At 33.0% G+C, this 144,179-nt stretch overlaps 5 protein-coding genes and 1 non-coding gene across 18 annotated transcripts; 5 read left to right on the top strand and 1 right to left on the bottom strand.

Annotated features, from left to right (window-relative positions):
* Positions 1-10,168: 10,168 nt before the first annotated feature.
* Positions 10,169-31,906, top strand: LOC106664468 (ABC transporter G family member 23-like). 8 transcript variants are annotated; one of them, XM_014390210.2, is made up of 18 exons: positions 23,991-24,054; positions 24,109-24,176; positions 28,203-28,314; positions 28,397-28,522; positions 28,593-28,725; positions 28,785-28,939; positions 29,024-29,131; positions 29,203-29,296; positions 29,373-29,501; positions 29,572-29,702; positions 29,773-29,989; positions 30,067-30,244; positions 30,369-30,484; positions 30,541-30,611; positions 30,679-30,767; positions 30,988-31,164; positions 31,238-31,324; positions 31,389-31,652. In XM_014390210.2, the coding sequence occupies exons 4-18, from the start codon at positions 28,419-28,421 to the stop codon at positions 31,613-31,615; spliced, it is 2,016 nt and encodes a 671-aa protein (XP_014245696.1). In that variant the 5' UTR covers positions 23,991-24,054; positions 24,109-24,176; positions 28,203-28,314; positions 28,397-28,418; the 3' UTR covers positions 31,616-31,652. The 8 variants fall into 8 exon arrangements, with proteins under 8 accessions (XP_014245662.1, XP_014245717.1, XP_014245687.1 ...); XM_014390192.2 differs by lacking the exon at positions 28,203-28,314; XM_024226568.1 differs by lacking the exon at positions 23,991-24,054 and having other exon boundaries at positions 24,061-24,176.
* Positions 31,907-34,391: 2,485 nt separating this feature from the next.
* Positions 34,392-34,463, top strand: Trnaw-cca. The gene has a single exon. It is a non-coding gene; the product is annotated as a tRNA-Trp (tRNA).
* Positions 34,464-36,115: 1,652 nt separating this feature from the next.
* Positions 36,116-41,030, top strand: LOC106665333 (bestrophin homolog 17-like). Of its 2 annotated transcripts, none has more exons than XM_014391683.2 (13): positions 36,116-36,271; positions 36,340-36,450; positions 36,529-36,700; positions 36,756-37,124; positions 37,187-37,312; positions 37,397-37,504; positions 37,560-37,796; positions 37,865-38,018; positions 39,315-39,424; positions 39,483-39,623; positions 39,697-39,802; positions 39,880-39,952; positions 40,345-41,030. In XM_014391683.2, exons 1-13 carry the CDS (start codon positions 36,201-36,203, stop codon positions 41,000-41,002), a joined length of 2,436 nt encoding a protein of 811 aa, XP_014247169.1. In that variant the 5' UTR covers positions 36,116-36,200; the 3' UTR covers positions 41,003-41,030. The 2 variants fall into 2 exon arrangements, with proteins under 2 accessions (XP_014247169.1, XP_014247161.1); XM_014391675.2 differs by having other exon boundaries at positions 36,117-36,271; positions 37,856-38,018.
* Positions 41,031-42,584: 1,554 nt separating this feature from the next.
* On the bottom strand, positions 42,585-51,203 carry LOC106661916 (anaphase-promoting complex subunit 5). 2 transcript variants are annotated; one of them, XR_001339794.2, is made up of 14 exons: positions 50,918-51,203; positions 50,751-50,845; positions 50,486-50,696; positions 46,878-47,139; positions 46,238-46,427; positions 45,988-46,166; positions 45,812-45,926; positions 45,615-45,743; positions 45,313-45,546; positions 43,943-44,127; positions 43,648-43,879; positions 43,166-43,423; positions 42,899-43,077; positions 42,585-42,831 (listed from the first exon to the last, which is right to left on the bottom strand). XR_001339794.2 is itself a non-coding variant. In XM_014385678.2 (13 exons), the coding sequence occupies exons 1-13, from the start codon at positions 51,057-51,059 to the stop codon at positions 42,970-42,972; spliced, it is 2,340 nt and encodes a 779-aa protein (XP_014241164.1). In that variant the 5' UTR covers positions 51,060-51,203; the 3' UTR covers positions 42,896-42,969. The 2 variants fall into 2 exon arrangements, 1 of the variants encoding a protein (XP_014241164.1); XM_014385678.2 differs by lacking the exon at positions 42,585-42,831 and having other exon boundaries at positions 42,896-43,077.
* An 88-nt stretch (positions 51,204-51,291) lies between these two features.
* LOC106661902 (dosage compensation regulator) lies at positions 51,292-73,196 on the top strand. Of its 3 annotated transcripts, XM_014385643.2 has the most exons (22): positions 51,292-51,739; positions 51,797-51,966; positions 55,387-55,587; positions 55,658-55,797; positions 58,442-58,488; positions 58,562-58,788; positions 63,106-63,273; positions 63,328-63,525; positions 63,599-63,812; positions 63,894-64,133; positions 64,198-64,412; positions 64,489-64,603; positions 64,767-65,074; positions 65,136-65,310; positions 65,379-65,555; positions 65,874-66,055; positions 66,119-66,280; positions 66,350-66,454; positions 66,545-66,660; positions 66,735-66,932; positions 68,344-68,417; positions 72,422-73,196. In XM_014385643.2, the coding sequence occupies exons 1-22, from the start codon at positions 51,661-51,663 to the stop codon at positions 72,583-72,585; spliced, it is 3,675 nt and encodes a 1,224-aa protein (XP_014241129.1). In that variant the 5' UTR covers positions 51,292-51,660; the 3' UTR covers positions 72,586-73,196. The 3 variants fall into 3 exon arrangements, with proteins under 3 accessions (XP_014241129.1, XP_014241138.1, XP_014241147.1); XM_014385652.2 differs by lacking the exon at positions 68,344-68,417 and having other exon boundaries at positions 72,422-72,582; XM_014385661.2 differs by lacking the exons at positions 51,292-51,739; positions 51,797-51,966; positions 55,387-55,587 and adding an exon at positions 56,801-56,931.
* A 5,649-nt stretch (positions 73,197-78,845) lies between these two features.
* LOC106664527 (zinc finger protein 91-like) lies at positions 78,846-85,836 on the top strand. Of its 2 annotated transcripts, XM_014390329.2 has the most exons (4): positions 78,846-79,149; positions 81,707-82,085; positions 82,167-82,192; positions 82,870-85,835. In XM_014390329.2, the coding sequence occupies exons 2-4, from the start codon at positions 81,731-81,733 to the stop codon at positions 85,648-85,650; spliced, it is 3,162 nt and encodes a 1,053-aa protein (XP_014245815.1). In that variant the 5' UTR covers positions 78,846-79,149; positions 81,707-81,730; the 3' UTR covers positions 85,651-85,835. The 2 variants fall into 2 exon arrangements, with proteins under 2 accessions (XP_014245815.1, XP_024082340.1); XM_024226572.1 differs by lacking the exon at positions 78,846-79,149 and having other exon boundaries at positions 82,870-85,836.
* Positions 85,837-144,179: the final 58,343 nt, after the last annotated feature.

Raw genomic sequence — 144,179 nt, forward strand, 5'->3', positions numbered from 1 at the left:
CATGACCTATGCGAAATGACTGTCATTAACTACTTCAAACTGCCGGCTCTAAGACCGTGAATTTGGTGGAATATATGGTGAGTCATTAATATGACATTGTGGATTACTGCAAACAAAACAATCCATCACTGTTCTAAACTTGACCAACGATAATACAACTTTTAAGTTAGCAAGGAAAGACGGTACGAATTAGCGAATATAATTTATATTCATTTGTTTTCCAATTACTAATATTTTATTGATACACAGGCTGGGAAGTTCTTGCTCACCTATAAACGCATATAAATCCACCTTCAAACCTAATCCAGTCAAGGAATAAATTTTCAAACTATAAAAATTATCAGACCAATTCGTTTGAAGGATAATAATGAGTGGTCAGTATTGAAATATAATTTAATTAATTAATCTTTATGTAATGTATTGTTTGAGATAAAAAATTCAGTGTCATGAGCGACCGCTGCTCTGCCACTTGACTGAAGCCACGATAGCTCAAGTGGCAGAGCAACGGCGTATTTAGCCGAGGGTCTTGGGTTCGAATCCCGCTCGTGACAGTGACGTTTTTATCTCAACCAAGACCTCACATAAAGATTAATTAATTGAAAAAAGTTATTCGGTCAATCGGACCAAGAACTCTAATGAATATAATTTAATCATATTCATATCATCATCAATATTTAAACATCACGACCCTGCTACCGTACGCTCTGACATGCAGAGTATGCCGGTTAAGTCCGTTTATGAGTTAAAGGTTCGTGATCAGAATAAAGATCTGGAGGTGGCAGCTGTTATCATGTCAATGGGGCATAATAAATTCCTTGTGTATCTGTTTATCGCCCTCAGGAAAGCTAGCTTATAGAAATAACAAACAAGAGCCTGAATTTCGTATTGGATTCAGCATTTAAGTTCTATGTCTAAGTCTACGCCGTTTCATCTCACTCTAATTCATGCCCCTTTTTCAATTACTCCAACTTTAAAGGGGCGTCTAGCTCAAGAGATTGATTGGCACAGTTTTTGGGAATTAATCTTCAGCCTGATTTAAAATGGTCAACTAACATATCTATCTTGTGTAAAAAACTTGCCTTATGTTAGTTGCTAATTTATACTCTGGAATCTATTACGCTTCTGTTTTCACATTAGCTACAGGGTGTTTTGCTGGGGGCGTATGATTCATGGCATCACATCTGACTTATGGCAGGGTGTTTTCTCCTCAAAAGAGATCTGTACGTGCTATACTTTTTCTCAAACGGAGGGCATTGTGTCTACATAAACTAACAAGTCAGACATTCTTATTTTCCAATCTCTTTTGATTATCTTCTTGTGATGTCATGTACAAGGCTTATAAAATAAATAGTTATTTTTACGGCTATAACACCAGCGAGAGGAATCAGCTGCAGGTACCCTACACCAAGTCTATAAAGGCGGTACTCTCATCTAATACAAAGCAGCAGGCACGTTAGCTGGTATTGATCCAATTGAAATTCGACTTAATGAAATATCGGACATCTGAACAACATTGAAAAACATGAAAATGAAACACAAGCTTCATCTAATATTTACTTTGCTGATTGCCTTCTCAGTTTAAATATCTTTCGTGATAGAATGTAAAAAATATATTTTGCATTGTATAAATTCACTGTTTTCCACATCCTACGTATATTTGTTAAATTCAAACAATGTTAAATCCCAGGCCCTGAAGATGATCTCAATAAAGACCGAAACGTAGGCACGATAAAGAAAACCTTTTTCTGAAACCTACATCACACCAGACCGCATCTCACGATCTCTGAATAATCATCGATTAACGGTCACTAATCACCACACATATGACTAAGGTTCAACAACTTTGTTCTGACTAACAATTTCTTAGGTAACATTTATGATCACAGAGAGTATTTTGACTAACATTATAGCTATTTATAAAAACTATGTACACGGGATTAACATTAATGAGAGAGAGAGAGAGAGAGAGAGAGAGAGAGAGAGAGAGAGAGAGCGACAACACCGTCGCCTCAGGTTGGACTGTTATGATTTCTGGAAATGAGAGAATGCATATTAAAAATAAAAGAATAAGTGATGGAAAATACAATGTGTAGAGATTAGTGACCGTTAATCTATAGTTATTCAGATATCGTGAGATGCGGTCGGGTGTGATGTAGGTTTCAGAAAAACATTTTCTTTATCGTGCCAACGTTTCGATCTTTTGTTGAGATCATTGTCAGGGCTCAAAGTGTTTGTCTTCTGTGTAATTGTGCCATCCTTGCGTGTCGTGTTGAGAGTGGGCACTCAAACACTTTGAGCCCTGAAGATGATCTCAATAAAAGATCGAAACGTTGGCACGATAAAGAAAATGTTTTTCTGAAACCTACATCACACCCGACCGCATCTCACGATATCTAAATAACCCGGAAAATACAATTAGAAAAAGTAATATTCGGCGATGAAATGGCATATGTGGCAGCTTTTTAAGAAGCTGGATCCTGAAATTCAAGTAACCTACACCATGCACCCAAAGGATACGTGCGATGGTAAACAACCACAGCAAGATGGTATGGGATAAAGCGTGGAAAAGATCACCTAACGGACCGCAAACCAAAAAGTTCTTCCTCGATGTATAGTCGTGGATATCGGTAGAAATGAATCATAAGTAAGGTAAATGAAGAAATAAAAAAAAACCTCTTACTTGTGTTATGTATTAATTAATTAAATCACCAGATATTACCAAAAGTGCGGCTAATAACCATATTTCATCCATATATTGTAAAAAAAAAACTTGAAAATTTGTTAATATCAAAAACATTTTACTCGGTAAATGTATTTTTACCGCCGTAAATTTAACTTGACTTGCATCTCGCTTTATATTTGAATTTTATGACTAATTTCTATATTACACTATTGTAATCAATGGAAAATAAATATATAAATAAATGTATTTACCAGTTAGGCTTGAAGCTCAAACAAAAACCAAATAAGACGAAAGAAAAAAACCTGTATAAGCAAATACTCATCCCTTATTTAAAGAATGCCGTCACTTGAAGCAAGGCCTTGGCCTGGCACCCTACTTTCTTTTATTTCATTATCATCTCGTACACAAAGTCGACGACTGATCAATCCATCATTATTTCTTTCCAGTCAAGGGTAAGTATATTTTAAAATGATTGTCAGATTGTTTATAAAGATTGATTGAATCAAAAGAGAAAACTGGAGTGGGGACAAAATCTCAATCCTCCAGTATTGCGTGGAGAGAAAAAATCACGTACAAATTCTCACGATAAAACAGTTGAATGCACGAATAATTTTATAGCAAAGTCTAAATCCAAAGGGCAGTTTCTTCTCTTCTGTCTGTTGGTAGAACGTGATGGGTCAGAGTTCTTAATCCATGTCCGTTTGGTTTTTACCATTTCCTTTTTGCAACACTGACTATCCATTTCTGTGTTCATTTCTTAAATTGACCTGTTGTGTTATGTTATTTCTCATCCGAAAACTAGGCATCGAGTACTTTTTTGATCTAAAATATACATTTCATACTAATATTTTCTGATAGATATAGATAATATTGATCTTCACTCGGCCCTTCTCAAGATCCAAAAAGATCTAAACTCCATCAATGAATGGGCCCATAAAAATTCCTTAGTCCTCAACCCGTCCAAATCCACCGCCATAATTATCGGGTCCAAGCAACTCCTCAATTCCCTCCCCAGCATCCCACCTCTCATGCTAAATAATCACCCCATCCCCTTCTGCTCCTCGGTTAAAAACCTAGGAGTAGTCTTTGATCAAAACCTTTCCTGGCATTCTCACATTTCCCAAATTTCTCGCCATTCCATCGCCTCCCTCTGCCTGTTCCGTCGGTCCTGGCTTCTCTTACCTTTCTCCACCCGCAAACTCCTTGTATCTTCCCTTATACTTCCCTTCTTCGATTACAGCTGTGTGGCATACGGTGGTCTCTCGGAGAGGGAGAACGCGCGATTGAAGCGTATTTTCAATTGTTGCGTAAGATTTGTGTACGGCACCCCTCGGGGATCCCGGGTGTCGGGGTTGTATTTCCAACTTTCCTGGCTATTCCCCTCCTTCCGTGCCCAGTATTTCCTAGGTTGCTTTCTTTTCCAGTCCATCCACACTCGTCGTCCTCCTTATATCATCCAATCCCTCCAATTCAACTCCTCACATCACACCCGTAAAACCCGCTCATCCCCAATCGACCTTATCCTTCCGCAACATACAACCCATACCTTCGAAAGATCCTTTCTGATCCGAGCCCCTAAACTCTGGAACTCCCTTCCCCTATCTATTCGTCACGCTGCCTCCTTCTCCTCATTTAAATCCCATCTTTATAATCACCTCCTCTCCCTCCAAGCAGAGACCTCACGATAACATTTATTATTTTTGTCTTTGTTTAATATACCTCGTAATTTTCTCTTCTGGCCCGCCTTACTGGCATACATTGTGCCACGATTTCTATCTATCTTTTTTTTCCTTTTTTTTTAAATTATGTGACTTCATAGAAGGTTATTATATTTTGTCTCATGTAAATTATTCTAAGGGGACACCAGTCCCAGAATAAAGTTATTTTTCTTCTTAAAAAAAATATTGTTTAATTATCAAGGTGGATCATCCCTGATCTTAATGCTTTCAAGAGATAAAGATTGCCTGAGATTCCTGTGCATATTTTTACAGTTTGTATTGACTTGGCAAGAACTAGCCCATTTCATTGAGCGATACCTCACAATACGGACTTATTAGCTGTTCTAACATTGAATATTACTTAAATTACACTTGTCAACAACCATCTGCAAGGAAAGGCCATGTCGAAGAACAATGGAACCTGAGGGAGGATATAAGCGCAGATGCCATACTAGGCATGCATTATTTGATGCCACTACTACAAAATACAGTTTTAATATGAAGTGCAAGGTACTCATATCAGAAAGGGAAGAAGAGTGGGCCCTCTGAAGACCAATTTCTATTAGTATACTTACCGCTCAAAAACTGATAAAAGCATGGAGCTGGAGTCCTCGGGATGAATTCCGAAGACAACTGACTTTAAATTTATACACTACAATTTTCCAGTCTGAAATCGTAGCAATTGAACACTGTGCCAGAGAAAAAGGGTTGAAACACATTCCGTGAATATAGCTATTTTTTTTCGACAGGCTTGATTCTAGGAAAAGGCAAAAAACGTACGGAATTGTACGAAAGCCATGGCAGAACTCAGTGACACCAATGGCCTGACCCCTCGCATAGGTCTCTGGGTATTTAAAACATAGAGGCAATGAGAAATTGAACATCTCCAAAAACGGAGCCAATATGAATTTTCTAGGCCCCGAATCCTATTGTGGCCTAGCACCTTGCCATAAAAAAGGATACATCCAAAAATGGATCCTTAATGATTCCAAATCCTGGTGGAACAATACTCCAGGCATGAGGCATGCGAAGAGATTCATAGAAAATTACTGAAAGGATTCTGGTTAGACACCTAACAGCGCACTGTCGCCTACAAAAGGCACATGCACCTAGGAATAGTCAGAAGAAACAATGTGCAGGTAATGCCAGAAAAAAAGGGAAACCGCACAACACGTTTTATGTTTTTGTTAGGGTAGATTCTTGCAACTATGAAAGGAAATGCCACAAGCAAGATCCTAAACAAAGGAGCAAGACTCCAATGGAGGTTGATAACAACCTGATTTTTATAACAACAAGCCATAAGTTGTAAAAATAGAGGAGCAAAAAATATCTACTCATGCGAGGTGCAACAAGCCGTAGCCATTTCTTCTATTCCTATACCTATACCTAGATTATACTGGGATTCATCATTTTAAAGTTTATTTTGAAAAATGGATCAGCAATCTTTCTTTTTTTCATAAATCAGTACAACATTATTACACTGGGTTAACATCCTTGAAGGGACATTGTAATATCCAAATACAAAACTATCTTTTGTACGATGTAGGAACTAGTTTCTATGAGCTGTGCTGATGATTCATGGCAAAAGGATGCACGGAATTTCCTTCTGGCAGAAGAGGAAATGTAAAATATATTGTAACAAGTAAAAGACATTTTAAACTTTTATGCTTCTTTTATAACTCGGCATGAACATTAATCAAGATTTTACACAAAATAAACGTAACCAACAACGTAGAGCCGCCCCATTAAAAGTAAGACGTATAACCAGTATGTAAGTTAGCGGTTTAATTAATATTTTTTTCTTATGGTTGGAACACAACCTATTTGAAATGCACTTCTGGACAGCAAAGAATAATGGTAATAATATTTATGAATGAATAAATAATTAGGCCGTAATTATATCTTGTGTTGTGATTCTGCTGATGGTTTCTGACTCAATAATGGATGTTATTGTTGACCGAAGAGGAATTATTTACGCCTGATATTTGCCATTTTTGTTTGTTTTTTATTTCAACCATCTCACCGAATGGCGAACGTTGAAAATAATAATATAAAATAACGTAACCAACCACCGTGATGTGCGTCAACAGTTTAATTCGCCTCTTTTCTTTATGCAAATGCCCAAAATGTTTTAAATGGGTGGCTGGAAGGCCTAAACAAATTATGAAAGAGTGAAGGACCAATCGTTTGGTTCAAACCAATATAATTGATGAGAATCTGTAAACTGGTAACTGATTAAGCAAGTACACTGGGATGAGAAGTGTATTTATTTATTTCAAAATTGGATATTCTATATACCTATTACTTTTTTGTGGTCAGTCGTTAAAAATAAACGCCTCGCATCCGTCCTCTTTGTTTATAAAAATTGAATCGCCTTCTTGTGCGTCACAAGTTTTCCTTAAACCAGACACCCACAACCATTGCCAAACGTAAGTCTTTAAACGGGTTAAGAGCCTTGACGGACATCAAAAACAAAGAGATTAATCGTAAGGATGTTGTTACTAGATTTTATGATCCTTGTTAATCCTTGTAGTTCAAGGGTGATCAGATTTCGCTGATAACTAATGTTCTCAGTCCTTATAAATTCCAAATAACTAATACGAATCTCTTTATGTCACTACTATAAACATTTTTTACCATTTAACAAAATAAATAATACACATCTGGCATCTGGTCGTTTCTTTTATACTTTTATATGTATTTAAATTAAACACTTATGTTCAGAGTGCTTCCCACAAGTAAAAGACAAGCAACTAACACTTGGTGGAGCAGGTCAATTGGATTTTCCTCTGAACATCCAAACTATTCAAAAGGAAGGTTTTTTAAAGTCTTGAACAGCTCATCGCTTCAAAAAAACCAATCTTGAGTTACATAAGATGTTGATACTGGATTTTCTGATCCTTACTGATCCTTACCAGTTCCTTGTAGATGTCGATTATCTATAAATTTCGTATTTTCCATAATAACCAATAAGGAGATTTGGTTATTATCAATTAACAAAATAAATAAACGTTGTATATCTGGCATTTGATCCTTTTTATATTATATTGTAGTTTTTTTCGGTTTTATCATTTTTGTTGTAAGTTATGATGTTGGTGTATCATCATTGTAAGTGTTTATTCTTTTGCTACCCCGCTTTTAAGATCAAAACTATTTCAACTTCTAAGCAATTCGATGGTGTTTCTATCTTAAATTAACTCTTAAACAAATACGTCCAGCATCCTGTCCTCCTACAACTAAACGTTCATTAACCCAAATACGCGTTATTGGGGTTAGCCTTAAAACGCTGACATTCAAAAAGGAAATTTTTAAAATCCTTGACGAACTGTTCGTTGATCAAAAAAAAAAAAGGAGTGTTGGTTAAATACAATAGGATGTTACATGATTTTTTTATGATCCATGCTCATTCTTTTATGATCCTAGCTCAAGGGTGCGCATGTGATAGAAGTGATTTATGAGGGAGCCTTCCTTCATTAACATCTGCAGCGCTATGGAGCAAATAAAACGTTAAAAAATTAAGGAGGATGGAATGAAAAATGTATTATAGGTTTATTAGAGGGTTTATGATTATTTCCTCAATATAAACTCATTGTCATTAGACTAAAAGAAAGAAATGAGATTTATGAAACAAAAAGCTAAAAGTTGTTGGTTTAGAAAATCCCTTACCACAAGAAGCATGGACTTATCGGTGATGTGGCAAATAATATTAGTGAACATCTGGATTGCCCAGTTTATCGCATTTCACGAATGGACGGCAATCTGATACTATTGTGGGATGTGCTGCTGTAGGGGTAAAGATCATCGACGTCAGAAAGTTCCGCTTGGTATTAGGATGGTGGTCTACAACCAAGCGGGGATTCGGGCACTGGGGCATGCAAGCAAATGGCTGTTGGTAAGAGCAAATTGTAGCAAACATCTCCATGAATTTCACAAATAGTGCAGTTTCGTTTAACCGTGAAACCATCCTCTGCAGCTCATTACAGCCATAATGAGGCTGTAGTTGAAATTCATTCAATTCTCAGAGGACTGCGGTTGGGATTGGGATGGAAGGCCGTGTTTTGCAAGATAAGACGCACATGATGGAATCGAGAGTACCGAAACGGCGGATGAGTTGGCAAAAGAACTCTCGTGTGCTAGTAATATAGTGGAACATTGTGCTCAGCAATATCGGCATAGGAACAACAGTTAGAGGAAGCGAGAAAAAAGAGCTCACATTAAGACATTTTTTCCAATGGTCAAACGATAAGTTTAAGAAGAACAGTCAAAAGTGGCCATTTTGCTTATTATTTCTTGTCTCGAGTAACCCTAAATTCAGCGAAGTTAATTAACCCGTTTCCATATTTGATAGACCTTGTCCAATATATCGCCCGGCTGCAGCCATCTGTCCCCTTGCAGTGCCATATGTTCGATCAGCTGTATTCTCTCACCCTCGAACATTAGACAGCACGAAACGACGAAAATTTAGGTCGCAGTGCAAGAAAGGTAGACTAAAAGAAAGAAAAGACTTTTTCTTTTTCAGTTGGGAAGGATGCAATTGTCCTTTCCTTCGCTGTTTTGGATCTGTCTTCTTCCCATTTCTTCTATCATCATCTAATATCGCCTTGTTTGTTTATTCATCAGCCTTTTGATTCCCACCATGTCCTGCGTGAGCTTTTATCCACAAGAAGCCAAATGTATGATTGGTATATTGATATGTCTCTTATAACGGAACCGGCCTATTGCCATCCCTTTAGCCTGTATACAACGAAGTCTCAACCAAATCTTCCATCCCTTTTGCTTTCATCTGTGTATATTGGGCGGTATTTAAGCCGTTTGTAAGCCGAGTTGATTTTAAAGAGAATAGGGAACAAAAATAAAATTATCCTAAGGAAGAACTGTTCTACTTACTGTCTTTGTGGGGAAAAGTGCATAGATTTTGCTGATAATGATAAACGGAGTTTTCTGCCAACTATAAACCGTAAATTTACACTAGTAAGGAGCATTTAATTAAAAAATATTACTATTAACATTTTGTTAAATCAACACCGGATCACCTACTGGGTCCGCTCACACTCGCAGGTATGTCACTCAAATAGGTTTTGGCTTTGCGCCTTCTTCACTGAGGAACTGTTTGTTTTGTTGTCCGTGGAGGCCACCATCAACTATAAACATTTTGCTATCGTCAATTTAAAAAAAAAGTACACCTGCCTTTCTATAATTGTAATAGTTTTTGGATGTTATAATTTTTGCTATCATACGTTTTTTTATTATCTCACTTTTGTTTCTTCAAGTTTTTAAGTTCTTTTTATGCTAATTGTAAGTTTTTAAGACGATTGAAGATGGTTAAGTAAAAGCAGGAAACCTTTTTTGGAAAAATAAATATAAATTGGTAAAAGTCGGCTTCTTTTGTGGTTTCGACCCGAAGAATTTCGCCTCATCACATACAAAATTCAGTATTATTTCTACTAAAGGATTTTTATTTTAAATTAGTCTTTTCAAAATTTACCTCCTTCCTACCTACACCTAAAAGTTGAATAACCCCTTGCTAAGTGCGTTAGCAGATTAACTGAAATTTACTTAAAAAATCCAGCCCAGCGCCAACATTTAAAAAAAGGAAAGTTTTTGAAGCGTTATAAGAGAGGACAAAGAAATCTTTACTTCGGACATCAAACACGAGATGTTGTAACTTGTTTTAAATCATTCTTGTCCGTGTCTCAAGGAGGGACACATTCATTCCACCGGCTGGAAAGGAAATGCTTCCTTCGGAAGCAACCTTGCTTGCTCCACTCCCTCCAGAAGTCACGATGCTCCCTTCCTTCATCGACCACGCTTCTTAACTCTTAAGCCAGTTGATTTCTGCCTCGTGTCGGCCCAACATCGTCACGCACATTGGAAACTACAACATCTTGCGGACTAAACACCAACCTCGTATGGCTTTATACTGCCCGCAGGTATGCTAAAACTATAGTTTCACCTCCGTTATACAATCTCATGCCGGCTATCCACAACCTGTTCCATTCATCTTTGAACTTTCCAAGAAGTCACTTCGTCTGAAGACCATTAGTCGGACCGATTTCATAACAAAGCTGTTATCCCGCTTCTGAAAAAGATCCGTTTAAAATTGGGTGAATTTGAAAATTATCCGATGTACGCTAGTGCTGTCAAAAATCCCCTGGTGTGCCATTCCACTTGGCGCCTTCACGTCTGCCAAAATTAACCTACATATAAATAGTACTGCGATTTTAATTAAATTGTCACATACTTCTTACTAATTACAACATTTATCAACACCGAAAAAAATTTACATCAAAATCATAAAGGTCATAACACTACTACTTCACTACCGCAACGACAAAACCGCTTGCAGAAGTAAAGCAATATTATGCTAGTATGCAGTATTATGCTGGTGATTGTTTCGTTCAAATAATAAGTTTAAAACCTCATCTCTGTACACATATTTCATAGTATATAACAAACACCTTTTTTTTTTTTTTTTCTCCCCTGTGAATCGTTTAGAGGGTGGATTTCGAATTGAGGGCGGATTTTTCTTATTTAAAGCTATGCCAAAATCCCAGACCAATTTTGTTTTACATACTTCCGTTTTTTTTTTTTTTTTTTTTTAAATATTTTGAGTAAATCTTCAACGGGGAGGTGTGCTTGCCTTGCTAATTGACTGGCGCTTCAAGTATCAACTTTTACTGCGGCTTGCTAATTACTTTTATACATCGGAAACGAAGAGAAACTAATTATTATATAAGGGCACGACCGGTCATTTGAGTACCTCAGTTTCTAGCGGATTTTTATACACTAAACAAAAAACCTAAATTGCTATTGACCTTAGATCATTTTTTCAAGTAAACTATTTTGGTGGGTCTTATCTAGTTTTTTACATATTAGAAAAATATTAACGTTTACAATAAAAAAAATACTAATATGAATGTAAGATATGGCAAAACCTATGAGATATTTCCTTTTTGAAAGGGTAAATAATATTTTTTTAAAATGCACAAATAAGACCCTATTTTGGTTGTTCATACCGTAATTCGTGGCACAAGGTGTCACGCGAAACAAAACATTGTGTCTTTCAGCTCCTTAAAATTGTATGTCATCATGCATGTGTAATTCGTGAAACATGAACTTGCCTCATTAAAAAACAAAAACAAGAGTACACTTCTTTCTATGACATACGGAGTAACAAATAACAAGTTTTTGCTTTTAAAACATCGAAAGATTGCGAATATACTTTACAATATAAACTTTATATACTGTATACAAAAGCCCAAATTACCACAGATAGGAAGAGAGCCGAAAACAAAATATATTTCGAAATATTACATTATTCATGAAGGATGCAAGGGGAATGAAACGTTCATGAAAAATCCATCCCGAACGGAACTTTTGTTGCTAAATATTGTTAGATAATCGGTTTAAAACCTTCGAAAATATAAAAAAATCGGTGATCTACGCGTAATATTTAAAATCCGAGTATCAATTCGCCAATGGTTTCCTAATCCTTATTACTTACGTGAAATTCCTCTTGTAACCGCACGAAAAATTAAAATCCAATGACCACGATAACAAATGTTTTCAATCAAAATGTCAACAGTAATATAAAAATCCTTAATCCAATTCAAATTGATTTGAATTCTATTATAACCTCAATCAAAACTATTCAAAACAGTAATCACAGTACACAACAGCAATTCCAAGTAAATTACAATAAAATTAATTAATAATTATAATTAAAATAAAAATAAAGAATCGCCATTACAATATTTTAAAATGTGCCAGAATGACAAATTACGACAGTGTCAAAAAGTAAAATAAAAAGAACGTTTTCTGTAAAACGCATTAATTCACGAACATTTTTCCGTAGAATAAGTAATTAATTGCTAATTGTCTGTAGATTTATACAACTGTAGTACACTCACATTAATTGCTCTAAAATATAATCTAATAATATTTCGCCATTTTCATTTTTGGTGAGCTTTTGAACTATACCGGTTTCAAGGCAAACATCTCCTCGCATTCTGATTTCGCATCATCTTTAATGTTGTATATGCGCTAGCAGGGCTATAACTAACCAAGAACCTGTTTGCTTCTATTTTGCATTTTGCTTGTGTCGAACGAGAACGATGTATAAAATTGTTTTGTTGTTTTATTTCTGATGATCAAAGCGGATCGATTTAATACATTTAAAAGTTTGGCTGGATCATTGGATTGGCCATATGACAAGTCAATGGTATAAGAACATAGAGATTCATTTTGTTTTCGCTATATTAAGCGATTTACTTACTTAATTACATTTCTGTCCCACAAAACGTGGGAATTTCATTCTTTGGCTTGGGTTTTACCAAACAATTTATTCTCAAATCAGGTATTTATAGTTTTTTAGATGACACCCAACTTTGAAGACTGGAAAATGTTAATTTGCTCTATCGATTAATTCAGTAATCATTAATTCATGACCAACTGAAAAAACAGCATTTATACGATGCAATATAATGTTGCTGAAAAGCAAGAAACACGATTTTTTTTTTTTTTTGTTGGACATATAGCGATTTTTTAATAACGAATGAAACACAGACAGTTAAGGTTCATAGTTGACTGAAATATTAAAAATAATCAATTATTTCCACAAAAATTGTCAAATAAACAATAAATGACTAAGAATTTAGTAATATTTTTATACGGAAAAAGACAACTTCGGTGGTAGAGGTCAGATACAAGCAAGGTCTGACCCAAGTAGGTGATCCTCATCAGAAATCATAAGCTCAATTCTGTGTGTGTGTGTGCATGTTGTGTTGAACATATATAAATCAATTTTTATAAATCAAAGTAAAGAGGATATTTTCAACATGAAATTTTGAGTCGTTTTATACATAATGACCGTTTATTACTTGTATTCATGAACTTTAAATCATTTTGATATTTGTTATGGATTATAAAAAATCTTTTAAAAAATTATCCTCAGTGCCAGCATGCAATTAACAAACCTGCACGGCACATATTGAAACTTTTGCGTTGGTCCTCGAGCCGTTTCAAATATTCATATCCTCCAATCAGATCAATGTCGAGAAATTTGATCGATTCTTTTGACTAAAATAGGGCGTACTGGCATACACAAAGTCCAGAATTTCTTCAAAATGTTATAAAAGATATTCACGCGAGAACAATTCGTTATAAAACCCTGCGTAGAAACATTGATAGAAGAAAATGTAAATTCCAGACAGTTTGATCATCACATTATGATAACGACTTTACTGAGTATTCTGTTGAAACTGCTGTGATTACCCTTTCCGAAATGCCAAAGGACGCAATATGTCCGTGTGGTCAGTCCAGTACTGACGAGTTCAATTTTCAACAATTTTCTTTCTGTAATAAATTCGATTTTAATTTTTTCTTGAAATTTATAATTTAGCCGGTGTGCCTTTTGATCCATCTTTTTCTTCATCAGCTTTATGCCACAGGTATAAAAACCATTTTAAAAATATTGTTGGTTAGTTACCTATCATCCTGGTCTACATATCCTCGTTGAATTTTGTTCGTTCAGACGCGTTTCGACATTTTGCCATCTTCAGTGTTTAGGTGAAGTTCACAAGTATCACTCAAACACTGAATATGGAGAAATGCTGAAACGCATCTGAACCATTAAAAAACAGCGAGGTTAGACAGAGCAGGATGATAGGGTACCTATCAAACAATAGGTTATCTGTAGGATGATGTTCCTGACCACAGGAAGAAATCTCACCATTTTAAAAATAGTTTAAACAATAGTTAAATTAGGAAAGAAACACATCCTATTGGCAAATTTTCATGGTTTAAACACGGGAGACCGATGGAAAATTAATGATTGCACGTCGTTCCCAACATCATATATAAAGGGAAATATTTTGCTTGAAATAAATCGTAACGATTTGACGCGGTAACAACCGATATTTGAACCATTTTCAAGCTGACCTTATGAAACAGGAAGACGTCAAATCTTTTTACGCCCGGTCCTTGGACGAACCGGAAAAAACGTGATTAAGTCCCTGACTTTATTAATAGTTTATTAAAATGTGACTGCACTGTTGGAGATGTAGTACAAATCATAATGACAATACTAGATTACTAATTTTTGCCGACATTTCCTTACAACAGTTATTATCAATAGGATTATCTGAAATCACTAAATATCAAAACGGATAAGTTTCATCATCATTAAAAAAAAATTGCCTTATTAAATAATTTTTTAATTCAATTCTTCCATTAAAAATTTATCCGTTTAATGAATAATATATAATAAACAATCCAAGCGAATAATTTAAAATATAATAAAATAATCACTCCCACATCGATTTCATCTCTATTTTATTCAATTAACACAAAATTTGTTACTGCCTTAATGAAAATCTTGAAATCTTTCCGACTGGATAAACGCCAAAATCAATTGTTCTTGTGCAATTAGCAACGTTTTTTCGTTTGTTATTATCTGGTCCCTTAAATAACAATTAACTCTAGCTATAATCAACTCGTTAACAGACTGGAAAATATCAGTACAATATTTTCTGTTTGTTTTTATTTATTTAATCGTCCCGCCTTTCGACAATCATGTTCAACCACGTCTTATAAATTTATTATTTCCTGTTAGAAAGTCGATCTGTTTCTGTACGACGATGGCTCTGGCTAGATTTTTTAATTTACTTTAAAACGTAATGAGACCAGTCTTTATTTTCAAGTTTGACGTTGTTCGAAGAAGATACGAAAAATATGAAGTATAAGTACGTAAGTACACACAAACGAACACACAATTTTATTTTACTGTTTTTTCTTCTTTTTCTGGCTGTTTTATTTCATTAAATATTATTAGAAATATTTTAAATAATATTTGCTAAGAAAAGATAATCTTATTTTATATATTACCAACCCCAAGGTTCATATCTTCTCTATTGATAGGTTGAAAAATTCCAAGATCTCCGTGGTTGAAAAACTTATATTCAATTTATGTTTTCAATTACTTTTATTTCAATATATGTTTCTATTACAGTTTTAAAACAATTTTGACGACCCTCAACAAATAAATGGGGTGGAAAAGTAATATATATGTATCATTGGCATAGTCCAGGTGTAAATACTTTTATTTAAAAAATTGGAAATTACTGATGGGTGTGCCTTCAGATTGAGAATTATCCCATGAGTGTTCTCTACGTTTAGTTTCTGATGATGGGCCAGGAGCCCGAACGTCCATGTAATTTACTAAATGGAATAAAAGTTTTCAACCACGGAGATCTTGGAATTTTTCAACCTATCAATAGAAAAGATAAACAAAACTGACAAATTGGCTGGGAAGGGGCTTCTATGAGCTTGGAAAGGCTTTCCGAACAAATAAATAAGCTAATGTAAAAAGCGCTGTGAAGTTCAATAAAGCATGAATCCCAAATAACATAATTTCATTGCATTTTGTACTTTGTACACATATGATATGTTCAAAGTTTATTTGCATGCATTTTTTACCTGTGTTAAGATGATCCTTGAAAGCAGACCAATTTCATGTGTCATAAAAATTGAATAAATGGAATCTGAATAAACATAAATTTTCAAGAATTAGTTTTGAAAAAAATTAACAGTGAACAAACCAACAGTTTAAAACAAGACACTTGATGCAATAAATTCACACAGATATTTTTTACTTTAACTCTTTTAACTATAAGTTTATAAACTGTGTTTCCAGTTTTGATCAGTACATATTCAATAAAAAGTATTATTTTTCATTTAAAAAACGGTGGTTGAATGAAACTCGCGATGTTTTCTCCTCTCCATGGAAAAACTGATACATATGTAACCTAATCCGCCCCAAACCCTAACCCTAACCCTAATGATTATTTGGAGATCATGAGATGCGGTCTGGACTAAAAAGCACACATTCCTAACCATAATCTTAACCTAACATAACTTAAATCACCCTTGTCCTTAACTTTAACCCAACCTAACCCATTCCTATCCCTAACTCTAAACTATCTTAACTCATCCTTAATCAAACTTCGTGCGCACTTTACGGTAACGCAAAATATATTTAGCCCGAAAACATATCCATGTTAAAAATACTGACCAATTTATTTTGAACGAGTGATTTTAATGTTTAACCAAACCACAATTCGCAGCTATTCGTCTCTGAAAATAATTATGTTCTGTGTATATACATGCTAATTGTAAAAGTGTGGAATAATAATAATATCTGACGTTTAGTCATACGGTTATATTTTTCTAATGATAGATGTTGCGTTTAAATTTAAACATTTTCCCGTCTCCGTTTTCTACAGCATTTATTAGCGAGATTCTCTTTCTTGACTGACATTTCATCATGCGAAAATGTTTCAAAGAATTGCAATATGAAATTATTTAAAATTGTTATTAAGACGTGATAAAAATTGATGTGGATTTTCCGACAGATAATACGATTTAATGTAATTCGAATTTGAAAATTGACCGACCCTGACATCCAGAAATCGTGTTTTGGCGTGAGACAGATCAGACAGAGAGAGCCAAACTCGAATTCCAGAAGCTTTCACTTCCACCTAGGGAAAAGTATAAATTATAAAGATCGGCCTAAAAATTGTCCACTGATATTTTTGGTTATTTTTCGTTTTAAATTTAATTTGAAATAGTACAAGTGTATGTGTACTCTTCTTTCAAAAGCCAAAGCTAACATAAGTTAAACTGGTAACTGTAAAATACAGATACGTAAGAGCTAGTTACTCGAAATCACATTTTCTAAATTTATGCAGTTCATTAATCGATACCAATATATTACGAAAAATATAACTTTTTTTATCGTGATAGAATAAAACAGAATTTTGAAAATTTATACATTTTGGTTAACATTTTTTGGGGGGAAATTAAATGTTGTTAAATAGTCTTGACGTCATGATAAACTGGAAAACAGTACATGATACGGGTTCTGTGGGACTAACAATAAGATTTCAACTATCCCACAATATAAATCAGTTTGCTATGACAGGAATATAATATAATAATAATTGCTTGATAATAGCATGTTTAATAAAATAATGCGATATGTGATCAAAATATTTGATAAAGAAGACTATGGCATAAATTATGAGGTTTTTAGGAAAACAAAGCTCACCTTTGAATCAATTTCTTTAGATGAATGTTGAAAGATTAGAGCGCTTCGTTCGAATGTCCTAAAATTTCGCAATTATTAATAAATATTGTCTGATTTGCGTACTACGCTATCTATAACTGACATGGTTTGTTCTAGGATGATTTTGAGTTGTTTAAAAACCTGAATAGGATGTCCCTTTATTCCTAAATTTCCTAAAGAATTATTTCACACCCCACCGAGGGTTATTGGGTCAGGATGAAGGTTGTGCAAAGGGTTGTATAATCAAGGCGGAAGGTTGAGAGTGAAAGTTACCGACCAGTCAATGGGAGCCTCCAACTTGCAATAATTTCATCTGGTAAAATTTTTTTTTCTGAAGAGAACAGAAAGGAAATTTCTATAACGGCTTGATTGATTGGAAGCGGATTGTTCAGTTACCAAATAAATTGTGAAAATTAAATTAGATTAACTAACCCGTATAATCAAAGATGTTGTAAACAAAAAGTTCTCTCAGGAGATCTGAAAGTTCGGTTAATCTAATCCCTTCCGGATTTTTGTGACGTACAGCACCAAATATTCTAAGGAAGAGCATACTGCAAGCCATCAAAACTTCGTTATTTATCAATGAAGAATGAATGTGCTTACTATCGAGAAGTACGAAATGCAAAATAGTCATGAAAGCTAGTAAGAAAAACACCCAACCAAATAAGGCGTCGTTTATTGACTAGTGATTTTATTGACTATGTATTATGTAGGATGATAAGTGATGATTACGTCCAAGTAATTTTATTCAATTTTTTTAAATCTAAGGTGTATTTTGTTCATGAAAGAAACAGGTTTTTCAACGTAACTAAAATTCCTTTATGTAATGATTTTAAAAGTATTTTGTTCAAGATAAAAGATGTAAGATTTGGTCACATGGTCACTACATCCGACCAATCTCCTTAACACTTTTGCTGTTCCGGTTTTACTATGACGCATGCCATGACCCTCACTTTCCTCCGACTGAACCGGCCTTCAGTTTCAAAATTCAAAGTATCGTACTTGAAGTTTTATGGACTTAACTTCAGCCGCATTGGTTACATTCTCGGCGGAGAACAAAACACTTAAGGTACGGGAAGTATTTTACTATGGAAATTATCATTTAAATAGTTTAGCGAACGTCCTCCGGTCTCGTCGCCTCTTTGCTGAAAAAAGTGTTTGACAAAGTCTGTACGACTTTGGAAGGACACTTCGGAATAGTAAAGAAAACGTCCTTGCTCTCAAAGAACGTTATTCAAATTTAAAACGACCTTCTAACACGATAACATAAAAATAAATACACTACATTGTTTTTGTTGTGTCTTTACCTTGATCATGAAATTATATATTTTGTTAAAGATTATATATATGTATTTATATATACAATACTTCATAGAATAATATACAATAATACAAATACAAGTGTTACATACAACACTACTCAAAAGAAAAAGAAAAATTGCGAAAATAGGAAGGACATTATTTATTAAACAACGTATTATTCAATCCTTAACTGGATTCTTACATTATTTTTCTTCATAAATAAAGAACGTTAAAAAGCTATAAATGGAATAATCCAATTTAAAAAAAATTAGATTTAGACCCCTCTTTTGACCAAAAACTACAGTTATGTGTCGCCACTGTTTTTATTTTAAAAAAATACAATCAGTGTTTTTCAAACATTAAAATAGCAGAAATATCAGTAGAAAATTAGATTTTCTAGTCTGTTTTTCATTGGAACTGTAAAAATATGAAAATAGTTGATCTGTGATTCCTTTTTCCGTTGTGTTAGGACAGAATATATCTCGGAGAAATTTCTTTATCCTGTTTTACATTCGATATGCACAAAACATTTCAAGAATAATAATAATTATTAATAATTTGCAGTTTGACCGTTTATTTGCCATATGTCTCTCGATCTATCGCACTACAACAGAGAACAGGCGTCGCATAAAATTAAAAAATTCTGTTACGTAGCCGCTCTATGAATATTAAACATGTCTCGGTAGTTCCTTATTGTAAAGAATCGTAATTGTAAATTAGTTTTTATACTAAAGACGCGGTCATTAACGGCTGAAAGGAAATTTAACATTTTCAAAATGAAAGTCCGTCATTTCCAAGTTGATTTAGGGCCAATGACAAACTTACAAACCATGAATCCGTTTTACAAGATGGGCACTTTCATGGGGGTCGCCCCTGTCTAGGTCAATCGTTGCTTCCCTCGTAATGTCACATTAACACGGTCATTTCTCATTAACATTATTTAAACGCCGTAAAAAAGTACCACTAGATTTGTAGTATAGTATTATTATAAAAACTCTTTATTTTTATAGCAGGAAATCAATTCAGTGATTTTAAGAATTTCTAATAAAAAATTATTAAATGTTATCCTTCTTATCTATAAAAAATGGTAATCCTACTTTTACAAAAGTTAGCAAGTTAAGTTAAAAGTAAACAAAATATTTCATTTTGAATAATCCATTCAGGACGATCTGCGCTTCCCCAAGTGAGGCACTGAGACAGTATATTGCGCTCATCCCTCTATCCGCAAATGATACTGAGCTCATACCTCTCTCTACAAGATACTGGGACCGTGATATCGCTCTCATCCCTATCTCTACACAGGTACTAAAAGCATGATAACGAGCTCATAACTATCTCTACCATGGTACTGAGAACTTGATCGCTCTACTCTCTTCAATTTTTAATCAAGTTCATAGAAGCAGCTCAGGGCCTCACTGGTGCGCACAAATGTGCGATATTACGTTTGTTTCTGCTTAAATTACCTGCTTTAAATCAATTTAAAAGATAAACTTCTTAATTATCCTTTGTCAATTATATACATTTGTCCATACTAAAAATGTGTAGTACAAATATTAATGAGAAATAGAATTTTGACCAAAAAATATTTCCCTTCATATTAAAACGTCTGAATACCCAAAATTGCAGACGATGTAGCAGCCTTAGTCCGGCTAGAACTTAAAATGACGAATTGAACTCATAGTATGAAACACCTACTGGTCGGCAGGTCCCTCCTAAGTCCTAACACTTGCAACTAAAAGACTGCTCTATCATTTCGACCCATCTGCAGATGGGACTAAAATCTCAAAACAGAACATTAATGTTAACTTACGTGCCATAGTTTATACGCAATCTTTTCATCAAATCGCAGTCTTTTTTTGACCTCAAAATGCCTATTAACATGTTAATCAATACAGCCGATCGCTATGTACGACACCCTCATGAGGCAAGCAGCCAGTACCTCCTCCACCCAAAACCAGAAGGCTTAAAATAAAATGCCCACAAGAGAACTCACTGGAGAACTAATTCTAAAAGGAGAAGCAGCCATGAATGAACTGCTAGTTTAAAGATGTTTATATAATTCATAATATAATTCTAGTCAGGGGCAACATTGTGTTTCCTAACACAAATACCGAATTAATTAAGTTATTATTAAATACTTAAATTACTCATCGTCATTGTACGAGCGTACATTTTGTACATTTTCATAAATAAAAAAGTTTTCATTATTAAATAAATTATTTGCTATCAAAATTTTTATTGTTTGCTCTTTCAAACTTTAAGTTTTGACCATCAAATTTCATAATTTCGATTTTTTTAAATTATTTGCATACTGTCTATTTGTAGCTATTTCATTTTTAAGTCACGTTTATACCGAATTTGATAAAACATTTATAAAAATGGTGTATAGTAAAAACACCATTTTCCAAAAATAAACGTGATAAACCTTAACAGGTGTCTCCAATGAGGTTCAATGTCGTCGACAAATTCTTTGGCTTGTTTTTGTGGATTTCTTTTGGATAAGTTTAAGTTTGGATCATTTTAAGCGGACCACAACAGCCTCAGACCACCGGCGCGTCCTTGCCGGCCGAGAAATCTGTTCTTGCTTGACTTGTCAAGTCCACTATTGACAAATGGTAGAAAATGACTCAAGAAAATGAATGCCCCGGTACGAAGGACGATACTCTTTAATTGCCGTACCGCCAAACCTATCATTAAAAAAGGAATATACAATTTTGTACAAAAAAAATTATAAACAATACTAGTCGGAAAATGTACGTAAGGATTAATAAATTGTCCTCAATCCTGCGTTGTTACTATAATAAACAAATAGTTCTGTACGGTTGTTGTAGTTCTTTTTATATCAATATTTGAATTTTTAAATCTATTTTTATAATAGATCGTTCAATTTAGAAAATATATCCCTCTTTTCACACAAATCGCGGGCAGAAGCAATCTTGGAGGTTGTTGAACTTAAGCTGAACCGTGGAAGACTGCATTCTTACTACTTTTACCACGACTCAGTGTGATTCTATATTAATAAACCATTTTAAGAGAATTTAAATGCATTACTCGATTTATGTATTAAGTAAAAAGTACTGATAATAAATCAATTAAAATTGATTTCATTCTCCTTAAGGGCTGACAAAACCAACTTTATCCATAAGGGGAAAAACGTTCCACAATTATGCACCTTTCTCAAAAACAATTTGTCATTATAATTTTATGTTCGTGTCTGTGAAAGAACGTGATTTTCCTAATGAAAGTAGTTTTACTATGAAACGAATTTAAAATTTAGAAAACCTATTGTTGATTTTTTGGAACTTCAACCATTTCCCCCTATTATTTTTTTATTTTTACGTTTCTTTAGCGATAAACTATGCTAAAACATGTAATTAATGATTCTAAAAATTCATCATCAAAATAGGTTGATAATATTCTAATTTTATACGTGAAAACGTGATTTTTCAGGAAAGGTAAAAAACTAAAAAAGTTTTAATTCGCTAACCGGGTAATTTAGGTTCTGAAGATTTCAAAAAATAATAAATAAAAATGGCAGGCATTCTAAACTAAGAAGGCAGCGAAAAGTACGAAAGTAAAAGTACCAATGCCAAAAGAAAGTTGGGGGATAAGTATGAGAAAGCATAGTGGACATTGGAGGGTTCTAAAAAAACGCACAAATAAATAATAAATAAAGCAAATTGGTTTAATTTTTGTAATATCTTTATGAAATTCAAAAAAATTTCGAAGAGAATATATATTTGAAGAGAATAGCAAACAGAATATGAAATTGACCAAAATGCGTCTTATGAACCAAAATAATACTTCTTCCAGTGCGTTTTTTTTTTACCATTATAATACCATTAATGCAAAAAAAAACCTGAATAATTTTTTAAGTATTTTTTTACATTTTGTCTGCCTTAAATTTATTTTATTAAATTGTCCGTCATATGCAAAATGACAAACTGAAAATGAGGAAACAATACAATTTACTCGTTGGACATAAACAATCCAAGAACTTAGCAAATTTTGAAGGAAAGAAACAACGATATGTATCAAAGGAAACAGGAAAAAACTTTGAATTTTGTCAGCATTCTTAACAGGACACGGCAGACTGAATGGGCATCTGAAGAAGGCTGGAATGCACACATCATGTGCAGATTCTGCAAAGAAGCAGAGGAGATACCAACATACCTAACAAACTGTGGTGCCACATTTGCCTGCAGGAGGAAGTGTTTTGGGAACTTAAGACAAGTTTCTCAATAAACTAGAATTCACCTGTGTGCTATAAGTATAGAACGGAAAACACAATAGCTCTCAGGTGCAGTATATTCACATCCCAAACATTACATGGGTAACCTACTAATCTTAGGTAAAAAGAGATATTAATTTGAAAAACTATTATTTTACAGTAATAACATATTTATCTTTGATCCGCTGCCATGATATACATATTTTTTCACCCATTTTATTTATTTTATAACAGCACTGTAATTATTTGACATCAACTACATTTTGAATTAACATCAGTGCTATAGGCACCCTAGAGGAAATATCCAATTTTAGGGCTACATGCCTCAAATTTATTAAATTATGAACATAAAACGAAGACTTTGGGAATTATTTGACATTTAAATGAACTTTGGATTTGTGCCTATTGCATTTTTAAATTCACTGTATTATCAGGTTTGAGAGTTCAGTTGCTTGAAGAGCCATTGTTTTATTTTTTTTATTTTATTTTTTTCAATTTTTCTTAAAATTGAAATAATTGTATTTGTCTATTTTATATTCCTTGAATACATCCTTTAATTATTTATTACATAACATGCATAACTCTTTAATATTTATAAACCAATTTTACATTAATTTATAATTGCTTATAATGATTGTCGGTTTTTCTAAATTACAAAAAAATTAACGAATAGAATATCAAAAAGGATCTTAACTCTAAATTTACTCAACTTTACTGAGGCATGTCAGGACCCAATAATAGCCAATATTCTGCAAATCACTGCATAATTTAGGATACAGCTTGAAGACTAATGGGGCCTGAATTGAACAAAGTTTGAAGCACAAAGTTGCTGCATTATGAGTATTGCCATATACATGTCATACCGTGATAAACAATTTGCCGTGTTGTTATTTAGACACCCTTTGGACCTCAGGTTAAAAACAGACTAGACCATTTTGAACAAAGCCTTGTCTGGGTAAGACGACCTATGCTCGTCAATTAATGGATTATTGGCCCTGTGAGTATAATCTTGAATAAAAATTCCTGTCAATCTCTTCATGTTACATGTTAGATTTTAGATCTCAAATTAGGAAATTCTCTGTAGTTTAAAGCAAGATTTTGAATTTGGATTTTTTTAAGGTAATATTTTCTTTTGTTTTGTTTATTACTCTTAGTAAAACAGTATATTCTTTCATATATTTATTAAAACAAATACTTATAAAAATAAAATTTAAAATTCGTTGATTTTTATAAATTCAACAGTTTTATTTCTTTAAAGTATAACCTGGTCATAAATACAATTTTTTTATTGTTTATGTCACTCCAAAGAATGCGAATTACAACTTTTCTTAAAATATTCTCCTTGCAACTTCTAGCAGGCAAAATGAAATGAAAAGAAATCATGGAATAGATAATAAAATAAAGGATAAGTCAATGTATACTATGATATACTTAAACAAAAGATTTAAGTAAGAATTGCTACTAAATAATTTGTCATAGGCAAAGAATTTTTGCAACAAATTATTAATAATATTTGATGAATATTAATTTGAATTAATAATCTGTTTGACTTTGAAATATTCTTTACTCATATTTTTTTAAATAAATTATGAAATTATTACGTATAGAAAATTGTAATCTGATGGTTTCCAACTTTCCTGGTCTACCTACCTTTGATACAGTAATTGATATTGATGATTTCAGCCTTATTTTTCTTAACCAAGACAAATCAGTTTAAATAGCAAGTAAATGTAAATTAATTTTTATAACTGTTTGAACATAAGATTTTTAAGTGATCATAATCAATCCATTCACTTAGAAAAGAACTGTCTTGTGCTAAACACTTTACAGCCTGAAAGTTCTTTTCGTGTGGTAATTGTGGTGATAAAGCAGATGCCACAAATGGTAAACATAATTAAGGTCATTACTGTTGCTGTTGATTGTTGTTAATGTCATACAAAACTTTTTGTTTTGTAATTGGCGTAATAATACAAGAGGGGGATTAAAGTGGGGATCGATTGTTTTTGCTGATTTGCCGAAGAAGTGTTTGTCCTTTTAGCGCATTTGCATTTCTAGCGCTGAAAGAATCCATTGGATCAAATCCCGTCTCTTCTGATTTGACAGAGGTAATTAGGCAATTTTGATTTACATGTCACCCTTTATAAGTGGGTGTTTATTTTGTTTTAAAATGTATGGCTATTTTCAATGCCTTTAATTATATCAAGTTTTTTGCTAAATGTCAATACAAAGGTCAACACGAAAGTTATTCAAGGTAATTTCCTTTGGTTGTTCATAATTACGAAAAAAAATTTCAAATGTAAATTTTATTTAAAGACCATTTTTTTCAAGTTCCATTTCCTTCCTTATCACACACCCAAATGAAGAAATTAATTATTTAAAAATATATATATTTTTAAGTCAATCAAAAATCAAAGCTAGTGCATACAATAGTACAAGGGTGTTCAAACAACAGAACAAGGGTGAATAGATTTTAGATTATCCATTTTCAGTTTTAATCTAAGTTCTTTTTTCTTTTTTTCAATGGTTCGAAATAGCAGCATATTATCACTTTTATTCAAAATGGTTTTTTGGCATTATAAAACCCCAAAGATTATGATACGTCCTCGTCTGTTGTGAACCCTCATAAAAGAAAAAGCTTGTATAAAGACTGAATTTGCATAAATTAAAATCTCTTCACCATTGATTCTAGGTTTGGAAGTGTCATGTCATTTGATTTTTAATTGTCTCTTTTAATTTAATTATTTAATTTCTTCATTATTCATTATTTATGTCCTTTACCTTAAGAGCATCATGTCAACGCTTAAACTGTTGCTGCCACTGACACCCCTTCAACGTTCTTGTCCCAAGGTCAATATGGCCCACTTCTTTACTAAGCTACCTTTTTCAAGGGTATTTAAACAAATTTTTTCTCTAAATTTTCTATTTGTTGTTGAAAGAATTATATTCCCTATTCCCACACACAAAAATTAACACATACTCAATAAGCAGCTTGAATCACCTCAGATCATCTTGGTCCTTCTGGTCTCCTAGTGTCCACTTTGATGTGTAATGATTGTCCAAAGAATTGCTGTTTTGTTCTTTGCTTTGCTAATCATAATTATAAATCATGAAATTTTTGTAAGATATTTATTTTTTCAATTTTCTACTGAGATTAGTACTATTTTGTTTTTAAAAACTTGTACAGTGATGTACTTTTATGTTTAACTATAAAATGTTTGTCCATAAATGTCATAGATAGAATGTTACAGCAAGTTAATATTTTTTATTAGACGGAAATAGTAAAATATTTTATAAACCTGGAATTTTGCGAGGACACTCTAATTTAGAGTACAATAGATCTATTTGCCTTGCAATTAAATAATTATCTTAAGTGCATTAATGACTATGTAATGAATGTAAACTGTGGTAAACAGTGAATAATTACAGGTCTGATAAAGACCACCTGAACCATATAATTCTTTGCTAAAATTTTTTTTTAAATTATCCAATTTTTTACAAAAATTTGTACAAAAATTCTGGAATTATTTTTCTTATCATTTCAGACATATTGTGAACAACATTTCAATATTTCATACCGAATATTGTCAATTAAAAGAGGCACTAATTCGAATGTAATTAAGAATGCTTAGTTGTCCTTTTTAGATAAAATTGCATGATAATTACAGTCAAAACCTCAATAACACATCATCAATAGTATGTAAAAGGAACTCTTATATAAATGATTCACAGTACGAATAAAATTGCAAATCTTTTAGAAATCCATAAAAGTTAAACATTACATGATTATAATATAATTATTTCATTATTAGAATAAATGAAAATTTTTACTTGATGTGGAACAAGTAATAACTCCAAATTAATATTTATTTGTAACTTTTTTATATTTAAATGTGCATTTTTTAAATATATATTACACAAATTACAACAGTAGAAGTCATATTAAACCCCCAGGGGGCCTGAATTTGAACCCAGTGCCTTTACCTTACAGTGATGAGAGGTAGGTCAACACCTGGACAGCTGCGGCCACCATCGTCCTTATAATTTTATTCTTGCTTACATTTTGGTTTATTTAAATTTGGATCATTTGTTCGTTGTTCAACTTTATTTCTTCATTCCTTACTTCTTTTCATCTACCGATAGAGAAATGCATTGTTCATTAACACTCTCAACACGACACGCAAGAATGGCACAATTACACAGAAGGCAAAGATGATCTCAATAAAGATCAAAACGTTGGCACGATAAAAAAAAATGTTTTTCTGAAACATACATCACACCAGACCGCATCTCACGATTTCTGAATAATTATTGTTCATTAATTTTATGAAACCAGATACAATTCCTCTATTAAAATAATATAAAAAAATTGTAAAATATCTGATAAAGTTTGAGGATCCCCACCTTAATTCATTAATATTTTTGATACTGATTTTTTTTTTTATTGCGGAAACTTTATTAACCAGTAAATCGATATGATAGAAAGTATATACATATGTGTACAGCCAAATAAAATACTTGTTTCACCATACAGCATGGTAATAAAATGCCCGGAAGATACTGATATATTTTTCATTAAGACAGAACATTAAAAACCTTTAAACTGCCTTCAACCCAGAAAGAAGCTGTCATAATAATGTTCTAATTTTTTATTATGTAACATGTTCGAATGTTGCAAATTGTATTCTCAACATATTTCAAGAATGCAGTCATAAGTTTTACAAAGCACTTTATCAAATAAAACAGAATGTTTTTCTTTTATCAATTACAACTCTGGCAAAATGTTCAATTCATTGACTTCTAGTAGTAATAATAACAGTAATCACCGAATCACAGTATTCATTCAACAAACTTGCCAGTCTAATTGCAGTTTGAGTTGTAAGATGATAAATGAAATTATTGAATAACTTTTAGGATAAACAAGTTTTGCAGCTTGAACTTAAGAAAGATTTCTTTCTTTGAGGATTTTTTTAAAAGCAAAACTGTCTATTGTGTAATAAGCAAGTCGTATCCTCAGAAGGTCCAATCACCAAGAACGATATAACAAACTTTCTGCAGAGTGAGCAATTTTATTTTGAATTATCGAAATATTGTGCCATAGACATACAAATTTGATATAGGAATAAAAGAGCACAAAACATTTTTCAGTTTTCTTGTGCAACTTCAAGGCTTGCCCAAAGGAAACAAACATTTATGATGAGTCATGTAAACAGTTATTTCTCAATAGACAATTATTTAGACAACTTACCCTCTTTTTTACGTATAAAACTGGTGTTAATTTACAATTGGATTAGATAATTTTTATATAATAAAAACCCTATTTATAAATAATTATATTTTAGACATGAAGTTGGACTGTAGAAGATGATGGTAGAAAATGCGATTTCAGTCCGAGGGGCGTACAAAAGGTACAGCCCCAAGGCTGTTGTACTTCAGGGGCTGAACATGTCAGTCCAGCAAGGAAGTGTGTAAGTATTTAAGTAACATTATTTTATTGGTAATTTTAATGTGTATTCACATGACACTATTTTGTTTTAGGTACGGTTTTTTAGGACCGAGCGGTTGTGGAAAGACAACACTTCTCAGTTGTATTGTTGGCAGGAGTAGGCTAGACGATGGAATTATAGAGATTAATGTAAAAAGCAGATCAAATATAGGATATATGCCTCAAGTAATGGTCTATTGTAATAAATGTTACAAGAATGTATAATCAAATTTTAATCGATCCAGGAACTGGCATTGCATAAAGAACTTAGCATAGCAGAAACAATATCCTATCAGGCATGTGTACATGGAATTACCTGGAATGATTTAAAGAAAAGGAAAGAAGAACTGTATACATTTTTAAACTTGCCTAAGGAAGAATCAATCGTAGGAAGGCTCAGGTATGTTTAAACGACATAGTTAATTTTCTCTTAAATGATTTTCTGTATTATTTCTTTTTCACCATCTATAAATATTTGTTTCAGTGGAGGACAACAAAGGCGTGTTTCTCTTTGTGTAGCACTTTTACATAATCCTCCAATACTAATTTTAGATGAGCCAACGTGTGGTGTTGACCCTCTTTTAAGCCAAGCGTAATTTTTTTTCTTCAAAATCTTAATTCAACTATTGAAATAATTAATGAAATAAAATCTTTAAATTTCAGTATATGGCAGTATTTGTTGCATATGTCTTCTGTCTATAAGAAAACTATTATAATAACAACTCATTATATTGAAGAAGCTAAACAGGCCCACCGAGTATGTTTTAAGTTTGTAAATTTGTAAAATTTAAAATTCTTTATTGTCAATATGCTTAAATCTTTAACTTTTGCAGATAGGTTTAATGAGAGGAGGTATAATCTTAGATGAACATGAGCCAAATCAACTTATGTTGAAACACAACTGTGATACTTTAGAGCAAACATTTTTATTGCTTAGTACAAAACAAGAAGATGAAAATATGGTACCTATTATATCAGATTAAACAATTGATCAAACATGATTTTTAAAATATTTTCTCCTTCTGTCATTAGAGAAAACCAAAACAATATCCTAAACCACATAAAAAACCACCCCTGCCCATAAAGAGTAGAAACACTGTATCATTTCAGCACGTCAATTCTCACATAATTAAAAGTATATATTGGCTTAGGAGAAATACAATGTAAGTTCTATTTATTTATTAAATGTACAAGTTGGATATGAAGTATACATTAAAGAAATATATTTTTTAGGATTTTGGCATTTCTGCTTCTGCTTCCTATTGTTCAGTGTGTACTATTTGATTATACAGTAGGGAGGGATCCTATTGGTATAAAAATGGGTGTAGTGAATGATGAATTCTCAGGATCCATTTCAGATTGTTTTTTACAAAATGATAATGCTTGTACTCCTGGACTGCCCTTGTCTTGTTCATATTTAAAAGTTTTAAAATTAAAAAACTTGGAATTGGTTGGTTACATGGCATGATAAAATCTCAACATGGAAACAAACAAGTTGTACAACAATTTTTTTTCAATTTTTTGTAGGTTAGTTATCCAAATAATGAAACCGCAAGGGAAGGTGTGAAAACGAATAACGTTTGGGGCTTTTTACACTTTTCAAAAAATTATTCCGAAGCTCTTAGGGAACGAATTGCTTATAATTTGGGAACGAATGATGAGAGTGCGGAAAACAGTGAAGTCAATATCTGGATGGATATGTCAAGTAAATATTTTATTTATGTTCTTTGCAAAATCACAGGATATTTTTATTCTGTTTAGAAAAATTGAAAAATCTCAGATCTTCAGTTTTGGTTTTATTCGTCAACATTAATAAATACTTCTTGTAGATCAATACATTGGGAATTTAGTCAGAAGGGATTTATATTTTGGATTTTTGGAATTCATGGAAAAAATATTCATTGACTGTGATTGGCCAGAAGAAGCTGCAAGAGTGCCAATCCATGTAATTACAAATATTTTAAATATCAATGTTCAAAATTTAATTCTTCATCTTTATAGTATGAACCAGCAGTCTATGGTGACCTGAAACCGAGCTTTGCGGATTTTGCAATTCCTGCAATACTACAATTGTATGTCAACTTCTAAATAACTAAATCAAAATCAATCAAAATCACTTAATTTAAAATTTTATTTCAGATTTGAATTCTACTTACCGATGATGTTTACAGTTGGAGCAATTTTAATGGAGAAAAGAGAAGGAATACTAGAAAGAAGTTTAATATCAGGTATGTGTGGTGATTAATGACCATTAATTGATAATTATTCAGAAATCATGAGATGCGGTCTGGTGTGATGTAGGTTTCAGAAAATACCTACAATAAAGAAAATGTTTTTCTGACACCTACATCACACCAGAACGTATCTCACGATTTCTGAATAAATATCAGGTATTTTTAACCAGCTCCAAACTTGTAAGATTGTATTTCTAATAAAAATATGTTTTAGGGATGTCTCTTCCAGAAATAATGATCGGTCATGCAATAGTGCAGTTTGCCGTTCTCGCAATACAGACTCTATTCATGATGATTGTCTTATTTGTTATATTTGACAATACAATTAAAGGAAGTCTTTCTTTAGCCCTTGCTCTTCTCTTCCTTGTTGGGTTAAGTGGAATGTGTTATGGTAAATTTTTATAAGTGATAGTATAAGTTTCATTTAGCTCCTAATTTATACCTGTATAAAAAATGTTTAAAAGGATTTTTGGTGTCTGCAATTTGTGATTCTGATCAAATGGCCACGTACATGGGACTGGGAAGTTTTTTCCCACTTTCTATGTTGAGCGGTAAGACTTCACAGTTAAAAATAAGAGCATACGTAAAGACAACTATATTTTACATATTTTCCAGGTATGATTTGGCCTTATGAGGGAATGCATTATTTCCTGAGATCAGTAGGATTATTCCTGCCATTGACACTTACAACAGATGCGTTTCGAGCAATATCGACCAGAGCGTGGACAATTTCTCATCCAGTAGTTTATGCCGGTTTTATTTCTTCTCTTGGTTGGATAGTGTTTTTTTGTATAGCCACATATGTTGTTGTTTTGTTTAAAGGTGGCATTAGATCAAAATAATAAAACAATGAGTTTAAATTGTATGATTTATATCACAGCATGACATTTGAATTTATATTTTGTAAAAAAAATACTGATGAGTACCTTTAAATAAAATAATTTTTTTTAAATATCGATAAACAACTTAGTTAATTCACATGTTTATTACCTTTTTTTAATATTCTAACAGTAGGCTATTTTATTGAGGGATAATCTTGTTGTATTAAAATTTATACAAACTACAGTAATGAGTAAAGTGAAATGCATTGAATACTGTTGATCATAATGAATAATGTGAATAAAAAAGTAATCTATGAAATGTAAATAGTGTAAATAGACATACTTTCTAAAGAAAGACTGTATATAATTATTTATATAAGCATAAATTAATATTATATGGTTAATTTTATTGTATTAATACTTTTAAAACACTTATGTACCAAACAAGTAACTTTAAAAAAAACAAGCAACAGTAATAAGTGAAGTTCATCCACAGTCTGTCTAGTCCGTTTTATAAATGTAAACTATTAGTAAGAAACCAATAGTTTTAATCAAATCAGGTACAATGGAATAACTTATAAGTATTAATAATACTCTATTTTATATTTATTTATAATTTTGCTCAAATTTGAAAAGGCACATGTGCCTTATTCTATAATGTAGTAAGTAAGGATTAATTTGTAGTATTTACACTTGATTAGTATTGTTTAGTATTTTGACAAAAATGTGACATGATTTTTTTTGTTGTAAATCTGTTCTCTTTAAAATCAAATAAATCATTTTAAGAAATGTATCTAGTTTATTACTTTGCAAACCATGACAGCATATATTTATATGTACATCTCAGTCAAGTTGCAGTTGCACAATTCTGCACCCACATAATGCAAAAAACTGGAAAATGGTAGTTTCTAGTAAAATTTTATGGGGTTTGAGAATTTTTGTTTTTATTATTATCGATGAGCCTGAAAAAGTTCAACAAAATTTTCTAGCTGCTTCAAATTCACATGGTTCATGTGTATTCACTAGCCTAGAAAAACAACTTGCTGTGTGCCTCTGAACTTGGTTTTATTCAGAGTTCCAAGATAACTTGGTCAAATTACCTGCATTTTGTGCTCTTGAGTGGAGCCAATATGAACACTTCCGGTCCTGACCCTAACTAAATGAGTCCAAATCCTGGTGAATCACGATGCCAGAGATGACATACATCAAAAGATTCTTTAAAGGGCCACACAGAAGAATTACTGGAGGGTAACTAATAAAACTTGCATTCTGGTCTGCCAATGAAGGTATACAAACCAGATATGATTATTAGCAGAAGAAACATTGTGGAGATTTTGAAAGTTAAACTATATTTTCCATTTCAAACAGCAAAAAAATTTTGTGATCAAATAGATTTGATGGGTTTATAATTTCATTTTTTTTTTTTTTGCCATGATGAGGTCAGTAGCAATAAAGTATGGTGTAGTTAATCATCTTGCTTAGACACTGACTCTTCATAGTCCAGTATTTACCAGGAAAATACAAGTCCTATGCTTCTATAATAAAAGGCTGCAGTTGAAAAACAAGGTTAAATGCCAAGGGATAATCTTTGATAAAAAATTAACTGGGAACCCTCACCTAAGCAATCTAAAAAAGCAAAATATTACTAAGGCCACAAGAAGGTCTAGGGAAATCTTGGGAACAAAAACTGAAATGCCTGTTGGTTATATACAGCAGTAATAAGACCGAAATTATCTATGGCTCAATGTGGTGAATCAAAATTCAGCAAAAACATGGCCCAAATATTAGGCAACACAGAAAGACCTGGGGTCACCTTTCTTCCAAAGGTCTCTATTATCTACGTCCACTTGGAAGGGTCTGTCAAGGTTGAGCTTTTCTCTCATTTTTTCAGATCCCATTATGGTCAACTTGTTTATCCTTATCTTTCCAGAATTTTGCAGTGGCTCTTCCTTAGATCTGTCTTTATTTCCTTGTATCTCAGGAGTCTGTTGACATTCTCAAAAACAACCTTTCATATATAAATATGAAGGTCGAGTGACGTTTCCATTCCTGTAGTGGTGCAGGTATGCATTGCACCCTGTTTGGTCTGTGTCTTTGTTCAATGTTTTAGCCACCATGCTAGAGCACCATATGTGACCATGGCTCTGACCATATGCCATTTTGGGATTTATTCCCCAGTTTTTACTGCATTACCTTTGGCCAATGCTTAATAGTGCCTATGTGTTTAGCCTTAGCTTTATGCAGGATGTTGCCTATGTGTTTTCCCATTTGAGCCTTTGGTCAAGGGTACTTTGTTTCTTTGGATTGTTTCCTTTTTTTGTGAAAAGTATGAAATATGTTTTCTTAGGGTTTTCTGTTTTTCTCACACCATCTTCCTACAATATTTAGAGCGTTTTTCATCTGATATGGCAGTGACTTCAAATTTCCCTTTTTTAATTGTTCCACTGTTGCATTGTGCTTTGTCTTATATTATAGTTATGTTGTTTACTTCTTTATTTAATAAAGTACTTTTTTCTTTCATTCATTAATGTCCAATTTACAAAAAATAGTTGCTCTTATACCTGTATTTAACCAATTAGACCATTGTATAATTGCATGTGCATATAGTACAATAAAAATATTTACTTATATTAGAAAAAAAATTGCAACAATAAATATTTAATGAAAATAAAAATTCAAGTAATATATGTAAAAAATTAGAACTTCAGGTAAACAAATAAACAAATTGTTTTAAAAAAATCCTTCTCATTGACTGGAAGTCCCATTGATATAGGTAGAAGTAAAGGACGAAAAGTAAGACTCCGTGGCGCAACGGTAGCGCGTCTGACTCCAGATCAGAAGGTTGCGTGTTCAAATCACGTCGGGGTCATTTATTTTTTACCACTTTCGCAGGCCGATTTTTTTTATGTTCAAATTTGCAAAAACGTCTGCTATACAGACCAAAGTTTAATGAATACAATTCCTTCTGTCTTCGAGTTGATTCCAATCAATTTCATTTCCCTCATACAAAATTTATCATATTAAAAATATCAATTCAAATGTGCTGCATGAAAATAAAAATCCCATTATCATAATGTAAAACTATGATGATTTTCGGTTAGTTTGGTAAGCAACTGTTTTTGTTGTTCTCTTTAGTAAACCATAGTTCTTTTCAGTTTTTACTTTGTTGAAAAAATTATAGTGCTTAAACAAATATACATTTAATTTCAATTAATTATTCTTTTCAATTTAAAGTCTTGGTTAAGGTGAAAAAGTTAGTGTCATGAGCGGGATTCCAACCCACGACCTTAGATAAAAAGAATAATTAATTGATATAATTGGTATGGTCAATTATGACTGCTAAACATATGTGGATATATATTTAATTTTTTGATGGTGTACATCATGATTGTGTGATACTCCATAGTAAGATGATGGATAGGAGAAGAAAGACAATTTATTTCCTACTCATCATCTTAAATATATATTTGTTATATTTTTCCCATTTTATGGTCATTAGGTCAATGCCATTTTAGTCCTATAAAAGTGTATTTCCTTTTAAACTAATCCCACAGATATGCGATTACCTGTTCTTGAATGGATAAATTAAAAATACTTCTACTTCTGTTTCCAGATAGCCATGAATCAAGACAAACGGGGTTGATACCATTGCTTACATGCTTAATTGGTCTTCCCATAATTTTTTTTACCAAACAATCAGAAAATCATCATAGTTTTGACATTATGATAATGGAATTTTTATTTTCATGGTGCAAATTTGAGGATTCATATTTTTATTATGACAAATTTTGTATGAGGGAAATGAAGTTGATTGGAATCAACTTTACCTGATATTTGAAGACAGAAGGAACTGTATACATTAAACTTTGGTCTGTATAGCAGATGTTTTTGCAAAGTTGACCATCTCCGTAAGGTAAAGATCTAGGTTTCAAATCCAGTGGCCCTCTATTTGAACCTGACAATTACAAATGGGCTTTTTTTTTGTTTTTCTTTTTTGTTCATAAAGACCGGCACCCAGAGGATTCATATAACTCGTAGTTGAAATAACCTTGTAAAAAAGTTGTATGATCCAACTAGATTCTATAATAGTAATAAACAGTTTTGTACTCATATCCATCCAATGTTCCCTTTTATGAATAATTTAGAAAAAAGTATCATCTGGAAATTCATCAAATAAAACAATTTTTTTGTATGAGTTTGTTTTAAACAAAGAAATAATGGTTATTGAAACTAATACTTAACTAATAATGAACTACTAATACTAACTTAATAATAAAACATACCGGACTCTGCATGAATTTCACAAAAATGTATATATTTTTTAATGTTCAGTATTCAATAATTACACATGTAGAAAACATCATTTATGCAATTGCTCTAGTTTTTGTTTAAACTTTAACATTATTCTACATGAAAACTGCACTTTATTTATTTTTTGATGGATTCAGAAAGCAAAAAGTCAAATTTATCTGCCTCTTTTTCTTAATAATTTATTTATTTAGATCTCATAGAATCTGTTTTTGTATTAAAATTGTCAGCAGATAGTATTTGTGTAGTAGTAGTAGTGATTTTTTATAAGTTTATTTTTAAAGTAAAGGAAATTTAAATGACTGTGACATATACAGCTCAAGTAGCATCATGCAAACGCTTTGGCTGTTTTTGGAAATTGCTCTTTAGGCCAGTATAATTTACAACTGTGACTTTATTTTTCCGATTAACATTTTAATTGTGTGATGTATGAATAGGTGGAAAGGAAGCATTTATAAGCTATTATGGCCAAACCTCACCGTTTACATCATGATGTATTCAACTTTGAGTATATGTTACAGATTTTTATTGGATGAACATCAAAAAACGTAATTTAGTAGACTTTCTTCTCTTCAAAAAAGGAAAATATCATTTTTGTTTTAAATAATTATGTTTTCACACTTCAGAATATTTGAGAAATTATCCGTCCACTGCCAAACATATGGAGACTTAATACCAGTGTCATTCGTACTAGGATTTTACATTTCTATTGTCGTTAAGAGATGGTGGGATCAGTATTTGAGCATCCCTTGGCCGGATCCATTAGCTGTATTAGTCAGTGCTTTTGTATGGGGTCAGGTAATGTTTAAAAAAAATTAATAAAACATTTTTATTGTGTTGAATGGTTTTCTAGGACGAAAGATCCAGGTTGATGAGAAGGACCGTCATAAGATACGCCAACCTTTCTTTAGTCATAACCCTCCGAATGATGTGCCCTACAGTGAAAAAACGCTTTCCAACTCTCGACCATATGGTAGAAGCAGGTTTTATGCTGCCAAATGAGAAAAAAATGTTTGACAAACTCGAAGAAAGAACTTTGCATCCAAAATATTGGCTGCCACTTGTCTGGTCTATTCATATCTTAAACACAGCCAGGAGAGAAGACAGAATCAGGGATGATTTTGGCCTTAACACATTGATAAACGGTGTCAACACGTTTCGAGCAGGATGTGGTAGTTTACTCAATTACGACTGGATTAGCATACCATTGGTCTATTCGCAAGTAAAATTGTTACATTGCTTAAATTGAATACAAATAAAATACATGAATATTTGTATTTAAAGGTTGTGACATTGGCAGTATATACATATTTTTTAGCAACTCTGATGGGTAATCAATATTTAAATCCTACAAAAGGGTATTCGAATCACACAATAGACCTTGTTGTACCCATATTCACACTTCTCCAAGTATGTTAACAAAGTAAACACTAATATAAGTACTATTAAAATAAATAAAATCAATCATAGCATTTATATAATTTTTTCTTGCAGTTTTTCTTTTATATGGGTTGGCTATTGGTAGCTGAAACATTAGTTAACCCTTTTGGTGAGGATGATGATGATTTTGAAGTAAATTGGCTGATTGACAGGAATTTACAAGTAATATTGTTATTAAGGGGACATTGAACGGCCAGTTAATAAACTGTTTTCTTAGGTCTCGTATCTAATTGTTGATGAAGTACATGAAGAATATCCGGAACTTGTCAAGGATCAATATTGGGAGGAAGTCATACCAACAGAACTGCCTTATACAGAAGCGGCCAAACAATATTATACTGAACCGTTCTTGGGCTCTACTCAAAATGTTGATGTACCTTTGGACCAACGAGGCTTTATTTTAATGTCCATGCTCAATGAACCTGATGTCCCATTAAAGACAGTTTCTATAATTGTAGGTTTAAATTACTTTAAACTTTCATTTGTGTCTTTCAAAAATAATATAACTTAAAGGAACGAAAGGAGACAACTCCAGTGCAGATACTTCCAGTATTGTTACCAAATATCGATTTGAATTCTAACACTTCATCACCAGAAGATAAAAGAAAATCATCAAATTCTATCCTCGACCTTCTAAAGAAAAATATTTATGGTGACAACAGTAAAAGATCCATAAGTGAGTTTTATTTTTATATTAATTCCAAAAAATTGCACTTTTAAAATGAACATAAAATAAGAAGATAGTCATTTTAATTCTCAGTCCATTATTTGAATTGATGTATTGAATTTATTAAAACCTGTACAATATTTAATAATCAACCACAAGGGATATTTTGTGCATAGAATTGTAATCAAATGCAATAAAAATGTGAAATTTGTATATTCTTAACTGCTTTCTGTTCAAAAATATAATAACATATATAAGTATAAACAAGATACTTTAGTTTAGTAAAGGATTTCTGTTTTGCACCCAAACCTGAATCCTGAGATTAATAAGTTCCCAGAGGTTTGTTTGATCATACCTGACTACAATAATATAATCTATCAATTAAGCACCTCCTTATAACAAATGAAATATTCAACGCAAAACCACAATTAAATACATCTAAAAAATAATAAAAACAAATGAAAATTCTTTACACCATTTTAAAAACACCAAAGAAGAATTTAAAATCTTTTATATCACAACCTATTTAAATTTTATTCCTTCTAGTTTAATTTATTCTTTGTAAAGAACAAAGATTAAAATTAAAAAATCTTTTATATTTTATATTACGACCCATTTTAAAATTCGAATTCAATTTTCTCATGGATCAAGAGCAATGTTGATAGGTGGCCCTTGGAGGATCAGACTTGTAGAAGAATGGTAATCCTCACCTGATTAAGGATAGGCCATGCGAGATTGACCCAAGCCCGTGTATATGTCTGGTGCAATTCCTTGGCTCTATGTAGAGAATATAAGCTTGCCACTCAATATTGGAATCATGCTTGAGCATGGCAGCAAGTATCTGGGTTCCCTTTTCTGATTTTTGGATGAAACAGAGTTGTCTTATTTTATATATAGCAATGATAGGTTTGTGTCACTAGCGTGTGTGGAGAGGATACGTGTAGAGGAGATGGAGGTATAAAGTACTTCACCACGAATGAATGGTATGCAAATGAAAAGAAAAAGTATTTAAGAATAAGTGAGAGTGTTAATTTTGGATCAAGGAACTGGGTGTGTTGGGTGAATTGACCTAGCTGTTTGACAGTCACGTATTTTTTTTATCAAGACAAAAGAATAAAATTAAAGAATCATTTTATATTTTAGTTTACAGCCTATTAACAAAATTAACAATTTTTCAAATGAAATCAAAATTATTTTATCAAGAAAAGTAAATTAAAGAACCTTTTTTTTTTGTTGTTGGTTTCAAAATATAACTAATCTAAACGTTTAAAAAAAAAATCTAAACAGTTATATGCTTGAATTTAGGTTCTGATACAGTTACTGTGAGACAAAAGTCTATAGCTATTTCTCACAAGAGTGGATCTCTCGGTTACAGCGTAGCATCCACGTTTAGGCGCAACTTCAATGATTTTCCAGTAAATTTTTTTACTTTAATAGTGTATACACAAATTGATAATTTTGCTTATTTTTCAGGAAGACATATTTTGGATGTCAGATTTCTCTCTTGCTGAGCCGCGGTCAAAATTGTTAAAAGCCCCTCCGACCGGTACAGATTTGGATTCAGGACAGTTGATAAACAATGTCTTCCCGTTGGATAAATTTCCTTGTACAGTGGTAACAATTAAACAGGAATTTTCAAAATTTAGATATTGAAGCCAACAATAAAATGATATTTTAACTATTGTAGGAAAATTTACAATCACAATCAGTTAAGACACAAAGCGTCAAACCGTATGAAAAAATGAAACAAATAGCTAAAAGCTGGCATGGTCAAGGCTTGTCTAATGGGCAAGGTTCGAATCGTTTTCTTATATGAAATTATCTGTTTGCTGTATGTCGCAAATCTTTTGAATGTTTTTTTTTTTTTAAGGACAAGGAGAACAATTTATTCGTGGAATGAAAATGCAATTAACTAATAATCTGGGACTAGCTAGTAGCCTCTGGTAAGACCAATATTTTTTAAAACAAATGCATGGGTCTAGAAGGCTCTGCTGAGGCTAGGTCTAGAAGGGCAAAGGTCATACAGATTGTGCATAAGTCGTACCAAGATCACACTAGAAAACATTCTAATTGGAGTGAGATCACAGTGGAGTCCAGTGGCCTATTCAAAAATATGACTCTTGCTGGGGGGGGGGGAGAAAAAATTAGAAACAGGAAAAGAATTAGCATGATTAAAGCACAGAGGGCCAGATGACCAATGTAGTTTGCTGGCTCTAAAGCTAGCAAAAAATAAGCATTTTTGCAATAGTATGCTTAAATTAAAAAATATATACATATATTTATAAATTTGTAATAAAGTCAATATAATTTATAAATAATCAGATTTATTTTTTAGCCATACTCTCAATAGTCAAAATAACTTGGCAGCTCGAAGTCAACTTAGCTTTCTTGATGTTGAACTACCGAGTCCTTCATTAGCGGTCATCAATCCATTAGACACAATTAACAAAGGTACCCCCTTAAATGATCAAACAAGCAAAGAATCTCTGAGAAAACTCGCCAATAAGGAAGAAGAGATAGTACCCTTGGATCAACAAATATTGCTCGAAGACCAAACCAATCCTTGTCGTAGCAATATTGTTCCTGAACCTGAACGGATCGATGAAACAGAGCTGGAATGTCCAAAAGTGCACTTTGAAAATGAATCCACAAAACAATCTCTTTCCAATGAAGTTGAACTTAGGAAATTGGACGCCTCAATAAAATACAGAAACATTTCTCCGAATCTGATCGACAAAAAAGCCTTCGACGTAGACGAGTCTCACTTAAATGTTTCAGATCCGATCAGTTTTGAAAAGCCAGCTCCTACCCCGGCCATCGTCATACCAGGGTCTATAATGCAGAATGATCACCTCAGTTTACCAGTATTAGAGCATGAACCTTCTCAAGCTCATACTTTCAACGAGAGCCCAATAATAAATCTTGTAATTAATGAAAACGCTGATGCTTACCCACCCTGTCCAGGTGAAGATACGACTGACCAAAATGCATAAACATTCCAGCTTAGACTAAATAACAAAATAGTCAATTTTATGTAAAAAAGTTATTTTATTATATGAGGCAGATGTTAGAATATTACATGTGTTTTTTTTTAAATTATTTTTATTAATATATTTTGAATTTTGAACCATATTTTTACTCATAATACATCATTGGGGCAAATTGTCTTTAGCCAGCTACCGTTAATCTCCCTCAACTGTTTGTTTCTACTTGTCACATATTTTCATCTTACTTTGATAATGTTAATTATTTTAAGGATAATAAACACAGTTAATAAAAAAAGAAGGATGAAATGAAATAATCTAATCATATATTTTACCAAGTACCTTAAAAAGATATCTTTGTATTATATGAAAAACAAAAATATTGAACTAATATTGCCCTATAGTTAAAAGAGAATAGGAAAAGGTTCCCTCCAGGGCCTGGAACACTTTTTTTCAAAATTATTTTACTTTAATTTTTCAAATTTAATTACATCTGCCCTCTCTTGTACCGAATTGCACTAACCCCTCCTCTCTAAGATGTACCCATGGCTTAGTACCAATTTTGTGACTGGCCATTTAATGGGTATATCCTATACTGATTACTGATTTATATAAGCCCCGCTACTCACACGCACTCACCCCTATATCTACCTCTCCTATGCCAGGAAACAATAACAGCCATTCAAAGGAATATAAGAGAATGCAGCCTCCATTTTCTTGTAATGATGGGAAGAATCATGGATGACCTGTCAAGGGAAAATTACAATTAAATCACCTCAGGTCTTCATATCAAGAATATAAAAATCAACCAAAGAATGATGCAAATACTTGGAAGAATAGTGGAATACCTACATCGACTTCAGATCACTGTTCATGTGGACAAACACTTCTACAGGCAGTGGATCACTTGCTGATGGAGGGTGACGGTGTCTAACCGGCCAAGTTTGCAATGCATGGATTACAATGGCCCTGGGCAAAAAGTGAGTTTTTTAAGGAGGATAAATCAAATCTTTACAGACTCATAAAAGAAATATTTGTTTTTCTAGAGCAGAGGCATTGACTGTCACTCAGTTAATCATGAAGTTTTAATATTTCTTATTAACATGAAACTTCTTCAGTTGTAAAGTGCGTGCTGCATGATGCTGCTCAGGATGATTTTTGATACTGTTCCGGAACATGAGCAGAGCAGCATACATTACCTCTTGCAGCCCACCTGTTATTCCAGCTTTTCTGTAACTTACAATAAACCGGCAGGCCTTGAGAATCACTCAACCCAGTGTTACCTTGGTTTTCTCCACCCAGCCACCGAGTTTTGCTCCAGGGGCTATTAATGGCTAGGCCATTTCAGTCCTCAGCACAACCAGTTACTTAAACCAATTCACTCTATTAAATACATTCTTTCCTATTTGCATATCATTCACTCAGGGAAGTATTTTTAAAACTAATCTAGTTGAGGGTCAATGGGGTTCTAAATATTCTGCCATTGGCCCTTACAAACTACATATTTAAGCTCTCAACACACACTAGGAATACAAAACTATCAGTACTACATTCAATAAAGCAACTTTATTTCTTTGAAAAATTGGAAAAGGGACCCAGATACTTGCTGCTGTGCTGAAGCACAACATTCTCATATCAGACATGCTCTTTATACAGAGCCAAGGAATGGAACTTTTTAATTAAATAGGACATAGTTTTTATCTACATGTCTACACGTAGCTTTGGTCCAAAACTAAGTGTGTATGTCAATCTCTCATGGCCTCTTGTTAATCGGCTGAGATCCTCTGTCGATACTTGCCCTCAGAGGATCTGACTGATAGAAGAGGGATCATCAACCCCTATAAAAATATTTAAAACAAAAATAATAATAGTTTAAGGATTATTAGGTAATAATTTTCACCCTACATAAAAGAAGTTATAATTGCAAAGTAAAATATACAATTGATCACAGTATAAAAATCAATAGAGATCTAGCATCATGAGGAAGGAGAGTCATTTGTTGGAAATTGTTCATCTAATATTCTAAATTCAAAAGCGTATTTGTTCCTTTCTGTAAACATTCCAATATTGTGACTTAATAAAGCCTGGAACATAAATTGAAAAATATTATTACAACATTCAACCCATCAGCAGCTTTTTCCAAAGGTCTTTGAAAATACGTATATGAATTACCTGTAAATAGACAATCCTTTTTACTTTAGAATAATTTTCTATCTGCTTAGCTAGCTCAGCAGCCTTGCTCAAAATCCTTATAGATTCTTGGATAACATCAAGTCGTACTGGAAATGGCGAATTGGCCACAGAGGAGACTTTGCATTTGGCAAAAATTACAAGGCAGTCTGACATATCACTGTAGCAACCATTTGAAAGGACTACGAGCAATGTTCTTTCAACTAATTTCAAAGCTTGACAACTCATTCCCATATCATGCTAAAACATTCAATAAAGATTATTTTGACATAAATAATTACCAATGAATCGTTTTATTCTTTAAAAGTAAAATTCTATATTGTTAAATATTAAAAAGCATACTACTAATAAGTTTGCTTTTTCTGTAAAAGCACTAGGCTGTAATTCCCATTATGGCATTAGGTGGTTGGAATAATTTTGTCTAATGATTAAGTAATTAAATTGTTCAATTATCCATGTTTTACCTGAATGTTAGATATCTCTAAAGCAATTAAACCTGTCCAATAATCTATCGAATGGTGGGAAGCAATGCTCAAAGCATCACAGAGTTTCATAATTGAACCCTTTGGGTTTGCTTTTGCTGCAAAAAGTAAGGCTCTAATTCTCATCACTGGGTTTTTTGTCATACTATGAACTTTATTCGCACACTCTAATGCTTCCTGACGGTTTCCTTTCACAAGTAATAGTTCACAGAGTCTGTAGAAATTGATGATTAAACTATAATCTGTATGTTAAAAAAGTTAAAAGAATTTTAATTACCTGAGCAAACTTTCAAGCTCATCAACTGTAGCCAACTGAGTTATTGCCAGGTGTGCATGCTGCCACTGACCTTTGTGCAATGATTCTATGAAGTAGAGAACGTTTTCACTCCACAACCACCATTTGGATCCTGGTACTCTATCTTTGCCATGATTTACAAGTGACCATGCGATCTGGTATTCACCCTAGGGAGATTATTTTTTTTACAACAAATAATAGCCCTTATGTAAGCTTAGATAATCAAACTTTACAAATCAAGTGGGAGAGAAGTCAGCCAATACTGGAACTCTTTGGTTTGTAATACGATACAGTCAGGAACGACATCATCATTTAGATACTGTATGGGATTGTAAGGGTGGGATGGACTTGAGGAAAGAGTTTGGGCTTAGGGTGGAGGGTTAGTTTGGAGTGGAAATTGCAGTGTCTTCAAATCAGATCCTCCATGAATGGGATTTTTGGATCTTTATGAGGGGCATCAGTGGCTGTAACTGTTTAGGTGTTGACACAACAATCATCACTGTAAGATAAAGGTCTAGAGTTCAAATTCAAGAGCCCTGCATTTGAACCCGACATACTTACAAATGGGCTTTTTTTTTCAAAAACACCGGCACCCCGAGGGTCCACATAATTGAGTAGTTGAAATACCCTCGCAGGGGAGAAAAAAACAGATGAGTGGAGAAATTTGAGTTGAAAGGATTGTATTAATTCAATGTTGAAGGATTGGCTGACCCCTACAATTTGACTTTGTATGTCCAAATTGTTTGATGAGTGTTTTATAAGCGGTTAGTTTGTGTTATGCAAAATACATTATTAGGATACAAATCTATTATATAAATATTGATATACATACATGTATACATATACATTACATATATGTATACATATGTATACATGTATGTATGTATTATTATAATTATTGATTAAGAAGAATATTAATTGTGAATAAATTATTAGTTATAAAATATCCATATATTAATTACTCTTAATTAATCAATATATGAATAAATTATAAAATTTAATTAATTTGTGTTTTAAATATAAATAACGAAATGTTATAAATATTTAAATTAATTAACAATTAATAAAAATTAAAATATCGGTTTACACATATGTAAACGATAAAAATATAAAATCGTCTAGGTATATATAATTAATGATATTAATTATAAAATTTAATTAATTTGTGTTTTAAGCATAAATAACGAACTGTTATAAATATTTAAAATAATTAACAATTAATAAAAATTAAAATACCGGTTTACATATATGTAAACGATAAAAATATAAAATCGACGATTTCGGCCCATCTCAGTGTCTGAGTAGTTCTTGTCTTTTTAGTCGTATTAATTTAGATTATATTCTACAATTACCTGAAGAGCAAAGTAGTTTACTAAATTTGAAATTGCCAATATCAAAGCATCTCCTGCTGTATATTCTGAGATCCCTTGGGTTGATGTGTCGAGATGGAGTAACTGTTGTACGGAGAGAACGGCAAGCTCACATTTTCCGTACATATTCCACAAGGCGCTTCTAATCGCAAAACCAGACGACAGAAGGTCCATCATGGAATATTGATAATTGCGAATGTCACTTTTCGACAGAAGCTGAGAAATGTTAGAATCTATTAGAATCCAGAATATCATTAATTTAAGATGAACAAAAATCTCCATACCTCAAATACTTTTGAAGGCTGTGTACCTTGCTTTGCTAAATGCTCAGCGTATGACTGGAGGCCAAATGAAGATAAATAGTTCAAGTTCAAATCGTCACAATTTGAGATCGATCGTTCCATTAAAACATCCTGGGTAAGTTAAAAAACACAAATTATTTATCAATAAGAATATAAACTAAAAAGAATGCATTTAATACTTTCTCATCATTTTGAAGCTTATACATCCAGGCTTGTGCATGTTGTAAACAAACGTTGTCATTTGCTTCATGTGCTAGTGTAATTGCCTCTTTTAAAGCAAACAATGCTTCATCTCTTAAAAAGTAAAAATCAGTTTAAAAAATTTAAGCACTGAAAAATATAACACTGTTAATACCTGTGGTTAAATTTAGCTTGAAGAATAGCAAGGTTGAGAGCAGCAAATCTTAAGCCCTTGCAACGAACTGCCTCATCTTCGTATGAACTTGGGGCTTTTCTATCAAAATAATGATATAAGCTGTCAACAGCTCCGCAATACTCTTTAACTCTAGTGCAATTCATATAACTAAGAAAATGCTATAAAATACATAGAATATCACTTACAATAATTGTAAAAAATTCAAAATTTATGAATCGACAAAACTTACAGCTTCTGCATGTTCTGGATTAGTTGCAATGACATCTCGTAATTTTGCTTGAAGCTGAGGAGGTGGCATTGCTTGCTCAGGATTGTTCACTAACAATTTCGCTTGCTGAGCTATAAATAATTCAGCCTGTCTTCTTGACCAAAGGCCGATTGGAGGGTCATTTTTCTCAACTTCATCAAAAGAACAACAACTGTAAAATAAATTATTAGTTATTCAGATATCGTGAGATGCGGTCGGGAGTGATGTAGGTTTCAGAAAAACATTTTCTTTATCGTGCCAACGTTTCGATCTTTTATTGAGATCATCTTCAGGGCTCAAAGTGTTTGTCTTCTGTGTAATTGTGCCATCCTTGTGTGTCGTGTTGAGAGTGCCCAACCTGAAGATGATCTCAATAAAAGATCGAAACGTTGGCACGATAAAGAAAATGTTTTTCTGAAACCTACATCACTCCCGACCGCATCTCACGATATCTGAATAACTATAGATTAACGGTCACTAATCTCTACACATAAATTATTAGATTCATTCCTAACTAGACAATTTAAATTAAATAAAAAAAGTTACAAAAAATAATTTAATAACCTATGATGAAATGAAAAATGAAGGACAAAAAACAATTGCAAAGAAAAAAGAAAGATACCTTTGCTCAGACGATGCTCTTGGTGAAATGGGCTGAACAAGCTCTTCACAAATTGAGCTCAAATCCATTTCCATACTAATTCTATCTCCGAAGTGTTTACATTCAGACTCATCTAATTCTGTTACATCTTCAGCCTTCATATTGTGATCCAAGTTTACACTTCTCGAATTAAGAACGTAACTTTGATAAGCTTTGTACATGCCAACAGTCTGAGAAAAAGAAAGCTTTTCAAAAAATAATTTCACTCTTCTCAGGAAAAGACCTGCAACGAAGTTAAATTAATGTAATGCCGTGATGTCAATCAACGGTTTATTGAAAATTTTGAATTGTACTTTATTTAAAAAAAGTCAAGGAAAGTCAAAATTTGAAACAGGATACCGACATCCTTTCAGCAAACTGAGACCCAGTAGTGGAATCCAGAAACCAGGACCTGTCTGTTTGGAAGAATGGTTTTAGAAATGGAGGATCAGACTCAAACGAACTAAATTCCATTTTTTACATCGATAAATGATTTACTTTGATACAGTAAGGAAACCAAACTCGACTCGAAAAAATAAAATTGAACTGATGTTATAAATTGATATAACACAATGAATATCTCATGTAGCATCATTGCTACAACCAATCTGGATATACGGAATTAAACTGTGAGGTTCAACCAAGCGTTCCAACCTCCAAAGGATCTAGTGACTAAACTTTAAACCATTTCCAATGCTTCCATCTTTATATCCAACCTTACTATATATACATCTCCAAATTCCATTTATCTCCGGAACCGCAAGATACAGAATTTTCCATAAGACCCTAAACCCTCATCCTTACCCTTTAATCCAACATCTTTCATCCCTTGCACGTTTTGTGATTGTCATTGTTCACTCTTGTATGTTTCTGTTGTAAAATCCCTGCCAATATTCTTAGAGTAATTGTATTGCATAGATCTCCATTTAGCCTATTAAACAGTTGTTATTTTAAACCATGCAAGTGAGTTCAAAGACAATGGCATTATTGTACAGCGTGATATCAAGAGTAATTATGCCACTTGTTCAGTAACTTTAATGAAATCACTGAAAAAAATCTAGACAAAAATCACTCCTGAAAAAAATCATCACTTACTCTTCCTGACGCCCTCTAGGATGCTTAAAGCGACAAAAGGCCTCGTGAATGCTATAATACAAAATTTATGAACACAACAAAGTTGCTTGTAGCACTGTTGCAAATTGATAATTAAAAAATTTAAATCCTGATCTTAAGACTTAGGAAATAATTGTTTTTTAATAGCCTTATAAACTTTGCATGTTAGCCAAGAAACAATATATCTTATATGCGATATATATTCTTTGGAGGAGAAGGAAGAGTTGCACGAAAAAAAGGGCCCTGGATGACAGTGGGAATCGAACCCACGACCATGGGGTCTAGAGACAAGAGTTGGTTACTTGTCTACCATGGTACCCATTAGTCACAGTTCATTAGGCCTTTGATATGGCTGACTAAAAGTATTACAGTATTTTTTTTATCAATGATGATTCTATCTGAAATTGGATCTATTTTTTCACATTGGATGGAAGGAAATTCCAGTTGGTTGATTTAGAAATATTGAGTTGGGAAACTGTCTTTGGTCCTTGATTGGGTTTGGTGAGAATCCAATTTAATATTTACACATCTCACAGCTGCTGCTTATCAGTAATTGTTGATTTTCCGGAACAACCTCCATCCTCTAAAATTTCATCACAAAAATGAAATTTTGCATACAGACAATATTTACTACCAACCACTGTGCATGTCCCTCCTCCAACAATTTGGAGTGGTAGGGATTTCTCTCTTTCGTCTATTGTGGTGGCCTCTACTAATTTCTGTGAAGATTTTAGTTTCTTTTATATAATAAAAAAATAGACAGGGGTATGCTCTCAAGATCTATTGGGTTGTCCGGAAAATAATGCAGGATTTTAAGTTTTCATTAAAAAAAATCTATATAAAATATTCTGTTTACGTTTACAGGATTACTCATTTGTATGAATGTCAACACTTATTAATCCTCTTCCAAATGATATTGTTTGTTTACCTCTGTAGCATTCCGCTACTTCGAAATAATTCAGTCATCCTTATAATGTCAAAGCGAGAATTTCGTACGATTTTCTTTTACGAGTTTAAACTCGGCCGAAGCGGAGCCCAAACGGCTAGAAACATTAACCAAGTCTGGGGCGAGGGTTGTGTTAATGAGTGCACTGTGCAAAGGTGGTTTAAAAAATTTCGGGAGGGAGATTTCAGCCTTGAAGATGAAGAAGGTCGTAGAAGGCCTTCCTCTCTTAATGATGATGTTCTGCGATCAGTGGTGGAAGAAAACCCCAAAACAACTGTTCGAGAACTTGCAGAGCAACTCAAAGTCAGTAAAACGACCGTCGCTGACCACCTCAAGGCGATTGGAAAAGTGAAAAAACTCGAAAATTGGGTTCCACACTCATTAAACGATCGCCAAAAAAATCAGCGCTTTGATGTTTGTGCATCACTTCTTTGTCGAAACAAAAATGACCCATTTCTGGCCAGAATTGTTACATGTGACGAAAAGTGGATTCTCTACGATAACACTAGACGTTCTGGACAGTGGCTCGACAAAGGAGAAGCTCCAATACATTTTCCAAAGCCCCCAACTCATCAAAAAAAGGTAATGGTTACGGTATGGTGGGCTTCATTTGGTTTAATACACTACAGCTTCTTAAATCCTGGCGAAACCATCAATGCTGAATCATACTGTAACCAAATTAATACCATGCATCAGAAATTGGCAGTAATGAAGCCCTCTTTGGTCAATCGGAAAGGGCCCATTTTGTTGCATGACAACGCTCGACCACATGTGTCACGTGTAACGTCACAAAAATTATTGGAGCTTGGCTATGAAACTTTGCCTCACCCACCCTACTCTCCGGACCTCTCGCCTACTGACTACCATTTTTTTAGACACCTGGACCACTACTTACAACACATAATATTCAAAAATCAAACGGAACTGGAAAATGCATTTATTGACTTTATCAATTCTAAAAATTCTGAATTCTACTCAGACGGAATTAATAAGTTACCAACACGTTGGGAGAAATGTATTGAGAGTATGGGAAATTATTTTGATTAAAGAACATTGCTTTAAAGTAACTAGTTTCTTTTTTTTTGTTTAATACCAAAATCCTGCATTATTTTCCGGACAACCCAATACATAGCTCAATAGCGATTTTCACAGGTAGCACAACCTGTTCCTAGCTATTGTGGGACAGTTACGTTACGTTTGGTTTTCTGTCTTTTCTAGACTTAATCGGCATTGGCCATTTATAGGCCCATTTTTTTTTAAGTGGTACTTTACTAGAGCATATTCTATAAATATATTGTCACAATAGCTCGAGTGAAAAAGGCAGCAGCACATTGAGCCATTTTGAATCCCGCTCGTGACACTAGCTTTTTCATCTCAACCAAGACCTTAGATAAAAAGCATAATTATTTAAAAATAACACAGTCAATTATGACTACTAAATTTATTACTATATATAATTTAGGTTTTTGCCTGCTCTGCTGGTATTTTGTGTACTGTTTGGGCTGTAAGGAAAAAAGTATGACAAGCTCACCAATTTTACTACCCCTGTTGATTAACGTTTCGTAAGTGTTTGGTTCCAGCGGAAATTTCTCGACGGAGTTCAAAACGTCCATGATGCACCCGACATCGCGCTGCAACAAGTTGTGCGTTTCTCTTTTGAAATTTTCAACCAGGTCTGGTTCAAGGCAGTACTTGCCCGACTCGAGTATCCTTACAAATTCCTGGTAATCCATGTCAGGTGCCTAGAATCAAACACAGGATTATCTTCGTCATTAGAAACACAATTTCAAATTTACCTGAATCAGCATGAGAATCAACATGCAGAAGTCTCTCCTATAAATTGGTTTTTGTTCCTGTGGGAACAAAACTCTCTTCAACTGGCCACACATATCTATCATAATAAAACTTTAATACTCCTGAGACAAAAGTTTTTTTTAATATAAAAATTGCTTTGACCACTCACTTTTTGTTTTCAACTGACAAAGCTCATTTATGAGGATAACTATTGAGATTTTATAAGGGGTGACATACTCCAGCATACTGTTCTTGTTAACCCCCTTGAAATTCCAAATATCGTTGTGAGTGCCATTTTCGAACGTTGACATTTTCCACGATGGCGGAAAATCTTTTTGGAAAGTTCATGGACTAAAATCGACTTCGTAGGACGAAATCAATTTATCCCAGCTTACTTTTGAAGTGAAGTTCTTAAGTTATGAAAATATGAACCAAGTTTTGAAGTTTATTCTTTGTTTATATTTATACTCGTAAGAGCGTGTATAGTCGCGCTCAAGTTACTCAAAGTTCACGAAAAGGTTTCTTTTTTTTCTCTAGTTTATGTTAAAGCATTGGGGTTTTTTTTATTAAAAAATAATAATAATGTAACTAGTGCATTTTTGGCTTTGGATCATGACGGCCTTGTTAGCTCATTAAATAAAAAAAGTACACTCAATTCCACCAAAAGTCTGAAGCATAAGCATATCAAGAAGGCAAAAACGGCAAACGCACATTAGCTGCAGTTAGTTGTTCACCGCTTGGTACTCGTCTCTTTGTTATTGTTTTAAAATCGTATATGAAACGCCGAGATTGACAACACTGAGTTTTTCCCCGTTTGTTTAAATTAACCTTTTTTTAAAATATATTTATATAAAAAAACAACGATAGCTCGTAGCGAATTGTAAGAGAATTGTTACAACCGGCTGGAAAGTCATGTCGGACATCAAGTCCTTTTTCCACCAGTGGTGCGTCAAAAAGAGCGTGGAACCGGCTTTTGACATCAGGCCGACGGGTACGCGTCAAATCCGACCGGACTTGAATTTCAGAACTTAACTTTTTTTTTGTCCAGGGCCGAAGCACCGGCAGAGGTTCTTGTGCGAAGTCCGTGTACCCGGCTACAACTACGTCGGTGCTGGGAATTCGACGACGAAAAAAGACGCCCAGTTCAACGCAGCTCGGGACTTCGTACAGTACATGGTCAGGCAAGGGCTCATTTTGCCCAACGAACTTCCACAAGAAGTAAGTATCCGCTTTTTCTATGATTTGATCAAATTTGGTTTGATATTTTAATGATTTGACCATACCTGGATATCCTTGGTTGGGTCAGCCTTGAATTGTACCAACCTGTGATCAGATTGTTCAATCTGCAATAACCGACAATTTTTGGTGAAACTCGCATACTTTCACGTACAACTGCAGTTGATTGGTGGTTTTAATTGGGCGTTGTCTTGCGAACGAGGAGTAGCTACCGCTTCACAGTTTTTTCCCCAAATTATTCTCAAATAAAAGTCCAAGGAGTTTTGAACCTGGATCCACTAGCATGGCAAATATAAACCATCCCTAAGCAATCATCACATCAAATGACAAATGTTCGATAACAACCAAATACCTCATTACTAGGGTAAACCCTATTCAGTTTTTAGTGTTGAACTGTACTTTTTGATAATTGGTGGTGGTGGTGTGTGTGCGTGCACAGAGAAAGCCAAACATGATCAATTTAATTAGGCATTTAATGTGGTACATACACTGAAGGTGGTGAAATGCCAAAGCACATATGACAGAACAACACAGCAAGATTAGGTAGACAAAAATAATTGGTTATGATCAAATTTTATCATAAATGCGTTAAAAATAATCTTAAAGTTATACAACCTTTTTCAATTTTTAGCTTTGAACCATAGTTTTTGATAATTAGTGGTGTGTAAGTATGTGTGTGAGATGAGAAAGCGAGTTTGAGCAAGGCATGATCAATTTAATTAGGTACTTAATATTGATCAGACACGCCGAAGATGGCAAAACGCCGAAAATATCTGACAGAACAACTGAACAAGAATAGGCAGATGAAAATGATTGGTAACGACTAAATTTCAAAACTCTACATGATTAGTATCAAATAACGTAATATACAGGGTGTCTCTTTTAGATGCTCGGCTGAATTTCTCATCAACTGGGAGGAAAAAAGTATTTAAAAATTTTCAGTTTAGATGAAACTAATTGTTTTTGAAGAAAAAAAAAGCCCAGGTACTCTATACCTTAGGGCCAATACAATTTTAAATTAGTCAAAAATTGACAAAGTTATTGCATAAAGTTTACAAAAAATATAATTTTTTTCCCATGCAATTACAAACATAGCCAAAGGGCTACTTCAAAGAATTACCCTGAGCCATGAATCTTTTTATCACAAAAACATAAAAATATACAAACATATTCTACATAACAACCACTACCCTAAACACAATAAACTGAATAATCAACATCTACTACTCAACACTAACACTATCTACTATCACTAATAACACTACATAAATTCTGTCACAGACAATGCAACATACATATCCATTTCTTTCGTTCACGATTTATCACTCAAATTAAACACATTTCTCACTTCTGATAACTTTAAAATAGCCTTCAAAAACTATTCACACCCTTTTTTATAAAATTAAAGGTCCCTTTTTTACATTGTCAGTCTCTTTCATCTTAAAGAAGCCGACTCCTAATAGAAAAATGAAATTCAATCCCTTCTTCCTTCCCCACTTCTTCAAATCAAACATATATAAACAAAAAACATTAATATCTCAAAACACTCTCAACATGACACACAACCGTGACACATCTACACGGAAAACACACACTTTGAGTGAGTACAAAAGTATAAACGTTTTAGTGGTAAATTGACCAAGTTACTTCTTTCAATTAATTATTCTTTCTATCTAAGGTCTTGGTTGAGATAAAAAAGTCAGTGTCACAAGCGGGATTTGAACACACGACCTTTGGCTAAATACTTGAACTATTGTTTTCTTCTTTTTCTAAAAATGTCTACACACAGCCACTTACTGGGTCTTTTTTTTTTAATTTTTTTATATATTTTTTTTTAATAACTCCTGAAATAAGAAATGATAAACATTCAACATGTAACAACAATATTTATAAATAATAGGCCCTGAAGATGATCTTAATAAAGATCGAAACGGCATGATAAAGAAAATGTTTTTCTAAACATACATCACACCAGGCTGCTCTCATCTCTAAATAATCATTTATTATTTTTGTTTAAGCTGATTTGTGTGTTTTATTATTAATACTAATGATTGTGGTGTAAAAAAAGTTATTTTGTTTTTATATTAATGGAATTATCATTGTTTATACAACTGGTTTTATGGCCACCAAAGAAAGTTTTAGAACAAATTTTAATTCCAAGGAGTGTCCATTAATGAGGGATGCCCATTCAGAAGTTATAAAAGACTTTTTAAAAATCATGGTAAATGTTCTATGCAATACAAAATATTTTATATACACTGATGGACAAAATTAACACACCATCCCTAAATTTTAATGTATTTAGGTTAATTCATATTTTGTGTACCAAAAATAGGTTTGGTTGTAAAAAGAAGACATTTAAAAAGGAAATGTCTATTACCAAATTATAAAAAACCAAACATTATTGATTAAAGAACTAAATGAATAAATAAAAAATGTAAACACTTTGTCACCTTTCATACTAGGTATTTCCACCTTTTTACACAAATTTGTTAAGTGCCTTTGCATTTCTTGAAAACATTTCTGGTCAAATGTAAAAAAAAAATTAATCTTCAATTCTTTATCATTCATCTAAACAGATGTTTATAACTCTAATAGGGTGTTAGGATCTAGGTATCGCCATCGTACTCTTCGCTTAAGTTGGTCCCAAATGTGTTCGGTTGAGGTTGAGGTTAAGATGAATATTTTAGGGTTGGTTTGTTTACCAGTAATCAATAGCAAACAGTTAAAGGTTCGATGTGTTATACAGCCGACTCTTTATAATACAAAACCCAAGAGAGCACAAAAATAATTCAAATTTTCAAGAGGAAAGAAAATTATTTAGAGTTGATATGCATTTTTACTAGTTTTTAATTGAATTGCACATATATAAAACATAAAATTAATGAAAAAGTGGAAATAGATGAACAATAAAATTGAACATTGTTATGCACTATTACAAAAAAATTTGTGAAGCGGTTTTTGTTTTAATCTAGCCTGTCTAAATAACTTTCCAACGTGACCAGTGCTGAGAACGTATTGACAAACCACTGACCACTTGACATAACAAACTAGAGAAAATTTGAAGAAACTTTAGGCTGTGTGGAGTAAACAATACAAGGAAATTTAGAGGAATATTACAAACAATAAGTTTGAATTATAAACAGGGGAAGTGGTTCCATTTTCCTATATAGAAATGCTCTTTCTCCCCATTAAGAAAACATTTTGTACTACTGGATGTATAAAATACACAGAATTTTTGCTAAAGTGACCTGCTGAGATTGTATTATCAGTAAATTTGATTTATCAAGTTTTGAATTAACAACAAGAGTCTTTTGTATTATTAAACTTCACAATTTAATATTTTAAAATGAAATCGTACTAATACATATTAACAAATGTATTAAATAATTTTTTTTTCAGTTGGCAACAAAACATGGTGAAAACATTCTAAGCAGTGATTCGGCAGATGGAACACAGCATTCATCCGGTATTTTATCCCGTCCCGTCTTTCAGCCGGGCATGGGACCAGATACAATGGGCCAGGCGTATACTCCTTTCCAAAAAGGAAATGGACCCCAGACATATATTGATGTCATTGCTGAACAAAAACGTGTTGAAGAGGTAAACAAGACTTAAAGAAAATTCCAATTGGATTTATTTCAGTAAAAATAAAATATTCAAATTCTTTTAGGCCGAGGAGGTTGATGTCAATGCTGCTATTCATGGCAACTGGACCATAGAAAATGCCAAATCTAAACTTCATCAGTTTATGCAAGTTAACAAAATAGTTGCAGATTATAAATATACTGTCGTTGGACCAGATCATAACAGGTAATATCCAAACTTTTTAAATTTATAAATTTTTAAAAAAGTATGATTTTTAGGGAACGGTTGTTCAATAATTTGTTGAAGCCGTGAGGAGTGGTCAAGAAAGAAGTATTTGAGAAAAATATCTTTTTAATTTTTTGGCCGTTTTGACCACACATGTGGATATGAAATACTTTATTCAAAATGTATAATTTACATTTGTATAGTATTTTTCCATTCAACATATGTTTTGTAATTTACTCAAGCCCTGAAGATGACCCAATAAAGGACGAAAGGTGCAAAAAAACAAATGATAAAGGTGTTTTTCTAAAATACTTCACTCTTGACTGCTCATCACGACTTCAATAAATTATTTTTAAAAAAATATTTGCCCAAAATTATTACAACGATTAAAGCCATTCATAAATGAAGCTGAACCTTTTTATGTTTGTTTTTTCATAAATTCCATGTTAATTTTTAATTGGCCATTAATATTGATTTTTCACAAGTAGGATAAAATTTGTAATTATAACAATTCTTTAAGTATGGGCTAAAATAACAAATTTTAAAAATATCATTGCAACAGCTCACTCTCAAATTATGATAGCTCTACCCTAACTTTTTACTTTTTTTTAAATTAAAAATAAACAGGTTTACACGACAAAAAAGTGATATATAGTGAACCCTCTTATTGTCAGACAACTTTGGTGCTGTCTGTTTTGTAACTTCTTTAAAAACTTTAATAAAACATCACTGCAAGAATAGACTGAAAGGTGTACACCAGTGTAACAAGGTAGACACTTTTCACATATTACCTTAAGAAAAACAATGTGACAAGCAAGAACATTTAGAATAATACTCAATAAATTATTGTGTATTGTTCTAGAAAATAAAATGACAAATTCAGGGAAACACTGCCAAATAAAAATTACGTAAACAAAATACACCCAATATCTGCACATAAGCAGCAGCAGACATTGGTCAGAGAATCAGATGACATTTTACTAAAATAAATCTAATTTATTAGTTGCGCACCACTGGGAGGTGAACGAATTTCATGCATGTTGTCAGCAAAAAATTAATGGATTTGGTGGTGTTTTCCTGAAAACCAGACAGTTCTGCTAACATGTGGCAAATCTTCTAAGAAAGTGTATGATGGTAAGGACATTAATTATTTGTAATATACATATTTTGATTAGGCTATTTTATTTTTAATAAGTTCAATGTAGCTGACCTTCAGGGTAGCCAAAATAATCCAACCAGCCTGACTACTGGCCTGCCAGCATGTCAGGATGCATAAGAGAAAAAAAAAATTTGCTGCCCTGTAGGGTGAAAATTAAAATTCCAACTAACATTGAACGTGTTAATAATTAAATTAAGCTCTTTCTATCTCTTCACAATTAAAGGGTCGCAAAACCATCAGTAAATTTCATTTAAAAATTAAACCTCAGGTTTGTTTTTTCTTACTTTAGTAACTTTTTTTTCAAGGAACTTTAGAAAATAAATAAAAAGTTATAATATAAATAAAAATTACTGATGTAAAAGTACACCCCTGCCATACAAAAATTATTGATGGGTCAAAGTATGTTTGAAGACAAAGAAACTCAAACCTTTACTCCATTGTGGTGTTCATATATTGTGGAACACCTGTGTTTAAGATGATACAGTAGAAGTGTGCTTTTCCCATAAAACTTAATTTTTTTCTTCTCCTTCACACATTTTTCTTAGTGTGAGAATTACAACTAAGTTATCAAAAATTGAATTTAGGATGGAACTATCAAATGTTTACAAGATAATGACCCAAAAACATAAGACTTTATGAAGAAGAGAATTGTTGCTGTACAATGTTCTACAAAAAACCTAAAATATCTGTACTTAAGAATATTAGAACATTTGAAGGGATTACTTATAAATCCAAAGGAAATAATAAATTTGAAGATCAGTCATCATCTTCGGGAGAAATTACAATTAAAATGATATAAAATTCCCCAAGAATTTGATGATGATACATACATATATATGCTGTTGTCTTAAAAAAAAATTCGCCTCTGGTCTGCGGGGTGATGAACTTGATAGTTACTAAAGTCTATCTTTGCTGATTTTGTAAGGTGGACCAAGATGATAGTAAACTATAATCATAAATTTACAGAACAACCATAACTTTTTTTTGGTTAAATTTTGATCCTTTTTATGAGGGTGGTCTTTCCCCCTGTTATTTTGTTATATATAACCTGAGCCTTTAAAGTTCCTTGTAATTAGCCTAAAAAAAATTGTAAGAAGAAAAATACTTTTGGCACTGCATATACATTTGACTAATCAATATTTTCATAATTAATTATAAAAATGAAATAATTAGTTCAAATGTATTAATTATATGACAATAAGTCTATAACATATTGACTAAACATTAAATATATATTATTTTGTGTACATAACATCTTTTGGCTTATTTATCATAAACTTGCTTCATTTTTATTAATTTATTACTCTTTAATTAAATAGTAAGCAGAAGGTAATATAAAAATATTATCAACAAACCAAAAAGGAAGTAATTATTTTAGAAAAATTTGATGATTTATTTTCAATTATTTGTGATTAATATTTGATAAACAAATAAATTTAAAAAAGATAATTAATAAACTAGTTAAAATGATTCTGTCATTTATAGAGGTTTTGTTGCTGAGATGACCATTCCTTGCAAAAAGTTAGGACGTTGTAAGTCTCAACCCTTAGTATTTGACACTGTATTGCTATTCGGAAGAATGCCTTACATTTTTACAATTTCCAGCCGTCACTGGAAGAGAAACAGGATCTAATAAACAAACAGCGTCAAAAAGCTGCGCTCTTAGCATAGTAAGACAGTTGTACCATTTGGGTGTGATTGAAGCCTTTTCTGGCACACTCAAAAAAGCGGCTAATGAGCAAATTCCTGCCTACGAAGCAAACGTTGATCCACAACTGGTCGAAAGGATAATGAACCTTCTTAATAAACTCCAGATAAACCCACCAACTATTGTAAGTAGAGATATTGTGTTAAATGTGTTATGGTGACGTAATTTGTCGAATCCTGTCAATCATGACAGCCTTGTAAGGTTTTTTATAAATGTTTATAGACCAGTGAAAATGAATAATAATTTTTCTATACAAATACTAACTGAAAATTAAGTTATGTTGATCTAAATTACACAAGAACAGAAAAACACATGTGATAAAATTGTCATTAAAAGAATAAATATATTTTAATTCACAAACAATTAAAGGGTAGATTTTTCTGTGTCTTAGGGAGATGAATCAGTACCTCCTGAAAGAAGCAGGAATGTATTTGAGCACTCAAGCTCCAACTACTGCAAGAAATTGATAGATCGTCATTTTGAGGAGGGAACATTAACAAAGGGAATAGTCAAATTGAGTATACAGTTGGCCCAGAATCTCCTCTGCCTTAAGCCTTACCAATTTGCCAAGGCGACCAATTTAATAGATCAAATAATGCAACTTGGAAAAGCTGAATTACTGACAAGTGATATCGATATAGCATTAAAAATGTGATTTTGTATTAAAAAGGGTGGGTTTTGGGGGTTCATTTTTAACTAATACTCATTTTGTTTAATGTTTTATACAAATACATAGTTTTGTTTTTGTTTTTGTTTTGTTTTTTATAAAATTTGAGTTAAAGTGGTTGATTATACAGCGACCAACAAGTGTAAATTAGTTGTCATGTTATTATCGGACAAATGAAAAACCATATTTTTTTGGCAATGCTGGATGGAACTTGCAGTAATATCTTATATTATAATTATAAATGGCAATTGATAGACAGACACTGGAATATTGCATTTTAGATAAATATTGTCCTTTGTTTCTAATTGAGGCAAAAACAGGCCATTCTGCATTTATGACAGTGTTTTGTCAAAAGACAGAAGGCGCGAAATCACGCCTGATCTTAGCGTTAAGGTTATTAGACAACTGTTGCATTTTGTTATTGATGTAGGTGCAATGAACTAAGAAAATCTGCACTAACTATTACTAGATTTTCAAGGAAAACAAAAAAATTTACAAGGACTGCTCTTTTGATCCAAAATTTTAGTTTTAAGTATAAGACCCACACTTGTGCTGATTTCTTTCATCTCCTATTCAACATATACCAATAATCAAATTCATTTGATTTTAAACTATTTTAAAGAATTGATGAAGATCTCCCTTTGTTCTTCTATGTAAGAGTTTTCTTCATAAACTGCTTCTTTTATTGGATAGTATTTGCTACACACATAAAGCAAAGTTGTGGCTCTTTAACATTTGCAAATTCATCCAGCACAAATTTTTCCTCCTTGGTTTAACTGGGATAATTGAGTTGATTCTTTTTTCAGTACAGGTTTATATGAACAAAGAAGAGCAATTAATCTAAAATAAAAACGTCCTTTTTATAAGCTCTGGTATAACAACACTCGTTGGCCACAGTATGATTATTTTCTGTGTAATAAAACTTTTTTTAAAATAATTCCTTGGATTACAAATTAATCATTAATCTACAACGATTTTTCTTGATTTTTTTAATTGTATTTATATTTTCCTTGGTGCATCAAATTTAAGAAAGGTTTCTTTTTAAGTACAGTACACAAACATAAACACAATTTTTATAATTGACTTTCGTTGTTAGAAGCAAGTGATTTTTCTTTTCCAAATAAAATTATTTTAATTATTTATAATTACGCCTCTTACGTTTTATAAAAATGGTGAATATTCTTATTATTTGTACTGATATTGTATTTGTATATTTTTGTTTTTAATTGAAAGCCAGTTCTGATGTATTCATTTATTGCAAATATGTACAACATCTTACTATTGTTTTTTTATAATATAATATTTATCGACTTTTAGCTTTTTTTTATTTATTAACATTTTCATTGGAATAAGCGGAAAAAATCATTTGCTTTATCACATAAAGGTAAAAACTATCATTATATTATTTTTTACATCATTATCATCTTTTGCACAAATTAATTTTATTTAATTGCATTCTCTTTAATTAAGTTATGTTTTTGTTAGTAGAAAATAAAATTTGAAACGATACATTTCAAATTGTACAAATTCGTACCAAGTAACAGTATTTTGGATGCAGTTTTATAAAAAGAAAAACCAATTTCAATTTTTATACTAATTAACAAAATTAATACTTTATTGCTAAACTTATTGTTTAATAGTTTTAAATTTAAACTTAGCACAACTACTAATATTAACAAAATATAATACAAACAACAGAGCAGCTGGGTAATTCACTTTTCCTTCTCCCGTAAGACTGCCTGCATGTCATCAGTCCGGTGGGTTTGATCAGTATGGCCTTTTATGCAGGTCACTAGCACAATTTTTCTGTCAGTTTGCAGAAAGTTGTAATAACACATTTTTTAAACTAACGCAACGCTCACTTATTTGTTGCTCAAAAGAAATTCTGGACATTTTTGTTAGCAAAAAGGTTAAAACGCATAATAAATGCACATACATTATTGATTTATAACGGTAATTACAATTTCCTCAACTCATTACTAGCTATTATTAACTAAATAACATTAAAAAATGTATTGACTGATACCCCAGCTCTGAATAAGAGTTCTTATTTTTCCAATATGAACCTTACACCGGTAATATCCAATTATTGGCATTTTCTGAAGATGAGAAATACATTTTCAAAATATATTTGTTTTTATTTAAGCAAATTTGTAAACACAATGACACAATAATCCTTTTCTGTTTTTGTTTGTTTTGAGCACATTTATTAACCTGACAAAATGCAGAAATGTTCAAATTAAAAAATGATACATAACACCTGGCACTTGTTAGACTGTATGCTAGTCTTCCTTTATCATCTTGATCTACCTGATTTCATTTTGCATTTTGCCATCTTCAGTAGTTAGTCAACAGCTTTTTTTCTATGTTGTGCCCTTTTATAAGTAAAATGTGAAGAGTAAATTGTCAAAACTGCATCTGATGGAAAATAGAATAGAATGATCAGATGTCTACGAATATATCACTGCTGACTTGAACGTTTTAAAACTTAAACACTTGTTGACTTATAATAAAAGAAAAGCTAACTAGAGTTAAAGATAGATAGTATATATAAAGAGTGAGGTTTATGGGCTGATGAAAAAACAGTTGAGGGATGACCTCTGCGTGTTTTCCTTATTTTTCTGATCTTTACACATATTTTGTTTTAAACTGCAGTCATCTGAGCTTCTTGATCTAGGTACTGACTCTACTTTTAAATGTATACTATGTTGATATACTAATATGCTAGCTCTCCTTTGTATCTCAGGTTGTCAAATATAAAATAGATACAATATATGTATATATACATCACCACAAACATAAAAGTCTGGTTACATTTATTCCCCTAGAGTACTAGGGGTTGAACCATTCACATTGAAATATTCCAAGTAAAAAACAAAACATAGTGTATTTCATGTAGTATAAACTTATATCGAGATTAGTTTTTACCTGATAATTAATGAAAGAAAAATGACTGTATTACTAAATTTGTTTATAGTTTATAAATTTGCTTGTGAGATTTCCTCCTGTGGTCTGTGGGATGTTAAACCTATTGCTTGATAACTATGATTTTGGTCTGCCTATCTTTGATTTTTGTTGTTTCTTACGTGTTCCGACAATTCGCCATCTTCAGTATTTGTCACCACAAAAATCACCCAAACATTGAAATTGGCAAACTGATGAAACACGTCTGAAACTTAAAAATCAGTGAGGATAGGCAGACCAAGATGATGGTAATTATCAAGCAATATATTTTCTTTAGTGTTTGTATGTTGAAACAACAAAATATCCTTTCTTTTATTATTTTGAAATTTACTGGCCACAATATGGCCACGAGCTGATTATTCTGATAGTGACAACAGTTTTAACGTAATAAGTTCGGGATAACCTGATATGCTTGTGCAGGTGATTATGTTTACTTAGTTTTAAATTAATTTTATTAAAAACGGTTTGATTTAATAAATGATATTTGACAAATTTGAGAACCACAATGAGTACATCGGAGAACTATTTGTAGGTCTCATTTAAAAAAAAAGAAATTCTTTACATATTTAATATGGGAAATTTTTTATAAAACTATGAGTCCTTTCTTGCATTTGTTTCAACCAGTGCATTTAAATATTATATGCGTTAAAAGTGATGAACCTATAATTTGATCTTTACTAATCATACATTTATTCTAATGATCCAAATTAAAATCCTGTAAATCTCAGTTTGAAAAATTATATGTTTATTGTAAATAACACTTTTTACGACCATATGCATAGCGTTATTAAATAATTCAATACATTCCAGACTGGGCCTGGAACTCCTGAGGAGCCTGTTTCGCTCGTTACCAGTCAAGTGCTCACTGAGTTTGTCACACAGCGAAAACAAATGGCAGGTGTTGTGTCTTGGTCGCCGCCTGTGGAAAACTGGAATCCTTGGCTTGGCTGTAATATCGACGAAGGGCCTTTAGCAACTGTAAGTCTAATTATACTTTGAGTAGTATAACCAATTAATCTATGTTATGCATAGGCGACATTAGATAACATCAGCTCGGATTTATATGCTGGGCAAAGAGAGAGAATGCAAGGCGATAAAGAATTACAAAGGTTCAAAAGTGAAAGGGAAAATCTTCCTGTGTTTTCAATGAGAGGTCCAATTATGGAGGCTATTAATGAAAATCCAGTGATAATTATTAGAGGAAGCACCGGTTGTGGAAAAACTACCCAAGTAATTACAGAAAAATAATAGTTTTTATTTAATTCTTATCTTTTTATATGTATTTAATGACTTTTTTTAAAAGGTGTGTCAATTCATACTTGATGATTACATCGAGTCTGGACAAGGCGCTTATTGCAATATTGTCGTTACTCAACCTCGAAGAATATCCGCGATATCAGTTGCCGACAGAGTTGCTTCAGAAAGAATTGAAGATCTGGGACAGAGTTGTGGATATTCCGTCAGATTTGAATCTTGCCTGCCCCGACCTTATGGGGCAATCTTGTTTTGCACAATCGGTATGATTTTTTTAAACTTAAAAAAAAAATTTAACTTAAATCTTACTTCTATTGACTATAGTTTTTAATTGTTTTGTTTAGGTGTCTTATTAAGGAAAATTGAAAATGGTCTTAGAGGTGTATCACATTTGATAATTGACGAGATTCACGAACGAGATGTTAACACAGATTTTCTCCTTGTGGTTGTAAGGGATATGGTCCACACTTATCCAGATCTAAGAGTAATTCTCATGTCTGCCACTATCGACACATCGCTATTTTCAAACTACTTTAACAATTGCCCTGTTATTGAAGTGCCAGGAAGAGGATTTCCTGTTAAATGTATGCATAATTTAAAAACACGTTTAAATTTTTTGAATAATCTTTTGTTTGTTCTTCCTTTCAGCTTACTTTCTCGAGGACATAATTGAAATGCTAAATTTCTTACCACCTCCAGACATGCGTAAAAAGAAGGGGGGAGACAAAGACAGAGATGATGATTTTGGAATGGTTGATGATGATGAAAATATGAATTTAAAAATAGAACCTCATTATAAAAACAGCACTAAAACAGCAATGGCCAAATTAAGTGAAAAAGATGTCAGCTTTGAACTTATAGAAGTATGCTTGTATAAACAAGTCAATGTTACTTATGAATTATTATTTTTTTCTTATTGATATTATGTTTACTTCATAGGCATTACTGAAACACTGTAAAGGATGTGGAATACAAGGGGCTGTGCTTGTTTTTCTTCCTGGCTGGAATGTTATTTTTGCTTTATTGCGGTACTTACAACAGCATCCTATTTTCAGTAAGTTTTTGGTTAGTTAAACAAAACCACGAATAAATTTATGACAAAATGTGTGGTGATTAGTGACCGTTACTCTATGATTATTCGGAAATCGTGAGATGCGGTCTGGCGTGATGTAGGTTTCCGAATAATTAAGACAAAATATTGATACAAATATTTCCAGGTGGTCCCGGATTTTTAATCCTGCCGCTCCATTCTCAAATTCCACGTGAAGACCAAAGAAGAGTGTTTCAACCGGTTCCCGATGGTGTCATGAAGATAATACTGTCGACAAACATTGCAGAAACATCGATTACGATTAATGATGTGGTTTTCGTCATAGATGTTTGCAAATCAAAAATTAAACTTTTTACATCTCACAACAATATGACAAACTATGCCACGGTGTGGTGTTCAAAGACAAACTTGGAACAGAGGAAAGGAAGGGCTGGCCGTGTCCGGGAAGGATATGCTTTCCATCTTCTTTCCAAGGTAATCATATTGCACAAAAGTTTTGACTATTTTCAATTTAAAACAAATAAATTGTTTCCAGGCTAGATACGCAAAACTTGAGGAACACATGACTCCTGAAATGTTTAGAACTCCTCTACATCAACTGGCACTCTCAATTAAACTCCTTAAGCTTGGAGCTATTGGCCAGTTTTTAAGTAAAGCTTTGGAACCTCCTCCTATAGATGCAGTTATCGAAGCTGAAATGATATTAAGAGGTCCTATTACCTATCTATCATATAATAATCACCTTGACGATATTTTTAAATAATGACTTACATTCCAGAAATGAATTGTTTGGACAACGCCGATGAACTCACACCTCTTGGAAGGATCCTTGCAAGGCTTCCAATTGAACCTAGACTTGGAAAGATGATGATTGTTGGTTGTATTTTTCAAGTCGGCGATGGCCTTGCGACAATTGCAGCTAACAGTTCTACATTTCCAGAAGTATTCATTACAGGTAAGAATTATAATACTTACTCTAATTAACATGTTAGTTACGGCACTGATTTGTAAAGACTCTCCTGAGATATGGAAAAAAATTAGATTAAATTGTAAAAAATTCCAAAAAGCTCAAATTGAAAAATAGTCTTCACAGTAATGTTGACAAATCGATACTAAAGGCCTGTGGCACCAATTCAATTCCAAATGTACCCCCAACAAACTTCAACATAGGGGTTTTCTAAAAAAGATGTATCGTACTGGAACGATGGCTGTAATGAATGTGTTAAATGTTTGTGTTTGTTTACAATCAAGATATAATTTTGTTCGTTTCCAGAACGACGTTTATCCGGTCTTCAGAGATCATTTGCTGGTACAAGGTTTTCTGATCACATTGCCATGTTGAATGTATATATTCAGTTTGCCAAAGCAGCTAATAGAGGCATTGAAGCGGAATTGGCATTCGGCGAACAAAAGCAAGTCTCTTTGCCTACCCTGAAAGTCACTGCTGATGCTAAAGTATGGGGACAGTAATTATTTAAAAATGTGAAATTTATTGTGAACGTTCTTATTTATTTTAAGGCTCAGTTGAAAGATTTGCTTATATCTTGCGGATTCCCAGATGAATGTTTACAGCCTATGTATTACCATTTTAATGACTTTGATGAAAATTTGGACATGATCGTAGCCCTATTGTGCATGGGGCTTTATCCAAATGTTTGTTACCATAAAGAAAAACGGAAGGTATGCAATTTGTTTAGGATATTTTAATTGTTTATTAATTAATGTATTTTTGGTATTTTTAATAATTAGGTGTTAACAACAGAATCAAAACCTGCTTTGGTTCACAAGACTTCAGTCAACTGCACAAAGTTTGAGACCAGATTTCCCTCTCCATTTTTTGTATTTGGAGAAAAGGTAATAATAGTAAATTGTTCTAAAAGCGTATTACATTTGTAAACAATAAAAATCCATTTAAAAAAAATCCATTTATAAATAATATTTCAGATCAGGACAAGGGCAGTTTCTTGCAAGCAGACAACTATGGTATCACCTATACATCTTCTATTGTTTGGTTCTAGAAAAGTTGAATTAGTAAATAACTGTATCCGCCTTGACAATTGGTAAGTTAGATAATGAAGTGAAGCAAAAAAAAGTATTAAAAAAAAAGTAAAACAGTGAAATTTTATTTTTCCAGGGTAAATCTTCAAATGCCCCCCGAGGTTGCAGCTGCGATTGTAAGCCTCAGGCCTGCACTCGAGAGCCTGGTAGTCAAAGCGAGTCAAGATCCTGGAGAGATCTTATCATTCTCAGATGTTGATAGAGAAATTATTGCTGTGATCAAAGAACTGTGCCAAATGAATGCTGGCCGGTACAACCTCACGCAGTACGAGATGTAAGCTGTTTCCTTTTGTTACCAAGCCTTATGTGTGATTTTGACAGTCAGGGATGACCATTAAATTAATGGTGTCAGGTTATATAGGAATTTTATTTTTATAGCCAGTTGAGCAGATTTATCAGTTAATTAATGACGATGTTAAATCTGTGAAGCATTGAAAATATTTATTTTCACTTTATGTTTCTGGCCCCTAATATAAAAATAATAATATTTATTTAATGGCAAATTCCAAAATAAAACCTAATTCAATCAATAACATAAGTTGGTAGTGTTTTTAGAGTCTTTGATGTCTACAGATATATAAATAAATGCCATCAGTTTTGTTCGGTCCTGGCAACTTAATTATTCATTATATACAGAATTAAATCTCACTGTGGTTTAAACTTTAATCCAAAGAATCGCAGGGCTTTCTATCAATAAATGTTGTGGAGCCATTTGTGTAAGGCAGGATGAAAAAGATAAGCTTGGCTAGTGCATCCTAGCCAAACTAATATTTCTTCTTGCCTTGTAATTAAACATGAAGTCAAGAGAAATCTTTGGGCACAACAATATTTTACTGATCACTGTACGCAGTAAAAAAAAACTCAATAAATAATTCTCCTCCATTTCCATCCATTCAAACTGTTCCACCTTTAGATGTTCATTTGTTTTGCAAATTGGCAAGACCCTGTGCTCATCACTGTAATTTAAAGGTACTGACTTCCAATCCAGCAGTCCTTTCAAATCCAATAATTGCAAATGGGCTATTTTTTTTTTTTTTTCAAAACACCAAGTTCATATAACCTCATAGTTGAAATACCCTCGTTTAAATGTGTCATTTACCGTACTCTCGTTGTTTACACCTTGTACTATTGATTTGAATTGTTTGAATGAAAATTTATACAATCTCTTCTTGAGATGTGTCATATTGACTGAATTGCAGCAAACCAAGGAAGCCATTCTCATCTATTGAAAAACACTACAAACTTATTTTATAGTATAATAAACCAAATTTATATTTTACTCCTAGGTTACATTGTATGTAGGTTGGCCAGGTCATCTTGCCATCCCTGACACCAAACTTTTGTCAGTAAGAATCAGTAGTGTGAGCCAAACAATTTATAAATCAAACCAATAATTCACTAAAGGGTATTTTATTTTGTTTTTAAAACAACATTGAATATTTCAACTACAATTGTGTTTGAAAGATTTGTGTGCTCTACATGTTAGAAAATCTCTTTTCTGATTCTGGTGGAGAATTTCTAAACTCCAAGCTATTGCAACAAAATTGATTTATTTATTTAAAGGGGGAAATTATTCATGTGGATTTATCCTCATTGTTATTTGACCATCTTAATATAATTATGTATATTTGAAAGAGCCTGTATCATTTTACAAACAAATATAAATATGATTTTATTTATCAAAGGACAAAAGGCATCAAGAGAGGATACTTGGATGAGTCAGATGAAGCACCAAGACCTAAACAAGGTTTTAATAGAGGTCAGTTTCTCTTAAATTTCTTAACACTTTTGGTGTTTTTAGAGAACTTCCCAAGTGGGAAAGAACATTACATTCCTACTATTTATTTTATTTTTAGCTTATATAAAACAGCAACTTTTTTTGTTTGTAATTTTGTAATTTTATTGTCGTTTTTCTTTTTGTTTTGTTTTCTTTTTTTTCTATTCATCCTTTAGGAATGAATTATTTTTATGGGGAAGATAGATTTGTTTATTGAATAACCAAATTTTCCTCAGCAACTCCTAAAATAGCTGTTGTGCTTTCCTAAAAAAGCGTTGACAGGAATGTAAATAGTACATTCATGTTTTATCAAATATTTTATATTATTTTTCATCTGGTTTGTAAGTGAGGTAGTTTATGTGTTAGCTATGTGTTTTATTAATGGATTATTTTTGTTTATTATGATTTTTTATTGTTGTTTTATTAAGCTTGTAATAATTTCTACATTTGCAAGTACAGTGGAGTCCTGCTAATCAGAACACAAATTTATAGTTCTATATAATCCAGACACGTTTCAGTCTACAAAAAGAATTTTTTTTAGTTTGAAAAATTTAGATCAATTTTATTCAAACTATTGACAATTTCGTACTTTATTTCCTGAGATGCAGTGTTGAACTTGCTTGGTATTTTCCAGACGTTTTGATCTATCAGATGCATTTTGCTTTTTCACCATCTTCATTGGTGGATTTTAACCAAAATTATTATAAAGAAATGAAGATGGCGAGTAGCCCAAATGCATAGGCAGACCAAAATGATCAGAAACAGCCAAACTACACTATCACCTGATCCGGTGTATATAAATGCACTACTATTTTTTTAATCATAATTTCTGCTAATAACAGGACTCAGTCCCAATTTGTTTGGATTAATGGGACTTCACTGTACAAATATATTTTACATAGTATTAGTAGTAGTAGCAAAGAGTCTATGCTATTAAGGACAAAAAAACTTTTAAATAATAGTTCTGCTCACAGATTTGAATAAATGATTTGAAAAAATCTGTGAGATAAACTATCATTTACAAAAAGTGAATCTGCATACTCACCCTACCTTCATCATTTAGAAAAAAAAAACTTGTTTTGTTTTTTAAACAATTGTAAAGAGTGCAAAGTAAGTTTTCTTTTTGGTTGATGTAGTAGGTATGTTGTATAATAATCTTGAAGTTATTACTACTAAAAAAGAAAATTGGTTAAATTGAGAATATTTATTACACATTTAAAAAAAAGCACAAGACAATAAGGTGGAGGATTAGGACAAGGATGCATAGAAGGACAAGATAAGCCTCGTGGCAAATACGTCTGACAAACTAGACCTGACATCTTGCTTTCTTGGATTCCAGCACAAACTGTTCTCTTCAGTTATTAAACATGTTAATTTATAACTATAACCTCTCATCAATTAAACACTTAGGTGAATCAGTTTGTGGACTTAATTAAGTTTTGTTTGTTAATTTTTTATATTTTTTATTTCTTTTTGAGCTACACTTTCATCTAGGGCGATCCAAGTCCCTCATATGAACTTCATCATTTTCATTTTTTATTAATAATAACATCAAGATTATATATGTTACTACTTAAAAGTTAAAACATCTATTTTTATTATGTAATACTTTGACTGCAGATGTCGAACACACTTTAACTCAAACACCGATTCTATGCTGAGTCGAAGCGTAGTTGACATTTATGTGTGAGGGTTTGTTTGGTTTTATAACTTTATAAGTGTAAACTGTGACTTTCTTTGTGTGAATAGTTGCTTTCCCACAAAAAAGGATTTTTTATTTTTTCAAATGATCATTTAATCTGCTTCAGAGTTTTTACTTGTTAAACGCTTTTCTTTGGAAAAAAAAAAATACAAATTATCAAGTGATGTTCAAACTAAAAAATAGAAGACAAGTTAAAAATTTGTAATTGATTGACTCATTGGCAAAAAAAGGTATATATTTTCCATTCCCAACTTGGTATAAAGATTAATAATCAGCATAAAACACAACATTAATAACTTGTTTACCTTGTGATACTAATCGTTTTACAGTATTTTGATTGAAAATAAAGAAAATCCGTCCAATTTCATCTGTTACACACACCAAGTGCAGGATGTGCTATGTTCTACATATTCTATATTCTAAACTACCATCCAATAGTCGTTTACCCCCTTGGAAGTCTCGATCAAAGAGAAGGTAGTGGTTGAGTACGATGTATGATGGCTAGAGACGATTGTTTTATGCTCTTACCACATTTCCTTGACTTCAAATAGTCTGTTCTGTAAGGTTGATTCCGGCTTCTCTCATGATCTCAAATTTTTTAGGATTATTAATTAATAATCTAACTTCATTTATACTTAGTAATTTACGCATGACAGTACAGACAGTACAATCACGTTCATCAGGTTTGAAGCCGTTTAATAATTCCATCCAAACCGGTCATTAATTGTACAGCAAAGGCTAAATAACTGTTCCTAATACCGCTACACTTTTACCAGTCCATGTTTTCTTCCAGGGAATGAAATCTGATAGATAAAAGCTAAATAATTAATAATGCTGGAAATTTATATTTATATCCATATAGTGAGTCCCCACTCCATTTTTTGAAAGAATATTTCAATTATTTATTTTCATTAGAATTAATAAAATTATTTTTTATATTTTTATTAGATCTTTTTTAGATAAAAACTAATATGGTAATTGCAATCAATTCAACGTGAGCTCTTAAGTAATGACCAGGACTGTGTGGATAAGACATTTCATGTGCCATGCATGAGTCACAGCCTTTTCAAAGCTATCATTTACGGTATGAGATGGTTTATTGTACAAAATGGATCTTTGACTGTGCTAAGGTACGTTAGGAAATTCTTCTGACAACTGTGGCCCCGTTTGTTTGGGTCCCAAGTTTGTCCCAATTTTTCCATTTATTAGAGACCGCTTCACGTTAATGCATGAAATGCTTGACCTCATGGAACTCGAGTTGTCACCCATTACTTGGAGGATGTAGGAATTACCACAATGAATTGGTCAGCAGTTCCTGAATTTCATAGAACACTTGTGGGATATGTTAAAGAGACAGATTCACCACCTCCAACAAGTGTTAATTTAGCTCTTGTTAAAAAATGAAATTCTGTTTCAAATATCGCCTTTTTCTCAATGCCAACGACTTAAATCCCTCAAAAAAAAATAATATGCATTATTAAGAGCAAAATCAGGCAATAAATTGTTAGTTAAATATTAATCCATCACTAAATGATATTCTTCTGGTGTTTTTCATTAATTTTTATTTAACGTGGTTTGGAATATTCTACAAGGGGACCGCGGTAGCCGAGTGGTTAGCATGAGAGACTCTCACGCCACGGTCGTGGGTTCGATTCCCACCGTCGCCTCTGGCCCTTTTTTCCCGATAACCCCCAATTTGAACACACAAGAATTCGTACTATGGCTAATATGCAAGAACATAAGGCCAATAAAAAAAAAAAAAAAAAAAAATTCTACAAAATATGAATACTTTTTTTTCCTTTGTGCATTTTCTAAATATTATTTATTATTATTATTATTATTATTTATGATTGATATAGTTATTTAGACAGTATCAAATTTTGAATGCATTAAGTTTTGTGAATTTTTCTTTTCTCTATTCTTTGCTTTATTAATTATATGTAAGTGTATTGCACATTAACTTTCCTCTACCATTTTGTTGATGAAAATTGATCAACAGGCATATTTTTTACCAATATATAATAAAAACACAAAAATTTCATCAAAAATGTTTAAATCAAGTCAGAATCCAACTATTAAAATGAAAAATCCATTTCAACCCCGTACGAGCCTTCAATATAAAACTCTTCGCAGTCAAAGTGTTAATACATAATTTAAGATGTTTTCTTTAAAATGGGGGGAAAAAATCAGTAAAAATTTAAAATCTTTTTTACTACTACTTATACAATGTTAACAGCTGAATAATTAACTGTAACCATTATTGAACGATGTCTTCTGTCATAAGGCGGAGCCAGTGGCAGCTACAGAGGCAGAGGTTCATTCCGAGGGCAATGGGGGGGATATGGAGGTGGTAGAGGAAGATACTTCGCAAGTGGACAAGGAGGCTTTGACAGGGCGAACACAAATGACATGACTGTTAAAAAAGAAAGTTTCTGGAAAAACTATTAGAAATAATATTTTATATCTAACTTCTTTTAAGTGTTTCTAACTTATAAAGCCTTTATTATATTTAGCTGTGGAGTGTATTTATTTTATTTGACTTTTTTTTAATATGTCACTTGTTTTTATGATAATACAATAATTCTGGTTTGTGTAGTTATTGGATATGTGGTCCAATAACACTAACTCAATACACAAACCTGAATATAATCAATGTTGGTCAATAATGGAATAACATAATAAATAAAAGCAATTTTAATAATTTCTTTGTTGTTGCACATGTATAAATGTTTATTTTATTTTTATGTAACTCATCTAGAGACTCAATATAAAACTACTAAATTCATCAAGGTTAAATACCCTCAGCCATTAAAAATTTTCCAATTGTTTAATATATTTTATTGATATATCATGAAAAAGAATAAATAAGAAAATGATTGTTTTATTGTTTGAATTGCAAGGAAAAAGAATCTTCATTTAGAAGTTAAATATTATTGTTTCATTTGAAAAAGTATTGTAAAAGTAGACTTAATGTAGACTGTCAATAAAGCTTGTAACATATAATAAAAATAAAATAGCCAAAGCAATTACATTTTTGTTAATAAAAGTTAAAATTTGGACTGTTGTTTTTTTCTATATCTGTACTTAGTGTAGTGAAAAAATCAAATCAGGTCAAAACTTTCACTAGTAAAAAGAAGTAAATCCTGTCATACAAAAGACTATAAGTGGAGTAAACAACTTAACAATAATTATTTATAACCATTCTCAATTAGAAAGCCATGGGTTGTGCAAGGATTCGAACCCAGGACAACTAGTGCGGCAAATACAAGTTAGATGCCTTAATCACTTGGTCACTGCAATCCCAAAACTTTTAATTATAACTTTTTGGTAGGTAAATAAACAACCCATTTTTGAAATGTGCAAGGTTTGGATTTACAACTACATGAACTATAATTTCTTAAACACCGAACTACTGCTGATTTTTTCGCTACACTTTCATGTTGAAAATATAAACAGGGCTCATATCAATCAGTTTGGACTAGCAGGTCTCTACTGCTTAATAATGAAAGTTTATTTAAATATACGAACACTGGATCAAGGTAAGGTCTTGAAGAAGAAAGCAAATTCAATTGTTATTACTGCCAAGCTTTTTTCCTATTGTATTGACTATTGTATACCTATTGACCCTACATCACCAGGGCAAAAGAACCTTAAATATGTCTACAGATTAAAACTTTTTTAGTTAAAAGTTTTTACAGGTGTCAAATTGCCTTGAAGACCAACTCAGTCCCAACAATGCCAAGAACTACAGTAGCTTGTGTGGTAAAGCTTGGCAGTAATAACTGAATTTGCTTTCTGGTAGTATGGTGTGGTTTATTTAAATAAATATTTATACAAAAATGCTAGTTAAAGAGGTTTTCAACTCAAATTAAAATAAAATTTATATTTATGGTATTACAGAGTTTATTAGAAGATAAACCCTTCCAATTAAAAAATTGTTCTACATATTACTTTGCTCTATCACTTTTTTTCTAAAATATGTTATTACCTATATTCTAATATGGGTTGTTTATTTACCTAGAAACTGGACAATTTTACTTTTTTCATAAAACCATTAAGTGTGAAGTATTTGTTAAAACTTTTTGATTTAAGAATTGTACCTCCAGTCTAGAAGACAATTTTATGCTACAAGTATATGGATTCATTACATAAACGACATTCTTGAGAATTAGAAAAACCCAACAATATTAATACCATAAATTACATAAGAATTTTATAGACACAAATATGAATAATAACTAAACTAAATACTAAGGTCTTACCTAGGTAAATACTAAACCGTGCATTAAAGAAAATATTTATCTGTCTCCCTTGGTAATATAAAAAAAATTAAGATCGTATGCAATTTATGACTTAATTTTTGGTTTGGTGGTAACTGTAAAATATGTAATGACAAACGAAGAACTAACTTTAAAGGGAAACTGCAGTGACCAAGTGGTTAGGGTGTCTGCCTCGCATTTCCTACACTAACGGTTCAAATACCAGCAAAACCCCATGGCTTTTTAATGGTTAATAGTATGAAAAATGTACCATAAAGTGATGCCGCGAGCTCCACAAAGCTCTTTGATGGGCATCTGTTCAGCCTGGATACACTGCTGAAGTCCTGTTATATCCTGTGCTGACAATAGTGTTATATAGTTCAGAATACAAAAATATCCGTAATTCTAAAAATTACTATTAGACTTTTCTTATAAACTTTTATACAGCTGTTAGTTTTTTATGCCTCGTACCAGCCGGGATAAGCAAAGTTCCCTGGGAGTGTTTGCCCCAAATACCTGGAGAGTTTGGACTTTTTGTTACAAATGATTATTATCAACAATCCCAGAAAGGGATTTGTAGCAGCAAAAATTTTTGCAAATAGGTTTATCGCTTGGGTGACTCCCAGTCTATGTTTGCCTTCCTGTCCATGCCTTTGATTGCCTAACTAATGAACTTTGACAAAAAAAATATAAAGATTTTAAAAACTAAATTTGAATAAAATTTAAACGTCTGCTAGGGGCGTCAGTGGTCACAACGGTTTAGGCGTCATAGCGCTCATTACTGCAAGGTAAAGGTCCTGGGTTCGAATCCAGCAACCCTGCATTCGAACACGACATTCCTACAAATGGGCTTTTTTTCAAAAACATTGGCACCCTGAGGGTTCATATAACCTTGTAGTTGAAATACCCTTGTTAAAAAAGAAAAAAAATTCTACTTGAAACAAACGTTTCGTCTATTATCTGTTCCTCTGCAATATTCTAGTCAGAAATGCATAAATTTTCTCCTCTCGAGATTCTAACAATATTTTCATTTTCTTTGTCTAATTCTAAACATCCTCTTTTGTAAGGAGACTTCTTTCCATTTATTTTAGTTTTTCTTCATGATTTATCCTTTACAATGTTACAGCATGATCTTTGAAGTAAGCCTTTTTTCGCTTTATGAATTGTTTATATTTATTCCGGCCCATTACATGAATTTTAAAAATATTATTTTGATGTTGGTACATTGAAAAAACCAAGATAAAGTTTAGACAGCCCTATCTAAACTACCAGCAGCTACTTTACATCTATCTCATTATTAAATGAGTTCAAAGGATTTCAATTAAGAAATGTAACTATTTATTGGGTTGTCCGGAAAATAATGCAGGATTTTAAGTTTTCATTAAAAAAAATCTATATAAAATATTCTGTTTACGTTTACAGGATTACTCATTNGAAATTATTTTGATTAAAGAACATTGCTTTAAAGTAACTAGTTTCTTTTTTTTTGTTTAATACCAAAATCCTGCATTATTTTCCGGACAACCCAATATTATTATTTCTGATTATCATAGGCATTTTGAAACTCCACAAATTGGTAAGATAAGCGGAAATAATTTCAACATTACAAGGTTTTTTGACAATTCCACATGCACACAAATAAAATTATATCTCCAATTAATAACTTCTTAGTTTTTAATGATGAACATCTTTATCACATTTAAAAAATGATCAAATGAGAATAACTAGTTATGCATCATCGGATTAAATGGTTTACATAAGTAAATAGTTTGCATTGTTGGAACGAAGGTATGTTTTCTCTATAATACATTTTTTTTTCCAATGTGAAACGCAATTGTATAGCACACACAAGAATTACTTTATTTATTTTTTTAATTTGACAAAACTCGTCCTGCACATTGTCAAAAAAGGAAGCTTGTTAAATGCACATTTCCGTCACCCAATACTGAAATACTTACATTACTGCATGCCATGCTTTTGACCTACTTTAGCTTCATCATCAGGGCAAAACAATCTTAAAAGTATGTACAAATTGACATAATTAAATTTTTTTTATTTTCAAATTTCTTCTAATTTTATGTTTTATTTTATTATTTTTACAATCAAATAATGGTATATAAATTATGCTAATAATTATTATGTTATTATTTTTATATTAATCCATTCATGTTTATTAGTCATAATTGACTGTATTAATTATTTTAATTAATTATTCTTTTTATCTAAGGTGATGGTTGAGATGAAAAACTTAGTGTCTGCTTGTAACATTAATTTTTTCATCTCAACCAAGACCTAAGGTGGAGGTAAAATTGGAGTTTACAAAGGATTTCTGGAGAATCTGTCCAATTATTAATTAATTTAAAAATAAGGATAATCTCAAAATATTTTGTTCTGCAGCTAAGAACAGAAATATCAAAGTAAGATTTAATGGGAACATGAGAGGATTTATCATTGTGACAGTTTAATTTGAAATATAACGTATGAAGAAATTTATTTTGAACAGTTTGAAGAAGTTTTGTATCAGCGTAGTAGTGCAGATTCAAGATCAGATTCAGATGATTTATGCATATTCAAGAATAGGTCAAACAAGTAAATAAAGATGAGCACAGCGAGAAGGATTTTTGAACTGATAGGTAACATGTCTACAAATTACTTAGACTTGTGTGGTGTTTAGTGACAGTCTGGTGAGACGTAGGTTTTAGAAAAACATTTTTGTTATTGTGCCAACGTTTCGATCTTTATTGAGATCATCTTCAGGGTCTGGGATTTACAAACATTGTTTACATTTTACAAATACGTGTAAGATGTGAAAAAAAATTAATTTATACAATGCAAGAAATTTTAGACTCAGAGTATTATTTGCACTCACTCAAAGTGTTTGTTTTCTGTGTAGATGTGTTATTATTAACACACACCCAATAACGACACATCTACACAGAGAACAAACACTTTGATCCACCAGATTGATGACACCAGACCACATCTCACGATCTCCAAATAATCATTAACTAATGGTCACTAAACACCACACATTAAAGCATAATAATTTTATTTAGTTAAAAAAAGCTAATAATTTACTATCTGTGTAGTTATAATGCTTTATTATATTATTTTTGTACATATATTTTTTTATAATTCCTAGTTGTTATATACAGGGTGTTTAATGAAATCTTTATGTTGTTTATTTAAAAGGATTTTATTGTCTTTTTCATTAACGTATAGTATAGTTTTTTATCCCAATCAATACCTTACATAAATTAAACGCAGAAAACAAACACTTTGAGTGACAAGAAATACTTTGATTGAATATAAAAAATATTTTTTTTTTGCGTTGTATAAATTCACTTCTTTTTACATCCTACATCTATTTGTTAAATTTAAACAATGTTTGTAAATCCCAAGCCCTGAAGATGATCTAAATAAAGATCGAAACGTTTGCACGATAAAGAAAATGTTTTTCTGAAACCTGCATCACACCAGACCGCATCTCACGATTTACAAATAATCATCGACTAAAGGTCACTAATCACCACACACAAACCATACATAAAGATTAATTAATTGAAAGTATAGTATAGTGTTTTATTCTTTATTAATGTTCAGTTAGTTATACGCATTGTGTTGTATATGTTTTTTTCTCCTTACTTTTACATACTTTTTATTTTTTGTTTAAGAAATGGGTTTTTGACATATGTATATATAAGTCAATTAATTAAGGTTTTTAGTTGATATAAAAAAGTCAGTGTAACGAGTGGACTGCGATTTTATCTCAACTAAAAACCTTAATTAATTGAAAGATATTAATTGGTCAAGCGGACCATGAAAACTAGTGAATCTATATATAATATTGAGTTTTTGCCCTGATGATGACCTTAAAATTGGTCGAAAGCTTGGCAGTAACAAATGAATTTGCCCTTTCGTCAAAACCAGATTGAGACCTAATTATTTGTGCGATTTCAATGTGTTTTAACTAATTTTACTTTTGGGGATACCAGATTTCAAGGCAATTTGCAACTAGGCAAGAAGTGTGGCCAGTAAGTTTTTTTTTAAATAGTGTAGTAAGAGAAAAGGGGAGATTTTATTTGAGAATTGAATTGTGATGGATTTATGTACTTTTATGATCGTTTCTTTATATTTTCTTTTGAAGTTTGTAAATAGATGCTGTAGGTAGACTGCCATTCGGTAGGTTGGTGATTGGTCTGTCTATGCTTTCTTCTTCCTTCATCAATCGCATTTCATATTTCATAAACAGGCCGCTAGGGCACTGAAAAAAAGGCAGATACGCCTAAACCAAAGGGGCATAATTTTCCAAAATTTCCAATTCCGAAAGGAAAAGGCCTACGCGGAAAAGGCATGTTCGGCCAAATTTTCCGGTGGAGATTAAAGTTCGAAATGGGAAATGTACGTTTGGAGCGGACCACCTTGGTCGCCTGTCGACTTGAACGAGGGCAACATTGATGTTTATTACATTTCCAACGAGAGTTTGTTGACTGTTCAAAAAAACAAAAAAAAATCAACGTTGGAAACGTTTCCGCGATGATTTTCCAAGCACGTCCCCCCGACACTCAACTCGCGAGCGTTTTCCCGTTTTTTTTCGCTTTTCGATACGATGGCAAGTCTCTGGGTCATGCGTCCCCCTCATTGTTATACAGAGTTAAGGCGACTTGAGATTACAGTGGGCTATTTTCAACTTTAACAATTTACCATTTAAATTTAAAAAAACTTTTTTTGGAGTTTCCTACTCCCAAGACCAGTGAGTATTTTTATTCTCTGCGATTTTTCCATTTTTAAAAGGGGGTAATGTTGGTTTTATGGCGATTCGACAAGTAGTAAACAACTGTTTTCCCTCAAGCTCTCTATAAAATTCTAAATAATTCTCTTTTCTTTATTTATATCAAGACTTAAAAAAATAAGAATATTCATTTTATTCAAACATATCTGTCTTTATTTATTAAATTTAATTTAGGTTAGTTTATGTTTATATTGCACACCATTCGTTTATTAAGCATAACAATTCTAGAAGTTTTAGCGTTTTAATATTTGTTGTGACTTTTTTCATTACAATTTGTTTTGTTTTTTATTCAGTAAAAACAAAACGAAAAATTCACCCATATTAAATACATTACTAGTATTGTGATTTTCACTTGAGGTCTGCGGCTTGATGAGCCTGTGAACTTATTGCTTTATAGTTTCCAATCATCCAGCTCTGCCTTTGTTTTCGTCCTATTTTGTCATTTATTCCAATTTTACATAACAAATATACGACTGAAGTCAATGAAAATCTGAAATGACAGTTCACAGCGGTGAGGATAGGTGGACCAAGATTAATACAGAAGAAAACAAGAATTTCTTTAGCAGTCAGTTAAAATAGCATGTAGAAGGCAAGATCTGCTTACGAAGCTAGTTTGTGGCTGGAAAATGAATTGTTCAAAAATCTTAAAGAATTAGTTGCATCCCCTGTGGTTATCGTGGTGGTTGAGATGCTAGTGCTTCTGATTTTTTATTCTTGTTTCAAATCCTGGAGGAAATACTTGGGTTTTTAGGGATAGGCAAACTGAAATGACTGCAGGAAAAACCTTTCTGATAGAAGTTAAGTTAGAAGGACATCAAGACAAGAGCTGGTGTGGAAGTCAAATTGTTCAAAGATTTTAAAGAACTTTCTGCAGGCCCTTTGTTTGAATCAAGTAAGCTTATGGTTACTGTGGTGGTTGTGATGTTAGTACTTCTGATTTTCAAATCTCGGTTCTAATCCTGGGGGAAAATGACTGGAAAATGATCAGAAACAACCAAGCCAAGTATTTGTATATTACAAAGACAGAATGCTATAGATGAAAATAAATGGTATTTCCTTCTCAATCAATCAAGACAGAATAATATCAAGGCAAAATATACTTATTTTAAAATAGAAAAATGAATTATTCAAGGATTTTAAACAATTTGTGTATGCCGTGTTAGATTCAAGAAAAGGTAATAAACCAGTTAAAAACAAACTGCATTATTTTGCGGAGTTATTCCACTCAATACTGGAGCTTATAAAAAGGCACTTCAAGACCTCGATCTTAAGGAATTACTGGTTAACCTGATGCTGCCACTTATGGCTCTCAGGTTGTCTGATAGATATGAAAGATGCTTTATGCTATCTCTCCAGCATGGCCTGGCCAGATGTGTTGTGAGTTGTCAAACGTGGAACCGAGCCAATGACAACAGACTAGGTAAATGGACCACAAAGGCAGGAAGGAAGGATAGTTGATTGGCCATAGTTGAATTAACAGTAGGATGTCCTGGAAACAACTCAATTGTATAAAAGATTTAAAATAAAAAAGTATATTATGTTCTTTTTAATTTGCTGGATTGCAGTTTTGTTGTATGTCATGTTAGCTGAACTGGTGAAGCTGACACTTCAGACATATTTTAATTGGTTATTGTGGTGGTTGAGACGTTAATGTGTTAGAGCCTTGATTATTGGCTTAATCAAGCATGTTTGATAATAATATAACCATAATTTGATTTATTAGACTTATGTCTTACTTCATTGCATTGAACTTTATCTATTTATTTTAACGCTTCAATTCTGGGTTACCTGGTGTTTTAAAGACATTTCTTTTTAAATGTTCTTTTTCTGGATGCAAGTCATTTTATCCTCTTCATTGGATTTTGGTTAGATTCAATAATGAGATCATTTCCGCCCTGAAAATTATATCAATATGTGCAGCCTGAGGATGGGAACAAACTCCCTTGTGCTCTGGGCCTTGGAATATTATCTAATCATTAACACTCTCCCACTGGCATATTGCTGTTCATTTTTTCTTTACTTGTTACCTTTTTTTAAGTATCAGTGAGTTGGTTCTTGATGGTCAGTTAAGCAGCTTGTCCCTGGTTAATATTCACCAAATTACAGGCCACCCAACTTAGTATATATCAAATTATTCTAACTTCACTATAAGTTCGTAAGTGGATAATTTTAAAATTATTCAGTATTCTTAAAGGTGCAGGCTTAAAGAGATTTTCTGAATAACAAGGGAATAATGTAGGCTATTAAAAATACTCAAAGGTATATAAATACAATATTTTATTTTCAAGATGATAATAAATTTGTAATCAGCAAATTATTTCTGAATCAACAAATTCTACTGGTGTTATAGATGACTAATTCCTGAAGTAGATTGTGTTTTATGCGCACGGGTTTGAACAAGGAGAAAGATTGTTTAATCAGTCCCTTGATTTCATTAATTTCAATGAAACCCTTTTTAATTTTTTTGTATTGTAATAAAAATGTCAATTCATTATCCAGGGTCTTTTTAAATTTCCAGGTGGCTCAAATGTACGGTTGAAAGATGATGAGGCAGGACACAGATTGGACAACACTGAACAAAATGGAAAAGGAATATTTCTGTTTTGTCTGTGGTGCCAAATCAAGTGATCGGGGTTTGCCGCTTCTACTCTCCGAGACGACTTATTCGCATATTTGCCTCGGTCAGAAGCTGCAAGAGATCTTAGGTGACAAGTTGATTGTCCTGATAAAGCCCAGAGACTCGGTCTGTTGGAACTGTGCTGAAGTCATTAACTGGGTGGACAAATACGAAATCCGAATCGACATTGCCAAAGACAACCTTACAAATCAAATTATTAAAAAGTACAAGAAGATTGAAATGTGCCTTAGGAGTGAAAGTTCCGATTACTTTGAGAAAGGTAAAGAACAATAAAAAATATTTTTAACACCAGCTACATACCTTAAATTTATTTAATATTTAATAAATGTTTCTGTTACAGATTTTCCGGCGCCTTCAAATGATGAGGTAACTTGCTGTATTATTTATCAACTTTTACTTTCAAATTATTGTATAATAAATGAATAAATAGTCTTTCCTCTGATCCTAATATTAAATCTAGGCAATGGCTTAATTTTCTTAAGTCTAATCCATATCTTCTAAAAACAACTGTACATGATTGGAAAAAAAGTCTATTCTTTCATTGAATATTAAAACATTTTGTGGAAATTACAGCAATGAAAATTCTCTTAGGTTTTTAAAAAGAAATTATATATCTTACTTTACACTTTTAATCTATAATAATTTTGTAAATGTTATGGTTAGGTATGGTGATGAAACTGCAGCATGTCTGTCCCAAATCATCCAAAAGTGCATATTCTCCCTGATTTAGTCTGAAGATATGTTTCAGCACTTTTTTTTTTTTTTTAAATGTGGGTCTTTGGTTATATGAGCCCATTGTTAAAAAAAAAAAAAATTGTAAGTACGTTGGGACCTTTACTTACAGTGATAAGTAAGTGCTGGTCAACACCTAAACCAATACTATTGATGCCCTCATGTTTCATCATTGTACTATTTTCATTAAAGTTTCAGAATGATTATGATCGGGGGCAATCAAGCTACTACATCTATTCTTTTATGATTATTTGCTGAATAGCTTGTGATAATCATTAAGAATTTTAAAAAATTGTCTTTTTTGTTTATAGGTAATGCACGAGAATGAAACAAACAAATCAAAAAATCATCACTTGTCTCAAGTGGATTCTAAAGGATTAAAGAAAAAGACATTTCCTTGTTCAGTGTGTCATAAATTGTATGCTACCGCTGCAGCTGCAGGTGCTCATGCCGCCAAAGTTCACCGTCAAAACTTTACTTGCGAATATTGTGACAAAATATTCTCATCGGAAAAGAAGTACAAAAACCATCTATATTTTCATGATAACGTAACTAACGTCGAAAATTCGAAACTTTTAAGCTGTGTTTCGTGCGGGTTCAAAACTACAAACACAGAAGTTTATTGTAGGCACGTTTGCAACTCGGCAATAATGTCACTTACTTGTATGACGTGCAAAAGAAGATATGTCGATTCTAGTATGTCAAAAGGACAGACATTGAAGTACCAGTGCAAGGATTGTAAAAAGCAAACTGACGAGCCAGAAGAAATCCCAAAGAAAATTGAAAAAGTACAAAGTATAAATGTTCCAGAGAGTTCAGTGATAACGGAAAAAACAGAATTTCACTCTGAAATGGCAGAATTTTTTCATTCAGTTGAATCTAGTGAATCTCCTCAACCACCCGCTGACGATGTCATATTGGAAGAAGAGCCAGTGACAATAATTCAGAATGGAGTTACCAATGAAGAATTGAGTGTGGAAAGCGAAAAACAAACTGAAGAAATAACTGTTATTAATAGGGAATGTGAAATCGAAGAGGAAGAGGAAGAAAAAAATATAATCACTACTTTATTGGAGTCAGATATAACAATACACGAAGACACAGGAGATGATGGTAATTTAACAGACAACATGACAGTGACGGAAGAGACAGAAGTGATGAGTAAGAATTCAGATTTTATCATCAACCAATCTTATTTAAAATGCACCAATTGTGGTGAAGAATTTGAATTGTCTCAATTAGCTAGTCATCAGTGCTTTGTACGGGGAGATGTCGTTGAATTTGCAGAAGTTGAAAGGCAGGTTGAACATCAGTACTATACCGTTCCTTTTTTTAAACCTGACGAAGAAACCAACACCACAATGTATGAGACCCAAAAACCAGCACAACGTAGACGACGGATACCAAAAATACCAGCTCAAGAAAATTCTTACATCAACCTAAATGACAACATGACTAAAATGAATTGTAAAACATGTGGAGCTGAATTCAAAACGATTGGTTTAATGAGGCAGCACTGGGACTTAACGGGTCATTTACGAGAAGTTTCAACGACGACAATAGAATTGAACAAAATTAAAGATAAGACGAGAAAAACTGAAAAGACCTTTAAAGTTGTCAAACAAAATTTTCATATAAGAGCCAACGTTCCTGGACAAAACGATGATGAGATTAGAAAAAACGAAGAGGTCCAAATGAACTGTATTGTCAAGTTCAAAAATGATATGAGTGTAGAAGATTTTATTGGAATGAAAGGAGGGAAAGAATGTGAAACTTGTGGCATACTTTTTGGAAGTGAAGACGTCTTAAAAGAGCACCAACAGAACAATTGCTTGACCTGTGTTACATGTAACGTGACATTCTTAGATAATAAACTTTTAAGAAAACATTATCAATATACAGGTCATGCGAACAGAATTCCTGTAAAGGGTGACGACCAAGTCACTTTAAAAACAGAACATGAATCTTTCAGTTGTCATGTCTGTTTCAAAACTTTCTACTCAAGATTCATATTGGGAAAACATCTGCAGAAGCATTACAAAGGGACTTCAAAAGGTGCTTGTCGTTATTGTCAAATGGAGTTTGAAGATAAATCGCATATTCAACAGCATGTCTTAGAGGTTCACGGTGCCCAATTGTATAAATGCCAACACTGTGATAGGACGTTTTTAAGTGAATCTGTTCGGAATCGCCATCAAATCAAGCACAAAATGTATACTTGCAAAACGTGTAAAATTAAATTTCCTACTCAACGCCTTTTCATGTCTCATTTAGATCAGGCGCATAGAAATTCGTTCTCTTGCGTCATTTGTGGTAAAGTTATACAAGATTTACAAGCACTGAAGAGGCATGAAAAAATGCATTTTTACGGAAAGAATCTTCAATGCGACTTGTGTGGGAAAACATTCAGGAGCAAAGCAATTTTGAAAGCCCATTCGACCGTTCACCAAAATGAACCTCACTTCAAGTGTAAATATTGTGGCCTCGGATTTAAGACTGCTGAAAATCTTGAAGAGCACCAAATCATTCATATCAAGAAGGAGTACACATGTCCTAAATGTTCTGTGATCTGCCCGTCGAGAATATTTTTTTGGGTGCATATGAAATTGCACGACACAGCATATATGTGTAGTGTCTGTGGGCGGACGTTTAGAGACACATCGTTACTTGCAGTTCATAGACGCAAACACTGGCGAGTGCGACCTTACCAATGTCCCCATTGCCCTAGGGTATTTTCAGTTCCGGCCACCCTCAGGCGACATTTGACCGTACATACTAGAGCTTTTCCACACCGGTGTGTCCTGTGTAAAAAGGGTTTCCTGACAAGATACGCATTCCATAAACACCTCGATACCGTCCACTCTGTTAGGCAATCTCAGCCTAGGAGGCAGGAAAAGAAGATACCTTCGCTGCCGTTGAACGCGACTGACGAAGATCTTTTCCAGGCCGCCGATACGTTAATTTCCGATGATACAATCATGTTTAATGATTATACTCAAAAAGATATGAAAATTGAACAAGTATCATCAAATGATCTTACAACAAATGAAGTTGTTGTTGAAACGACAGAATTGTTTGATGTTCTCCCATAAACCAGTTCAAGATCTAAATGTAAATAGTTTCCTCTCAAATTCTGTAAATACTATGAAAAACTTAAACTATTCATGAATAATGAGGTGTATATTTTTGAGTTTTGTAAATCTTGTAGTAATAAGAAATTGTATGTTGCAAAGCACTGTAATATATTAAAAAATGTATACAATTGTGTTTTAATAAGAAAGTTTTCTTCAAAAAACAAAACGACCATTTATTTTTAAACACCTTCCTGTGATTGTACAGAGGACATGAACCATATAATTATGGAATGCCCAGAATACGAGGATATGAGACAGAATCTCATCAGTGGCATCGAATCCTTGGTTGGAGTAGCCAGACATTTTTCATTGGAAACTTTAATTACATCTGGGAGAAGAGACATATACCATCTAATTTATTGTTTCATAAGGGAAAGTTGCATTGAGATGTAATTCAAAGGTAGACATGTAACATGGGGCGCTGGTCTCCTCACGTGCCTCGCTAAGTGGTGGTATCATGTTTAAAAAAAAAATTAAAATTGAAGATTCACAAAAAGAGAAAAAATCGTTGGTTTTGCCACAGCTGGGACGTTGCAGGGACAGAAATATTTGTGGGTGTCGTCNGCTCGACAAGAAAATAAATGTTGTTTCTGTCTTCCTGGCCTCATCCCCAATCTACCTTTAGGAAAGTATATTTAAACTGAGAAGGCTGATCAAACACCAAAGAAAATTTTAATTATTGTTTTAAAAAGAATAATAAAAAATATTTTGATCTACTCCTAGACTCCTATACATGAAAAGACAGCATAAACTTTACTCAGGGTATTTCAAATACGAGGTTAGATAAACCCTTGAAGTACCAAGGAGTGAGAAGGAGATCGGCACAATACGCCGATGAACGATTTTAAGATTTGTCTTCTTGATCTGCCTCTTCCGACCACCACATTGTTCCTTGCCTTCTGCATTTATTTTTGACTGCACTTTTCATTTTTTCTATTCGTGTGTTCATTTTCTAAGACAATTTAATTTTTTTTATTGAATAATTGTAATTTCTTATAACTTTGATATTCATGCGCATGCAAGTTGCAAATAGTTTTCAACAAATTTAACTGAAAACTTCAGTTTAAAAAAATGTAGGTCATACAGTGACTTGTACCTTTACATTTGGCCACCGGCACCCCATTTCTAAATTTAAATTAGTGTTTTTGCTTAAAATAAATATGTAACAATACCTGCTTAGGTTGTATAAGAAGATTTTTAAATGTCAAAATTTGTCCGGCATGCAGAGAAAGATTGCTCAATGTGTCCCATTTATTGTAGATTAAATAATTAACTATTTTTATGTAAAGTGAGATTGAGATGAAAAATTTGTGTCATGAGCAGGGCTCCAACCTATGACATCTGTATATCTGAGTTCTACCACTTGAGCTACCACGATTTCAGTCCCCATGACAGCAATTCATCATCTCGACCTTCAAACACAATTACCTCTTTTTTTGCCAATATTCATCTCAATCTCCTTTACATAAAAATAATTAATTACAAATTAAAATATACTTTTGTTATGACTAACAAAAACAGTTATCACTGTTGGTCTACTATGCATCTCTATTGATCTAGAGCTCCCCATTAAGCTTAAGACATTTTGATCAGATCCCATACCTTTTTGAAGGACCCCTGTATGTATACTTCAGACCTGGTTCTCCCAGAAGTAGGAATCAGTTAACATAAGACTTCGCACTAACAAAGGATATGTTCTGCGTCACTTCTTTTTCCTGGCAATATCTGTACAGGCTTGTTTCTGCCACTCTGAGTCTCATCTATACAGGCCTTTGAGGTCTGCAGTGTTCAGTTAGCAGTCCAACGATTATTCTAGTCCTAATACATCCTAGATTTAGTTCTACTGTTAGTTTTTATGATAGTCTGACAAACTTTTTCGCATGTCTAATCCTGGGCAACATTACCCTTGAAGTTTTAATCCTAGCCTGATGTAACCACGTTTTAGGCAGTTTGGTATTTCACAAAAAGGAATAGGTATTTTCATCCTGGATTCTGGAGTATAGTCGACAGTGGAATATGAAATACTCAATGACTCAAGTAAGTATAATATTTGTATAGATCATATCTGTTAATAGTGATCAAAGAATATTTAGTACTCTGGCACCTTAATTGAGAGAAAGGAAGAAAACAAGAAAGAATAACTTTTAACCTTTAGTCTAATAATTACTATTCATAGTATTGCAATTTTTCAATTCTATTCTACCAGTATATTTAATTAAAACTAATTATTCTTTTTTATTATGTTTACTGCATTGATGAATCACATTTTAATAAATAATTGAAGAGAGGAAACGCTTATCAACCACTAAGAAAGGGTAAAGGAGTTGTGTCGAGTTTAATATAGAAAAATTTTGGAGAAAAAAAATTATCGTGTAGTCTTATTTTTTTGTGAAAAAAATTCAAAATATTTATTTTATTACAGATTATGATGCAAAGTCAAATTGATATCCTAGTTAAAATCAACCACTTGATAAATCCACTCAAATATTAAAATTATGATCGATCAATAGTGCTGTACAATATACAAAAGATTAGCTACTAAAACTCAAAGATCTTTCACGACCTCCCCGAAAAAAGAATATATTTTGATTTTTACTGATTGTAGTATAAAGTCTGAATGAAGTCAAGGTAAAGTCAACGATTTAACTCAAAACTTTCAATATGTGGTTAAGTGTTGTACAATATCCCATGGGTGGTTATATATTAAGTAATGAATATCAGGAAAGTAAAGGAATACTAAAACATGCTATAAATAATACCAAATTTAAAAAAGAAACTGGCATTGGTTTAGTCAAGCTTTAGTTCAGAGGTAATTTTGGACATCACACTTCTGAAAAACCTTAATAGACCCATTGACGACCAAGAGGGTGATAATTGCACCTTGTCATGAGTAGTCATAGTCTCGGCTCTGCACACGTGTTCACGAGTGGATATATGGGCAGAATTGATGAGCATACATAAATCAATCAGTACGAAATCGTTATATTTAATCTAGGCTCTGGGGGCAGAACGAAGCTAGTTAAAAAAAAAATCTGTAATCTTTATGTACACAATTTACATAAAATTATCAACTATAAACTTTACAATTACAACCAGTCCATTAATAAGATATCTCTTATAAAATTTGGGTATTTAACTTCTTGTAAACACTGGATAACACTCGAGGTCAAGGACAATAATCTTTATTTTTCTTATGTCCATCTTTGGTAACAATTACATGAGCAATCGGCAGGTGCTTCATGAAATTTAACCAAATAGTTTATACATTCAGACAGTTATCTTATGGAATAAACAAATTTCAATCAAAAGAAAGTAAAACTTGGAGACAATTGTCAGAAGTAAATTCACAATTCATAAGATTGTTCTAAAGTTTCAATAAAATGTTGATTTTATGTTGGAAACAATTTCTTTGATGTCAGGTCTTAAATGCTTAGCAAATTCAAGCACATCGTCTGACGTAGCAACGAGCCTGTCGATGTCTGGATCTTTCAAGTCCTTCACTTCTTGCAAACACTGCGATACTTTCTTATTCGGTTCAATTTCGCCAATGAAGCGTTGCCAGCTCTGCAACGATTCCAGAGCATCGTCGAGTCGAGGCAGAAAATTATTGAGCCATACCAGATCACCCAGTTGGTTCACCTTCAGTTCTCCAGAGTCTAGCAATTCATGGGGCAGGTTGGCACGTGTGAGCATTTTCTCATTCACCGGGATGTTGGAGAGTCCTCTTTCCACGAAAAACATCTCCGGGTCACCTGTGTATGGATAGAGACATCCGTTGGTCTCGCAGAAAAATACAGCAGTGTCAGAAGACGCCTGGTAGATTTTGACTTCCGCAGATCGGCCCTCCTTTCTGCACTCCGGGCATTCCCATTTTGTTGATAACTTCGAGAAAAAGTCATCTAATAAACCGTCCATCGTAAAGGAATAAAAAACCTATAGAACAACCATCCCTAATACACTAAAAACAACATAAATACCCCACTATCTCATAACACAAGAAACATTGAATAACATAAATCAAATGTGAAGCAGATTAACATGTCTGTTTCGTCCTTCCTCCCAAGTCCTAACAAGTAACAACTAACCAGTAACAAGCACGTGTAACCTTGCTTTGATGCTCAAGTCTCAACAACATCAACAAGCAGTTCCACGCTCAGCCACAACTGATGTAGTGTATCAATGTACTCTTTCGGTTATATTAACTTATTTATTTTTATATATTTAATTTAATTTATTGTTATATGAGTAAACGACGTAAATGCCGATAAACACTCAACATATTATGAAAAATACAGTACAATTACAAGTGTTCAAAATTTACAAATAAAATCTTTCTAGATAAATAACAATTTACAATTAATTAGTGACTTAATATGGTAACGAAATTTTACAATAATATTCTAATTAAAATATACAAAATGAACGAAAAAAAATAGTATACTTTTCGATTGAAGATGACTGTCAAGATGAAATTTGTAGATTTAAAGATGGTTCCAATTGAACTGAGGTTGAAGCGCAATGCAGGAACTCAGGAGAAGAGCATTTGCAGACCAACTAATCGAAAAAAACAAAAAAACAAAGCAAGTGATGTCAGTGGGAAAATTCTGTCCGGGCACATAGGTATAACTGGGGACGAACAAGCAGATAGGGCAGCGAAGTTAGCCACAATGAGACCCCACGACCCCACCCACTCTTTGTCCAGCAGATTTACATAGAAAAAGTGCTAATGCTATAAAAAATGAATGGACCACCAGCTGGAACGTAAGAAACATACCTAAATTATATAAATAAAAAAAAGACATCGGTCCCTATCCTACAGAGGGTGGGTCTAGAATGGAAAAGGTCATACGTACGAGGTTGCAGGTGATGAAGCCATATAGGTGCCTGCTGTGCGGAGAACTTATAATGGTAGAGCATATATTAACAGACTGCTTTGTCTGCAAAGAAAGAAATAAAACGTCCTGAATGATCTAGGTGTGGCCTTGAGGCGTACAACAGGCACAGATCGCTGATCCAATATCAGAGTCATAAATGTTTTTAATTGTATATAGATCTTCGTACATCCTGTATGTTGTAGATCATGTATGTGATATGAGTAATTTACTGGTATGAACATGTTTATTTGTGTGAATGACAGGATTTCCCAAATTAACCCAAAGAATATCAAGTACTCTGGATAGTGTGAATGATATGAGGTGTGTATGTTATTTATTAGAATGAATGAAGGGGCTTGACCCAATTATCCTGAGGATTATCGAGTACTCTGGGGTAGTGTGAATGCTACAAAGATTTTGTTTTTGTGCTTCTGTGTAATTTTCTTTGTTATTTTATCTACAATTGACGAGACCCTGAGATACAGAGAGGTGCTAGAAGTAGGATAAAGAAAAGAGAAAGAGTTGGCTACCAAAACATCATAACTTGGGTGGAGAATCAGTAAAAGAAATTAGAAGGTTTAAAACACAAGAAATATAAGAAAGTAAATGCAAACTTAAAGAAGAGAGAGGTGGCAATGACCAACGTAGTTTGCTGGCCCTAAAAATAACCTAAAAAAAGTTCCAATTGGACAGGCAAACTATCATTAAAGACTATTAAATAATCACCTTCTCCAACAACATCTGCAATTCAATAATTAATAAGGCTAATCAAATTTTAGATTTCATACATAGAACTACAAAAGTGTGTAGAGATTAGTGACCGTTAATCTATAGTTATTCAGATATCGTGAGATGCGGTCGGGAGTGATGTAGGTTTCAGAAAAACATTTTCTTTATCGTGCCAACGTTTCGATCTTTTATTGAGATCATCTTCAGGGCCTGGGATTTACAAACAATGTTTAACAAATACATTTAGGATGTGGATAAGTGAATTTATACAATGCAAAATATATTTTATATTCAAACAAAGTATTTCTACTCACTCAAAGTGTTTGTCTTCTGTGTAATTGTGCCATCCTTGTGTGTCGTGTTGAGAGTGCCCGTGAGATTTTGCTGTTTCATGTTTATATATGTTTGGTTTTGAGGGGGTGGGGAAGGAAGTCGGTATATAAAAGACAATTTTGTGCAAGGCTGCATTAAGAACTACAAAAGTTTTTAATGATGCAGAAGCAACGACTGTACTGTTTAAGACTATGGTCTGTCCCATTTTAGTATACTGTTTGGCTGTTTGGTCATGACTAAAAAACATACAGCCACCATTTATTTGGCATTCTGGTTTAAAATTATTAGAAAATACTTGGATACACCGTACAAACTTACTATGGAATCTGTAGAACTGCAACCACTAAACACAATAATAAATAAAAATTGTGACTTGATTTGACTTACAAACTCTTAAATAATATGTTAGTCTGTCCACAATTAATAAATTATTCTAAATTACCTCGCATAATACCAGACAAAAAATATTATTTACAAAATTTAATTACAACACAAATTATTTAAAGTTTAGTCCGGTTCTTTGACTCATGAAAATGAGTAATAAACTTCCTTTTATTGAGGCAATATTTATTTTTTCTTAAGCCAATTCAAACATTAAAAAAAATTCTGTTGTTTAATTAACTTTTTATCATTCCTTCTCACTTTTATGTTTTTACACATTATGATACAATACTTACAATAATATATCTGTTTGTTATTTTTAATAAGCCCATATTTTTATTGTTTTGTTATTTATATTATTATTATTATTTATGCTTCAATTATTCATTATTACTTATGCAGTTTTCCCCTTTGTAGAACTAGTAACTGGGTAGAATTACATGTATAAATAAATAAGTGATCTTGATTATTTCAATTTTCTATGAGGTGCTTTGAGAAGAAAGATCTAATTTTTCTCTAAAAGATCTAACTCTGGGGGATGATTTTGAAGTTTCAAGTGATGGCCTCGAGTTTTTGAGGATGTATGTAGTAAGAAAAGTGAAGGGTCATATTTATTTGTAAGAATTTTATAGGTATTGAAGAGATCTTGCCTTTTCCTACGATGTTGAAGGTTGTTAAATTTAGGAATTTAAGTAGATCGATGTAGCTGTGTCTTTAATTTTTTTAAAGGTTTTGATAAAACGCCAATCTTTGAAATTTTTCTACAAGCTTATTCTTGAAAATTGGGACACCAAATACTAGCAAACTCAAGTATGTGTCTAATATAAATATTTTTCAGTATTTGAGGAAAAAGTGACGGAAATGTGCATTTAACTTGGTATGCAAGGAGCTTCCTTTTTATGATGATGTTGTGTACTTTAGTATTCTGATATTGTTATCTCTAAGTATTTTTGAAACGATTAGAAGCCAAAGAACTACCATCAAATGAGGGTTTTTAGTGTCCCTATGATGAACACACCACTTATCAGGGTTAAGATTAAGACTCCACAGTAGAAACCGGTCAGAAATCTTATCAATGCTTATTTGCAGTTCAGTGAATGCAGTCATGGGATTGTTGTCTTGTTTAAATAACGATAATGTTAATTATTATGCAATGTATGATTGAGTTGAAAAATTAATGTCAAAAGCGGGTATCAAACCCACAACCTCCGGAACAGTACCCCACTGCTTCTACAAATTGAGCTACTGTGACTTATAGGTGGTAAAAGTGCTGGGGTACTCCAGATATAAAAAACCTCACACAAGAAATGGCCTGATACCACTCACATTTAATCTTTTTTCTCTTACTTTGCACTTAGGTTCAAAGTTCAAAGAAATTGACACCATTCCAAAAAATTTGATCTATTCTTTGTAGAACTAATTGCAGTGCCATTTAAGTACTATTGCATCTCCATTCATCTATTTGTGAGGTGTTGATTTGTGAGTATGTCTACATAAAATTGTAATTGTATAAAATTGTTACCCATTGAAATCTAAAAAACAATTGGGAAGAGATAAAAAAATAGTAAACTATTTGGAGATTGTGAAACAAAGTGCTGACAAATGTTTGACCAAGCCCAAAGGCTTTTGTATTCATTCACAGACAAATTGCACTGGTGAAGTTGGTAAAAATCTGAAATGTGTCTGTCTATAATGTAGTTTCAAACTAAAAACAACAATAGCCAATTATCAAACTTGGATAAATGTTTACCAACTGAAAGACCACTAAATGCAACTGCGCAATTTAAAATAATGTTTTTTTTTTTTTTTTAAAGAAATTGATTTAACAATAAACAATTTAATTACTTTAATAATTTGTATTGTTAATTAGGTTTAATGTTTGACAGTTGCTAAATGATATAATTTTATTTTTGCAAGAATATTTTACTTCAACTGATTTTAGGCCGATTGGGCAAATGAACAAGTAGAACAAAAACAACTAAATTAAGTTAAATAATTAGAATAAATTAAGTTTTTTATTGTCCATCTCAAACTTGGCATTTCTCTTTCTTTATTTCAACTTAACCCACAAGAGTTTTTTGATAATTTATGAGATTGCTTTGTTATTCATAATTCTAATACACTGATGGTATTTATTTTTTTTAAAATTTGTAGTGTGTAACTGTTTTTATTATTTATTTTTGGGAAAAATGTAGAGTGTCAACCTCATACTGTAATCTGGCGGAATCGAATTGAAATAATCTGGTTTCTGGGGATTCCACACAGGATTATATAATGTATTTGCAATTCAAAGTTGAGAATGGTGAAATATTTTTTCAAATTGAAAAGCCAAAATTGGTTTATTTCAGAGATAATGATTCTTTTTGTAATTTATTTGTTATTGCTGCAATTTTTAAAACTTGCTATAAGTGCAAACATATTGAGCTGTTAGCAGTCAAAATTTAAAAGGTCACATCTGTCAGAAGTACAAATAAAACCAAAAACATTATTATAGTGGTCAGCCTTCATAAACCAGACAAGTTTATAGTTGAAGGCATATGCTTTTAGGGTCTTTGTAGCTACCCTGTCTGAGAGTATGTAAATTTGTACACTTTCATATTTTTCCTTGGTAACTTCTTTGCACAGAGTTGTGGAATGGACCTTGGAAATTTCATGGTATTAGTCCAAGTGGCTTTGCTATTGTACAGTTTGGCCCTTTTATATCTAAACCTATGTTTTAGAAATAGCTTGTGGAAAAATTGCTGACTTAATTCAACCTGAGATTAAAAGACGATTGAGTTATACCAATGAATTTTGTGGTAAAATCAACTTTGTAACTATAAGAGTCTGTGGTAAATTTCAAAGCAAGGGCTTCTAGACAAATTTTGTACTTATAGAGACAAGACCATTCACAACACCATGCAAAGAGTTGAGTTTTCTTGGTCGATTCGCAAGAATTTGAACTTGGTGCCAGTCCCCCATAAAATAAGCATTAATCTAAATGATCCTAATTAGTGTTTCTAATTTGTCCAAAGTTTTACCTTCCAGTATAACTACCTAATTCCTTATAAGGAGTTCTCGAATGCTAGAACATGCTGAAGTTGAATTAAGGGTGTTTATTCAATTTCCAAAGAATCCAATTGGTACATCGAGTTACTGGACCAAAGATAGATCAAAGTGATAGAAAGTGATGCTATTTACTTCTATACTTTTGTGTTTACTTTACAATCAATTACAGATCAATGATTAAGTTTCAATTATTGTTAAAAATTCTGCTTTGCTTATGACGCTCTCAATCAGCAACCTGAATTTCTTGTAAGTATACACCTAATTTATACACTTAAAACTAACATGTACAACTTTATGCTTTGCCCTTGAATCATCTCAAAGGGCTTATTGAATCCTGTCACTAACGATTTATTTTAAGTGTTAGGTGTGTCGACCACTTTTTTACTTACAATTAATCTAGATCACTGTATGGTCTGGTTGGAAAAGCAAATTCAATTGTTACTTCCAAGCTTTCGACCTTTTTTATGGTCATCATCAGTAAATATGTCGACAAGTGACATAATTGAATTTTTAATAGTAGATTTCAAATTTCTTTGAAGAACGGCAGTTCTTGGCAATGTTGGGACCGAGTCGTTCTTCAAACAAATTTGAAATCGTCTATTAAAAACTCAATTATGTCAATTTGTAGACATATTTGAGATTATTTTGCCCTGATGATGACCTTACAATAGGTCGAAAGATTGTGCATATCAGGATTATTCGTAATCCTTTATTGCCAAGGGGCTGGATCGCACTAACACGAGTCTTGAAACGTGAAATTTTCCGAAAATTGAATGCACTGAACGATTATCTGAAAAAGGGTACGTTTACCGGATGCCCATGGAACGGAGGCCCATCATCTAAGGCCAAATACCGTACATTTCGACGGATAGAACTGTGCAGTTACATAAATTTATTATTCATACATGAGCGATTATGGTGCTCTTTAGGTAGGTGATTGAGAAAACATTCCAAAAGGTACTATATCCGATTTAAAAAGAAAATAAAGTGCTAAAAGTAGTAATAAAGTGCAATTTTATAGGAAGCGGAGAAACAGAAAGATGAGCATGTATGCGGTCACATACGATCGTCACATACCAAAGCGATAACTATTATTATATTACCGACATTTCCATTAAGTTTATGCCCAAGTCAGCAGGCATAAATAATCTTTATTAATAATAATGACAAAAAACATTCTGTTAAACATACGATTAATGATTCGATAAACTACACCTTGACTGTTGTCCGGTTGAACGTTAATGATGTACGCCATTAATTCTTGGCCTGCACTTACTTAACAACGTTCGACAGACCATGAACTTAATTATTTGATTCTATGAAAGCACGTTTAGTTTGAAGACGGCGTGATTCATTGGCTCCCTGCTTGGTGATTTTGGCAGAACATTTCAATTAATTTATCTTTATGTAAGGTATTGGTTGAAATTAAAAAGTAAGCTGAGATGGGAAGTTGGTGTCCGAGTGGATCGAAATCACGATAGCCTCAAGTGGTAGAGTAGCGACGTATTTAGTAAGGTCGTGGGTTCGAATCCCGCTTGTGACACGAACTTTTTCATTGTAATACCAACATATCTTACATAAAGATTAATTAATTGAAAAGAAGTTATTTAGTTAATCGGACCACGAAATATAATGGATATCTGGTAATACTCACGGCAGACAAGGCATTAACTGGTTACATGAATTTTAATTAAAAGAAATTTTGTTCTATTTTGTCGAATAATTTAGTATATATTAGAGATTTTTGGAAAATGGTATAAAGTCTTTTTTTTAAAGCATCTAGTCTTTCCGTTTACAGACTTGATGGCGTCATATACAAAGAGGGAAAGGCATGCTGCAGGTGCATTTCAAGAAAGCAGGTGGTGCACGGGTTACGAAACTGACCCAAATGTTTTCCGCCATCGAAAAAGCCACCCAACTTTCTTAACTTAGAACACAATCTGAATTATAAATTTGGACTGGCAAAACTTCGGCCCGAGAAAGCAAAAGGCACGTGTTGAAAATAAAGAGGAGAATTTTAATAAGAAAGTCCAGAAATTGACTTTCTTGGTAAATTAATGAGTTCGTGAGTTGTGTCCGAAAGAGGGAAAAGTATCAAATGTAGCTTTGTCGACGGTTGGTGGGATTCATTAAAAAATTGCTATGTACGTGCCAGCTTGCGTATGTATGTGCTCATATCGGGAACCAATGATTTCCATTACGCTTTTACGTTAGTTGAGCATTTTATTCTTCAGATAATGTATGCAGTCAATATTTTATTATTCAACGGTTTGGTTTCAATTTAGATCAAGAGTTATGAGTTATGTCAATTGAAGTACACGTAGGCTTAAAGAGAGCATCGACGCTATGAAATCAATAACAGGTTTTTAAATTGATGTTTGTATTTTTCATTATAGTTGTTACATTTTAAGTGGCATAATTATACCTATGGATCACAGGGGTAATGAAAACAACCCCGTCAATTCTGGTGATAATCAACACCATAAACACTTGTTACAGCTACCTCCATTGGAAATATTTATACAAGAAGAAAGTTAGGGAAAGCTCATTCAGGCTCCAAAAACAATAAAACTCATGAATAAAGTAATTTGACCAACACTGATGTAAAACATTACTATACTTAGTCATGGTAAAACTGTGGAAATGATTGGTCTGTATATCGGCCACTGATAATGACAAAACTCCCATGTAACATGGATATACATTTAGAGTGAACAGAAATGATTAAAATCGAATACCCATTCCTAAAAATCTGGGCTGAGTATGATTCCTGACACATTCTTTACAACATCCAATAGAGTTTCAACTGAATACAGAGGAGAAGAATCAAGAGGAAATTAGATACAATAATATGGTATACAGGCTACCAATCAAATAAAGGAACCAACCTCGGTATTTCAAGCTGAAATACATCCTACAAACGCTGTACTTTTTACAATCTACAATCTTAAAAAAGGTACATGACATAAAACCGTCATAAGATCGATGCATTAGCATGTAAAAAGATTATATCTAAAAGAGACGGTGAATGCAACCCAAATCTCCAAAACCCCGGGGAACACAACAAGCTGCCAATATCTTGTGTGCCACGACGCCAAGGAGCTCTGGTTGATGACTAAGCAAACGAACTCCCCAGAAGAGGATTTGCAAGACCGTATTTAGGCACAGAACCTATACTTGCGATAACATGAACACAAATTCATCTATTGCAGAATGGGTCCACATAAAACAAAGGGAAAATGGGATAAACCTCAGAGGTTCAAGACACAGTAAACTCTTGAATAAAGTAACTTAACCAACACTGGTATAAAACATTGCTATGGTTAGTCGTGGTAAAACTAAGGGAAGTAATTGGTCTGTATATCGGTCACTAAATATACGACACAACTCCTACGTAACATGGATATATTAATTAATGATGACCCCATTTAACCGACCACTCAAGGCAGTTGTAATAATATAACTTAAGGTACCCAGTAGAAACGGGGGGGGGAGGAAATTCCAACAATGTCAGTCAATGACCTATTACTTCTTAAGAAAAATATGGAGTTTACTAAAGTAAGGAACTATGAAAAGTAAAATAAGCCAGTTGGTAGCAGTGCTTAGGGGGAAAATAAACCCTTCTCTTACCATCATCAGCATGGTATGATCTCTAACGAAGACCTTCAGCCATCAAAATCTTCAAAACTGAGAAAACACAACAAGCTGACATTATTTTCGGCGACAGGAAGCAAAGGAGTTCTGGGTAATGAACAAGCAGACAAACTGGCCAGATGAGGTCTGCAAAACCATCCCAACGTCAATAACCTACACTTGGGATGACAAAACAAACAGCATCGGAATGTATCCAAAAAAAGTCAAAAAAGGACAAAAAAAACTTTAGAGATGCCTTACACAGCAAACTTACGATAAAAGAACCCTCACCAAAACTGGCAAACCCACGGTTACACTTGGAGACGAAACTCAGAGGAGTGACAGGACTATATACCGGATACTACCATCTGAGAAAACAACATGAGCATATTCACTCATGGCCCCATTTGTAGGTTATGCAATGAGGATGAGAAACCGCCCATAACATCTTCGAATGCGAAGCAACCGCTCAATGGAGCAACTTGAAATATAAAGACAACAGCAACGACAGACACTAACTTAATACTTTTAAGAGAAAGATTGAGTCAATTGCACTGAGCTTAAGAACAAGGAAAAGTAAAATAAGCAAGAATACTGCAGTGCTTGGGATAAAACCCCTACATCCGAGGCTCCGACATCATCAACATAAAATCAATACAACATCTATTTAATTAATAATGTAATACTAATATTTCAACTGATAAAAATATTAAAATTTCTATTAAATAAAATTATCATCGTGCATTCGTAACTTTTTGAGTGTCTTCTGTTCTCGTTTTTAAACATTTATATTTTGCAATAATATAGATGGTGTTAATTACACCTCTGAGGAATATGGTCTCTAAATAATGGGCCTCAAATTTGAGGCCACCTAATTTTTTAGACGGTTCGTCTTAATAAATAGGTGCTCGGCTAGCGATTCGGTCATTCGGACAGAATTTTTTTCTACTTTTGTATTTTATATAAACTATAGTTTATAACTTAACTATGATTTACATCAAGCGCTGTAAAGAAGTTTTAGGCAACCTTTTAGATAGAAAGATAGGCTTTATTCCGAGTTGACTATCATCAATCCTTGTCTCCCACTGCCCTCGTTTTTCAATGTTTAGTCTTGCGTCGTTGGAGACTGTTGATAAAAAAACCACATATGAATTCCCCAACACAAAAAAAATAAAAGTAAAATCCCAATACATATTATACAAGTATTAAGCATTTAAATTTACATGTACATATTATTTCGTTTATCACTTTAGTGTTTTTAAGGCTTAATTTAATCAAAACGTCCATAAATTCAGCAACACACCTGGAATTTTAAAAATATAGACATTTTACTGTTTCATTTTTAAAAACACTTAATTTCATCATAGCCCCTATAAATCCTGATGAAATGAAGTCAGTATAATAATAAGTAATTATAATGTTACTACAGGAAAATATTAAAACTACAATTATTTGTTAATAATTAATATGACACAAAAAATGCCAAAAACAAAATGTCCCACGTTCGACATTATAATCTAAAAAATGATATTTTAATGGAACGATACACTTATTGGCATTCTCGTACTTCATTCACTTTTATAACGTATAAAAATCTATCTATAAATAATAAGTGAAATTTTCCACTTATGTTCAGTTGTCATTACTTGATTTTGTAAGTTTCTTGGTTTCATTGAGTATTTTTACTTTAAACCATTTGATCATTGTCGCTGATTGAATTTTTTTTAGCATGTGCATTTCTTTATTGTCTTTGTTCTTTATTCATTGTTTTCTGTTTGTTACTTATTGGGTTATTTGAAATTTTTTGTGTCATGTTTATTGTGTATGTCTTCGTCTTCGTTTCTTTCATTGTTTACATTTTTTGATAAGAGTGTCATTTTTTGTGAGGTTTACGTTTGATCATTGTGCTTACTGAATTTTTGTAGTATGTATATTTCTTCATTGCCTTTGTATTTTTATTTACTGCTTTTCTATTGCCATTTATTGTTGTATTTTCAATTTTTTGTGTGGTGTTTGTGAGTATTCGTCTTCAGTGTCTTCGTTTCGTTCATTGTTAATATTTTCCACGAATACACTGGATCAAGGTATGGTCTTGAAGAAAAAATAAAATTCAGTTATAACTGCCACAACATTTACTTCAGTAACTAAATAACTAGACTAGTAAACTTGCTTTTTTCTTCAAGACCATACCTTGATTCAGAATGTTCGTGAGTGAAAAAGTGGTCGACACTTCTTACACAGTTAATATTTTTTTGTGCTTAGTGTCATTTTTTGTAAGGATTATGTTGCTTATTTTTAATTCTTGTATTCGTTTTTTCAATTTATTGTTTTCTGTTTGTTATTTATTGGTTTGCTATTGTGATGTTTGTAGATGATGTCTTCAATGTCTTCGTTTCGTATAGAGTTTTTATTTTTTTGGTGAGTTTTTTGTGGGGTTTACGTTGAGTATTATTAAGTGGCTACACTTCGTTTATTTCCGCTCACTGAATCTTGTTTCCGTTTTCTGTTGTTTTTCTGCTTGTCATTTTTTTCCGTGCTTGCCGTTTTACTTTGTGAGTTTTTGTAGAGTATTTTTTCATTCCGTTCATTGATGCAATTTTGTGGTGAGTGGCACATTCTCTATTGATGTTTTGTTCAGTATTTCTTGTCTTTGTTATTCTTGTTGTAGTCTTTGTTGCCCTGTTTGAAATTGTTTATACAATTTGTACCTGTGAAAGAGATGTAAAAAAGTTAATTTTTATGTAAGTTGGGTTCGAATTCAGGCAGCTGGATCAAACTAGTCAAGAGAAAAAAGGATCAAACATTGTTCACAAACCTTGAATACATTAATCAAATATAATTACAAGTTTAATATTCATATTTAGGATAGAATTTTACAAAATTGATATTGGCTACGAAATTTAATAACATTCCGTTTAGCGTTTGATTGTTGAGCATATTTTCTACTTTGACGCTCCACTACAAAGGGGAAGTCCTTCACAACAGAATTTACCGATTGTTTAATAAAAACGGATTTACTGATTCATAAAAGCCAACGTTTGTACAACGATTTATGAAAGGATTAATTTTCCGTGCCGGAGAGGTCGCCAGTAACTAGCGATAGGACGCTATTATCATTATAAGCCCTCGGTTGTGCTCCATGGGTGTCACTTGTGCCACAAGATTAGCGATAACTTCGGTGAATCAAGAAGATTCTTGTAATATGTTGAAGTTAAAAAGTTGGCCTAGTTTCAGTTTAAACCTGTCTCCGGATCCCCGGCGATTTGGGATTTTAATAATGGGACCGGGGACTGCTATGTAAAACGCTCTGAATTGCTAATTATCAACTGGCTGTTCAGCGGACCAATTTAATTCCTTTAGACAGTTGGAAACAAAGTGGTTTTCGGCCCATTTGGATAATAATAATAATAAATGTTTATTAATTAAAACCAACAATTTATATCAATTTAATGCAGTTAAACATCGGAATATATGTAAATATTGAGATTGCGCAATGAATCAATAAAAATTGAGAAGACGCCTTTCCCCCTCACCTATTCTCACTCACTCTCACTCTCTCTTTCTGTTGTTTCTCTCGCTTTCTCTTTTGCTCTCTTTCTCTCTCTCTCTTGCTCACTATCTATTTCTTTCTCGCTCTTTCGCTCTCTCACTCTTTTTGTTTTCTCTCTCTCTAGCTCACTAACCCTTTCTTTCTCTTTCTCTCTGTCTCTCGCTCACTATCCCTGTCTCCCTCCCTATCACTCTCTCTCTCTCTCTCTCTCTCTCTCTCTCTCTCTCTCTGTAAATCTATTACACTTTCTTTCTCTCACTACACCCCTCTCTCTTTCTCTTTATTTTTCTCTCTCTTCTATCTCTTTTTCTTTCTCTCTCTCTCACTATCCATTTCTTTCTCTCTCTCTTTCTCTTATTTCTCTCGCTCTTTCGCTCTCTTACTCTTTTTTCTCTCTCTCTCCCTCTCTAGCTCACTATCCCTTTCTTTCTCTTTCTCTCTGTCTCTCGCTCACTATCCCTGTCTCACTCCCTCTCTCCCTCTCTCTCTCTAAATCTATTACACTTTCTTTCTCTCACTATACCCCTCTCTCTTTCTCTTTATATTTCTCTCTCTTCTATCTCTTTTTCTTTCTCTCTCTCTCTCTCTCGCTCACTATCCATTTTTTCTCTCTCTCTTTCTCTTATTTCTCTCGCTCTTTCGCTCTCTCACTCTTCCTTTTTTCTCTTTCTCCCCTCTCTCTCTCTCTCTCCCTGGCTCATTATCCCTTTCTTTCTTGCTCTCTCTTTCCCTTATTTGTCCTGTCACTCTCTTTTTTGTTCTTTTTCTCTTTCTCTCTCTATGTCTTACACTTACTTTCTCTCACTGTACCTCTCTCTCTCTCTCATTTTTATATATATTTCTCTCTCTTCTATCTCTTTTTCTTTCCCTTTTTTTCTCTCTCTCTCTCTCCATCGCTCACTATCCATTTATTTTTCTCTCTCACTCTCTCACTATCTCTTTTTTTCTCGCTCTCTCTCTTACTCTCTCTCTCTCTCTCTCTCTCTCTCTCTCTCTCTCTCTCTTTCCTTTATTTGTTCTGTCACTCTCTCTTTGGTTCTCTTACTCTTTCTCTCTGTCTCTCGCTCTCTATCCCTTTCTCTCTCTCTCCCTCTCTCTCTTTATATTTCTCTCTCTTCTATCTCTCTCTCCTCTCTCTCTCTCTCAATGCTTAATTTTTTCGAACCGTTTGTAACCTTAAAATCAAGTTTTTAGCAGTTAAGCCTAAAGTTGACATCGGTGATAACTGACCTTTTAGAAATTAAGTACACATATTTAACGCTCACAGTTTAGAATAACAATATTTATACTAATTTAAACAATCGACAACTTAAAAAAAATATATATATATACGCAAGAATGTTAGATTGCCCCGATAATGTTTTGCTGGAGAAAATTGCATGAGAAATTTCGGTGAGACCGTTCAGAGATTGCCGATGTAGATCAAACAAGAGTTTTGATCGTAATCAACGAGCTTAATTATACAAAAACGCGTTGTGTTAAGATGACAGGAAATAATATCACATTCCTTCACAATTTGGTTAATAAAAATTTAAGTCTCTTTTATTCATACATAAATTTTTTTAAATTATCCTCCGTAACACCGCGAACAAAATTTTTTTTCGTCAGGCATACATTTACTAAACTTAGATGCCACACTCGTAAGCAATGTTATTTATAATTTGCTATTGTTTTATTTTATTTCTATACATTATAACACATGGGAGCATGTTATTGTATGGTTGAAAAGCCAATCGCACTTCCATTAACTTGCTTTCAAGAATTGCAACTAAAACAAGTGAAAATTAAACATTTGATGCGATTGTAGGACAATACTTTATAACGAACAAGTACATTAAATGATGTTCAACCCCGGCCTGATAAATGTACATAGATATCCAAGTGAAATGACAATAAAACGGATTTCGTTGGTGACGTCGCTACCATCGTACCATTTATTTGGACGTGTTGTCTAAAAACATTTCTGTCAAAAATTCTAAATATTCTAAAAATTGTGATTCATAATGCTACAATAGTATTAGTTAAAATGTACAAGTTACGAACTAGTGGGGGGGAGGCGTTGACCCGGCTCTCATAACTGTAAGGTAAAGGTCCCGGGTTCGAATCCTGCGGCCCTGCATTCGAATCTTACATATCTACAAATTTTTTTTTTTTCAAAAGCACCAACAACCTGAGGGTTGATATGACCTCTGCTGTAGCGAACACTCGTAAAAAATGATCAGTTGAAATTCTACAATGAGATATATGTTTTGCTCTATGATTTGTAAAACATCGACTAAACAATATTGTCATTCTGACTTTCTTTGACACTCACACAAAAAAACTGTGTTTGCTCGAGAGCTTTATTTCCTCGGTTTGTTGACTATCCAATATTCAAAATTTTTCAATTTATTTTAACATTTTCGCTATACTTGTGATTTTTTGAGAACGTTACGGTAAATCTCAGAAAATAAAAAATGTCCGTAAGTAATATCATATTATAAAGGTCGGCAGACAATTAAGACGGAAGTTTCTAGAGTAGGGTTGGAGTAATGTTTATCAGTATTCAATAGCAAACAGATAATGGAAAGATTGTTTTACAGCTGATTGTGTATTCGAAACTCAAAGGAACACAAATAATTTAATATGGTATATTAAATAAAAAAAATAAAACAAAAAAGTACTAACTGCAAAGTACAAGCACCTATACTTTCTTTTTCATAGTGGAGAAGATCTCACAAATGCTAAAAGTAATATTATACAAGCAAGAAACTACAAAAGTAAAAGACAGCTGTTCGGTTAGAAAGGGAAATTTGAAGTTTGCTGTTTCAAGCGGCACAAGTTGTTAGTTAGTAATTTAAGTTTTAATGCTTATTGCTGTTTACTACCTATTAATGAGCAAAAAGACTCATTTTTAAAGAGGAATCAGTGATCCATTCATTATTTGCACAAACGTGAGGAAAATGGGCCATATTGAAAAACGCATTTTATAATTGCGGTGACGCTTTCTGGTCATACAACAATTGCCTAAAATAAATGAGTTTTTTCTGCATTCTCCACATATTTTACATACTTAAAAACAGTAGCTCGACTATCGCCTACTATGTCACTACTATGTAAACTACTGTGGGGAACATGGCACTTTCCAGCCAGAGCAATACAATGCAATACAGGGTGTTTGTGCGAAAGTACTGCTCCTTTTCTCGTAGAATTTTTTATTAGTGAACCTATCTCCACCAGTAACAACCGAGTATCTTGCTGAATCGTTCTTTAAATTCAAAACGACTTACAAAGTCAAAATCGATCCATGTTCTGTTGGTTTTTCTACATCTAGTAACTTTTTGTCGCGCCGCAGTCAGTAATTTCCTCGTCATTTCTACTGAAAAATAAATCCTCTAGAATTGTAAAGAAATGCAGGGACAAAAGGAATCTAGTGCTATTTGTGAATGTTTGTGAAACGGAAGTCCTTGTATTTTAAACAATTTGTCTTATACTTTCGAATTTACAATTTGTATATTTTACTTTTGCATCTTTTGAAACAAAATTGCACAAATTACATGCTACTGCACCAATTTAATTAGTTTCTATTTCATTTTGAAATAGGCCCCAGATATCCATCTATTCCAAAAAGTCAAAAATTATTTCTAACAAAATCATTAGTCTGACTTGGCCAAAAGTACATGACAAGTAAGTAAATGATTTTGTTCACAAATAATGGACTTCATTAAATTAATATAATAGAGTAATAGCTTTACTCAATAATTTTTACTTTAATCCCCAATTTAAAGAAAATAAGTTTGATTAATAATCAAGAAATGAGGATAATTTAAAATTTCATCTGAGAAAAGTTTTAGAACCAATGTCGCACGTGAAATACGCGGAGTTAGCGACACCGTAGCTTGTTAACTTAATTTCGAGAAGGAAAACTTGAGAATGAAGTTAGATCAAGCCACAACTTTTTGACAGAAATGGTTTTAGAGCACATGTTGCTGCTTAAAAAAAAACTTAAGGAAACGGAATTTTCCCGACCTTCTTTAAATTAACAAACGTGAGACCTACTGAATTTTAAAAAAGCTAAAGAAGCAATAATGATTCATTATACTTTAGGATGCTTACGTCGGATCTAAAGTGCGATAAATTTGTCTGAAAAACATCATCCCAACACCTTAAAAATAGTAACTACCGATTATAAGACAAGGCGTTTGTGTGCGGTGGTATTTAAAAGTGTTTTAATTTAAGTTGGCAGTCGATATTACTTACGTACATTTTTTGTCTCAAATAAAATGGATTTTTCAATTACTCGTTTATTTGAATCACACACTATTGATAGAGCATACAGATGAAGATTGTATCGTATACGGTTCTGGGATGTAGAAGACAAGTTCTCGTTCTGTTGGGTGTGTTCTCTAGGGTACACTGACTTGCGACTTTTCTCTTTTTGTTACGCAGCGGCTCACTCAATTCTACAATAAATTGCCGTATCCTCGTTGGCTATGCTCGGCTTGCTTGGTCTTTTCGATTCCGGATTATCTAGTTTCAGAATGTAATTGTTCCCTTTTTTAGGGTTATTTTTCCTTTTCTAACTCATTTTATGTGTATCTTTGTATATTTGATCTGCTCAAACACGGTAGATAGTTTATTACCACGCCGTTTAGTAGAATATATGTTTTATTTTTCATATTAATTGTACACGTATATGTACGTTGTGTCTTATTGTTTTTGGTTAATAAAGTTTCCGCAATAAAATAAATAATAAAAATAAATATTTGTCGACATTAGCCCTTCAAAGGCCCTTCAGACAAAGATAAAGCCGACAAACGACTTCTACTTTTGTGAAGACTCGAGGTCCGATGGTATGACACAATTTTTCCTATAGGGGGTATTCGGCCAATCGAGTCGAAAACTTTGCCAGTAGATTCTACATTCAAAATGGAACAAAAAAGTCCTAATTAACTATGGTCCGAATGTCAACGGTTTCAGAGTTATTTCATTTTTTTATTTATTAAAATTTCACGACCTTGCTTCAAATAAACAATGATAACGCCCAAACTAAAAGGTTTTGGTCAAATCCGTTGATACCATTGGTAACGACGTTAAATTTCCAATAAGATATGATCAATAGTAAATTTGTAAACCTTTGCGAAATAAGCGCTTTAGTAGCGAGAACTTTGAATTTTGTTTTTCAAAATTGAAAAACGTCCTATGGTGATTTTAAACTACTATTTCCAAACCCACAAACGCCCAAATTTCAGAATACGTACTCCTTTTAATATCCTTTTTAGTGGTGTAATTGCTTTTTTAATTACCATTTTCAAAGATGAAGAAATTGATGAAGGAATAGAAAAAACCGTGGTTGAAAAATTGGTAAGGTAGAAAGATTAATAATAATAAAAAATAAAAAAAAACTTAAAAAATTTTTGAATGAATTTATTAAACGTTTTGTTTAAATTTGGATTCGAAATGCTCTCCACCCTCCGCCGTCGTATTAAACCCGGAAAACCCATACATAAGATGTATATCAGCGTATTCTTCATTAGAAAAAGTAGCCACAGTGTTAACAAGATATCACATACATAACTATAAACGTTTTGAATCTTAAAACTCTTTTTTTCTGGAAAATAATAATGCAATGGTTCTTTAAACAAAGTTGCTTTCGTGTTGGTAAATAAGTAAACATTTGTACTATTTCGGTTTGAAAAAGTAATTAAAAAAGAAATTACACCACTAAAAAGGATATTAAATGCTGTGGATTTTCTGAAATTTGCTGGTCTCTAGGTTTGGAAATAGTAATTTAGAATCACAATAGTAAGTTTTTCAATTTTGAAAAAAATTTTTTTTTTAAGTTCTCGCTATTAAAACATTTATTTCACGAAAGTTTACCAGTTTAGTATTATCACATCTTATTGGAAATGTAATGTAGTTTTCAATGGTATCAACGGATTTGTCCAAAGCCTTTTAGTTTTGTTGTTATCATTGTTTATTTGAAGCAAGTACGTGAAAATTAAAAAAAAATCAGAAAAAGTGGAATAACTCCGAAACTGCTGAGATTCGGACCATAGTTAATTAGGACTTTTTGGTCCCATTTTGAATGTAGAATTTACTGGGAAAGTTTGTAACACGAGTAGCCGAACACCTTGCATACATCAAGCCGTCTACTATTAAAAATGTTCTCGACCGTTATTCTATCCTTGCATAATGGGCATCTATGCGGTCGCTTTCAGGCTTTTCTCGTATGACCTATGCATAGTCTTATCAGTATGCCTTGTCCCTTTTCAAACCTTTCTTCGACGTCTTTCTTAACCTGACACTGTTTAGCAGGATTATTTGTAATTTTTCGAACACAGCGGTTATTCCGTTTTACATTTATTGCATTTGAAATTAATAAATCCGCTGGTGCAGGTTGGGAAGCTTCTTTGGCCACTCAGTCTGCTTCTTGCCACTGTGTAATTTATAATATTATTGATGTCTACTAAGACAAGAATATCATGATGTGTTTCAAAGTGATTTCAGAGAAGTTGTTTTCTTACAAAACATACTCTTTTGAGAATGGCTATTTGGAAGAATTTCATAATTAATTCGGAAATTTTCCAGTGTATGTAATTTAATTGGCTTACTATACTTGATCGTAGTATAATAATTTCACCTCCCAACGTCGAACGTAAAGAAATAAAATAAAAAACAATATTTTTTAAAGTAAAAACAAAAAAATCACAATTATATTGTTATTACGTTCATAAAAAATGATTGGCACGCAATACACTTAGCGCGGGGAGGGTGGCCAAGTGAGGTATACAAAGTTAAACTCTGAGTAATTCACGGCTTTGTCGGCCGAACTTTTCTTGAAGCCTTGTTTCGACTTTCATCCTTATAAAGGTCCAGGTTTGTTTGCCGAGATGAAACTTTTTCTTTATACCTTAGACTTTTTCAATCTTCAGATCCTGTTTGAGCCTCGAATAGTTTGTCAAGGTTTCAATCTTCTTAAGTAATCAAAAACAGGTTGATTATAAAAAAGTTAACAAACGGCTAATTAATCCCCTTTTATCATTTCTTAAAATTTCATCTGTATATTCCTTCACATTAACTACATCAAAACCTGTAGGTTTTGTCAAAGAAGAAAGTCGACTAATTACAGGCTAAGGGTGTTGTTATTAATCTCTATATATGAATAAACAATTGATATTTATTTAAAAATAATAATTGTTTATAAAATCAATTACCCAATAAACTTTACTAATATGTCTGCTGTGTACTTTGAAGACTTACCACTTACAACATGTATTTTTTCACTTATTGAAATATCGTTGAAGTTCTTCACTCACTGAAGAAAGGCCCTTCTCGAACATACTTGCAAATAGAACGGGATACTAAATTTAAGGCAAAGGCATTCTCTTTGAGAATGAGGTACGAGGTATACCTTATATTATGTTACAAGTAACCGTTCGAGCGGAGTAAGCTCGAGTTAATACGTTTCGAGGCGTGTGCGTCCTTGTGATAACTGGACTGTGAACTTATCAATTCCCTTACAGCCCAACTCACCCACTCCCCCTTTCACTCTATTACTGTCCTTCTGAAGACTTCAACGTCACTCATCTGCCTTTTTAAAAAGTCTCGTTAAGACAAAAGTTTGATACAAATTAAATGTATCCGCCGTAATTGAAGTAAAGAAAGAAATCCCCCCCTATAATAAGGGTAAAAAGGGAGAGCTTGAACTCACAAAAATGATATTAAAAAGATTTATTTTTTAATATTCTAACGTTAAACGATCCGGATAAGCTGACATTGCATTATGATCCTCTCAAGTTAGCCGACTTGCAATAGGTAAAAACTAATTTGGTCCGCCTATCCTCGCTGGTTTGATCTTTCAGAAGCTTTTCACCATCTTCATCTGTGCGATTTCCATTTAGTCAAGTCCCTTTTATAAGTTCGTAAAAAGTGGGAGGTATTTGTGAGCGTTATCTTTATCAAATTATGACGGATTAAGCCCATCCCAGTCACTCTTTGTGATTGCCAGTCCTTTTTCTGTTTAATTTGTATAATGTAATAAGTTGTTTAGTGTTCGATGTATTGTGTTTGTATAATTTTAAGTTTTTAAGTATGTTCATTTTGACGTCCTTTTTATACATCGTGAAGCGGTATCAAGAGTGTATTGTTGACCTGGCATTGAATGATTTTTGATGTTTCGTTGTTGTTCCCAATGATCTATGTTTTTTGTATCTTAATTATTCAGATATCGTGAGATGCGGTCTGGTGTGATGTAGGTTTCAGAAAAACATTTTCTTTATCGTGCCAACGTTTCGATCTTTTATTGAGATCATCTTCAGGGCTCAAAGTGTTTGTCTTCTGTGTCCTTGCGTGTCGTGTTGAGAGTGCCCAGGGCCACTTTGAGCCCTGAAGATGATCTCAATAAAAGATCGAAACGTTGGCACGATAAAGAAAATGTTTTTCTGAAACCTACATCACACCAGACCGCATCTCACGATATCTGAATAATTATCGATTAACGGTCACTAATCTCCACACAGTTCTTTGTATCATTTTTTGTCCTCTTTGTCTGATATATTTGCAGGTTGTTGTGTATGTAATTAAATTTTTTGATTATGTACGTTATTTTTACAAGAGGACGACCAGGTTGGTGTGTCACGGATTTGGGACAAACGTTGAAAGACAAGTTGAAATTTTCCGTTTTTTAATATTTTTATTTCGCCGTTCTACATAGTCAAATCAACTATGTAAATACATCATTTTACAGAAATTTTTATGTAGATCGCAATAAAAATATAGTGAAAGCAATCAACGTTTATCAATAAGCAAAAAATGTCTAAAAACCAAATATTTTTTATGTAAACTAGGTCACAATTTAGAAATTTTGTGTTAGCTCCTCTAGAGACCCCCAAATATAAATTTTTCTTAGAATTTAAATTTATCAATTTTTTGAATCATAAAAATTTTCCGATTTTTATGAATTCGTTTTTAGAATATCTGACTGATACGGATATAATTCATATAATTAAAGGATTTTAACGTTAAAAATACAATTTGAAAGAAGTGAAACGTAGCTTTTTAACGATGCATAAAAGTACAATAAAAGTATGTAAAAGATTTCTATAAGCAAATACATAAAATAAGAAAATATCAGTCACGCTGAAGGTTCGAAATCATCAGTCAAAAAATCAATTTACATCGATTTCCGCGAAAGTCGGTAATTAAGAGTTTTATAACGCTGGAATCACGACAACGAGGTCCAAGTATTGACTATTTTCTCAACTAATTTGCTTACAGAATGCTTATTAAAATATGCAAAAAAGCAGTATTTGTTGTTTCATTTTTTTAAATCAAACCAAATTTGCGTCATAAAATATTTTTATTTTATTTTAGCCAACAATAAAATTAATGCAAAAATAATATTTTTTTAAATCTCTAAATAACGATTTATAATCATTTAATTGCGATTCAAATTAATGAAAAAAGCGTTATTAACTCGATGTCTGAATTTTCTTCTCTGGCAAGAAAGTCGGTATTTAACGGTTTTATAACGCTAGAATCATGACAATGAGGTCAAATCCAAGTTTTGGTCATTTTCTGAAGAATTCCGCATGAAATTTTTCACTGTCGGATGTATGAAATATTACTGAACTGCACTAATCAACGTCAAAATAACTTCTGTCCTATGGGTGATAACAAACGTAAGGAGTTTCTGTTGACACATAAGAATATGTAATTCCATAAAATGAAAAAAAAAAAAAATCGATAGCAACGTGTTCTTTACAGACTTGTGCCTTATAGACCAGGGATTAAGATATTAAAAACAGCCTTCCCTTCTTACAAAGACATCGATGTTTACACAAGTCTAACGACCAAACGTAGACAACAGACCTGGCCCTACTCATGACTTAGGAGACAACAACTTAACAGAAGACATGGACCACTATAAAGATTTCTAGAACAGAAATCTTTCTTGACCGTCAGCACTAAACTGACCTCATAGAAGAATTCACTATGACCTCTTTAGACATACGGAGTGGGGTCCTGCCAAGCCATCCTACATCCAACGAATCTAATCCACGACAGACAAATCGTCTAACGACCCTACTGATCCATTTTCGATTCATGTTTCACCCTAACCTCTCGATTCATCTTAACCCTACTGCTCCAACCCTGTCTATACATTTTCACTCACATCGGCTTAATCGACAACGACCTCCTTGCCTCTTAAATCCTCACATTGAGTGCCAGAATTGGCAGGTTTCTCTTGGCTTGTCTTCCGGGTGCAGCGCTGTCATTAGGTGTGGTCGTGTGAAAAACTGCTTGTGATCACATTTATAAAATGTACTAGTAAATAAAGCTAAAATAATTTAAAAAAAATAAATAAAATAAAAAATAAAACGAACCAACAGTTCGGCATGACACAGACGTTGAGCGGGTTTAGCCTATTCTAAGGTCGTTATGTAAAATTCGTGGAATTCGATATCTAATCATTATTGAATAAACTGTTCTTTCCATTTAATGTTACTTAATTTTATATCTAAATAATTAAAAAAAATTATCTTTAAAATCACACATAAAATGTATGTGTATTTATATTAATTGTCTTAAGTTTAAAAACATACATGTTAGGGGATATTTTTACTTTAATTATTTGAAATTCCTCGCAGCGGTTTTCTTTTTTATTTGTATATTTCGATACCTCACCAAGTGTACTCTTCAGTTCAAAAGCCTCATAAATTAGTACTGAATGATTACTAATTTACATTAAGCTTAAATCTGCGCACGCATGTACATAAGTGCATGCACGATATCACTTCTTATAGTTGTCACGATCCTGGGCGGACCGTGAGTCAAGGAGGAAGTCAAAACCCCTTCCAACCGGAAGGATCCTGGAAGGGCGAAGTCGCGCTTGAGCCGTGAAACTGTCCGTGAACCGAGTTGAGAAATGGAGAATAAAATTTAAGGCAGGCGAAAGAAATACTTTTAATTTAGGTAATCTGGTTTGTTTAATTGGTGGAAAGATGATCAAAATTTCAATTTCAATTATAATTTATTTGTAACCAAGGTTTACTATTTTATTTTATTTTTTTCCCCTTAATCTTTTCCTCTACTCTCTAATTCTACCTCGGCTGGTAGGAAAACGGCCGATAGAGAGTGACAAAAACGGTTAGCAGTTTTCAATTCACAGCAACGAAGCTTTTTTCAAAATCTAATTTTACTCATAAATCGTTATTGAGAGATTAAAAAAATATTATTTTTGTTGTATTAATTTCATTGTTGGTTAAGATAAAATCAAAAATGTTCAATGATGCAGAATATTTTAAATTTGGTATGATTTAAAATGATAAATCAACAAAATACGGCTTTTTTGCATATTTCAATAAACATCCTGTAAACAAAGTAGTTCAGAAAATGGTCAAAACTTGGGATTGACCTCATTGTCGTGATTCAAGCGTTATAAAACACTAAAAAACCGACTTTCGCGGAAATCGGTGCAAATTAATTTTTTGGTTGATAATTTTGACGAACGTTGTCAATATGCCCCCGGCTTTTTGACGATTCACTGTGTTTTGTTGCGTTATTTGTTTGATCCTATTGTCAGCCAATGATTAATGGCGTCCAATTATTTTTAACCAAATGTCAAAGCTTTCTTTATTTTTAAAAAAATCTTATTTATGTAGAAATTGCTTCGGAAATGTTTGACCATTGTATAAAGGTTTACACTTAATAGACAATTAATACGTGTGGAGGTGTCATTTGCTACTTTACGTTTCGGTCGTTACGACTAAATAGCGAAACTACGATAGTGTTTGCTTTACCAATTGTTCCAATGAATTGGTATCAACACTAAAAACGGTAGGATGACCAAAGCTATCAAATAATATAAAAAATAGTAGTTTTCACCAATTTTCTAGTGATAATTGTACCGGGGGTGTCCGTCGCGCTATGGTTAAGACTATACGATATCGTTGGTTTCACTAATTGTTCCAATAACTGATATGAGCAATAGAAACTGTAGAAACACGAAACATAGAAAAAAACATTAAAAAGTAATTGTTTCGACCAATTAGGAATTGCACCTTATTTATTAAATAGTTGATACATCTTCTATCAGTTTGTTTATGCTATTAATTTAGATTATTGTGTGTTATAGAGTAAGCAGTTTTTGTAAGATTTGAGAGACGTGTTTATTATTTCTATTTATGAGATAAACGAGCGTATTTCTATTGGTGCAGTGAAAAAAATTATTGTATTTTACTGCAGTTTGTGATAAGATTTCGTGATGTTTTTGTTAAGAAAATTTCTTTAATTATTATTTTTTAAATCACACTTGCTCTTTTTGTAATTGTTTATGGTAAATGTTTTATGGTTTTTAGTTTATTATCCCCTAATTTTTTTTCACGTTATGTTTTTTATTTTATGTTTGATATTTTATGTCTGATATTTTATTTTATGTCTGTTCAGCACTTCTAAATTACCTTTGATTTATTCATTGTTGTTACTGTTCATATTTTTTGTTTTTGGCAGTCACTTTTTTAGTGAAGTTTACGTTAAGTATTTAGTTGTCTACGATTTTTGCTTTATCCGTACTTGCCTTATTTCTAATTTTTTGAAATCTTAAATGGCAATTCTTGTGGGGTTTTTGTTTATTACTTCTCAATTGCTTTTGTTTTGTTCGTTGTTGTTCACTTTTAGTTTTTTGTTGTGCTGTCTGATTCGTTTTTTTTAAGCACTTCTAAATTACTTTTGTTTTGTCCATTGATGTGACTGTTCGTATTTTTTGTGGTAACAGCCACTTTTTTTCCTGAAGATTATGTTGAATATTTTTAATTTTTTACAATTTGTTTATTGTCGCTCGCTGAACTTGTGTGGTATGCTTATTTATTCATTGTCTTCATTTTTTCTTTATTGTTTTTCTGCTTGCATTTTATTTTGATTTTTGCCATTTTTGTGCGTGGTGTTTGTTGAGTATATCTTCATTGTCTTCGTTTCGTTCAATGTTTTTATTTTTGTGTTTATCTCTATTTTGGATTTGTTCATTATTCCTTAAATGTATTTGATGTTTCCACTGTTCGTGCTATTTTGTGGTGAATGCCTTTCTCTTTAACTTGTCTGTTATTCATGTTGTACACTTTTCAATCTGCGAAAAAATGAGTGTTGGGGCAATCTTATCTCTGTGGTCAGTTTTTTAATTTGTGTTTACCTATATTTAGTTTAATAGTCTCACAGAATGAACACATAAGATTTTGTTTATAATTACAAGTTGTCATTTACTTAAATTCGTTCTCTGTGAATTGATAATTGTAGAACAAATTTACAACAGCTAATAAGCAGACCGAAGAATTCAAACGAGAAATACTATGTAAACAAGATGTTGGTTTAAAACCAAAGTAAATATTGCCTTAATTGTTATTAACTTCTATTAACTTAAAATTTAATTTTCATAAAATATATTATAAACATTTTGCTTGCTGAATAAATAGAAAGGGCTATTTGTAAGTGGCAATTAGGTTTTATAGCGATCGTCATATGAAATGGAAAGCAGTGGGAAGACGAAAATACACAGGGCGTTAAGTTCAACGGGACGCAAATGGAAAATCCATTTGGCTTTTAGGCAAATAATGTATGTAGGATTTTTTTTATTCAGAATAATTTAACTCAATGCTTCGGTTTAATTGCAAATAAAATAGAAAAATGTGAGGATTTTCGTATTTCTGTTCTGAACCGGTGAACTAATTGCAAATGTCGTTTTTCAAGTATTGATTTTTGTAGTGGTACTGGTTTTGTAGCAACCGGTAAACAGGTATGCGGTCAAATCAAACAGGCAAAACGACTAATTTTGTTAAGGAGCAGTCTGAGATTTGTTTGACCGTAGCTTGATCATCCAGTCGGTTCAGTTAAAAACGTTAAATAATGGGCGAAATTCGTTTATTTTGAAATCTTAAAAACGTTCTGTATCAAGCTAATAAAGGAATTTAATTAGTGAAATTAAATTAAACATAAAAATCCAGAGAGAGAGAGAGAGAGAGAGAGAGAGAGAGAGAGAGAGAGAGAGAACGAGAGAGAGAGATGGGTGGAACGCTTAAAAGATCTAGAGAGCGAGAGAGAGAGAGAGAGAGAGAGAGAGAGAGAGAGAGAGAGAGAACGAGAGAGAGAGATGGGTGGAACGCTTAAAAGTTAAAGCATTTTTTTAAAATTCATTTATTTTCATCTACAAATAATTATATTCAACCAGCAGATTGGATTTCAATTTATGATTGTGACATTAGGGCGATGTAGAATGTTACGCATTGGCTTGGTTAAGAAAAAGAAAAAGAATTAAAAAATAAACTTTCAAATTTTAAATATCACCCTATACATCCTGGCACATCATTTTAAAAGATTTTTTACGCTGAAAATCACGGTTCAATTGGTGTCAAAAAATGTAAAAGTTATGGCAAAAAGTTTGAAAAACGCTTTTCGTTGTTGATTCCAATAATTTGCTTCTCCACTAAAATAAACATTAATTGCCTTTATTGTTTACATTCTGTTTGTCAAACTAGCATTACAAAGCAAATCTTAATTCCTGGAAGTAAATAAATTTTACAATAGTGCCTATTTGTTACAATCAGCATTCCATCTCCCCTGACTCTATTATGAGCACCGGTCAAGAGTGGGTAAAAAGAGCCAATTTTTGCATCTTTACGCAAGGCAGGCAGTTCGACATGAAATGAGATTAATAAACAGCCAACCAAATTACTGGTTTTTTTTCAAACATTTTACCACAAATTTGTTACTTTTTGACTAATTTAAGATCTAACTGCACGACTGTTTTCAGCGTAAACAATCCTTTAAAATGATACGTCAGGATATATAGGGTCGTATTTGAAATTTTGAAGTTGAACTGGCCCTGAGGCACCCCGTATAATTTTTCTCCAAAAAAAGATAAAAATTTGAAACTAGGCTAAAAAATTTTAATTTTTTTATAGCGTCGTTGGTTAAAGAGAAATTCAGGAGGCCCATGTAAAAAGGACACCCAGTATTTACATTCTATCTTTCACACTCTGCATACACCAACAAACAATATGAATAAATTACAATTAATTAAGGTTTTTAGTTGAGATAAAAAGTCAATGGCACGAGCGGGATTCGAACCCACGATCTTCGGCTAGATACGCCGCTGCTCTACCACTTGAGCTATCGTGACCTCGATCCGCTCGGACACCAACTTCCCATCTCAACCCCACCTTTTGAATTTTCCCTCCTTTTTGCCATTTTTCACGAAATTAGTGAATTTAATGATTTAAAATGAAGTACACTTCACTAAAGCTCCCCGTGGCCATTTCATTTGTCGCCGAGAATCCAATCCGATTACACGACATTTGAAAAATGGCAAAAAGGAGGGAAAATTCAAAAGGTGCGTTGAGATGGATCTCAGTATGGTCAAATGGATGAAAAACAAATTCAGTTGTTATGTGGCAAACTTTCGACCTTTTTTAGGATAAAACAATCCCAATGATGTTTACAAATTAACTTAATTAGGTATTTCAGTCCCAACACTGCCAAAGACATTCTTATATAAAATTTGGATAAACGACCTCTTAAATGATTAATATCATTTTATTAATCCAGCGCGGCTGTCAATGGGTAGCATTTTCTATAACGCCTCAATGTTACAATCATAAATTGAAATCCAGTCTGCTAGCATCCTGTAAAATTTTTCTAAAAAAAAGGTAATATTTGAAACTAGACTAAAAAATATTAAACTCGTATTTTTTGTTTTTTGATAGTGTATTTGGTTCAAGAGAAATGCAGAGGGGCCATCTAAATAGGACACCCTGTATGAATATATATATGATCAAAGATCTCAAATCAAATTAAACTAAACAAATTAGCTATGCAAAACAAAGCATCCTCTGTTGGATTCCAGGACATGAGAGTATACGTATGAGTAGAAGGAAACGAGAGAGCGGAGAGCGGACGCCCTTGCAAGGAAAGGTAGGTCACATCCCGCTGATTGGGATTCACACTATCAATGCGTAACTTCCTTAGACAAAAGGACAAAATGAAAATGAGAAAGCAGTGGAATTCACTCATTGCGCACCAACAATCCAAGAACCCTCCAGCAAATTTTGACAACGACAGAATGTATCAAACGAAGCAGGAATAAACTTCGAATCCTGATTGAATTCTTGACAGGTCGTTGAGTCTAAATGGGCATGGGAAGAAGATTAGTATAATCCAACACATACGTGCAGATCCTACTAACACACCTACTAACAAACTGTGGAAGAAGTGATTTGGTACAACGTAGCCGAAGAAGAAATTGAACCACTGATTGTGAGGCCAGGCCTACTAATTAAGTTCCTTAATGAACTAGGACTAACCGGTGTGCGATAAGCACAGAACAGGGGATACGATAGCTCGTAAAGGGCGCAGTATACCGTACACGATTAATATATCTAACTATATCTCTAAGGCTCTGCTTAAAGTTATCTATAATTACATATAAACACAGGGAGCTTATTTTGACTCAAATCAACTATTTTTTTTAATAGGGTTTATGACTAGAAAAGTTTTTTTTAATATAAAGTCAACACTTAAATATGTTTCATTTTGAAAATTTATTTTATTGTCATGTATTTCAAACGCAGATATGAAGTTATTTTAAAAGCCATTATTTATTAGTATTGAATTCTGCCCGGGAGGTATTCTTCTTTTATGCCTGACTTGTCCCCCCCCCCCGAACAATCGGGAGTTTCCAACTCGGCAGTTTCCAACCCGTTTCCATTCTATCGCGCCCCGCCGAATGTATTTACGCAAGGGGACTTTATAAGCAAATATATTTAATTTGCTCCTAAATCCAATACTGTTACATCTGTGGTATTGTGATAAACAACAATTTTATTGGAAATCCTATTTCATATAAAAAAAGAAACGGAAAGAAAGTATTTTTCTGTTAAAAATATCCCACAAAAAACTGATGTTTTATTTTTTATATTGTTTATAACAATATTTTAGAAGGATTATAGTAAATCATTTGGTATTGGTGTACTTAAACTTTCAGAGGTGTAAAGTTAGGCTCCGGGTATTTTGGAAACTAGGTCATTTCACACCTCCAAGTCTGCAAGTTGTAAGCTAAATGCGATATACCGACGGGGAAAACATGTTAGTGCGTTTGTAGTATTATACATTCAAGGAATCAAAATTTAGAAGGAAAAATTCAGACTGGGAGAGAACTTACTTGCGATTATGATAAGTCTTGAATGGGCTGCTGATTATCCGCATGGGAACTCCAAAAAAATATTCAACATATAGACGGATAGTAATATTTCAATAGATTACTAGAAAATATTGTAAAAGAAAACATCCTAACGCATGAAATCAGGCATAAAATATCAAAAATTACATCGTATGGCGGTACAACTCAAAGAGTCCCATCCTTATTGAATTTAAATTTCCCCATGTGAGACACAAGAAGCTCAGCAGAACTCAGCCACTGAATTTTTAGGTGGAAAGAATTGCTTAGTATATGATAAGCTTGGTCTTATCGTTTTAAACTAATTAAGGAATTCAATTATGATTAAGATTTTTGCCTGGTTTTTAATTTAATTTTTTTTCTTCTTCGTGTATTCTTAAAAGTTTTCTACCTTTTAGTTTTCAATTACACCTTTCGTTATTATATTTTTGTTAGTGTAGTGATGTAGCTTCAACTTCCGGTATTTACCATGCTGTACAATTTTAATGTGCTTTGTTTGGTATACATTTCTTTTTGTTGTTAAATAAACATTATTATTATTATTTGAAATTAATTTTTCTTTAAATAAGGTTTTGGCTGAGATAAAAAAGTCAGTGTCACGGGCGGGATTCGAACCCACGACCTTCGGCTAAATACGCTAAATTACCACTTGAGCTATCGCGGCTTCGTTCCTCTCGGATACCAACTTCCCATTTCAACCCCACCTTTTGAATTTTTCCTCCTTTTTGCCATTTTTCAGGTGGGTGGATCGAAGTTGCGATAGCTCAAGCGGTAGAGCATCGGCGTATTTAGCCGAAGGTCGTGAGTTCGAATCCCGCTCGTGACACTGACTTTTTTATCTCAACCAAAACCTTAATTAAAGATTAATTAATTGAAAAGAATTTATTTGGTCAATCGGACCACGAAATCTAATAGATTATTATTATTAACTTGAAGAGCCAAGAAGAAGCTGATAAATTTGCCAAAGCAGCTTCAGTGGACTAATCACTGTCAACTGTTTACGACAAGATCCCGAGGTCTCAATATAAAAACATTATAGCGAAAAAATACTGGAGCAATGGGAACACTTATGGCAATCTACAATTAACGCATCAATTACAAAAAACTACTTCCCAACAAGAAAGAAAAGGATTGAAACATAATTGCCGACAGATTACCTCAACTCTTTACTGGACATGGCTCTTGTCGTTATACCTTCATCGTTTTGAACTCTCCTACATGCGACTTCCTTTCGACCCCGATACCGTATATACTGACAGACTGCGGGTTTGACAAAGGAGAAAGGGCTCAGCTGATGCCTACATCCATTTGGTAGAAGAGGGACTCATTTCGGAGTTTTTCAAATTTCTGAAGGAGTTAAACCTTAACGAATTTAACTTTAATAATGTGTAATATAATCCCTAAAAGTAATGATTTCTGAAATTGTGACCAACATCTAAAATTATTTGTTATATAAAATTTATTAGAATTGTTATATAATTACATTTAAGAGCAAATAAACATATTAAAAAACAACAATAGCTGTGGGTTTCAGCAAAGCCATGTAACATTCAAAGAATCCCATTCTAACGATCAAAAGTTGTACGCCTTGTAACTTAACGCGCCTTTGTACGTCACTAACCATCCATCCACGAAGACAGACATCCCATTCGTGACAGACATGATCTGAACACGACACAACACAACTTCCACTACAAACTGTCCTTCCACATCAATCCACTAGCTCAAACTCTTTCTTCAACGTCTTATCCTAACAATCCTCCAGTCCTAAGAAGACCCTAAACCAATAAACCAACAACCCACCTAAATACCTCAAGTTCCAGTGATGGCCTTTCCCCCATCGCTGCGGTCTGACAGTGTCCTGCTAGATTTTTATTCTTAATGTTCATACAGAAAGCTTTAAGGGTAACTCCAGATAGTGACGGAGATTGCTCAATAGATCAATTTTAGTCCGATGAACAATGCCGTAAAAAGGACGTCTCTTTTTAACTTTAACATGCTGAATTTCCTCAAGAACATTTTCATGTCGTGTATCATATTTGCTATATATAAGCCAAACAAGGGCAAAAATAGGCAGAATAGGTTTCAAAATAGTGATTCATTTTTGTGAAAACGAACCTTTCACAGAAGACATTCAACTAACAGTACCATTGACACTTGAGATCTTCTCTACTGATGACCTAGTGAGAGCATATTTTACCATATTTATATAGATGTTTTAGCGGCAATTGATCATGGTGGATTTAACAACATCGTTTGTTTTTTATGTTCTCAGTGGATCTATCAGATTCAGACACTGCCACCTTTTTGCCGAAATCGAGAGGGTTCACTGAGAACCTGTCACGCGCAGCCTTATCTGTGCAGATGACGTTCCCCCCCCCGCCACCCGAATCTCACAAAATTGCATACTTCTTCCGAGAATACTAACCAGACTTATGCTTAACATTATTTAGCCGAACCGTTGTAAGACTTTGTCTTTAAAATCAATAAAGTTCATTAAAAGGATTTGTTGCTCCTTTCTACAGGAAAATTCTCTGTTTTGGAATAACATTAAGCAGCTGACTGCTGACCTCGTGTTTTTGTCACGGGAAGGGCAATCGAATCTAAAGGCCTGCTGTCTATAAAATATTTTGTTTCCACACAATTTAAACAAAACAACTAATAATCCTACAGATATAGAAAAAATTGGATTTTGGAAATTCGAACATGCATTCATTTGTCTTGCCTGTAAAATGTATCCTTCCAGATGAGATTAAGTAACTAAAAATAAAAAAAAATCCAGTGCCTGGTATAGTTCAGATCTTGCGATAGAATATAATAGAATAGAAACATATAAAATAGAAAAGCTTATTATATCATAGTCTTCCGTAGTAGCTTCATAACATTAAGCTACATATCCACTACTGCTGAAGAAAACTAGCTTTTTTCTTTTTCCTCCCTCCGGTAACCCTGGAGGAGAGCGTTTATTTGTTACCTGTTCTGTAAATAAAACTACGGGCGTATACATATTTACTAAAATTAATATCTGATATTTCACTGTTGTTAATTTATATTGTATTGTGGAGTGACAGTATTTTATGCACAGAGAAAACTTTTTTTACTGTGAAAACTTTAGCAAAATTTACATGTTTTTTTCTTAATAAGTAAGTTATACACAACTTAGATTTTAACTATGCAGTAAATTAAAAAATAATTTTAATAGCAGGCAATTCAATAATTAGCCTTAAATGTAGTTAATTATCACTGGAAGTCCACAACAGTAGAATTCCAATAAAGCACTCCTATCAATAATTTTTTAAAGGCATCAATCTCTATTTAAACACATGGATCCCACAAAGTTCAGAAAATCTTCCTTGAACCTGTGGATCTGCATTTTCTCGCTTTTTGGTCATCTTTCTCCATTATGAAATTTTTTTTGGATCAGAGTTACAAGCTTGTTTTCGAACATTTCACATCTATAAATGAAGTGTTTCCATGTTTGTTGTTCACCACAGTTGCAGAGGGGGTTGTTAATCATTCTGAATCTTTTGACGTGTGCTTTATATTCTCCGTGTTCAGTTAGAGCCATTGCTAATCTGTCTCTGTGCTTAATTTTTATTGCATTCTGGAGGAAATTGTTGGAAAAAACCTTTTCGTTGCTGAGCCTTTTTCTGTATCCGTCCATTCTTGTTCTTATTGGGCCATTGTCCTCTTCCTTATCTCTTTTTTTACGTACGAAATTGGCACTTGGGCGGATAAAGCTACCAATTTTTCATCAAGGACTGCTGTTTTGCATAGCTTTCTGGCGGATACTATTATGGGGTTTTACACAACTCATTTTGATCTTTGTACTTAGGTTTTTCAAAATTCCATATTATTTTTCTAATCATTTCTGCTTCCTTTTGTGAATTTATTACCTTGAGGCTAACGTCAATGTCGGTTCTTAGTCCGATCTTTCTGTTGGGTTCCGAGTCTCTCTTTTTTCTTCTATTTCGATCTATTATAATGTCTTCAGGATTGCAAATAATTCGGCCTGATTAATGCTACACCGCGTTTCGCTGTATATGTACAAATAAATCTCGTTATCTTCACCTATTTACTGCCATCCGTAAACACCTCTAGAGTAAAATGATCTCCCTCTGGGTTGTAATCCACATTTACAAGTTTCTGATTTTCCAACTGTTGGGCTTTCAATTTTGTATAATGGGAATCTTGTTGTGATTGGTTTCCTTATCATGTATAGTTTTTCTATTTCTTTTATTTTTAGGTCGATTGAAATTATTCCAGCCAGAGGTTCTGCGGCTTCAAATTTCCCTTAATTACTTGCAGAGCCATTTTTGGCTGAACACTTCCCATTATTTGTCCATTTTTTTTATGTGTAGAGATTAGTGACCGTTAATCGATAGTTATTCAGATATCGTGAGACACCCGACCGCATCTCACGATATCTGAATAAGTTTTTTTGATTATTAATGATTCGGCCCATACTGATGCTGCATAAGTTATTATTGGAATAATTTCAAGAGCTACATATCCTAACCTAAAGAAAACTGGCTGAAATTGTGAAATATATCTGAAAAGAGTATAGAAACTAATTTCATTGAATTTTTCGACGCAGATAATATTCTTCCCTTCTGGTTTGGATTAACAAAAATGCGAGTAGCCACCAACTGACACGGCCACCCAGTCAATCAATAACCGCTTTAAAAATAAGGAAAATACTATTGTTGCTTTTCTGGACCTTAAACAGCGCGTAAACGTGGGATTTATTTAAAAACTTAAAAAAAATCTTTGAAATTTTTTATTTCTTTAGCCATTTTAAAGGCTAACAATTTGACTATTTTGTTCTCTATTTATCCCAAAATTTGTCCTGAGTGGGGTGAGGTAAACTTAGTTAACAAAGAAAATTAACAAACTGAAAAAACACGAAAAGAATTTAAGGGAGATCACATTCGATCTATCTGTTGTAATACATTAATTAACCGAGTAATGTAGCGAGTAAGTAAAAAATAATTTTTGAACGAAACAAAATAAATATTTGTGAACATCGATTGATTTCTATGTATTCAAAAAAAAAAATTCGGACTAATTTTTTCAAGGGATATATTTCAATACGAAAATTAATTAATAATTAATATCTTCTTGGTAAATACAACCAATTTTATTGGAATTTTGTCTAATTTTAGTATTTATGAGCTCTGTCAATACTTAATTATTATTGTAGTAGTATTACACATTTATTACTTGCCTATAAATTATTAATGAGCTTCCTAGGCGATATACAATGTTTTGAAGCGTTGAAGTGTTAGTATATCTGAAGCGCCGTGTTCGAGTTATTTTATTTGGCTTTTTAAACATTATCCATCATTACTATCCACTCCGCTCTCAACATACCCACGCCCCAAACCTGGCCCACTCCCGCTAAAATAAATTTCACTCCAAATTATTCTCTCATGACAACCCGTTAATTCGCAACCTGTCCGGCTCAACCCATTCTCCGAACTCTCGTAGAAGATTGGAGCGCAGATGGCCTCCGCGACCATCTGATTGTGTAACTTCGGCAAATTTAGGGTCTGCTATTGACTTTATGCCGTAATCGCCAATTACATCTACTTTCATTGGATGGTATCAATTCAAATCTAACACGCCAGACTTTAAATGTACATAGATTTTATATGTGCACGTGGATATGTATATCCTTGTTATCCCATAATTTTGCTTGTTGCATTTTATATTCAGTAGAAAAGTAAATAAATAAAAAGGAAAAACTTTATTTATTATTTGCATATATAAAACTAGAAAATAGCTCTTTGCTGGGTGAGAAGGCACGTCCGTATTTTCGTCGCTAGCGTTTCTGGGTTCGAATCCCAGCATAGCCCATAGTTGTTAAAATTTATTATAAAATGAAAAATATTGAAAGGCGGTTTGACCTCTTGTCCGCGATACGAGCAGTTCGACAAGTCCTCCTATATGACAGGAATTAATTTACTTTACATGACGATGGAAGAACTGGCCAAATCTGCTACATGCAAATATCAAATGTGAAATAGTTTTTTACTTTTTAAACATAGTATCTGAATCATATCTTGCTATGTGATGGAAGAAGTTAGAGCCTAAGTGATTAATTATGCTCAATGCCAAGTTTCTCGATCGAGCACTCTGCTGATGTCCATGAAGTAACTGACAAATATCTGTAATGATAAAGTATCTCGAATTTAAATTTCTATATCCCGCTACTACTCTTTTCTTAGAAACTTTTATTCAGCGTTAGATTTTATGTCTTCAAGAAAATGCCGGAGGCGGCTGTGGCTGGGGCTAAAAAAGGGCTCCCTGGGAGCCTTTGCCCCAGATCCCTGAAGAATTTGAACTTTTCGTTGTAAATGGTTATTATCAACATTCCCAGAAAGTGATTGGTACCAGTAAAAAATAGATTTAGCCTTTGGGTGTCATTCCTGCCTATGCCTTCGAGTTTCTAATGAATATTGTTTATACTAAAAAATAAATAATGATGATAAAAATTGTACATTTTAATAAAACTTAATCAAACCTAAAATTCTACTTAAAACAAATGTTATTATCTGTTCCTCTGCGATGTCCTAGTGCCCAGTCACGAAAGATAACGTTTTCTCCTCTAGAGATTCTAACGATATTTTCATTTTTTAAAAATCTAATTCCAAAAATCTTTGTTGGTAAGAAGAGATACAGAAAATAGAAGACTCCCCTTCTTTCCATTTATTATAATGTTCCTTTATGTTTTATGCTTTACAAATATATTACAGCACGGACTTCAAATAAAAGACTTTTTTCACCTTTTGAATTGTTTATTTTTATTCCACGTCAATACTTGATTATTAAAAAAATATTATTTTGATTTTGGTATATTAAAAAAACAAGTTAAAGTTTAGAAAGCCCTATCTAAACAACCAACGGTTATTTTAAATCCCACATCTCATTAATAAAGAGTACAAAGGATTTCAATTAAGAGATGTAAGCATTTATCACTGATAATCAGAGGCTTTACCTACCCCCACGAACTGGTAAGATAATCCGAAATAATTTCAGCATCTCTGATTATTTCAATTATTTACATAGGATTTGGATTTAATCGATTCAATTAATTTCACACGCACGCAGGTAATTATAATTATATCTTGAATTAATTCAATTTTTAATTTTTACTCACTTGAACAATTTGATCCGATTTCAGAAATGGCCAATTGTGAAAAAAAAATGGTTTTATAATATGTCATCGTATATAAATATAAATTATTTTCGTTATTTTGGTAACGGTTTTTGTAAGTTTTTAAAAATTAAAACGCACGTATGTTTGATAACTACCATAAGAGAATAGGGAAAAATAATTTATTACACAATATTAGTGGGCTAGATGAAGAGTATTTTATGTAAGGTATATTTATTTATGTAAATTATGAACTTTAATGGAATTCTAATTGAAAAATATACTTGTATTAAATGTTTTCTCAAGGTTTTTTTTCATTTTCAAATTTGTTCAAGCGATTACCAAGGATTTAGCAAAAACAAAAATCTTAGGTCATAACCATATCAAAAATCAATTTAGCTATTCTCGTCCTCTCAATTACCCAAAAGGCTTTGTGACGGAATGGAATTAAGGACACTGGGCGGGCTATAGCTTGATTTAGAAGCTCAAAAGCCGGTAATAAAAGCTCTCGACCTTTATCTCCGCTGAGGGAGGTCAGCCGGTGAAAAAATTATTACGGCGAAAAATGTTTTCGTAGAGAAAACTTTAGAACACGGCTGGGGGTTAGGTACAAAAGCTTTTGCTAATCACTAAGTTAAGTATGTATGTGTAAAGGACCTTCCTCTGCATTTCAAAGGCGAACTTTTTCTTCAGTTTGGTTTGCTTATTTTGAGAACAAACTGAACAAAAAGTAATAATTTGATATTCCCGAATCAATAAATGCTGAGTGGAAATAAGCAAAGAGAATTTCCTATGTACTACTTAAGTTAAATAAAATAACTAAATATATCGTGTTAAATGTTTTGTTGTGTTAATCAGTTACCAATCTTCGTGAGGAATCCAAGTTTTTATTTGCTAAATGCGCCAACGTTTGCAGAATGGTTATTCATTCACAGCTGTTAGTATAAATTGGAATTTGTTCTTGTTCGTGATAAAACTTTTTTTAAATTGTGAAAACGCGGTTGATCTATTTACAGAAACAATACAAAATGCAGCGTGGGAATCTTCATTGCCTCACATTCAAAAACAAAATTTTCCAAATTATCATTTCTACATAAGACAATTAATATCCGAAAAAAGAAGGGCTAGAAACCTTTGGCAACGTACTAGATCAGTCATTGACAAACAAAATAACAACAAACTTTTGAATACATTGAAAAAAGAAATAAAACAATTTAAACAACAATCATACGAAACACATTTAAAAAGCTTGTCAACAGAGGATGGGAGCCTCTAGCGTAGTACTAAACGTATCCTGCGTCATAGCGTTGTCTCAACTCCTCTCAGGAATGATGATGGAACTTGGATCGTTTCCGATAAAGAAAAGTCCAAAACATTTGCGAAACATCTCTCCGAGGTATTCAAACCACATAACATAATGAATACTAAACATTATCCATCNCAAATACAATTACTCCATTCCCCACAATTACCACGTAAACGTCTGAAAAGAATATGGATAAGAGACCTCTTAAATGATTAATATCATTTCATTAAACCAGAGCGGCTGCCAATGGGTAGCTTTCTCTATAACGCCCAAAATGCCAAACACATAATCTGAAATCCAATCTGCTGGTTGTATATAATACATGTACAGTTGTAGATACAAATAAATGGCGTGAAAAAAAATTGTGAAAAGAAGAAAGCAGAGATGCTCAAGGCCACTTGATAGAAATGGTTTGAAGAAATTGAATTTTCTCCACTTTTGACCACTTTTTGTTGATCCTTCCTTTCTCAACCTAAATTCTTTCCTCTTTTATGATTCTTTTGTGTAAATTTTCATTATAAGCAATTAAGAAGTGGCCAGTAAACCAAAGCCTTAATTTAAAAGGCTGGTTAGTATAACCCAGACCGTTCTTGTATCGAGCGTGCTATTAGTTCCAAAATAGCACTCTTGCGTCAGCTAACATATCGAGTTAAAGAAATTTATCATAGTTGAGTTAACAGGCGGCCTAGGCCGGGACTTTCCAACGTACGGACTTAACCACTACGATCCGGCTCTATGAGGCTAAAAAACCCTAAAACAGGATTAGAATAATGTGGCAGTGTCGGTTGACAAGCACTTTATTATTTTTGGGCCAAATCCAGCGTATTTGTCCGATACATAGAGAAAAGTTGTACTTGATTCAAGGATGTCATTGATCGGCTCCACAAAAAAAAGCACATAGGAATGCTATTCGATATGAAAAGTGCTTGATCAAGGCAACGAGTATCTAGTCTCTTTCGATTCTTGAAGGAAGCAGGGTTGAAATGATAAATGGTGGATATAGCTCATCATCAGGTTGAAAGAGTCCTACTTAATTATTAGTTAAGGTTAATTAGGTTAATAATTTATAATTTCATGGTTAATTTATCATTTATATTAATTTTCTGGTCAAAGCAGTATTGGATTATAACGCAATTAATAATACTACCTCCACTTACTTACAATCAGCCGGTACACAAAAACTCTTAAAACTTTTTATGAGTCGAGAGACGTGATTGGAGAACTCCTTCAACCTAATGATGAACTATAAGCTTGAAATCTGGATCGTGAAAACAACTAACTGTGATTAAGTACTCTCGTTTTAAAAAGATTGAAACAGGGTTGTTTTTATTGTATTCAGCACTGATGTTTTTGTGTTCCATGTCTATGCTCAGAGTAAATGTATTTATTAGCGTGTGTAGTGTGAAAGAGTCGAAGAGGGAATATTGAGTATTCCGCTCAGTTGAGCGAATTGTATGTAAAAAAGAAAAAATGTATTTAAGAGTGAGAAGGAGGTTGAATGGGTTTTGATTTAGGAACTGATTGCGTTGGGGATGACATGGCCTAGCCGTTGATAGCCCCTGGAGTTCAACGTCGCTGACTGGACGGATAAGAAAGAAGTCTGATCCCAGACTCCCAACACCCGGGTGGGTGTTTCTTCATGCCTACCGGTAATTTATTGTAAATTGCAAAAACCGGAATTGCCGGACTGCGAAAAGAGATAGGCTCAACTCTGTACACACGTGTATGTACATGCGGTGCAGATTTGAGGTTACATAAATCAGCCAGTCAGACGGGTTTCGGCACTTTACCACATTTTGTGTTGGTTCTGACTATGGCAATCAGGCAGATCAAACAAGCGAGGATAGGCAGGCCAAAATGTCGGTATTTTGCAACGTAAATGTATTAATAAATGAATTCTGCAAAAAAGTGTGTTTTTAAATAAATAAACCGAGCCACTGAATCCAGTGATAAAAAATGAAAATGTATGAGGTACTTTCCTAAATTAAAAAATAAAAATTCATTAAAAAAGTTTGGAAAACAGCTAAAAAAAAGCAATGTTTTAATTATAAAAGAAGTTAAAGTAAAACGTGGCAGACCTAATAGCATTGTTTTTATTTCTTCCAATTAATTAATCTTTTTATGTAAGGTTTTTGGTTGAAATGAAAAGTACATGGTTTTTAAGCAAAGAAGGTTGAGATGAAAAATTAGTGTCATAGTGGGATTCGAACTTTGGGCCTCTGATACTTGGAAGAAACTGGGTTGTTTCACGCCCGAGACCCTATTTTTACTTCTCATCCTCCTTTGCATAAACATTACTATATAATAACATTAAGCATTTTTTCGGAAACTTTAACATTAAATTTTTTTTCAAAAGTGCCTGATATATTTTTAATTTAAATTAAATTAAATTTAATTTAATTTTAAGACCACAACCCGAATTCTAATCAACATCGTAATATATTTTTATTCCTTAACAGTGAATTTTGTAGCTTTATTTGTTTAAGTACAAAATGATTTTTTAATGGAATTCATTTATACACACCTTTACATTACAAAATGGAATTAAATTCTTTCAGGGCTTAGCAATAAATAATTTTAATTTGTTAATTGCATCATTGTTCTTTTGAGCATGCCGTGTATTGTTTTTTACCTACACTGTATATTGCAATAACCAGTTTTTGGAACTTCCTGACGACACTTTCACCTTAAAGTTAGGTAACAAAATATTTAATTGTGGATTTAAAAATAAATATAATTAACATTTTTATTGATTTGAAAAAATTCTTCTTACATGATATAAAAAATCTGATCATTATAATCATGACTGTTATTAACATCAGTTTTGTCAAAAAAATTAATAATAGAGTAAAAGAGGAAGGATAAATGAAAGTGAAATGAAAAAAGCTTTTCTTAACCACAGAAGCCGTAATATTAAAGAGGATCACTAGAATTAATTAAGGGCACAATCAATTTAAGAAGACTTCTAAAAATTGAAAAAAGGTATAAATTTTTTCCCAAAAATGACAAGAGTAAAATTAACTTTGTATCATTACTTATTTAAATTCATCTTGTCTTTTAAAAGTCATTTATAATTAACAATTCAATTGTCTAATTGCTGTTCAAATATATGCTTTCATTTTCGAGGGGAGTCGAATTCTAACTTTTATCAGTATTCTGATTTTACCGGTTTTTCGACTGAAAAATAAATCGATATAAAATAGAGACGGACTTGTTTGTGGAATCGTAAATTGAATCCGGCTTGATTTTGCTCTGTTTATTCAAATGGTGATTAAACAGACCCTTGCGCCTGTAATCCAATGCCACTCTTCATCCCCCGGCGGACGTAATACCTCGAAACGGATTTCTTGCAATATTGCTCTACTTTGTACAGGAAAGGATTGTTGGAGAACCCGCTATCGTTTCAATTATAATAACGTCGATTTTAACGAGGCGTCATTTAAAAACAACTCTGTTTCGGGATGAGTACAAAATTAAATCTCTACTTCTGACAAAGCTCCACTGATGATCATGGACCAAGCGTATATCTAAGTATAATGATTATTATTGTCTATTATATGAAAAATCGATAAAGATATTTATCTATCTACCTCTTAAGACACAATACAAATCTGCTACACAGTTGGATTGCTACTTTTTATGATTTATTAAGAAACGAAATGGTCTTTTCGCACTCGGGTCATTCCGGCAAATACGTTTCGAACTGACAAACTTATCAATCCTCTCAAAAACATGACCAGGGCAGAAAAGTAATGTGTTGGGAACAAATAAAACCAATTCCTGTATCCTTTTACAAGAGATTTTTAATTATTAACTGAGTAAAGAAGAAGACCCTTTAAATGCTTAAGTTATATAACTTTATTGCCAATCAAAGCGCCACGATAAATCACGCAATAGAAAATGTAGTTCTGCTAGAGACACAACTCTCGCCATGCTTGAAATGAAGTAAATCAAACTTCTAACCAACTTACGGATCGAACTTTACAGACATCAGAAGTTAATTGGAACTGAAGATTTTTTCCAATTATACCTGAAGCAATCGTTCAGACAAGTCTTCTAACAAACCAAACACGAGGTTTACAACTTAACGTGATTTTTAACGTTTGTTAATAATATAAATACAATTTGAGACATATTAGATTTTATGTTTAAACTAGATTAGATATTAGTTTTTACAATTTCTTAGGTTTTACGATTTTATTAAAGAGATGCCTAGTTGCACCGTATCAGGATCAAACATGGGCGCATAATTGTTTGAAGAGAATTTAATGTGCAAAATCGAACTCCGTCATCCTTGATTCACAGATTATTGATATAATATCTCAGGTCAATAAATAATTGTGTGTAGGTTTTAGGGTGTTTATGTTTGTTATGTATGTTTTCTATTGGAAGGAATGTATTTATTAGCGAGAATGTATGAGCCAAACGTTCTAGTCCCGAAGTCCAATACTGTGGGGCAGTGTGAATGAAATCTGGTGTGTGAATGTAATTTATTAGCGTGAATTAATAGCTTATCTTCAAATATCCCGAGGATTAACGAATACTCAGGGGCAGTGTGAATAAGGTCTGATGCGTCAATTTAATTTATTACGTGAATGGAGGGGCTTCTTACCCAATTGTGCCGAAAAATGCCGACTGCTCTGGAGCAGTGTGAATGAAGTCTGGTGTGTGAATGTAATTTATTAGCGAGAATGGAGGACCCAGACGCCGGCGGGAGAAATTATTATATATTGGGTTGTCCGGAAAATAATGCAGGATTTTGGTATTAAACAAAAAAAAGAAACTAGTTACTTTAAAGCAATGTTCTTTAATCAAAATAATTTCCCATACTCTCAATACATTTCTCCCAACGTGTTGGTAACTTATTAATTCCGTCTGAGTAGAATTCAGAATTTTTAGAATTGATAAAGTCAATAAATGCATTTTCCAGTTCCGTTTGATTTTTGAATATTATGTGTTGTAAGTAGTGGTCCAGGTGTCTAAAAAAATGGTAGTCAGTAGGCGAGAGGTCCGGAGAGTAGGGTGGGTGAGGCAAAGTTTCATAGCCAAGCTCCAATAATTTTTGTGACGTTACACGTGACACATGTGGTCGAGCGTTGTCATGCAACAAAATGGGCCCTTTCCGATTGACCAAAGAGGGCTTCATTACTGCCAATTTCTGATGCATGGTATTAATTTGGTTACAGTATGATTCAGCATTGATGGTTTCGCCAGGATTTAAGAAGCTGTAGTGTATTAAACCAAATGAAGCCCACCATACCGTAACCATTACCTTTTTTTGATGAGTTGGGGGCTTTGGAAAATGTATTGGAGCTTCTCCTTTGTCGAGCCACTGTCCAGAACGTCTAGTGTTATCGTAGAGAATCCACTTTTCGTCACATGTAACAATTCTGGCCAGAAATGGGTCATTTTTGTTTCGACAAAGAAGTGATGCACAAACATCAAAGCGCTGATTTTTTTGGCGATCGTTTAATGAGTGTGGAACCCAATTTTCGAGTTTTTTCACTTTTCCAATCGCCTTGAGGTGGTCAGCGACGGTCGTTTTACTGACTTTGAGTTGCTCTGCAAGTTCTCGAACAGTTGTTTTGGGGTTTTCTTCCACCACTGATCGCAGAACATCATCATTAAGAGAGGAAGGCCTTCCACGACCTTCTTCATCTTCAAGGCTGAAATCTCCCTCCCGAAATTTTTTAAACCACCTTTGCACAGTGCACTCATTAACACAACCCTCGCCCCAGACTTGGTTAATGTTTCTAGCCGTTTGGGCTCCGCTTCGGCCGAGTTTAAACTCGTAAAAGAAAATCGTACGAAATTCTCGCTTTGACATTATAAGGATGACTGAATTATTTCCAAGTAGCGGAATGCTACAGAGGTAAACAAACAATATCATTTGGAAGAGGATTAATAAGTGTTGACATTCATACAAATGAGTAATCCTGTAGACGTAAACAGAATATTTTATATAGATTTTTTTTAATGAAAACTTAAAATCCTGCATTATTTTCCGGACAACCCGATAGCTACGCTCCAAGTACAGGCGCTATCGTGGATAAGTGCCGGTTGTTGACATGTTTAAACTTCATTAAAAAAATAATCGATTTCTCTAGTAAGTATATGTTTATATAAACCAAAAAACAAGAGGTTTTTTTTACGAGGGTTCGCTACAGCAGAGGTTATATCAACCCTGAAAAAAAGCCCATTTGAAAGTATATCGGATTCGAATGCAGGCCCGCTGGATTCGAACCCGGGACCTTTACCTTACAGTCATGAGCGCCGTGTCAACGCCTAAACCGTTGCGGCCACCGACGCCCCCAAGAGGTTGTTATTAATATGTAAAGTAATATTTTATTTTCAAATATCCAAATTTATGCTTTAGTTTCATTTTTCTAAATATATTTGTGTGATTTATCTATTTCCTTCTAAAGAGCCCTTTTATTTTATTATATATTAATAAACCAAACAAATTTTATCAATTTAGGTAACATGGTTGGTTAGAGCAATCAACCCCTGAAGTCAGGTTATGCAATACATCTGCTTTTAACAACCAAATCGTTCTTGATCTTGATGACTAAGTAAAGTGTTAAAAAAGTTTTAAGTAAAAACAACCTAGGCTTATGTACTATATTTCCGATTTTAGGATTAAGCATATGCTTTAAACAACTGCACATCTATTTTTTTAATATTTTATTTAAAATATTATTTAATATAATAGTATCTTTGGATCTAGGACATTTTAAACCTCTTTGTCTACCCAACGCAACATAAATTATTGCGAATCGACCCCACTTTATGGCTAAACTATGGAAAGTACCTCTTCCTTAAGGGATCTGAGCACTTTCCTAGGTGCCACTTTGCCAATATATTTGTCATTACCTTTCCAAAGTGGCGACAGTACTTTATCCTAGGTAAAGCTTCATAGTTACACAAGAGCTCTTGCGAAGTCTGCTTTTTCCTTGGCAGAATCGGCTTTTTCAGATTTTGTTCTTCTTGTGTGAATTAGTTATATTGTTCTTTCCCACTATCGATTTTTGTATTTTTATTTATGTACATAGTTTGCTCTAATTTAAAGTAATAGTCAACTTAGCTTGTTTGTTGTTATAGTTTGTCTGGAGTTATAATTATATTATTATAAGTATTATATTATTATAAGTAATATATTACTTTTTATCTGCCATCAAATTTTTGTTGCTTGAAGCTTAAGGTAGACATAGTTTTGAATAAATTGTTTATCTGTGCGCTTTTTAGTTTAGATTTAGAAGATTGGAGAAATGTATAGGCTTAGGACGTTTCTGAAAAAAAATTAAGTTCTCTTGGCGTGCAATGATCTTTTTATTTTTAATTTTATTTTTATACTCTTCCAAAACATTTTCGATTTCTATAATGTTTTAACAAAACTGAGTTCTTCTTTACACAGTAACCATATCATAAAGTTAATAAATAATTAATCCAGTCCAGGATTTCCCGACGGCTTTCTCTTAGGTCGGGCTTTAACATTAACTAAAAGCCTGTTTGCACATCATTTGCCATCCTTTGAATGTATGACGCAGGGCGTGTGTAAAGGTTGCAATCCCAGAGCCACTTCCTTTGTGGAATTTGCGTGTGTTATGAAACAGTCTAATCTTCGTAGTTGCAATCTACTTCGTGTCCCTTTTGTAAAGTTTTCGCTCACTATTGTATGCCATGTTTTCTGCTTAAATTTGTAAGTTAAGTAAGTTGATTAATGAGAAAATTTGAGTAAATAGCCTAACTTCAACAACTAATGCTAGTAACCTGTATTTGGACAAAAATTATTATAACAATCTGGTAATTCTATCATTTTCTCTTATTTGCATTTAATATTAAATCATTTATATATTACAGTATTTATATATTGTGTATGCCTTTAACAAAAATATTATTGCGATTTTTAAGAGAAATCTGTGGTCTATAGAACTAAAGATTTTCTCATCATCTTTCACGAAGCTCTTTATGAGGTTTCACTGGTTTCGCGAGGTTTCCACTTTTTTTTTGTATCTTTCACTTTTATTAATGTTAGGTTGGTATCATTTTTGGTATACCTTTGAAAGAGAGCCATGTCTATTTGCATTTAGCCTGATTGTTGTTCTGATATCTCTTGGTTTAATCTCCTGGCGAATTGCGGAATTGCTTTTGTGTTCTTTTTCCTATTTATATTAAACATGCTTCTTTCCCTCTTTTTATGTGATGTTGCTGTACTTTTCGAATTTTTCCTCTTTATATCTGAGCACCATATTTTAACGTTGGTATTAGGATCGGTTTTAGAATTCATCCTTTTTTCTAGAGCTTTTTAATTATATATTTGAAACAAAGGCCGTTTCAATCTAGGATGATGCTTCTTTCAATTTACTACCATGTTCTCTTAGTAAAGCTCAAAACTTTTATATTTGATACTATCGGGTTGTCCGGAAAATAATGCAGGATTTTAAGTTTTCATTAAAAAAAATCTATATAAAATATTCTGTTTACGTTTACAGGATTACTCATTTGTATGAATGTCANCAAAATCCTGCATTATTTTCCGGACAACCCAATAACTTTTTAATTATTTCATCAGATCATGCTTAATTATGCAAATACTCAATTAATTATATACAATTTTTTCGAAATGAAAATTTTGTGTCATAGGCGGGTTTGAACCCACGGCTTTCGGCTAAATACGCCACTGCTCTACCACTTGAGCTAGCGTGACTTTGAACGCCCATGCCACAAACTTCTCATTTCGACTCCCCGTTTTATTCCAATTGTAAGCAAGTCGGGCCTTCATATAGAAACATTGGACAATTTTTCATTTCGAAAAAATTGTGTATAATTATTGAGTTTTTATATTTGATTTGGCCAACTTATTTTAGTAGTTTGCTAATCGTTTTTATTTGCCATTAACTTTTTTTAAGGGGGCCAATGTGGCCAAGCGTGGTCAGACCGGCTGAATCCCGATTTAGCCCATGGCTTCTTAATTGATCATAATTTGAAAAATGGTTTGACCCTTCGTCTGAAAGACCATTAAGCGCTCCTGTACGACAGGAATTGAATACTTCACTCTTTTTGATGACTCTGCTTTTTCCCATTTCGATAGATTGTTCACCACGTCTAATGCAGGTTCAGCGAAAAAAGATAATATCCGCAGATTGTAAGTGGGTCAGACGGTAGCCTCCCTCCATAGAATACATATCTACTGCGCCAGTTGTGAAAATTTCTTCTCGGATACTCGGATCCAGTTGAATAGAGTTATAATTATTTATAAACATATCTAATATGGGTTACATATTATTAATAGGTTTTGTAAAATAATTGTAATTAAATTGTGCAATATTCGCAGAACAGAGTGAAAAAAAGAAAAAAGGTGTGCAAGTTATTAATCTATCACATTCAATTCGACGTTTAAGGAATTAAGTCAATATGTCGATAGATGATGTGCTACGCTTTTCAGGTTTTCGGATACTAACGTTTCGATTTAGTCGAATCTTTTCAACGTTTCTTTATTAGAAAATTATTTTACCCTCAACTTTTTTCCTTACTACTTGCTCTATTTGGAAACATTACATACCCTCTTTTTGTATGAAAGCTTCATCTCTCCTATTCAGGTCGGACTTCTCTCGTTACCTTAGCACAAACTAGCTAAAATTACTGCGGTCGGAATGATTAATTACTTGTCTTGGTTCAAAACGCTCAATTCACTTGCTGACGATTGTAATCTTTATTTTGTTTTTACTGTTCATAACCGTACTTTCAATATTTCCGATTTTTCAAACATTCATTAGTTCCAGATATGTCGAAGGTTGTTCCGAATTGGCTCGTAGATCCATTAGATTTCTCCTGTACAATAAAAATGTAATGTTGTTTCCTTGTATTATATGATGGTTCTTCAAGCTTAGTTGCGAGCTGATTTATATCAATTTCCCCATTGAGAGATGCGTCTATTCATCGCTATTCACTATGCAACACCTTTATAGAGCTGGAGGGCAACAACCGTGAAGACAAAGCGGCGAAACCTAGGACGTCTTTTAGGTACAGGAACTACCGCGATCTGGCCCGGCGACGCTGTGCGAGCAGTAAAGAATGTCCTGAGAAAGTGTTGGCAGCGTTAGTGGGCTGTGTCGTTCAATAACCTCCTGCGTCATAAAATACGACTAAATGGCCCCTTCGAGAGTCTGAAATCAAAGGAGAGGCTCGTGTTAACCTGATTGAGTATCGGACACATCCGTCTGACGAATGTAGACCTACTTTTTTAAACAAGGCATCTCGTAGCGCAAGGGAATCGCATTCGCTTTAAAACTAGACCTACTTTTGTGCCAAAACCGCGCAGGTGGCCCGGTTGTAAGGGAAGGTTGCTCAATGTGTCACACATAATCGAGGAATGCCAGGTCTTATACCGTTATGGGGAGCTAGACCTAACCTCATGGCACCCGATATAACACAGCCCTTGTGCTTAAGAGTAGGTTGTTGGGTCCCTGGGGGCTTTAAGAGAAAAGGGGGTGTTTCCCCATATTTAATCTGTAAATATTGTATGTATAAATTATTTATTGTGTTTATTTTCGTGGACAGTTTGTATGTATGTGGTTGTGCGTTTGTATGAATGAGTTAGTGAGAAGGTCGATGTAGAATATCTAGTTCATCTTTGCTGAGTTACGGTTTCTCCTTTTGGGTACAAATAGAATTTCAAGAGCCTTTCTCATAGTATAACTCAACTCTCCAATCTGTACAGACCTGATTGATTTTACTAAAAGTGCATGCACATAGGAACCCAAGAGTGTTTTAATCGGTCAATTTAATTATTGATTAATCTAATTTTAAATTTAAATTAAAGAGTTCTAGGGTTGTTGGCTTTTATTCTATTTTTTTGTTTTTCAAAACCCTTTCCTCCAGTAAGACCTTTGTAGATTTATTGTGGAACCTTTACAGATTTTACAATACAGCCTTACATTAGAAAGTGCAATTTATTCTATAAGCCCAAGGATTTTCTTTGGTGCCTCTTTGTACACCATCTACGATCCATCTACGTACCATGTTAGGTACCTAAAAGTACATAAAAACCTATCCTCATAGATCTTTAGTATCTATGTCCACTTGGAAGTATCTGTCAAAATTGAATTTTTCTTTAATTAAACGTATCTTAATACGTATCAGAATTTCTGGTGATTAATTCCCAGATCTGGTATATTCCTTCTATCTCAGGAAGTCTGTTAAAACTCTCAAAAGAAAAAGTGGCCAAAGCCACTAATTTTTTTACGTTTATTTTTGTTTTAATTATTTTAGTTTTGCTTTGATTTTTTGTTCGAATTGAATTTGTCGTTTTATTCTCAATGATCTATTAAAAACTTTTTATTTGTTATTATGTTGTAATTTAAGCATGAAAGGAAGGGGTTATTTACGAATATTGAGTACTCTGGGGTGAGTGTGTGATGTCTGGAGAGTAAAAGTAAGTTATTAGCGCGAATGGAGTGGGTTCAACCCCGCCGCGAGGAATATCGAGTACTCTGGGGGAGTGAATGTGATCAGTCTTCTATGTTTGTGGCGATATATATGTTATGTATTGTATGTTGTGTATCTATTTTTAAATTGACAACCTGAGGTACTAACAAGAGGCTAGCTTTTTAAAATAACTACGTAATATACAAGTAAAAGCAGAGAGTCAGTAATCCAGATCGAGATGCTCAAATGGCTGCAGTTCAATACAAAATACACGAGAAAGACAGGAAAGAGAAGGAATACACGCGGAGGGCCGGCGATGACCTCAGCTGTTTGTCGGCCCATAAACCTTCCACTTTATATATATATGTTGTATTTTCTTTTTGTAAGTAAAGTTCTTTCTTCATTCACTCATTCATTCATAAGTTATTAATACGTATTATATCTAGCCTTTTGTAAAAAATTTATAAGTTGTAGTAAGTGAGATTCTAAGTTCCTAGCGTCACAACCAATCAGTGTGTACTTAGTTGCAATAGCATTGTAACTTTATATATTGGATTTAAATTAAAACCTGTGATGTTTTCTACGTCGTCACTGCCGAGTTTCACCAGAACGATTGACGCATTAGCTTTTCAAATGGAAAGCTAATCACGCTGTGTATGATACATATTTAAAAAAACACGAAAGGATCGATAATGAGGTCAGTTCTCTTTTAAAATGCTTTTTTGTTCTTGGAAGTCGTGTTTTATATTTTCTCCTTTACAGAAATATTTCATTATCTCATCTCATAATTGATAACAGTGTTAAATGTTTCTACTACAATATTCTCTTTGAATTTAATGTTAGTTATTGCTTAATCCCTAAATTATCCTTATGAAATAAATGTTTATGTTACTTTTAATTATTATATTACCGGAAGGAATGATTTTACTGCTATTTTTGAAATGATGTTATGTGAATAGTCTAATATTGTACCGACGAGAAAATGAACAGCCAGCGTTAGAGAACGGTAAGGTCAGAGGGCGAACGATGTGAACCTAATGTAATTTGCCAGGGAATCAATGAAGAGGTGTATAGTGAATAAGTGGGCAAATGTAAACGAGCTTTAAACCAACGTTTCTTTGAATATTCACCAAAAAAAATGTACCCAGTTTAATTTTATTAACGGACATTTTAATTTTGTTTTACATTTTGAGACAAAAAATACAAGTTATTCAAATAAAATTGTCTTTTAATTGAAATCGTAAAATGACGGCAAAAATCTTTTGCTGATACTCAATTTATGTGAGATTTGAGAATTTTTAAAGCTTTTTTTGCCTTTTTCAACATGAATTGATGAATTTTTGGCGTAAAATCATTTTTGTCACTGTATGTTAAGCACAAAAATATTGATCGATTTCTAATATTACAAAAGTCCATTATTATATAATTATCATACAGCTTTCAATTCGAACATTTATGAAAATAGAGTCGATGCAGAATATTTAGTTCATTTTTGCTGAATTACGGATTCTCTTTTTGGGCACAAAATCTCTATAAATATATTTATATATCTCATTTCTTACTCTCTCTCTCTCTCTCTCTTTTTCTGTACATATTTTCTATATATCTTTCTCAATCTCTGTGCTTACAAAAATATACAGGGTATGTCATAATTTCATGGCCATATGCTAAGCTGTGATTGTACAGATCATTTTCAACATAAGAAATTGTATATTTCATAAACCAATTGTCGACTAAATTGCAAAATGTCTTCAACATCAAAGTGATTAGTATGTTAAAAGTTTCAGGTTCTAAAGCTAATATCGTGTGGTTATTGTTAGCCGACGGTGTATAAGGAAAATGTCTTTTCCTCAATATTAATTAATGTGAAAATCACTTTATTAAGGCCTACTATTGCGAAGAGAGTTAAGCGGTCGTCCCATAAAAGATCCACTTTGGCGGTCTTTGAGAGTAAAGCAAGTTTGGGTCATAAACCAGCAGCCAGAGAGACAATATAACTCAAGGAGGCGGACCAATTAATACCAAGGAGGGACTAAGGGTGTCACCGTTTCTCTCCTTCCCCGCACAACCGATAATATTAATTGTTCATCTCATCCGAAACGACTCCACCGACTGAGAACCTGCGCGAGAACTTGAAAGTATTCGTAAAAAATTAAAATATGGTATGCGAATTGTCGAAACTCGAAGTATATTCTTAAAAAAAATGAGAGTAAAAATCAAATAAGAGGAAAGAGGAAAAAATGGTTTAATGCATGGTTCGTATTAACAACATACAATAACGTAACAATATACTCATGTATTTTTATATTTTTCTTCAGGCAACAGGAAATGGGAATGTAAGTACTTTACCTGGCAACTTTTTCCATCTGGTATTGCATCCATGTGCTGTCTTTTTCCTAGTGTCGCTGTGTTAACATGTGCGACGTACATCTATATAGTTATAGACATTTGCAGCCATAATAGTTCGATCATTGTTACGTCCTGTTGTTAAACCTGCGAGCGAACTTGATATATTTATAAAAAATTAAAATATTGTATGGGAACTGTTTGGTTGAGATGAAGCCGGAGTGGGTTCAAGTCCTCCTCGTGATACTTCTCAACTCAACCACACTTTACGTAAAAATTATAGATCAATTTATATAATAATATTTCTTAGGGGCGTCGGTGGCCGCAACTTTTCAGGCGTTGACACGGCGCTCATCACTGTAAGGTAAAGATCCCGGGTTCGAATCCAGCGGACATACTTACAACATGGGCTTTTTACCAAAACACCAGCTCCCTGAGGGTTTATATGACTCTGCTGTTGCGAGCACTCTTAAAAAAAACTTTAAAAAAATGTTGCAAATTAGTTCATCAACATATAACAAAAAAGTAAAGGTATTGTTTTTCTAACGGTCATTTGGCCCCGAATGATTTTTGTTTTTTTAACCTGTTTATAATACTTTCAATGTATTGTTATTTACACAATTGGTAAATCTGATGATAATAGTTTTTTTTCCAAAAGTGGGCAAGATAATGTTTCCAAAGAAGGGGAAATAACAACTGAAGGGAGGACACTGAATTATTTAAAACAAAGATGAATGCTGAGCCCTTTATCAAATATGCGTTACTTTCGCATTGTTATGGAAAATCACTCTTGAGCTCTTTGTGTATATGAAATCCCTTGACCCGTTCTGACTTGCGTAGGCGTAGCCGGGCTGTTCTGCGGTCGTCCTAGACGCCTATCCCTTTGTGTATTATACATGAGACCAGCTCTACATAATTCCTACACTGGGATCAGGTGACGGCCGACACGAGGCCTGACTTTCACAACCCTCGCCTACTTGGTCTCCATTTAAAGATTTAAAGAGGTCCTGGAGAGGTCCAGGTGGCGGCTATCCAGGTGCCAAATACATCTGCCTACCACCTGCTAATGTTCCGTAGCACTGCTGCTTTTACCTCATCTTTTCGAAATGGGTACAATTTTACATTTCACCTCTGCTAATCTATGATAATAATATTTTATTAACTGAATATTGTTTGTTATGTGTGATGATTAGTGACCGTTAGTCGATAATTATTCAGAAATCGTGAGATGCGGTCTGGTGTGATGTAGGTTTCAGAAAAACATTTTCTTTATCAAGTGCCAACGTTTCGATCTTTTTTGAGATCATCTTTAGGGCCTGGGTTTACAAACATTGTTTATATTTAACAAATACATGTAGGATGTGGAAAAAATCAATAAATTCACTTTGTTCCACATCCTACATGTATTTGTTAAATGTAAACAATGTTTGTAAATCCCAGGCCCTGAAGATGATCACAATAAAGATCGAAACGATGGCACGATAAAGAAAATGTTTTTCTGAAACCTACATCACACCAGACCGCATCTCACGATTTCTATAATTGTTTCTATAATTCTATAATTGTTTGTTATTTAACATAGAATTTCTTTTTCAGTAACAAGTTTGCTTAGTAATTCGGTAAATATCTTGAATATCTTGAACTGGAAAAAATTATATAAATATCAATGATGAGATTTATTTTTTAAATCTCTGGGTGATAAACTTTTATTTTGGTCTTTTGGTCTTTAAAAAACAATTAAGGAAACCCTATCACAGCTATTGAACTGGCTGGTGAAGAAAAAATGTACTGATAGTTAATCTTTATGCAAGGTATTGGTTGAAATGAAAAAGTCAGTGACACGAGCGGGATTCGAACCCACGACCCTCGGCTAAATACGCCGCTGCTCTACCACTTGAGCTTACGTGACTTCGCTCCTCTCGGACACCAACTTCCCATCTCAACCTACCTTTCGAATTTTCTCTCCTTTTTGCCATTTTTCATATTCTCGGCGACAAATGAAATGGCCACGGAGAGCTGTAGTGAAGATATACTTCGATTTACTTACTAAATCCGTTATATTTCGTGGTCCGATTGACCAAACGATTTCTTTCAATTAATTAATCTTTATGTAAGGTATTGATAGAAATGAGTGAATCCAAGTGGATCGAAGTCACAACAGCTCATGTGGTAGAGCAGCGGCGTATTTAGCCGAGGTCGTGGGTTCGAATCCCGCTCGTGACACTGGCTTTTTCATTTCAACCAATACCTTATGTATACCTTACAAAAAGATTAATTAATTGAAAGAAGTTATTTGGTCAATCGGACGACGAAATATAATGGATGTACTGATAGTTTTATGTTCTGAGCTTTTTCTTTGAAGTCTGCAGGGTTATGAACATGCTTGGTCTGCTTATCTTTACTGCTTTGTATGTCAGTTTTGGCATTTAGGTATTTTGCCATTTTCTCGTCCGGGTGATTTTTATAAAAGTCAATTTGTTGTCATACATCCGTGAGAT

This window comes from Cimex lectularius, unplaced genomic scaffold, assembly GCF_000648675.2.
Source record: "Cimex lectularius strain Harlan isolate CLEC.00 unplaced genomic scaffold, Clec_2.1 scaffold150, whole genome shotgun sequence".
NCBI classification, from domain to species: domain Eukaryota; kingdom Metazoa; phylum Arthropoda; class Insecta; order Hemiptera; family Cimicidae; genus Cimex; species Cimex lectularius.

Bases quoted from the DNA above. Each gene is read 5' to 3' on its own strand.
- LOC106664527 (XM_014390329.2), top strand. From the start codon at position 81,731: ATGATGAGGCAGGACACAGATTGGACAACACTGAACAAAATGGAAAAG. The intron at 82,086-82,166 runs GTAAAGAACAAT...TTTCTGTTACAG, and splicing joins TTCCGATTACTTTGAGAAAG to ATTTTCCGGCGCCTTCAAAT. The intron at 82,193-82,869 runs GTAACTTGCTGT...TTTTGTTTATAG, and splicing joins CGGCGCCTTCAAATGATGAG to GTAATGCACGAGAATGAAAC.
- LOC106665333 (XM_014391675.2), top strand. From the start codon at position 36,201: ATGACTGTGACATATACAGCTCAAGTAGCATCATGCAAACGCTTTGGC. The intron at 36,451-36,528 runs GTAATTTAGTAG...TTCACACTTCAG, and splicing joins TTGGATGAACATCAAAAAAC to AATATTTGAGAAATTATCCG. The intron at 36,701-36,755 runs GTAATGTTTAAA...ATGGTTTTCTAG, and splicing joins GTGCTTTTGTATGGGGTCAG to GACGAAAGATCCAGGTTGAT.
- LOC106661916 (XM_014385678.2), bottom strand. From the start codon at position 51,059: ATGTCAACGTTCGAAAATGGCACTCACAACGATATTTGGAATTTCAAG. The intron at 50,846-50,917 runs GTGAGTGGTCAA...TTATTATGATAG, and splicing joins TTGTCAGTTGAAAACAAAAA to ATATGTGTGGCCAGTTGAAG. The intron at 45,927-45,987 runs GTATTAACAGTG...TTACTTTTTAAG, and splicing joins CAAGCTAAATTTAACCACAG to AGATGAAGCATTGTTTGCTT.
- LOC106664468 (XM_014390176.2), top strand. From the start codon at position 28,419: ATGATGGTAGAAAATGCGATTTCAGTCCGAGGGGCGTACAAAAGGTAC. The intron at 28,523-28,592 runs GTAAGTATTTAA...ATTTTGTTTTAG, and splicing joins TCAGTCCAGCAAGGAAGTGT to GTACGGTTTTTTAGGACCGA. The intron at 29,502-29,571 runs GTACCTATTATA...TTCTGTCATTAG, and splicing joins AACAAGAAGATGAAAATATG to AGAAAACCAAAACAATATCC.
- LOC106661902 (XM_014385643.2), top strand. From the start codon at position 51,661: ATGTCGGACATCAAGTCCTTTTTCCACCAGTGGTGCGTCAAAAAGAGC. The intron at 55,588-55,657 runs GTAAACAAGACT...AAATTCTTTTAG, and splicing joins AACAAAAACGTGTTGAAGAG to GCCGAGGAGGTTGATGTCAA. The intron at 58,789-63,105 runs GTAAGTAGAGAT...AATACATTCCAG, and splicing joins AGATAAACCCACCAACTATT to ACTGGGCCTGGAACTCCTGA.